Consider the following 137,572-nt stretch of genomic DNA (forward strand, 5'->3'; position numbering starts at 1 on the left):
GTGAGTCACTTGAGATAATCCATAGATACCTCCATCCTCACGGTTGTCGTTCACTAGGGAAGTTTCCTCCCCATGGTAACAAAGTCATTCTTTATTAAAAAAAAAGTATTCAACAAGTATCCAGGGAGGCAGATAATAGACTTAACTCTTCTTATCAATTGTTGGCTTTTAACTCTGCTATAAATCCAATGTCAGTAGGATAAAGGCAAGTAGAAAGAACCATAGTGATATATCAGGCGCAAGGGAGCCCAGCATAGGGTTGGGGAAGAGCAATAGAAGTCCTAACAGAGCAGGACAGGCTGAGGTTCAAAACACTTTTCTGTTCTCTTTTGAAGGAAAGGCGATAGAAGTCGCATTGAAGAATACTCTCAGCTGTTGCCGGGGCTGGGCTCACCCAGCGTGGGCTCTCAGTTGGCCTTTTAAACTGGCAAAGATCTAAGAGTTGTCAAATGAGCCTTGTAACCATTGATATTGAATCTATTTAAAAACGTTCATTTGTAAAAATGCAGATAAATTACTGCTAGGCTGTGCCATAAAAAGCAAGCGTGGATATGGGGTATCCCCTAGCACCGGCCAGGGAGAGGCAGGGAGCGATGGAGATGCAGCTGGCAGGGAATTAAAGGATTGAAACATAATTAATGGCAGCCTGGGAGGCGAGCATGCCCTCTCAAGCACACTTGTGGTTTTTTTGTAAATAGGATTACAAAATTGGTTGGTTCATCTATGCCATATACCATCCTATTGCAGTAACATGCCCTGCACAGGCACAGAACATATATTAACTGATTTTGAATTGTCTACCCATTAAGGCACACAAAAAAAGGGGGTTGTCAGCAGCCACTGCCACCAAGGGAGCCCTCCTACAATGATTTGTTCCTGAAAACTGTATTGGCAGGAAAAAAAAAAAATATCCAAACCGAACACCATCATCGGTGCTTTAAGATGGCAGCCTGTAATTGTAGGAGAAAAAACACCAGTTCCCCCATCTGTACCCCCGTGATCCAGCCAGATTTTAAAACAAACCACCCCCACGTGCAGCGCACAAAGCCCCATTTAACAGAGCACGGGGAGACAGCAGTTTGCTCTTCTACTGCAGCTGATATTACACTGATTTGCCATAGGAGTATCTTTCTCCAAATCAGTTTAAAAAAAAAAAAAATCATATTTTCTGGGACTTATGGAAATGGTCTAATCAGCCTAGCTGGACTGCATGGAAATCAATCTAATTAAAATGCATCAGTGAAGTATGTAGGTCAACGGTGTAATGGCCGGCGCTGGGGCTCTGGGAACCTGGAAGGGCTTTAGGGGCCACGGGGCAGGAGCAGCTCCAGCACACGTGCTCCCGGGCTGGGCTAAGAGGGTTAATGTGATCCTTGGATGATAATCCCCAGCTTACAGCGTGGGAGCGGGCAGGCGGATGGCAGCGATGCTGCTGGACTGGGAGGATTGGTAGAGGAGCTACCAGGGCAGCGCTGGTTTGCCATGCCCTGGGAGAAGAGTTCCCACAAAGCAGGTGCAAGGGGGTAAGGAGGAACGCAAATTCAGAGGGTGAATAACGCAGGATTTGTACTAGGGAGAAAATTGATGCTAGGGATGCCACCCACCATCTTTTAAACGGTAGAGACACTGAATCAGCCTGCGTCCCTCCTCCCCCAGCCCTGAAATGCAGCTTGGGGAGGCGGTGTACCTAGCCCAGCTCCAGAGATGACCAAACGGGACTGAGCTGATGATGATCGTGGAGGCTTCAGGAAACAGGCTCACTGCTGTTTCCCACGCAGCCCCAGTGACACGAGCTGTGGGAGCTCCTGCAGGGATCACCAGGCTCTTGCACAGTGAAGCTCAGGGGGGCAGGAGTTGCAGGTGTATCCCAACAATGTTTCAGAGACAGTTTAATCACAGATGCTATGCTGAAATAAGCAGGCACTGACCCAGTTGCATACTTGAGGCCTGTCCATGCTTGAGGGAGGAAAAGGGGAGCCCTGAGCACTGGAAGAGGGTGGTGGGCTGGCACCCAGCAGAAAGCAGCTCCATGTCCTAATTAAATCTCTTCCCAGCCTTGTGTTTCTAAATTATTCCTCCTCCTCCCCACCCCAGCTCTGAAAGCAGCACAGACAAGCTGCAGGGCTCATTTAAGGCTGGCTGTAAGTAATCCTCTCATTATCCCCTGCCATCCTCCCCTCCTCCTCCTGCAGATACAGCTAGAGGATGAGGTACGCACCGTGCTTCATCCCTGAGACACCAGCAGCGGTGTATCTGCTCCTTCCGCCGGCTGGAGAACGGCAGGGCATTAAAAGATGGCACCTACCCTGAGTCCTGTTGTCCCCTCGTCCCTCCACAAAGTGCCGGCAGTCAGGCCAGCAGCCAGGGTGCTAAGCACAGGGGTACCCAAAGCATTACAGGAGCGCTCGTGCTCGTGTTTCAGAAGCATTTCAGCAGCCTGTGTCTCAGCAGTCCCTGCAACCAGACTGCTTTGGGCCACAGCTCTTCCCTGTCTCGCCATGCAGTGCAGATATTTTCGAACGAGTTGTCTAAGCGTATGCATGAACGATGCAGTCCCATCCCAGCAGCAGAGGCCTCTTTCCGACAGCAGATGGGCCAGTCTCCAACCACGCAGCCACAAAAGCAAGGAGAATAAATCTTCACCATGTGCACAGGAGACAAGGCGAGAAGCAACAGACTTAAACGGTCATGAGGGAGATTTAGGCAAGAGACTAGAAACACTTCCTCTTGGCGATGACAGCTTTGCCTGAGAGGTTACAAAACGTCCATCAGATGCTGTTGAGAGTGAGCTGCTCCTCCTCTGGAGCAAGGATAGCTGGTTTCTCAAGATCTCACCTGCCTGGGCTTCCCTCACTAGACTGGAAGTGCTTTAGGGCCGCATCAAACACCATGGGCCCCAGTCCTTGCTGGGACAAAAGCCAAGGCACCTTTGTGCATGGCAGCACACTCAATATTGTAAAGGAGATGAAAGTGTTCATGAAAAACTTCTCTTCTGCATGGGGGGAAAGCTAGGAGCCATGTTGCAGGCTCCTCTGCCCCAGTCCTGCCCCCAAATAATGCTTATTAGTAGCTACTAGAGTTAAGCCTTTTGTGGTCACCTATGTAACTTACAGCAGAAGAGTTTCACGTGGAATTAGGCAGTGAGCTTCCCTGGAGCATTAATGCTCATTTTCCAGAAACAGCTAGGCAGCTGGAGAAGTCCCAGAGCACTGCAGGAAAACAAGCTGGCTGATACTTCAAAAAGGTGAAGGGGTGCAAGGAAATTCAAGGCCTCAAAAGGACACTGATCAAAATGAGAGCTGCTCAAGAATTAAGGAAAAAATATAATTAGTGGCAATTAATATGGATTTGTGTAACCTCTGTGCTTTGGAGCGGTCAGGAGCTTGGAACGAGGCAGCAGTGCTGTTGTACTGTAGTACCTTCCACAAGGCGTCCAACTGCTACCTGGCAGTTTTGTAAAGAAACCAAAAAGGAACAATATTGAAATAACACTCAGACAAAAAAAAACGGCTCAGTACTGGAAATGACATCGTGAACAGGGACTCAGCAAATCTTCTGGTGAGTTATTCCAAGATTAGTTCCTAACCTGAAAGAAAACACAACTGAGTTTGGAGGAAAGAGAAACAGCGATACCAGCTGGGAAGATTGCCAGGTAAATTGGGAATAACTGATATTTCAGTGTAACGGGAATATAACTCTCAGTGTAACTCTCCACATGTTAATTCCTCATAACCTTTTGTAGCAGCTGCCAAAGCACAGCAAATTCCTACAACTTCGCACACAAAACCTCCCGCAGGCTAGCTCCACCTGCCTGTTCTCCCCTTCTCCCTGCAGCCCTCCAGGAGGGCAAATCCTGCCTGCGCAATCCTGCCTGCGCAATCCTGCCTGCACATGGAGCAGGCCAGTGCTCAGTTTTCTACAGCCACCTCCTGCTCTCATCAAACCCACAGGACAAATGTATGTTCAACATATATGTCCCAGTTATATTACCCCGTAACACACTGCTGGCTCACCTGGTATTTTTAGGTTCCTAAATGGTATGTTGATAGATTTATTGAGCTTAATTCTCACAAGAAAAAAACACCCAGCTCTGACTTCAGTGACTAATGAATCTATATGTGTCAAGGCAGGGGCAAGTGGATCTTCTCTAGTTACACCAGCTGGTGAATCAGGACAGACTTGGTGTGTAAGAATTCTTTACCCACCTGATTTTTAATAGGATTTTAACTTGCATCTCTTCTTTGGAGATCATAGGAAGGGCTAGGGGCAAAGGATGTAACAGAAACAATAAAGGGTGACTAAATATTTTAAAATATAAGTACTTACATTGATTTAAATCAAGTCCCATAACAGCTTCTGTGTTTGATACACAAATTTTTCATCTAGAGATCGAGGAGGTGTCAGGATGGTTCTGAAATTTCTAGAAACAACCCATATTTACAGATCTTACAACATGAAAGAGACCTCTCCAAATGGTGTGAACAGACAGGTGTGACTCCAAGGCACAGACATTATTTATTAGATACGTAACTGTAAAATAATTTACACATTTATAGGACAGACTCCATTAGGTAAATCGTAACTGCATAGAGTTATTTTCAAATAAAGAGGCTAAACCTCATCTTCTGCTACGAAATAACACTAAGTGCAATTTCACTGGTAGGCACATTTATTAGGTAAATGAAATACAAAAGTGAGCAAAGGGGATTATAATGCTTCTGTTCTAGGGAAAAAAGCATAAGGCAAAACACAGGGCACCAGCCAGCCACTCTGGAAGGAGACTGGCAGAAGCCGTCTTGAATTTTGGCCCCTGCCTTCACAAGCTGCCGTCTCAGAGAGGTGTCACCACTGCCTTACAGGAGAGCACTGCCTGGATGTCCCCAGACCTCGTCAGCTGGTGTGTCAGTGGAAGAGGAAATCAAAACCAGCGCACACTGACGTGCCTGGGGACAGACCAGGCTTGCCTAGCTGGAGCCACAGATAAAGCCAAGATTGTTGCAAGCACTTTATCAACAAGGTCTGCCAACCTTCAGGGAATGAAAGGAAATTATTTGTGTATAGCCACAACTAGGCTAAGGCAGCACTGCAACACCGCTGGGGTTTGCTGCCCTCTGACTGCAGGGCAGAGCTGCCTGTGCCTCCAGCCCAAGCCAGACATCCAGAGCTGTTTGTGTGACCATCCTCGGCCCCTCTCCTGAACTGCGAGAAACTGCTGCAAGGAACCGCTTCTTCACAGAGACCAGGAGAGGGAGAGTGAAGCCAGGCTGCTCAGGGCATAGCCATGATTCCTGTCCCTTGCCCACTGCTCCTCAAGGAGCTCACAATTCCCCCCCTCCGTGAACCACAGTGCCCAGGTGTCCCAGAGAGTGTAGGGAGGATCCACTGGGATCACAGAAAACATCCCAGGGAGGGGAAAAGAGTTGTACCCCATGTGCTGTTGTCATTGCTGAACTACCAGTGAGTGCCAATCCTATTTCCAGGCAGCTTGTAGCATCCATCCTATGTAACACTGATAAAAGCCAGAGCATGCATCCAGGCAATAAGAACGCCAGTCATGACCCAGGACAGGGGCTCTACCCTGCACAACATGGGCTCCACATGAGGCTAAGGAACTGCGGTAGGAAGCAGCTGAAAATGAGTCACCAGTGCATCTGACAGCCAATTCAGCAAAGGCAATCCCAGCTGTGTAACAGAGAAACAAGCCTAAGGCAGAAAGCATTTGTTCACAGCACACCTCTGGATAGGACTTTGCTTCCGACATAATAAGCACGCTCTCGGGCTGCACAGACCCCACTACAGTGGGCTATGGATCCAAGCATCGGCAGCAGCTACAACACATGATGTTCCACCAGACAAATGTCCCTACACACAAAGATGATGATTAAAAAGGAGCCCCTCGACTCTTATCCATGGGGATGCTCTTGCATGTGCTGGAAGAGACTCAGAGCAGGTCGTAGCAGAAATCTTAAAGCGAAAAGACAGAATATCTTCCAAGTGTCAGCAATGATGAAGTAGCCAATATTTGCACAGATCCTGCCTTAGCACTGCCCTGGCACATCCTTGTGTCACAGGCTTGATGAGTGGAACTGGGGCGTTAGGCAGAGGTGCTGAAGAAGCAGCCCCGAAGAGACTCATGTTAAGACACTGCATTCTGGGAATTACCCACCGCTTTGGGCGGAGTCCGAAGCTCAACCTTCAACGGACTTTTCCTCTGCAACTTCATGTTTCCACCATGTCTGAGAAGAAGATTTGGGAAAAGTATTTTCACAGCATCACACAACTCTGCAAGCTCTTTGTTCACAGGGATGTCCTAGAGGGCAAAATCACTACAGGTAAGTAAGCATATGGTATGATTTACCATCCCTCAGAAAATAGATATTGCAACATATTCTGTGCTTTCTCAAACCAAACACAAAATTCTGACACCAGATTGTGAGATCTGGGGCTGTTAGCCCACACGACCACGTCACAGGCAGGTATGCGATTCAACAAGCAGTGGCATCCTGCTCCCAGGGCAAGAAGCAAAAGAGATAAAGTGATGGTGAAGCAGCACAGAAATCAAAGGAAGATATGGTTTTCATGCAAGCTCCTCACTGCACTGCCAAAAGACAGTGAGCTAAAGTGGATAAAGGTGGAAAACAGCCTGTCAAAAATAAGCAAACAAACAAACAAAGATCTGGAGAGAAAGTCAGGACAATGCCAGGATGGATAGTAAGCCCAGAAGAATGGTCTACAGGAAGAGAAGTTAAAACAGCTGGAAAGGAGGAGGTACAAGGGACAGGCACTGAATGACACAGGAAGGCTCCACATTTCAGGGATCATCAGCTCTCTCTTTAAGGCAGATGTCTGGATTGTTTGTAGCAAAGGGTCACAAAGAACAAGATCTGCCTGATTAAATGCTGGTGACTGCAAGGCAACTGTTTCCTCTGAGCTCACCATCACAGTCTCCCTACGTAGTCCACAGTGATAACAGTCAACACAGAGCTGAGGTGCAAGTCTCCCCAACCTAAAGCAGATCTCTACACTTTGCTGTGTTAATTTTGCCTTAAACACCATTGATCAAACCTCCATCTTCTATGAACAGATCTTGTGTAATCACCTCAGACATAGTCACTGACACTGTATATGAGCTAGGCCAGACAAATTCCTCCTCAATAAACAACGGAGCAACTGTCTTCTTTTTTTAGAAATTAGAAGTAGTTGCTAGCTAATTGATCCTAAGGGCATTAGATGGCTACTGGCCTGAGACAGAGCCTCTGTTCCAGAAGTGGTGCTCTTTGGTAAGGCATATGAGATGCCTTGTGCTGAGACCCACCTGGTGACAGCGGGCTGCCTTCTCAGATCTGGCACTGTTCACAAATGGGGTAGATGTTCAAGTAGAAGTTCTTGTACCATGTAAAGGCCATTTAGCTTCATTAGAAATGGGACAGAAATGTTTCCAAAACTGCTCCAAAACATCATCAGACCAGAAAGCTCAAGCTTCCCAGGGAATTTCTGAATTCACAGGTGGCCAGATTCCTCCCAGTGCTCAGCACCTTTGCACTGAGAGCTGAGCCTGCTTCCTCCACACCCTGCTGCTGCCCGAAGCCTCAGCAATGCCCAGCTCAGTGCATTCATGCACCTTGGTGCTGCTGCAAACACACAAAGTGGGGCCTGGGCACATACAGACATGTCCATGTTGTGAAGTTGGGGGTCATTCCCTCCATATACAGTCCTCACTGGGCAGAAACAATGCCAAAGCCAGAATCCCTCTGGCAGCCCTTTGTTATTCACACACCACAAATTCAACCTCTTCCCTCCCTTCCCTCTTCTTTCTGGTGTAACACTTACTGGCAAGTCCAGGATCTCTATGCCAGTGCCAGAATTTGCCTGCAGAGCTTTGAGGACCCCACAGCAGCCTTCACTCTGCATGGGATTTCTGGTCATCTGCAGTCAGAAAAGAAACAGCAGGAAGGTATGTGACATGGGGTTTTTTTGTATGATCCTTGACGCTACCAGTGGTCCCCAGTGGGTGAGACATCAGCGCGGTTTACTTCAAGTGCCAGTAACAGTGGGCCAAGGGCTCTCAAATAGCCATCCCAGTGCCACCCGCCATGCTGAGCTGGACACTACTGCTGCAGAAATAGGATGCTATCCATGCTACAAGACATGGCATGACAGGCTGCAGTTCACACAGTGGCAGGCTCACAGAAATCTCTGTTCACCGAGGAAACTGCTGGATACAAGCCCTCTGTCTTAATGAGAGCATACTGCAACCAGGGGAGCATGGAAGGAGGCAGGCTGGGGCAAGCAGCTCCTTGATTTTGCTGTGGATTTGTTCTAAGGGGTTCCAATCTAGGGCATACAGGCATCAGTGATATTTAAATATGCATAAGAGGCTCCAATACCTTCCTAGGAAAGTTACTCACATTAAGTCTTTTCAGAGTCTTGTTTTCTTTCAGGCCAGCTGCAATGTGCAGAGCTCCTTCCACTGAAATACGGTTGTTGCTAAAAACAGATAAAAGGCATGCTTCAGACACTGAGCTCCAGGTTTTCCATATCTGCATTGCTCAGGCAAAGGATATGCAACCTCCTCCTTCACCCAGCACTGAAAACATGTTATATCCAGAGAGAATTTAGGGCAGCTCCTTCCAACTAAACAACTGTATTTGGGAGATTGGAAGTGCTGAGAAATTGCCAAATCCCACAGGCTGATAGAGGTGAGGCTGACATAGCTCCCTGCCCCCAGTAGTGAGGCTGACCGTGTATTTCCAACAGGCACAGACACAAATGTATGCAACACATGCACGCGGCTGGCCACACAGATCAACACAGACAGAAACAGTCAACGTTCACACCTCGTGCCTCTCTTTTCCCATGCTTGTTACTGCCCAGAGCACCTCGGTCCCTTCCCTCGCCCTTGGTTCCTCCCCTAAACATCCCCTAACAGGCCTTGTGCAATCCCAAAAATGCTCTTCCCCCACATCCCGTAACACATCCCACAGCCCCTCGGCAGTGACCCCAAGTTTAAGGAGAGGAACTGGGATTTGGGACGAGACCAGCAGCACTAGTATTTTGTAACGCTCCCTCTGCCTTACGCACCTACTGCTCTCGGCAGGTAGGCGATCCAAATGGCTGCTGTGGGCTTTGCCCACCACTGCAAAATTGGAGAAAATGTGCAGCAGGACCAGAGTCTGACTCACCCAATGTTGAGCTCTTCCAGCACATTGTTGGCTTTAAGAGCCTCCCCCAAGGCAGCTGCTCCGCTGTTGCCAAAGCCATTGTAGGAAACATCCAGCACTTTGAGGAATGTGTTTGCCTGTGATGCGACATAAACACACAACTGAAAATCTCCCTGTCAGTTGATAGAACCTTGGAGAAATATCCTTTCTACAGACTACCGTCCTTTCTACTGTCCAAAAAGCAGTTGGAGGCTTGCTATACTAGTGCTAGGATGGCACATGTGATTTGCATTGCACAAGAGGTGAAATTAAATTACTTTAGTGGCCCCTTTCAGCCTATGAGGCTGGAAGAACTGTTTCTTATTTTAATGAGAAACTGTTTTCTTTTAGTACAGTAAAAACTGTGTATGGAATACAAAACAATTTCTGTACTAATTTATGAATCAGAAGTGAAATGAAACAATTCAAAACATTCACTATAGTAATTTTGACTCTAAAAAGGGAAAGAACTAGAAATAGAGAAATGAAAACACATGCAATATGTCAATAGACAAAGGATGATTTTACTGTCTTAGTTCCAAGGTCTATATGATCCCAGATCATAGATGGCTGTTGGACAGGCAAGGGCACAAGGCAAACAGCACATCATGGCATTCACGCTCATTTAAACAGATAAAGCTTCATGTGCGTTCTCAGAATTTAAAGAACAGGAGTGAAAACATTTCCTACCCCCAAGCCTTTGGCCAAGGCAGCTGCCCCCTGGCTATGGAAATGGTTCCAGCTGATTTTAAGTTCCTTTAATCCAATGTTTTCTGCTATTGCCATTCCAAGAATCTCACCTAAGAAAAAATACATGAAGCCAAACAGTTTAAGAGTTAAAAGGATTAAGAGTTAAAAGGAAGTTCGGGTTAGTTTAGGTATTTCTTTGCAACTGTCTGTATTACCTCTACACAGGCAATTAAACCCACAACATACTATTTTCTTTTATGCCTCATTTACCAGAAACTGAGGGACAATAAAGCATGTGTTCTCTCACCACAGGTTGCAAATGTAGCAAAGAGGGAGAGAAAATCCAATCATGCGTGGAGATCTGACTGCACAGGCTCATTCTCCAGCCTGATGCGAGTCTGAAAGCTGACACCAAGCAACCAGGTAGCTTTCCACAGGCTCTCGCCCTTCCCCAGCTCTGGCCTCGAGCCAGCTGAAGCCTGCTCCTCTGTTCGGCTAGCAGAGAAGCCAGGTCTGCTCTCTCTTTAATCCCTCCCAGAGCTCCTGTGCCATCATAAAATCTGAATAGTTTTCCTCAGCAAGTGTTCTGCGAGTTTCCAGTGGGGCAGGAAAGAAATGAGGTTGTCAACCAGCATAGAAGAAAAGGAAGCCATCACCAGGCTTGAAGACCAGAAGACTGGGGAGAACTGTTTGTAAAGGCAGCAGGAGGTGAGCAGGATAGGCGTGGAGAGGAAAGCAGCCATTGCAGCCTTCAAAAGTAAAAATGAGGAAAAAAGCAGAACGGATCTGGAAAGGAACAAAGTGAATGGCTGGTGTGTTCCTGGTGGCCAGAAGAGATGAGGATTATGGTTGTTTCCTCTCTTGTAAGCCAGAGAAGCCCACTGAAGACATGAAGGATCTTCAAGGAGGAGGTTATAGCAGGTGAGATACGTGAAGATTAAGGGTTGTAAAGCAGTGGATGGAGAGAAGATGGTGGATTTTTCATGAAAGAAACAATCAGGGGAGAATATGAATCTGACAGACAGCATGGGATGCACTGTGAATGCAAGGATGTAACGATTAAATAACAGCATGCTTAAAAATCGAGAGCGAAAGGAAAAGCAATATGCATTAACAAGGTCAAGACCAACAAGAAGATGGAAAAGAAATAGCCAAAGTCATTAGCAAATGAAGTCTCCAAACTACAAGCTGCCAAGGGTGGTAAAGTATCAGGGAAGCACAACTGCCTGCTTGTTCCACTCTCACACCCTCCCCTTGGCACCTGCAATCACCTCTTGGTGACAGGGAGCTAGACAGAAGGACTGCTGGCAAACTCCATTCTGCTGGTTTTTTTCTGCTCTTATTAAGCATTTTACACACCTGTGAAAGCTGAAATAGTGATCGAGAAAAAAAGCAAATGACAGTTCAGTGAAAGGAAGCCCATCAGAACTTGGGAACAGGGGAAAGAAACAGAAGAGGTAAAGCTTGCAATGCTATAAGAAAAGGCAGAGAATGAAGATGAACGAATGATGATAGCTTGACACTGGTTTGGCCTACAAAGAGCCAAAAATACTTTTCAGGAAACTGAAAATATTAACCAACCCTACTCTTCAAAGGTCTGAGGCAGGCAAGCAACTCATTAAGCTGCATTGCTAACTGCCACAGCACCCCTCTCTGTGCAAGGTGCAGGACAGCACTTTACCTGCTTTGTCATCGAACATGTTGTAACTCAGATCGAGAATTTCCACTTTGCTGTTTGCTGTGATGGCATCTGCTAAATACTTTGCTGCATGATCATCAAATTCATTTCCTGAGAGCTGGAGGGACACAATTGTAGTATTTTCTAGCAGCATAGCAGAAAAGGCCTTAGCTCCTTCAACACCTAATTTGTTGTCAGATAAATCAACAGCTGGGGAAAGAAAAAACATTATCAGATCATCAAATCATATCAGCATCTGACCTCTACACTGCAATGGCAGAAGTAGTGCCAGACTTGGAAAATAAGAATGGTGAACCTGGTCTAACACAGTATTTTAGTAGGAACAACAGAACTTAATTTTTGAATTCACAACCTGTCCCCAAGATAGGCTCATTCACATTTTGCCACATGAATATGGGACATGAGACAAAAGTGCTCCTTGTACATCTGTGCTTCCCACTCCAGGCACAGCCTACACTCAGCTAAGTTATCCCGGGTTTCTTGGTTCCTCATCATGGCTTGAAAAAAAGAGCGTAGGCAGGGATGTGTAGGCTAAATGTAAAACAGGAACAACAGACACTGAGACCCAAATACGAAAGCATGAACTTCTCTGCCCACCTACATACAGAATGAATTTTCCTAGCACAGAAGTAACAGAACCCTAAACCTCTAATAGTGAATCCAACCACTAAAGAACAAAAATAAGGAAATCCCATGTTAACGGGGGTTTCATAGCACTGAACCTGTGCCCTTCATCCACGATTACTTCCCAACAAAGCCTATGGGTTGCCTTCGTTACATGAGAGTTGTGTTCTCAGCTCTCTAAACTGACCTTGTTCTTTGTGGATAAAATATATCCTTCAGTGCAGCAACCAGCATGACTTATAGCAAAGTTCTGGCTGTATCCTAGCAGAGGCCTGGAGATTCAGACACTGAAACAGGAGGTTAATGCAAGTGCTGGAAAATGTGACACAGACACAACAGGGACTCCACGCAGACCCATCCTGGGTCTCTGCTCTGTGCTCTTCACACAGAAGCAGAGCACAGGGACTCCTAGACTGTCTCTGCACGTAACAACTTCAGGTTTGGCAGGGCTTGTTAGTGCTTCTGGGTACGTGCTGGCACAACCAGCTGTATCCCACCGAACTGCCTTCACTGCACCTCAGGTCTGCGGAGCCAGCGCAGGACCCTGCGACGCGTAACCCACAACTCAGATAACCTGTCTGCGTATAACTGTGAGTTGCTACTTAAATTATGAAAGGCAGGAATATCGACCCTGGAAAAGCAGGGCCTAAAACCATGATCACTAGACACAACACTGTCTGGCTGAGACTTAAATTCAGGAAGCACTGCTCTGCTTCTGCTCCCTGTATCTGTGGTATCTGTAGTCTAATACTACAGAGGTATTAGACATGTGAAATGTCCCTGGGAAGAGCAGACATGTGCTGCTGCTAGAACAGAGGCTTGCACATTCATTCTAGATGGGCTTCTCTTCCACCTCTCCCTACTTAGAAGCTCCGTTTTCTTAGATGCCAATTGTGCAAATTCAACTTACAAAGCCTTAACCATTATTAACCACATCCTCTGAATAGTGTAGGTTTCAGGTGGATGTTTCTGATCCACAATCAAAGCAGAAACTTGCTCTTTCTCCTGGCTTTCCAGCAGCTTCACAGGAAAAACAGCGTGGGGCTGACTCCAGTTAGTGGCATCCTAACTTCACAAAAGTAAATGCTATGAAAACAGGTGGAGAAAGGTGATGAAGCAGCACAGTTTTAAACACTCACTGTTCAAACAGCACCCCAGTTCTGGTACCCTTTTCACAACACAGAATCACTATGACAGCAGGACTGCTTAAATCCACAAAGAAGCCAGCACAATTTCCTCCTCTACAGCAATGCATCTACCAGAGAACGGCAGACGGGAGAATACAAACCTGAAACATAGCAGTTTTCTTTCAGCATCTCTGCAATTGCAGCCGCCCCTTCTCCTTGCAGCCAGTTGTCACTCAGGTCTAATGTAAGGACAGAGGTATCGACCATCAAGGAAAGAGCTAAAGCCTTGGCACCCTGCAGCAAAAAACCCCCCCGAACAGGTCATTTACAGTTTCACTGGGTTCACAAAGCTCTTGGGAATGTTTCTGTTTCAGCTCCCCTTAGTCTGGCAGGGCACAAGGGGATTTCACAAAGCCATCAGCAGAATCGTGCAAAAAAGATCCCCCTTCCAAAATCATTTAAAGCTAGGCTGGAAAAGCCAACACTGAATACAGTTTAAGATATTTAATTTCATTTATTTTATTAAAGAAGTAATTTCTCCTTCCATAAAAATGATGAAAAATACTTCTGCTGTCAATATTCATGACGCAGTGGAAAAGGAAAAGGTTCTGGCCCACTGTGCCTGACAATGTACCCCTCTGGACATCACTTCTACCTGGCAGTCTGGGAGTACAGCCATAGTAAGCACCCCTTTAGTTTACTTAGAGCTGCTCTGAATCCTGACCTCAACATTTAAGAAGGCTGTATTGTGCCAGTATCCTGATCTGTCAGTGGGAATTCTTAATTTCAAAAATATTTACAATTAAACAGAAGTATGGCAATGACCTTGTGATTACTCAACAGATACTGGAAAATCAAATTATTTTCTCCAGCCTTGGATATCAGACACAGGAAAATGAACTGGAAGGGACCTCAGAGAACTATTCCAGATAAAATAAACTTAAAAGGTTTATCACCAAAAATTAGTATGAAAGGCTGCACCCTTTTCATGGTGCAAACTACACTTTTCCAAAATGCCACGCCCACTGAAAGCAGTTTTCATGGGTGGGACTACCTGACACGAACCAATGCGTGAATGTACCAAAGGCTCATAATTTCTTCCTAAAAATATTAATTTAAAAAATGTGGAGTACCCCAGGGGAGACAACATACTCTCAGGAAAAATTCTCAACCCAAAGGGGAAGAATGACACGTGCACATCCCATCCTCCCACCTCCACTCCCACATCCAGGGAAGGAGATGACTCCCGTTCCTGAGCCCTGCAAAACAACCTGCTGACAAATACCCACCGCCCGCTGAACACCAGACCTCGCCTGGCATAACACTGGCCCCTAACCGGTGTCTGAACCGCCAGCAAGGCAGGCAGAAAAGGGTCCTGGACATGTTCTTGACATAAAACGTGGGCTGCTCTGATCCGCACAGGAGTTGCAACAACATTCTCGTTAGTGGGAAAGACAAAACTGGCAGTCCCTGGGTTGGGGTGTTTGCACTGGTTTCTGGGACCAGAGCTTAGTGTGACGGCAGGGTCACGGAGGGGACAGCCCCGGCTGGCTGATGGGGTTTGCAGCCCCTCTGACGCCCCAGAGCCCCGCGGCGGGTGTCCCTCACGCAGGGTGATGGTGCTGCCGTCCCTCACCCGCGGGCCCAGGCCACGGTGCCGCAGGCTGAGCGCGGGGCCCGGTGCGCGCCGTAGGAGGCCGGAGGCCGGGGTCACGCCGCAGGCCCGGCATGCGGCCAGGTACCGGCTCTCTCCCGCCGGGTCGCCGCTGTCCTCCTCGCCTGCGGGGAAAGAGCGTTGGGGAGGGTTTCACCGAGTGCTCCCACGAAGCCCGCCGCGTTGTTGCTGTTCCTACACTGCCGCAGCGGGGACGCGGCCAAGGCCCGGGCCCAGGCCAGGCCGCTGCCTCCCAGGACCGGCGGGGACAAGCCTGGCGTTCCCCTGGACCCACCCCGGGGAAACCGCCCGCGGATGCCAGGCCGGAGCCAACCCCGCCTGGCGGGGTCCGCCTCACGCCGCACCCGAGCTCCCCCCGTCCGCGCCGCTGCCGCCGCCCCCCGCTGCTGCCGCCATCTCCGGCCCGGGCCCGGGCCCGCCGCGCTGCTGCCATGGCGACGGGGCGGGGCGGTGCCGCGGAGGGGCGGGGCGGTGCCGCGGCGGGAAGCGCGGGCAGGGCCGCGGACCCGCAGTCCCCCGCCGGCCGCCATGACGGGCGCGGCGGCGGGCGGGCAGTGCGGCGGTCTCCTCGACTACAAGACGGCGAAGTTCGCGCTGACGAGGAACCGGCGGGTCGGGCTGTTGCACCGCCTGCTCCAGCTCGGTGTGCTGGGCTACCTGTTCGGGTAGGGCGGTCCCCTCCCGCCGCGGCGAGCCGGCCGCCCCCGGGGCCTGGCCCTCCCGGAGGCGGCGGGGCGGGCCGGAGGTCCCCTCAGCGCGCCTCGCCCCCCTGCAGGTGGGTGCTGCTGGTGCGGAAGGGCTATCAGGACACCGACCCTGCCCCCCGCGCCGCCGTCGTCACCAAGCTGAAGGGGGCGGCGGTCGCCGAGGTGGGGGGCGCGGGCCGGCGGCTGTGGGACGCGGCGGACTACGCCCAGCCCCCTCAGGTACGGCCGGGCCCCCGCGCTGTCGGCGCTTCAGCCGCCCCGGGGGAGGGAGGTGGTTGGCAAAAGCTGTGGTAAAATCCTTTGGGAAAGGAAAGGCGAGGTTAACATCGTGAATTACAAAGCCATGAAAAGAAAATGTGTTGTTTGTTCTGCTGCTGAGGAATGTGGCGGTGTAAATCCCCTGCTGAAGGTGCCTTCTTGCTTCCTAGGGAGAAAATGTGCTTTTTCTGGTGACCAATTTCATCGCCACACCAAAGCAAGCCCAGGGCACCTGTCCCGAGGTGAGTGAGCTGCACTGTTCCTCAGCCCAGCGCTGTGGTGGGGTTAGATTTGTAAAGCCAGTCAGTGCTGCTGCTCTGTGGCTCTGCAGGGACTCGGAAAAACCCAGTGCAAGACCAAACAGAAAGGAAAAATTGATTTTTTTTCCAAACAAAACTGATTCCCCTCATTCTCATTGCTCCATAGAAACTGATTCCCCTCATTCTTAATGCTCCGTAGATCTTACTCGCTCATTTGCACTTGCTCTGTCATACCTGCATGAACCAAGACGTGTATCCAAGTAGTCTGGCCAGAATCACTTGTGGTGACCAGAAGGATAAGCGACACTGTCTGTTGGGGTCTCGCCAGCTTTCTGGGCTTCTTGAGGGGTGGTAACACTGTATGATCTTTACAGGCTTTCTGCTGCCTTTGGACAGGGGCTGCTTCGGGGAGGCTGAGCTGTGTTGCCCCATTGCTCTTGCATTTCTGCACTGCGGCTGGCATCAGCACTGCCATCCCCAGCTAATATCTCTGTTACCTCTGTTCCTTCTTGAGTCTCGCACATATTCTTGGTTTCTTGACTTGCTGCTCCATTCTCTTACCTCTGTTCTGCCATTTTTCCTGATGCTTTTACACACGCTCCATGGATACCTGTGTCATGTTTCCTTTATAACTCTTTGCTGCAGGACTAGTATCCTCTCCATCTTAGTGTCCTATTTTTAGGAGGAATGGAGCACAAGGTCTAGGTGGTTTCCCAGTCAGCCAACACTTAGTGCTATATGTTGTCTGGGAGAAATCTTCCCTTTAAGGCTGGATGCAGGCCAGCTCCTAAAATGAACTCTTCCAAGCTGGACTCTGCTCGGCAGGCAGGAGCAAATGTCTTTTAAGCTAAGCCACTACTGGTACCTTGTGCCTGAGCCAAGCGCTGTTTGTCCTAATGGTCCCTTTGGCTTTTGCTGCGGCCTGCTGTGCTGTGCCCAGCCTGGTCCTGCCTCCCAGCTAACCCTGGGCTGCAGGCTGCTGGGCTGCTCTCCAAACTCAGCCCCACAGAAGAGGAGGAGCAACCCTCGTTTTGAGTCAGGGAAAATAGTACTAATGATCCCTCTTCAAAATATTGAGAACTCCTGAAGTACTGACAGCTGCAGGAATATCCCCAGGGGAAGACATGTGCAGTAGAGCATTTCAGGGCTCTCTCTCGCAGGCAGTCACGGGAATCTCTGGATGCTTATTTTTGCAGTGTGCAAGCCAAGGATACAGAGAGAGCTGAGCATTTCATCCCATTACAGTGCTGTGGAGCGTCTGGGTGCCTGTCACAGCCTTCGCTCTGTGCTACTCTCCGGTAGTTACTCAGTTCCTGGCTTTGGGGCTGTAGCTGACATTCATGTCTGGAAAGCTTTGAAGATTTAGCAGTGACAGCTTTTGACTTTGCAGGAAGTTCAGAATATTCTTGATTACCGAAGTATTCTGTGCTGGCAGACCAGGGAAAAGCCTGGCTGGGGCCAGCAGCAGCACCCAAACACAGGATGGGTGGTTTTAGCAGCTGATGTCTGTGTTGAGCTCAGATCTGTGGCTGAGCTGTGACTTATCTCTTAGGGAGACATTTCAGTGTTGATCTCACATACTTTGAGTGGTTGGAAACCCTCTGCCTCTAGCTGCAAGGCGCTCTGAAGGTTAATGAAGATGATCAAAATAGACTTACAGCCAGAAGGCATTAGTCAGGCAGTGCATCCACTCTGTCCAGATACAAGCTCTGGGGCTAAGGGACCAGTTCACTTAAATTATGGTCTTTAGCACATCCAGCTGTGCTCAGCTCGTTCAGGTCCAGATGCTGCTGATGGATGTGCACGTGAGCGGCACTGGTCCCAGCCCCAAGCAGTACAGGACCATGTCCTAAGGTGATGAGGGAGGTGTTAGATTTTGGAAGAAGCCTCATCCTTCTTTGCTCACATGTGATGCTACTGGTGGTTAGCTCTCCGAGAAGGTTTACTTTGTTTCCTGGGCCTTGGTACGTGGCTGTATAGCTGTCGAGGGCTGGGAATCAGCAATTGTTTCTAATAAGATTAAGAATAAAGTCATTCTCTACCTACATATTTGTGACTACAGAAAGTAAATATAAACCTTTCAGCCCTGAGGTTCCTAATGCTTGTGCACAGATCTCTGCTGTCAGCACAAGCACCTCTTTGCTGCCTCTGTCTGAAATCACCCTTGTCCCAGGAACACAAATGCTACGAACTCTGAGCAGCATCTGAGCTCTGCTGTGAGCACCTTGGGGGATGTCTTCTAAAAACATGTAGTAATTCACCTGCTTGTCAAGAAACCTATTCTAAATGCTGGTGTGTTCATATTCCTGTCCCATCCCAAACCTGCAGTTCTTGGGTAGGTTCCTCGAAAAATTTGTTACTCCTAATTTTCCCAGGCTTTTAGATCCTTACACAAGCAAGATGCAGGAGTGGTTTAGAGAGCTTTAGGAGGACAGATCCAGGGCCCCATGAGGGCTTTTAACTGCGTCCAGATCTCTTTGCTTCTCTCACAATGCACTTGTGGCAGTGTAACCTGGTTTGGATCATGCCCGTGGAGAATGCCAGCACCAACAGATTGTTCGAGGCTCATTTCCGTTAAAAGGTGGTGGAGGAGGTTGAAACCTTCTTGGCCAGGTTTTAGGTTTTCAGTAACACCATCACAGACTTCAGTACCTGAATTTCTTCCAAGCTTTGCAGCTTGCATGCCCTGAACACCCAGAAGTGTCTGTCTGCCAAGTGGCACTTGTCATGTGTCTTATTACCTGGACTTGGGAAGGGACTGATACACTCATCTGCAAATATCTGTTGTCTGGGTCCTTCTGGAGGCTGAATTCTTGGCATCTGATTTGGATCTGGGATGACAAAGTGCTCTCGTTAGTGCTTATTACAGCATTGCAGGTGGGTGCTGCATGCTATGAAGGGGCCATCAGTGGAGGTGAGGGGCATGAATCTAGTAGCCATCCTTCTCAAGCAGTTGGGCAGGACTCCCTTGTCCCTCTGGTAGTCATGTGGGCTCGCCCTTAGATACCCCACCTTGCTCCCAGGCCACCTCCTCCCTGGCTCATCCGGCCCAATGTTTGCTGTGAATCACACATTCATGTGCACACCTGTACTCACAGCAGCTGGCACCCAGGCACATGGGCCCCTGTGACATCCTATGGTTCCTCTCCAGCTGCTGGCACTCAGACCCCCATAGACACAACGTGCATACAGAATAGAGCCCATCGCCCAGGAAAATAGTTGGAAATCAAGTTTAGTCCAAAGACGAGACAGACTGTGCTGATGGGGTGCAGGGCATGGACGGACCACCATACTGACCAGCCAGCTCTGTACATGCAACCAGTCCTTTGCATCCTTTTATCCCTCTATTTTCCAATGTTTGTTTGTTCTTTGATCACCTAGATCCCTCCTTTTCCATGCCTTTTCTTCCTCCCCTAAACATCCCATCAGCTAAATGTCCATCAGCTAAATTCCAAAATGCTCTTCTCCTGCATCCCATAATGATTCCCATACCCCTAGGCAGTGACCAGCTTTCCCCCCGACCTCCCCCCCCCCAGCCCAAAGTTGCTTCAGAGAGCTGCTCCTCTTGGCTCATTATGGTGGGTTTCACACCTGGAACAAGGGGCTGAGGCTGTCCTGGGGCAGCCCTGGCAGGGCCTGGACAGACCCCCCTTCTTCTGACTCCATAACTGGGGTTTCCCCACAGGCCTTTGGGCCTCTGTGCCCCGCTGGGCTTGGGGAGGTGGGTTTCTGACAGGCTGGTGACTCCTGCTGTGGCCTGGGGGAGGGTGTTACTTGTATTCCCCCCACCTCCTATCATCTCTCTGTGTTTGAATAGGAGCTTTTTGCTGCTCCTGGCAATCTGGTGGGTCCAGAGTGAGGGTGAAGCTTTCTGTGTCTCTTGTAAAGCTTGTTATGCTGTATTTAGGGTCTCTTCAGCTCTTCCCCAGGGGAATTGTGGTGGTGCTTTACAAGGTGCTTAATGGGCTCTGCCATTAAGGCCCTCTTGAACCCAACTGTGCTTGTTCCCAGTCCTAACTGAGCTAGCTCCTGAGGCTTCCTCTGCCTCCGAGGCAGACAAGGCAAGCGCCCCAGAGAGTGTGGAGACAGGCGGGAAGGATTGTCCCTCGGAGATGCCTCTCTCCTTGCTGGTTGGAGGCTGCACAGGTTCTGGACATGGTGGATGTCTTCTGTAAGCATTTGGGACATGCTTGGAGAAACAGGAGCGGCAGCACAGAAACATGGGTGAGTGACCGTGTGGCCTCAGGCAGCTGTGCAGCGCAGTAACAGCGCTTCTCTCTGTCTCTCTCAGAGCCCCTCTGTTCTCGATGCAATGTGCACAGAAGATGCAGACTGTCCCATGGGAAACCCAGTGGTTCGTGGCAATGGTACTGGGTGCTTTGCTAAAAAACATAAAATCATTTAATTCCTCATGTTTGGTAGCAAACATAGGCACAAAGGTGCCTGATTGCCTGAGTTCGGTGCTTTTTTTAAGTGTGCATGGAAGTGCTCTCAAGCCATTTATTCTTGGCAAAACCTTACAGTGACCTGTCGGCCAGACAAGCAGGTGCTGCGGGCACGAGGCACTGTCACAGCAAATACAGGGGTGCTTTGTTTCTGATGTTGGCTGCTGGAATTGAAACCACTGTGCCATGTAATTGGCAGGTTTTCCTTTTGTAATAAAACCTGGCTTTTATTTCATGCTGATTAATATTAGCAGCCCATGTGAGTTCAGCTGGAAAAGGATATTTCAGCTCTAGGAGGTCGGTTGCCAAAGCTTTGTGGGCGGGATTGCCCCAGGTCATTGTGTTCCCACCCGGGGAGTGGGTGGCTTCAGCAGCCATGGGGCAGGACGGGCAGCGCTGGACAGACGGACGCTGACAGCGGCAAGCAGCTTCTTGTCTTTGTAAAACAGCTCCTGTCGTTCGGCCTTGAGGGAGGGTTTCAGAGGGAAGTTGTTTTCCCCACCCAACGCTGAAGATGATGCCAGGGTTGTCTTTGTGGTTCAGGTTTTGAGAAGGCCAGAACAAGCCTGTGGCCAGGGCGCTATCCCAGGAGGGGAGCGGCAGAGAAGACGTTTTGAAATGGAATAGTAAATGATATACATTGTCTCATTTCTAGGGATAAAAACTGGGAAATGTGTGATGTTCAATACCACCCATTCCACCTGTGAGATCTATGGCTGGTGTCCTGTGGAGAACAACACCCTGCCCGGGTAAGGCACAGGGTGAGGGGACAGCAGGCGTTGAGAGCTTTGGTTCCTTCCCTCTGTGCTCTGTGTAACCAGGGGCCTGATCATACTTGCCTGGGGGGCAGCCAGGCTCAGGGAGATCTTTGACATTGATCTACTGGTCAGTTAAGTCCAGAGAACTTCATGCAAGAGTATTTCTTGCGACTGTCCATTGTAGCCAAAGTCCCAGGATTGTGGAAGAGACTGCAGAGCGAGGGGAGTGGGGACATGCCTTGGCCACTGTGCAAAATTTGAGTTCGTTGGTGGTTGTTTTCCAGGAAACCTCTTCTGGCTGAGGCGGAGAATTTCACTCTTTTTATAAAAAATACTGTCCACTTCACCAAATTTAACTTCTCCAAGTAAGTATGATGCTCCTCCAGCCAGCCTGTGTGTGCAGCCTAGTCCAGCCTCTGCGCTGAACTTGTCTGCCTAGGGGCTGAGCAGCCAAGGCATCCAAGAAGCCATGTGCTGTCCAGGGTGGGTGGTGTCTCGGGCAGTTACAGTTCAGGATGTTGTGTTAAGGAGAACACTGGTCGTTTCAGCAGGACCGGTGTTTGCAGATGTAAGAGGAATGGGATGGGGAGCCCTCAGAGAGGAAGTGGTGTCTGCCTGTCTAGAGCACTGCAGACAGAGCCGGACAAGGCCAGTCATTCCCAAGGTCTTATTTTACCCCAAATATTTTTGCATTTTAGTCCCTGCAAAATGGTTTCACAGTGGCCCAGGCTGCACTGGCCTCCCAACCCCAGGCATGCTGACTGTGCTGCCTTACTCTGGCAGGAGACGTGGCTTGGGGCAGCTGAACTGCCCTTGCTATCACCCCTAGAGTGCCAGCTCAAGCTGGGTCATTACATCTCACAGCAGTGGGAGCTAGGTGCCAGGGAAGAAAGGAGAAGCACAAAGGCAGAGGTGGAGGAGAGGAGCTGGGAGGGGAAGGACCATGGCAGGTGCTATAAAGGATGATAACTCCATGTGTGATTCCTCTAGGCTGGTTTCCCTCCACCCTCTTTCCAACTGAGGCTTTAGGAGAGGCAATGACTAGCTCCCCCCAAAGCAGGAGCATCAGTCCTGCTCCAGTGGGAGGGTCTCCTTTTCAGTCCTGCAGGAGGGCTCCCTGTCTTCCCACACCCCACTCCACCCGTGACAGCTCCCCCTCTCTCTCCCCTGACTCAGGTGCAATACTTTGCAAACCAATGACCCCACCTATTTCAAGAGCTGCACATACGATCCGTTCTTCAACCCCTCCTGCCCTGTATTCCGTGTCCGTGACATGGTGGAGGCAGCTGGAGAGACCTTTGGAGACCTCGCACTCATGGTACTTGTTTTTGTTTTTTTTTTTTTAAAGTATGGAAGATGACTCCAAATTCCCCAAGGATGTGGGCAAGGGGTGGGGCACAGGACTGACCCCTGAAATGCTAAGGGAGTGTGTGATCTGTGAACATCTGAACAGTAAAGAACTCTGCAAATCTCTGATTCCGTGCTCCTCCTGGAATAAAATCTGTTTTGCAGGGGGGGAGCATCGGAGTTCGCATCGACTGGGACTGCGACTTGGATCACCCCGCTGCCCAGTGCCAGCCACAGTACTCCTTCAGCCTGCAGGACAGGAGGTACAATTTTAGGTGAGGATGCTGGGACAGTGGCCACACGGGCCTGTGGGTTGAGCACACGGCAGTTATTTGAGATCTCAGTTTTCCTGATAGATGCTCTGAAAGGAGCAGCAGGATGTGGTAACTCAGCGCAGGGTCTGTCAGTACCAGAGTGCCATGGTAGTTCCTGCAGCTTATAGCTCTGCTCTGTTTGGAGCTGTGCAAGGCATTACCTGCCTGAGGGCAGGGACATGTGGCTGTCCACATCCATGCTGACCCTGAACTGGAGCTGCGTGCTCTTAGTGACCCCGGGCTGGGTGCTGGGCGGACGCTGATGCCCCGCTGCTGATGCCGAGCTAGTGAGTCCTGGCAGCATGTGCTTCGCCCACGTCCCAGCCCACTGGAGGACACAGGATGTGCACAGGTGCACAGTAGCCCCAGCAATCATACGGCACTGGCATCCCTCTTCCCTCACTGTGGGCGCAGAGAGCTGCCATGGCTTTCTGAGCCGCGTCCAATGTCTCCTGCAGAACTGCCTCCTACTACTGGGACTCCCAGCGACAGCTCTACCGGAACCTGCTGAAGCTCTATGGCATCCGCTTCGACATCTCCGTGCATGGCCAGGTACCGTCTCCTCTGCAGACCCCACATGCGCAGTCCTGGCCACCTTGTCACCAGGGCTGACGCGTCGCACCGCTCCATGCTGCGCTTTCCTGCAGCCAGCCCCGTGGCTTCCGGCTGCTGGCCTTGCTTCTCCCCGCCGTGGTGAGCTCTTCACCTCTTTCCAGAGTTTTCCAAGCAAAGCAGGAAAAAATGGTCTCTCCCATTTGAAGAGAAACACCTTGGTAATGCCTCGAGCAGGGAGGCTTCCCTTGTTGAGAATTTGACATGGGTGTTGTGAAGTGCTGGGCCCTGTAAGCAAGGTGAGCTTTTCTGGGCAGAGGGGCTGTCGGCATCTCTGAGGGTCCCATGGTGGGAGCACCCTGGCAGAGATCAACCTGAACTTTTCTAAACCTGGACAATTAATCCCTTCTTGATTAATTATACCCTCGGGGAGAAAAGGCATGGGCATGATCATGGCTGATGCTACTCTGCAGCATCACTGACAAACTCAATACTCAACTGTGCAAGATGGAGCCTGTGCTGAGAGGACTTGCCGCCCTGAGAGATGTCCACAGCTGGTCTGTCATGCTTAGCAGTGGCCTTTTCACCTGAAGAGGGTGAAGCACGCAGTGCAGGACAGGGTGCACCACTTCTGGGTAGTGAGACAAGGTCCAGGAGGTGTGGAGCAGGAGAGAATAGCCGGGAGAGAGACAGGAACCCGAAAATCTTTCCTCAGAGATACCAGACTCATTTGAGCAGAGGGACACATCACATCAGGGCCGGGTTTGCTAGGATGTAGTTCAGTGGGTGGCAGCTGCTGGGGTCCTGCAGCAAGAGGGAGGCTTCCACTGTGCCTGCAGGAGTAGGTGAGTCACAGTAACCTCTGCTGCCACCGAGTCACAAGCTGCCTCAATCCCTTCTTTGACAGCCAAAGGGGTTTTGAGTCAAGGCAATAGTAGTCAGGTTCCCACAGCTGGGCATGGAGAAATGACCCCGGTTTCCTCCAGCACCTCCCTGGCTTTAAGCATGCTGCTCAGTGGGGCTTGTCCCACAGCCCTCTCACCGCTCTCCACCCGCTGTCTTCCCCCTCCACCCACTGTTTCTTACCAGGCTGGGAAGTTCAGCATAATTCCTGCTGCCGTGAGCTTCGGCACCGGCATTGCATTCTTTGGTGCCGTGAGTACTCCAGATACACTCTTTTCTGATCCGTGGGTTGGGATTTGCCACTCATCTGTAATTTCCCCTGCCTGCCTGGGTGCAAGGCTTCCTGGGTGCCTGCCAGCCTGAGAGGAGGGATTGTCTGGCAGGGTGTGAGCTCCCATTTTCCTGTTTGTGATCCTTAGCAGTAATGACATTGCTGGATCAAGGATCCTCAGCACTGTCGGGGCACATCTCATGGAGGCCGGGTGTTTGTGTTGACCCTGGGAAGGCGCATCGGAGGGGCATTGCTGGCTGGTCTGCTCCAGCTGTCTCAGCCAGCAGGAGAGAGCACGTCCTCTCTGTGTTTCTCCCCTGACTCTAAAGGGAGCCAGTGTCCAGCTCCAGTGCAGACATGGCGTTGCGGTCATGGAGACGAGGCAGCCCCTTGTAGAGCACCTCTGTGGCTCTCCCCTTTCAGCAGAGTAATGAGGAGCCTGGGCTCCCCGACCTGCCCCCTCTTTCCTCCCGGACATGCTCATCCCAGTCCCTTACATGGCTGTGACGGCGGCTCTGTGCTGGACTAGCCCTCACCCTGTGTCCGTGCATTGCAGCCCAGATGATCACATCTAACCTCCTGTGTGGCTAATGGGAGCAGGTTGGGTCAAAGAGGACCTGGTGGGGCTGCTTGGGTGGCCTGGGTTGGCAGCAGGTCAGGCTTGCTGCCCCCAACACTGGCCAGGTGCTGCCCTGCTGCATTTGTCTGTCTCCAGGCCACGGTGGTCTGTGACCTGGTTCTGCTCTACCTGGATGCGAAGGCTGACTTCTATTGGAAGGAGAAGTTTGAGGAGGTAAGGATGGGGCCACTTTGGAGAGGTGAGGTTGGAATGAAGTTTTGCAAGCGGATTTAATTATTTTTCTGCCCCTTGGTTAAAACCCAATTCACACAATGTGGGAAAACCCCGGTGGAGCAGTTCTTAGTCTTCGATTCTGGGGCTTGGTGGCTGGTATGAACTGAACCTGACAGAGGTTAAACTCTTCCAAGTTTAGTGACAACAGGCACTGGCCGGAGTGGAAGAGAGGGACCCAGCTGGTGCCCGGACTGCAGGGAAAGCTGTACCATGACCTCAGCTACTGTTAAGACACCAAGGAGTCCCCAAGGGGACCTTACCGTAGAAACCTGACCCAGCTCCACATTTGTTCACCCTCTTCCAAACTGAATTTGGCTGAACTCCGTGTGGAGACAGGGCAGCTCTTCAGAGTGCGCCGTGGCGCTGTGTCGGTGCTGACGCTGTGGTTCAGTGACAGGTTTTCTTGCTGTGTGTGATTCCCGTGTTGGCACTGCCCAGCCCTGGTGAATCAGGGAGTCGCAGGGTGTGGGCTGGGAGGCCCCCGCAGAGCAGGAGAGCTGCCAGCCCTAGCTTGGGTCATCTTTGACTTTGTCTGGCCAAGTCTTAGAAATCTCTGAGGACAGAGATCCCCCAGCTCCCAAGGAACTGCCTCAGGGCTGCACCATCCTACTGGGGGGAGAAAAAGTTGTTCCTGATGCCTGATCTCAGATCGCGAGTGGGGGTCTCAAACAATGAATCTGGTTGCATGGCACTGAGCAGAGCAGCACAGGACCGCCTGCCTGGGCTGTCCCCTTGTCTCTAGTATAGTAAGATGTCCCTGTTCATTTTGCAGGCAAAACCCCCTAAAGGTAAGGCCGAGGCTGCAGCTTAGGGACATCGGCAATGCTCTGCCACAAGCACCCTTCACTCCGGAGCAACCTCCAGGTAGATGCGATGGGGGCATGGCTGCAGCCCAGGTGGAGGTGGTCTGGTTCTCTTGGCCCGAGTGTGCGCTGCTGGGGTTAGGGTCTGCCTTTCCTGGAGAAGCATTTGCATCAGCAGAAGTTCTTGGCTCCTGGAGCACAAAGCAGCTCCCAGCAGCTCCATGTGCAGCTCCCAGCACTGACCTGCCGGTGACTGAGCAGAGCCATGCTGCGGAGCTGCTGCAGGAACTAGAGCTTGCTGGGAAGTGGCTGGCCAATGCTCAGCACAAGAGGCTTAAAGCACTTCGCGCTTCTTCACGTTCCAGATGGCCGTGGGCCTTGATTTCCCGTGAAAAACAGGGATGCAATGAAATAAAGCTGTTCAGAAAGCGGGAGGTGGCTCTATTCTGTCTCTAGCCCTGGGGGTGGCTGCAAAGGTTTTGTGGTGCCAGTCTTGCACCTCGCAGCACTCCGCATGCTTCCAGCTGGGATGGCTTCACACGAGCTGCCCAGATCCTTGGGAGCTTCCCCAGGGAGTAGCAGGGCTGCCCCCCCACCCCACTTTGGCTATGCTCAGGGAGGGTTTAAGAGCTGAGCTTAAGGCGGCAGCCCTGGGCTGGTACTTGCTTGCTGGGGGGTGCAGTGGCTCCTCTGCCCCCTGTTCCTGCCTCCTGCCAGGGCTGATGCTCAGCGAGGACAAGCGCAGCCCTGGGCTCAGCCTGGGCAGTTTGGAGGTGCTGAACCCTGCACTCCCACCTGCCCTGGGCGGTGTCAGCTGGGTGCAGGGCAGGGGCTGGCTGGGTCCATGCCCATGGGGTGCTCCAGGAACCCCACAAGCCGCCAAGCTGCCCGGCTCAAAAACACAGTGTGTGGAGGCGCAGTGGGGGGTCTGAGTGCCGTTTAATGCTCTGTGTCAGGACTGACTGTGTGAGATGGAGGGGTCCTGCAACATCACCCCTCCTCAGCTGCCTGCACCCCTGTGCCCCCCTGCCCCAGCCATCCCCTGCCACCCTCCTTGAACTGCCGCAGGTGGAACTGTGCCGCCAGCTGCTTGGTCATGGTCTTCAGCGCAAGGAAGGCAGCCATGATCTCTGCGACGAGGAAGGCCAGGAAAAGGCTGTGCATGGCCATCTCCAGCGGCAGGTGGATGATGTGGCTGTCTGTCAGCAGGAAGAGCAGGAGGGGGAGCTGAATCAGGAAGGAGAGGAGGAGGAACCCGGCCAGCTCGGGCACCTGTGGGAGCACAGGCTGCTGAGATGGGGCGCAGAGGCCATTGGTGGTGTGGGGGGACCCTCTCTGCCCCAGGAGCTCCCTGCATCAGCCACCGCTGGCCTGGTTACCGGGGACGTCCCTGCCACACGGAGCTGTGCCTGGATACAGTTGAATGCTGTCAAGCCCAGTGCTGGAGCGTTGCACCCACAGCAGAGGGAGGGATACAGCAGGAGAGCGAGTGGGTTCCCTTTGTCCCCTGCCTCCAGGTCCTGCCTGTGCCTGCAGTTCCCTCCCAGGACAGCTCCAGGCAGGACTCCAGGAGGAAGGGGTACTCAGGTCCTGGGCACCCAGCATAGCCACCGCTCCCCCAGCAGGGATGTCCCTCACCAAGGACATCCCTCACCGAGCACAGGGGACTTGCGGCCCAGGCAGAGAGATGGCGCTTACCTTCTCCTGCAGGTTCCCCACATAGCCCAGGTAGAGGCGGCAGCCCTCAGCCAGCAAGAGGATGAGGAAGGCAGCAACCAGCAGGAACTGGTAGTGCTGAGGCAGCAGGTGGTACTGTAACGGGGGCACAGCCTTGTCCCAGCCAGCCCTGTGCCCAGCTCTCCATGCCCAGTTTCCCATCCCCTGTGCTCCATGCCCACCTCCCCGTGCCTGGCTCCGTGTGCCCTGCTCACTGTGCTCTGGCAGCTCCCACCCGTGCTGGTGCCCAGCCCTGCCCACTCTGCCCTCCCAGTTTAACCTTCCCTGCCTGGAAAGTTCAGTGGTTCTCATGATTTCCATTTCTGGGAGCTGGAGGCGAGCCATCTTGTCTTGTGGGGGACAGGGTATTTTACTCCTGTGTGTGGGGACCCATTAATTTTGAAGAGGCTCCTCTCTCCCCTGCTCAATGTGGCCCCCGCATGCTCAGGGAGGTTGGGCAGGAGCAGGCTGACCCCCCGCCACGTGCCCCATGGGACGGTACCTTCAGCTGCAGCATCATCCCCTCAGCCAGGCACCAAACCGGGAAGTAGTAGACGTTGAAGTACAGCATCATCTGGAGGGGCAGGCTGGCCAGCACCTCGTGGGCTAGGCAGGGCAGGCAGGGGTGGGCAGGGCTGCCCAGCCCCCTCAGGGTCGCGCTGCCCAGAGGGGGCCCCGGCCTCGCAGCTCATGGAGAGCGATGGCCCCTGCGATGCCTGGGGGGATGGCTGGGTAGCAAGAATGGCTATTTGCAGCAAATGCACTTATTTTTGCTCCCCCTCATCAGTGGGTGAATGGGTGCAGGGACCCTTTGGGTGCTCCCGGCTCAGAGGCACCCAGGTGCTTTGGTGATCTGCTGAGCAGGCTCATGGGGATGAAGCAACAGCAAAGCCCCCCCCCCCCAGCCCCTCTGCTGCCGAGCCCTGCTGCCCGTACCTGGGTGGTAGGTGTGGGCAGTGCCGCTGTCCCGCGTCTTGTTGTTGAGGAAGAGGGAGCCGCTGAACGCCGCCAAGCCCCAGCGGAGGTTGGGGGGCAGAGGGGTGTGCGCAGCCATGGCTGGCGCCCGAGCCCCACTCGCTCATCCCAGCTCGGCTCAGCCGGGATTAGCCAGAAGGTAATTAGCAGGATGACAGGTCAGGCTAATGCGTGCGGCCACCCAGCCATTGGCTCCCCAGGGACAGGGCTGCTGAGCTGGGAGGAGGATGTGGGGAAGGAAAATTCCCCCCCTGGGACACCAAGCCCATGCAGGAGCCACAAGGATACACAGAGCGTCTCCCCCCCTGCAGCAACTTGTGGGGGTGAGCAGCAGGTTGTACCCGTCACCACGATGGGGATGTGGTGGTTTCCCCAGCTTGTGCACCCCGTGGGCACAGGCTCTGCTCTGCCACACCCTCTCCCAGCTGGGTTGTATCAATGCAATTATGGCTGAATTATGACTCCCTGACAGATGTGGATGCCCAGGGAGGGGATGGTGCTCTTTGCCAGAAACACTTCTTCAAAGCCTATAGACTCACGGGGCATTTTACTCATCACTGTGAGCTTCCCTGCTAACGGGCCACCCCCGTGGGTCTCCATGCTGCTCAGCGTCCCCAAGCCCCATCCAGGCTCGGGGGTCCTGGGGAGGGCAGTGGAGGATGGTGTGTGTGAGAGGGTGGTTGAGCTGGAGATGAATGGCAGGGAAAGGGGATGGTGCTTTGGGACCTTCATGCTTAGTCCTACCCAACAGGCATGGTCTCATCTCATGATCTTCAGCCTCCAACCCATCCCAGAAGGTGCATCAGAGCACCTGCTGCAAATATTGGGAGAGAGTATTGTAAATGTGGTCCTTAAGGGATGAGCACTGGCAAGGGACATGAGAAACCAAATAAAAAGAGGATTCTTCTGCTTGATAAAGCCAAAATGAAGCTGCAGAGCTCATTGCCATATGCTGCCAAAAAAACCACCTGGGGCTGAAAGTGTGGTTAGACCAATGCGTGACTGGCTGAAGCCCATCAAGGGCTTCCATGCACAAGGACCCAGTCTCTCAAGGCAGGTCCATGCTGTGAGCACAGCCCAGGGTGCACGCCCTTTCTCCAGCTCTCCTGAGCAGCTGTGACACCACAGCATGGCCCCACGGCCCAGCTGAGGGCAGCCACTCCCCTGTCCTTACATTACTGGTAAAAAACCCCCAAACTTATGCAAAGTGGATTTCACAGAAAATCTAACCAAGTGTGGAAAAAATACACCCTGCTGTAAGTATTGGCCTGTTATTAGATAAGGACACTGAGCTAAGGGAGGACAATGAATGAGCAGAAAGGCCCATGAGGTCCTTCTGGTCTATTTGGCCATGCCCAGACAAGACATCTGAAGATGCCACTGGTGAGAAGACAGTCTCCACTGCATCGGGGAGGGTGTTTAACCACAGCCTGTAACACTGAACACCTCCCAGCCTCAGAAGTGACGCTGGGAAGACTTGCCTGGAGATGGCTGGCCACCACCATTCAGCTCAGACCAACTCTAGCTGAGACAAGGGCAGCCAGCCCATGGGACAGGGGGAACACTGCGGGAAAGGAAGGCGGCGAAGCTATATGTGTTGCCACAACCTCCTTGGGGGCTGTAAGAAGGAGCAAAGTGAGGAGTAAATGCCAGTGCATGAGTAAACGCCAGTTCACCCAAGCAACGTGCAAGGTGAAAAAGCAAGGGCAGTGATGGACGAACAAAGGGTGAGGCCATACTTAATGTCTGGGAAACCACCTCGTGAGGAGCAGTGATTTTTTAAACGAAGGCTTAGGGCACAAGGGAACTAAAAGTAAATCTGTCATCTGGTGCAATGCCACGAGATGCCTAGAGGGGTTCTCGGGTGCGCAGGAAGGGAAGGTGGGCTGTGCCCAACACGTGGCTCCCTGGGTCCTGCCAGCACATGGGGAGAGATGCAGGCAGGGTGACAGGCAAAGCCCAGCACCTGAGGAGCAGGAGCTGGTGGAGAGCTTGGGGTCTGGGGGCATCACGTCTGTGTTGGCAACCCAGGTAAGCAACCTAGAAGATACTTGGGCAATCTGGTGAAGCTAAATGTGATGGGGCAATGCAGCTGGGGAACACTAACAAGCTCCATGTGCCCCAGCTGGGTTTAGCTAATGGTGTTCATTCCTGATGGGAACAGGCAGTTTCTTAAGAAGATCTGGAAACTTTCTGTCCTGGCATGGGAAGTTGCAAGATATGCCTGGAGAGGTGGCAGAGGAGACAACCCAGCCTTGCCCAGCTCCAGGACATGGTCACCACCACCAGCGCATTTGCTAAGGCGCTGGATGAGGGGTCCCGGGTCCAACACCATCCCACACCGGTGCGGAAGAGCAATGCCCACAAGTCGGTGTCAGGATGCCTAGCTATGCTGGCAGCCCTGCCCATGACCCAGCACACGTCCTAAGGAAAGCCCTGGTGGTGACTGGGGTTTCTTGTGTCATGGGGTGATGTTCCCAACTCCGGCTGAAACAGCTCCTCTGTAAAAAGGGGGAATGGGACTTGTTCCCCACATTGCAGCTGTAAGCTGGAGCAGAAGGTCCTTCCTCAGGCCTTGGATGGTCTTCAGCCCTGTGAACATGGGGGTGATGCCCGCTGTGAGCAGCTCACGCCCAACACTGGATGAGGCCCCAGCAGAGGTGAAGGAGTCAAAGGGCATCTTCCTGAAAAACGAAGCACCCTGCCGATCTGCCCAGGAGGACTCCAGAGGATGCCAAGCCTTTGGGTGAGCAGGAAGACGGAGGCCTTGGAAATGCTCAGCCAAGCTGTGCTGGGGGAGCACATGGGGCACGGGAGCCACCAGCCTCACCCAGTGTGGACGATGTGCCAGAGAGCCCAGGGGGAAAAACACAGAGCTCTGGAGAGTGCCACCATGTGGTGGCCGGTGTCCCCAGGCACCCCCAGCTCAGTCCCCTGGGGAGCTGCTGAAGCAGAGTCCAACCATCCCACCAGCAAGATACGGGATGCAAAGCCACATCGCCCAGAGCCTGGGCAGCGTGCACGGCCCCAGCCCCTCTGCCAGAGCCCTGCCTGGGGCACCAGGAGCTGAGCAGCCCTGGCCACCTCTGCCCTCAGAGAAAGCCCTCACCCGTGCTGCACTGGGGATGGGGACATCGACATTTGCCTTTTGGGACCTAAGATGAGACTTGCAAGTTCACATCCCTTTGTGGATCCAGCAGATGATACATAACAGTTCAAGAAGAGGACTCTGTTCATTGCCATGTGCTGGAGCATGCATGTCCCTGCCTACCATCCCCTCTGGTCATGCCGCCTGGGAAAAACCTTGCAGTGAAACCAGAAGAGACCAACTGGAGACCTAACAGGTGACTGGTGATGTTTCTACCCAGCAAAGATCAGAAATTCTGGAAATAAATACAGGTGAACTGGACACAAGTGGGAAGCCTCCACAGAAGAGGTGCTTGCACCACCCGGCCAACCTGCAGAGGTGACCCAAGGCCTTGGAAGGAATCAGAGGTGATCCAGATCCCAAGAATAGTACTGCTTTAATTCATAGGGGGTGAATCAAATTAAAAATGTAAATCCTCTTGCTTTGGGCTCAGGGTAAAACACTGATGGCTGGGGAAGAAACCTCCCCCAGGACAGAGCACCGGAGGCTCTCTAAGGGGGGTTCTCACCCGCCGGCTCTGCTGGGCTGATGGACGCGGGGCTGTGGGCTGGCCAGGTCCACTCCTGAACTGGAGATAAGGCTCTTCTTCCAGCAAGGGGCAGAAAACACGACAGCAGAGCACTGACATGGAAAGCTAAGATGAGAAATGCAGCTTTGTCACTAGGCGACAGGAGGAAGGAGTGACAAAGGACGGAGGACAGCCAGAAATACTCCTCTAGCTACTTTTCCTTGAGTAACATCTCAGCAGCAGCACTAATCCTGCGATAATCGTTAAGGAGAGAGACATCACAAGGCTGGCTGGAAGGACGGCTACCAAGCCCAGGTGCTGCAGTCTGGCTGCCATGCCTCTCCAGGGAGCCCCGGCTCCGCACCCCGGGGACTGACCCAGAGCTGCCAGTGCCCAAGCTCAAACGGAGCCCCAGGAGATGGGGAGCAGCACTCCAGCCCTTTCTCTGCTCCAGGATGGGGAGATGCTGTGGGTGCTGGGACGGGGACCGATGAGCTCCAGAGCCCTCGGCTTGGCCAGGGACCCACCTCTGCTGGGGGGGGCTGGACAGGGCAGCCAGCCTGGAGAAAGGAGAATGCAAAACACAAACACAGGCTGTACAGAGACCACCCAGCGTGACCCCATCTCCCTGGCCCGCCCAGGTGCTCCCCAGGGTGGGTGAGCATGGGGAGAACTGTGGCAAGCACTGCAGCCATGCGGAGAGGGAGCGGATGTCAGGCTCCGCGGGGATGCACATCAGAGCTCTGCTGGGAGTGAAGAGGATTTGGGAAGGGGCAACGTGCTTGAAAGCACAGGGAGCAACAAAAGGCACTCGCGCTGTTCACGGGGGCGAGGGACGTGCGTGGGGCAGACCCACCTGGGGACCCTCCAACCCATCAGCAGCATCTGCAGCCACACAGTGCCCGTGCCCGCTGCCACTGCCAAACCCCGCTCTCTCTGGGGGCTGCTTTTCCAGCGTCCCACGGGAATTGCAACAGCAGAGCCTCAGCCCGGTAGGCACCGGGGCAGAGGAGCTGTTGGCAGTCTGCTGGGAAGGTAAGTGTGCAGTGACAGGTGCCGGGTTCATCCAAGTCTCAAAGGGAAATGGCTCAGCCACGGTGTTCCCGCTTGTCCATGGAGCCGCCATCCCGTCTCCCCGTGGCGACTGCAGCGTCAGGAGGGCGCAGCCACCAGCAGCATTAGGACCCTTTCCCAGTTAGCCAGGACATATCTCCAGTTCTAAAAAAGAGAAAAAAACAGCAATGCTGTGAGATGTTTCCCAGCATGCGCAAGCAAATGCGCTCGGTGTGCCTGGGCGCTGCCCTCGGCGCTAGTCCGGTCATCAGTCCCCATCCCAGCACCCGTGCCGCTCTGCGCAGAGGCACAGCCAGCCCAGGCAGGATGGCAGCGCCCCTTCCTCTGCCCTCACTCACATATCACTAAAACTGTCCAAAAACTCTTGTGCAGATCCTCAATTCCATGTAAAACTGAATTCAAACAGTATTTTTTTAACTTAAAACAAGCCCTTCTGGCATTCAGCTGAAAATTCATGCAAAGCCAGCGAACGGCAGGCATCTCCCCAGCTGAGTGGGGTCCCAGCCAAAAGGCAGCTCCGGCAGATCTGTGCACCAGTACCCTGCAAAGGGGATGCAGCAGCCATGTCCGCCCACCCCCGGCGTGGCTCCTGCCGCCCCCAGCCCCACCACCCAGCACAGCAGCATCACCCTCCCGTGGCAGGGGCTGCAAAACAAGCACACAGCCATAGCCAGTGACCCCACACAGGAACTGGGGACGTGGCCCAGTCAGGGGGCTGGCTGTCCCTCCTGCCAGCCCTTCACGCCCACCGCGCCCAGGACCTCAAACCAAACGTACTTGCCGTGACGGACAAACAGCCTGAAAGGTGCGAAAGCAGCAGGAGACAGAGAGAGAAAAGACATTCAGGTTTAGGTGGTCCGGCTGCCTCCGGGCTCGCCAAGCCCCACCACAGGGGCCAGCAGCTCCGCCCACAGCCAGGCTGCCCATGAGATTCCACCTCCCTCCCAGCCGCAAACTGGGTGGCCAGCAACCATTTCCCGATGTACTGGAGATGATGGGGACAACCCTGCCCCGGTTACTGGTGGCTGGGTGGACCCTTGACATGCTCCCCATCCCAGGGGTGCCCGGGGTGTCTGAGCTGGCTCGGGGCTGCCCCGGGGCTGGGAGTGCTTCTCTCCCTGAGCTTTTGAAAAACTCTGCTTTTATTCCAGATGTGGAAACACCCCCGGGACACAGACCCACATTCCTCCCTCAGCTCTGATTCCCACTCTAAAGGCTCCTTCCTGGCTGTTACCACCTCCCTGGCGTTTGCCTTCCAGCACAGCATGTTCTGCACCCACACTCTGCAGGCAGGGGTACACTCTTTCCTGTGCAAAGTCTTAAAAACAAGGTGAAGGGAGGAAAATGCACTTTGCCTATGAGCTATGTCCCAATGAACTGGAGGCTGAGACACCAAGGGCCGGTGTCCTGGCACCATGAGCTCTCCGGGCTTTGCTCTTGCAGAGGGTTGTGCACGGGCAGCACACCCAGCCCCTCTCTGCGGGTCCCCTCGAGTGACTGGGTGCCCAGGGGCACCCCAGCATCAGGCAGTGCTGCCTCGGTGATGTGCCAGCGCCTGGTGGCAGTGAGCACTACTGTCCCATTGGGTCTGTGAAAGGATTTGGATCCTGGTGTTTAAGACAAACCCCATGTGCGTGGGATGCCAGACCTGGAGGCAGCTGGAAGGCAGTATTGGGAGGACAGAGTGAGCAGAGCAGGAAGGGAAATGCAAGAAGGGTACGGAGTGGGCAGCAGTGGGAAAGAGCTGCCAGTGCCTGTCGGGGTCCTGCCTTGGGGTGCTCAGCCCTGCCCTGCCCCCCACAGTTGTGCTCAGCCCCTGCCCTGGCACTGCCAGTTCCTGCAGCACGTCTACTTACTCGACATCGCGCTTTCGGATGGTCCTGCCGGCAGCCAGGACCTCAGCCACCTTGGACACGATAGGGTCGTAGTTCATGCTGGCCACAGCCACCACCTCATCGCTCCTAGGGCCGGGCAGAGCAGAGCGGTTAGGGCAGCCCTGGGTGGCCATGGCTCCATCACCCAAAAACCAACATGCTGGAGAGAAGCAGGAAGCAAAGAGAAACACCCGCTCCAGGGTCAGGACCCCCCTCAAGGTGTGGGCACCATGGGGACTGTGCAGCGGTGTGGGACAAGGGACAGGAGAGGGCTCAGAGCTGGCACTGCAGGCTGGCCCTACTGTCATCTCACTGATGCTCACATGCTGGTGTGGTGAGCATCACTAGGGTGCCCAGGGGACAGAGACAGCACTGGGCACCCTGGCATCTGTGGGAAAACACCAGCAAAGGTGGATCTGATGGTGGATAAAAACCTGGATATCAGCAAAGATGCACAGTGGTTGCTGCCATCCAGGCAGGTGATCCCCGCGCTGCTGCCATGTACTGAGAGAGTGGAGAAGCTGGTGGTCAGGATTTCCCTGCGGGACACTTGGTTGTGCTACTCCACATCCCCTTCCTCTGATCGCCACCTCCAAGTGGACAGAGTGCCCACCTCCAAGCTGCTCCACAGGCATGCTCCTCCCAAAGCACCGGGACAGCTGGAGTGTCCAATGCCAGAGTCCCACCAGCCCCAGTGACAAAACCCCTCTGTATATGGCATGTCCAGAAGCACGTCCCAGTGCAGCTGACCATCACCCACCAGGATGTCAATGCTGGTGGCACAATGCAACCTCAAAGGCTGAACAGGAAATGAAGCGGAAGGGAAGAGGATATAAAAATGCTGGAGGAGCTTTGACTAAAGGTCACAAGGCAAACAAGAAGGGCTCTTCTGCTTTGAGGTTTGCAGAAGTCAACCTGAGAGTAAATCTTCAAAGACTGAACCCAGGAGATGACTCATAAAGAGATAACTGAATAGACGAACAATGTAAAGATCAGACAAGGTGTGTGGGCAAGATATAAAACACTGGTGATATTGTTGAGTAAGTTGAAGAGTAGAAGCTCCCAACAAATCAAGATCTGCTCTTCAATCTGCTGCCAAAGAGCTCTGTGACCAACAGAGCAAAGAGCAGCTGGGGCAGGGGCAACATGTGCCTGATTCCCAGGAGGAGGAGAGCAGAAGCCGTGTTTCAGAGGACACTTCATCTCTGTGGAGCCATGGGAGCTGAAGTCACCTCTCAAAGCTGTCCCACAAAGTCACGGGGTAGCTCCATCACAGAAGACTATATGTTTCAAAAGGCTCTGATTCCTAAATAAGCTCACTACAAATAAAGGAGAGCAAGTTGGAAACAGCAGCGGTCTGGCTTCTCCATCCCATGGGTGAGCACAGGTGTGCAGAGCAGATCAGGAAACCAGAATCTTCTCTGGAGCCACTGGAGCTTGTACACAGCTTAGTTAGAGCCACTGAAGCTTGTCCACAGCTTACTTCGTCCACACCAGCCAGACGTAGAGATAGACTGACACCAGCCAGGCTCCAGCACAGGGTGCTGCTCCACAGGAATGGTTGTGGGAAGGGGGAGCTCCTGCATTGCCAGGAGCTCTAGAACAAGACTTGGATGCTATTGGAAATCCCATCCTTAGATCACTGCAGAGATGTGTACCTACAGCAGAGAGGATTTCTGGTAACCTGCGACTCTTCCATCCAGCAGACAAGGTGAGAACAAGAGTAACAGACAGACATTGATGAGCAATACATTCACACCAGAAAACAGGCATCTGTGGCTGGCAGTGAGGATAATTAACCATCCAAGAAGATTACAAAGCACATGTGTGTTCAGCTGAACTTCCTGCTGGGCTGTCACATTCGAGGGCTGCTGCTGCCATTTAAAAGAGCTCTTCAATTTCTGAGCCTGCATCTTCTCTGCTGTGATGCTTGCTGTCCTGCCTGATGTAAACGAGGTCCGCTCTCCCCAGGACAGGACCCCATCCCCTAGGGATGTAACTCCAATTATATGTGCAGGGACTCATGAGTTTTCTTTACAGAAGACAGCCAGTCTCTTTCCAAGATGCTTGCAGCAGTACCTGATGGCATTGCAGTGTAGATTCCCTCTTCTCCTGTTGCCCCAAGTTCAGAAACACCAACTGCCAATGAGAACACCGTCCCACCATGAACCACAGCCTGGGGAGATCCTACAGATGGTTGTTTCCATCACACAGGGCCTCAGCCTTGGCTACTTCACCATTGCTTGATGCCTCCGGTGCTCAGCACACAAAGGGAGCTGAGGCTTCAGGACTCCTGGAAGGTTCTGCACCACCTTCACACCACACCAGACGGTCTTGAAGCTTCAGTGGTTTCCTCTACATTTGGTTTCCTCAGCACAGCCAGCTCCCAGCTGGGAAACACAAAGTGGTTGGAGACACCTACCCAGCAAAACCAGGGGGAGATGTGCTATTCCAAGGGAATGAATAACCAAGGTGTGCAAAGGAAAGAAAAGGAAGACGTACTCCCACCAGCCGCCCACCAACTCAGCCTCAAGCCCAGCCAGTGCCCGACATGACCAGCTGCGAAGGCGGATGCAGCCCAAACATTTCCATCAGCAAGACATGGGGCAGCTGGTCCTTTTGCAAAATAACTCATGGGGTGCTAGTGAGCTGGAGCATCCCACATCAGCAGTGGCTTTTAAACATTTTGTCTGACAGATGGGGAAGCCAGGAGGAATCCCTCTTTTTCAAAAGGTCTTTAGAGGCAATAAGAGTGCCCTTCCTGAACCTGGGATTTGGAGCAATCAGAAGTCTTGGCATAAAGGCTGAGGGAAGATGCAGCACTGTGGATAAGCACCGTGTCTACATGGTCTTCCCTTCCTCTGCAGGGTTCAATGCAACAGAAGTGGGGAACCATGAAGAAGACAACCACAGCAATTCCCTGGGTCTCCCAAGATCTCCAAGGTCTTAGAGCTGGGATGACATTGGTCTGTTCTGGCTGAGGTGCTGCAGTGAACGCAGTGTCCCATAGGGACATCTGCAGAGCACTGTCCCGTACACCTCCTGGCACAGGGCCTCACGCTGACCCCTCCACAGCTCACACAGCTCTGAACGGGGAAAAGCAAACATCATCATTCTTCAAACTCTGGCGAAAAAAGAGCCTTATTGTGAAAGCTGATGCTGAGAACAGGCTCTGGGAGTGGGAACCACCCATGTTCATGCAAGAACCAAGACAGTGCACACCAGGAGAAGAGTCCAAACCATTGGGTGGACATGGCAGAAGGAAGCAGAAGGGGATTTGGGACAGTGTCTTCAGTCCAAAAGCTTAGCACCAACCAGAATAACTATCACCAAATGAGAAAAAGAGGAAGAAATGCTCCCAGTGGCCTCTCACAGAAGCAGAGATGGGGAATTGATTACAGTCGAGCAAAGCAGTGGGAGATGCACCAGCCGGCCCCCCCCCAGCCGGTGCTCCCCCAGTACCTCCGGCTCTCAGCATGGGATGCCGTCCTGGTACCCAAAGACCATCTCCGGGAGCCCCTCCTGGGTGGCAGAACAACACAGCACTTAGCGGTGGACCCCCGCCACCTGCCCACCGGGGAGCTGCTGCCCACCGAGTCCAGCTTTCCTGCATGCTGGCAGGTCTGCCAAGGCAGCCCTCACCCCCCGGCAACCACCGGCAGCATGCTGAGCGTGGGGCTGCTGCACAGAGCAGGGATTATCCACCTTGCTCGGGGCTTTCCTTTTGAACAGGCTCTACAGATGCTTAATTAAAGCAATCAGACATTTCCTTTCTAACTAAGGTTGGGATAAATAGCTAAATGCTCTGGTATGGAAAGGAAGAATAGAGGTTTCAAAGAAGATTATATCTTGGAAAGAAATGTGCGCCAGGGCAGCTCGTGGATGCCCGGCCCCGTAATGGTGCATTTGCCGCACACAGGGGACTGCCAGCAAGGCCAGGGGACCTGAGACAGGGCAACACAATGGCTGCAGAGCTGCTTCACAGGGGATGCAGCGGCAAAGTACATGCAGATCTGCAAACTACTGGAGCAAAACTGCCAAAAATGGGGGTTTATCTTCCGCTGGCTCACACTCACTGAGCAAACTGTGTATTTTAAAATGCTGCTTTGGCAGTTACATGATTTAAATGCACTTCAAAACATCAAGAGGGTGGTGAGGGACAGCCCCGTGGCTGTGGCTGTAGAAGGGGAATGTCCCCTTGCAGCAGCTGTCCCCAGCACATGTGGTGCCTTGGCACAAACCCACCCTTTTAGGCAATTTTGGCCAAGGTGCCAGCCAGTTCAGAGGTGCATCCACGTGCAAAGGGCCCCTGGGTGCCGGCAGATGCTGGAGCCCTATCGCCTGCAGCAGGTTTTTATCCGAGGTGCACAGGCACCAGGAGAAGGAAGGTGAGTGCCAGGGACGCGGCTGGCTAGTGCCACGGGGTGGTAAAATGAGCCCTGTGCCTCTCCAAGCCTGATGGACACATCCAACTACCAGGCTCCATCCTGCAGCAATGGGGGCAAGTGACCACCCTCAGGGAGGGGGACGTGGAGGGGAGGCTGTGAGGGACATTGGGCAGGGGACAGAGAGGCAGCAAGCCCTGGTAAGATGATTTTTGCAGAGCAGATCCCTGCCTGAATGCTGCTGCCGAGTAGTTTGATTCCTGAGCCGGGCAGACCTTTGCTTCCCTGGTTTCACTCTCTCCATCCTTAATATTAGAAAGCACTTGAAGAAACCCCCTCAGTCTCCAGGCATGAGGAGGCTCTGTGGCCACTGATTTCAGATTAGGACAGGACAAAGGCAACAAAAGAATAAACAGCAGCAAATATTTTGGGGATAAATTCACGGTGCACGGTCTTGCCAGTCTAAATAGCCATCACGGCTCAAGAACAGCAGAGGCAACACATCCCGGCTGTCATCACATCTCAGGACAATATTCCCAGATAGGCTCCCAGCCTGGGTGAGAGTTGAGATTCACTACAGGTGTAACAAAAGCTCCTGAACTCTTGCTAACCTTCACAGCTTATAAATAGACAGAAGAGTTTTTTGAGCTTAATTTGTCAAACCAGAAGCAGAAACGGTGATGCCTGAGCTCCCTGTCCAGCCCTGGTCACAAATCATTAACACAGTGATGAGATGGGAAGGAAATCTTTGATGGGAATTGCCAACAACAAATTAATAGAAGCCATTATCTGCTCTCAGATATTATGTGAACAGATGAAGTGCTTACATCTGGCAGAGACATTAGGTCCAAAGACCAGTTTAACTTCCTTTACACTTAGCACATCGTTTCTCTAGGGCCTTTTATTAATGTCCTGCAACCTCAGTGTCCAGAGAGGAACAAAACTGACTGACAGAAGCTCTGGAAAAAATATTTTCCAGCCTAGCAGAACAAACTTAGACAAATACCTGTGTAGGAATGTGGAGAAGAGAAATACTTACTTGGTATAAAATGCCACAAACTTCAGTTCATCTAAATCTCCCTGAATGACAACATCATCGAATCCTTCCCCATGGCCTGGAAGGCAGAGAAGAAGAAGTGGATTCAGCAACAATTCCCCTGGATTCAGCTCTAGCCCCTAAGACAAGAGTGTTTCAATCCAGAGCTACATGAAGAGCATGCTGCAGTCACCAAGAGATCAGCACCAGAAGATGAGGGTACCAAAAAGCACCCCTTTTTGTTCAGAGAAGTGCAAGTTCAGGGAGACTGTCTGTTCATGCTGGGCCATCCCTCATGACAACAGCCATCCCTCTGGCCCTGCACCCCACGGCCATGAGCAGACAGGTTTCGGAGGAGATACCAAAACCCTCAGGAGCCAGGAGGGAAGCAGACCCGAGGCAGAGGTTGGCGCGGAGGGTCCATAGCAAGGGAGGTGGCTTTGGCTTCTCTATCCCAGGACACCTCCACCAGCACAAACTCTACAGCAGCCTTGGGGAGCCCCTTACCTGCATATCGGATGCTCTTCCCGAACATAGCAGTCCACAAATATGGGACTGTGCTGATCTCCATACCGTGGGCCAGCATGTTCAGCGCGGCTATGCGGCCTGGAAGAGAGAAGCAGCAGAGTAACTGAGGAAGCACCGTGCTGGGGCAAGTGTTGTGGTCTGCCCTCAGGTTGCAGCACAGCATCGACATCTCTAGTCTCAGAGTACAGGGAAACCAAGACCTTCTGCTCAGGCTAAAAAAAAAACCATACAGCAATAAGCACCAACAAGGAAACGCATTGCATCGTCCAAGGCTGGGCTCAGACTCCTCCCTGGCGGTGCAGCTCCTACTGACTCATCGCCTCCGCTGGCATGAGCGACATGCTCATGAGCCTGTTTCAACCCAACTTTTGCAACAGTGACAGGGCTGAGAGCTTGCTGAGCTCCCACTGCAAAGGAGGATGGGATGGATAAATCCCCTGAGGGCATGGAGACTGTTAGGGTACCGTCCCTGACACACAGGCATGTCTGGACCAGGATTAAAAGGGGCTGTGTCCAAAGGCTCCCCCAAAAGCTAACTTTGGAGGTGTGTTTCCAAAACCTCTCACCCAGGGCACCCACCCAGAGGTCAACCTCCCCACGGGGCTGTGGCCTTGGAAAGCTCAAGGGCAGACGATCACGCCAGGGTTTCCAGGCTTGCTGGTGTGAAGGGGAGAAAGGTCTCAGCTCTGCAGCATGCTCCTGGGCCAGCCCGGCGGCATGGGCAGCCCAGCTGGGCATGTAAGCCCGAGCTAACATTAGGATGTGAGCTCCTAAGTGTCCCAGGACAGGGAGAAGATCAGGCTCCTGCAGCAATGGCAGATGCCAGGGAGCACACAGCATATGGGAAAGCCTGTTCCTGGGCACCTTTGTGTTTGTAATGAGGCATTGTTAGGCAATGTACGTCAAGAAGGCTGACAAACGAAGGCATATCGGACAGGATAAAATATACATGCTTCAAAATGTTTAATACAACCACCCAGTTTCCCTGTTGGCAGTTGTCTCATTCTCTTGCTAGAGGGCTTGGAAATTTCCTGGGGATCTGGAAAATGCTCTTTTCAGTAAGCAATTTGCTGTTGCAAAGGAAAGGGACTGAAAAGCACCTACCATGCATATGGGCCATCTGCCAGTGAGGGACGTTCACCTTCTTATTATTCCTCAAGGCCAGTGGGAATGTGACAGCATCACCAGCTGCAAAGACTCCAGGGATATTGGTTTGCATCATCTATGGGGGGGGGGGAGCAGAAGTGTGCATCGGTGGGGTTTGCACCCTACACGAAGAGAAACAGGAGCAGCCACGGTCCCCAGGAGCAAATGGACAACCTCTACTCAGGGGAGGGACCCCCAGATGGGATTTGATTTAGTGTTCTTCACTTTCAAAGCAGACCATGCAGGCAGGGACCTACAGCATCCTTCTGCCAGTGGGTTACCAGTAAAAAGAGACATGGACTGGTGTCCTGGAGCCCCTCTTAGAAGACTGGGGTCTGTTGGTGTTTGCAAATAGAGCCTGGCTTATTGCACGTATGAGCAATGAGCGCAGGAGTGGGTGGCAATGAGCCCCAGCCCCCAGACACACTCCTTGCTCATGGCACACACCACCCATCAGCACCAACACTGCTCCCATGGGAGTCACAGGTGGTGGGGAGGAAAGATGAGATCCTTTGGGATCCTTGAAAAGGTGGATCTTTCTCCATTTCTTTCCCCCCATAATATCCACACCATTCCAGGACAGCTCAGAGCTGGACCCAAGCCACAGCATCCATGGATGGGATCTGCAAACCCCTCACTTGCAGGGGGGTCCCAGGTGATGCTCCCAGCACCTCAGCATCTCGGTGGATGAAATACCCCTGCAACAGCAGTTTGGAGCCCCAGAGAAGCTCATTTCAGAGGAGAGCAGACTCAGCTCCTGGGAGGGGCTGCTGCCCAGGCTCACCTTGTTGACCACGATGAAACCTTTGGAGTCGATGTTGATGCCACTCTGCTTGAGAAAGCCCGTCGCTGGGACTGCACCTGTGGGGGAAGGCAAGGGCTGCTGGCGCAGTAGCTGGGCATCCCCACAGCCCCAGGGGGCTGACCCCAAGGCCAGTGGATCTTCCCCCTGCCCGGACAAGCCGTCTGCCCCAAGGGAAAGGCAGCAGGCTGCTCCAGGAGCAGGGAGCAGAGCCAGGCACCCTGCAGAGCCAGGCACCCTACAGAGCCCCCACTCCTCCCACTACCTCACCCTCCACATCCCTGGGGTCCCTACCACTCTCCAAGCCATCAGTGCACTGCTGTAATCTGCCCACCACCTTTTTCTAATGCTTGAAGATAATTTTCAACCCACTTCTCTTTTATAGATATTTTGAAAAAAATATATTTAAAAGGGAGCCCTTGGGTTTCCAGACAGGGCTCCTCTGCCCTCCCCCCACAATCTGTACCTTTTCTTCAGCCTTCATTTTCCTTTTTGGATCTTTTTTTCCTCTAGCCATCACAAATTGGAGTAGTCAATAAAACAACAAAAGCAGAATCAAACTAATTCTGTGATTCTTACAGTCGGCAACATTTTGAAAAGTTACAGAGTGAGAAGGGGATTTTTTTTCCCCCCAAGTGTAAAGGAGAAAAATACCCTCTTCTATGGCAGTGGCAGCAATAAAATAAATAAATAAATAAATAAAAAAACAGAGGAAAAAAATCCATTTTGGGGAGGCTTTAAAAAAAGCAATTTGCACGAAATTGGTTTGAATTTTTTTTTTTTCTGGAAAAAACAAAACCATTACTATTTTCCAAATATATTTTCAGTTGCATTTTGGGGTGGAGGCTCTAGATAGGCCTTTTTCAGCTTCATTACACAGACTCATGTGTGGCAGCTGAGCGGGGCTGGCACATCACTGCCAGCACCCCCAGCTACCCAGCCCCAGGTACCCGTTGCTGCCACGTCCCCTCCAGCTTCTCCTCTGCCGAGCAAAGCCCCGCCAGCCCGCTGGGCTCTGCATCTGCAGCAACAGCCCCTTACCAATACCAACAACACACACATCGGCGCGCAGGACCTTCCCGCTCTTCAGCACAACCTCCTTCAGCTGCATGAGACACAGGGGGACATCACGGTTATTTTAGGGACAAAAAATAACCAAACAAAAAAACTATAGCAGCAGCAAGCCAAGCTGGCAGCTCGCTTCATTTTTGACATGCAAGTTGACCATAATTCCTTATAATGGCAGCACGAGGAGGGTGGGAGCAATGAATCCACCTCACGCACCACACAGGAGCACAGTTGCTCCTGGGGACTAAATCCAGGAATATGAATTTCAGGGGCTAGGAAAGAGTAGAGGGCAAAACCCCAGTGGTGAAGGGAACGGCAGCCCTGGGGGGATGCCACTGCAGTGCCCCAGGGAGCCCCTGCCTGCACCCTACCTTGCCCTCCTGCTCCCGCAGCTCCGACACCTCTGTCTGCATGTAGAACTTCACCCTGTTGCTCTCGAACATCTGGAGAGGGGATATGGGACAGAGCAGGGGACATCAGCACCCCAAACCACCCCTGCTCCTCATGTCCCTGTGCCCCCTGCACTGCCCTGCCCACCCTCCCGACTCGCCTCGACCCATGCTGCAAAGGCGGTCGGCACCACCTCCGTCCCCAACACGTGTCCAGAAGAAGGTGCTCTACAGCACATGGACCACAAGAGGGAAGACGCAGCTTGTTCTTTCTTTCTAGTGACTGCAGCTATCACAGCTTAATCAATAAATGTCAAATAACAAATTAATTAGTGCAACAAGTGAAACAAGCAGAACCTGCTCTGTCACCAAAACCACCCCCCGGATGGAAAAGTGAGGTCACCTTCATGACAGCGCGGCCAACCCTCTCCCCAAAGAACTTCTTGAAGGGGACTTCCTCCAGCTCCACCAGGGACACCGAGTGGGCCCTCTCCGCAAGGTAGGCAGCCACCTCCATCCCTGGGGAACAGAAGCAGGTCTGAGCAGCTGCAGGTACCCCCCCCCCGGCACTGCCCTGCGTCCCTGGTGCTGGCTGCAGAGGCGGAGCAGCCTTGCCCGCTCCTGGCTGGGGAGGTTAGAGCTGCTCTACTAGGAGATCTGGGGTGCCACCAGACCTGGCGGCCACAAGGGGCCACACCATTTCAGGTGAGATTTATGATTTATGGCAATTTGTTCTTAGATGCGGGTTTCAAAGACCGAAGGGAGGAACCGGCCATGATAAGTGCCCTGGGAAGCCATAGCGCTTGGAGCAATGGACCTCAGATGAGGGAAACCTTCCTGTTACAGCTGGGACTGTCTCAACAGAGGTAATGAGCTGCAGTCTGAAAACAGCCCTTTTGACTAGCTGTTTTCTCTGATCAGAACAGGACAATTTTGGTGCTGGCAATTGCATGGGAACCTTCACCAAGACCTTTTCTATCATCTATGGGGTTTTTTTTGAAAACGGATCTTTTCAATGACCTGCAGTTTGCAATTCCCCCCCCCTCCATGCTTTTCTGAAGATGGGATTGATTGAACCATTAAAACAGGAATATTTTGAAAAAAGAAGAAAAACAACTACTGAACATTTTATAATAAATTCCCTGACTAATAACCATTTATGATTAAGGCTTGCAGGACCCACAATAATTTTGTTAGAACCATATCAAGCAAAAAGAAGAACCATCAAAGAAACTATAAGATTTTTCTTGTGTATTTTAAAAATTTACCACACTGCTAAAATGTAAAAGAGAAATAAACCCACAGGCTTTCACCTACAAACAGGACACTCCCATCTGAAGCCAAATCTAGACACAGCGGATTTGAAACCACTCGAGCACCAGTACTGGAGTTGCCATATGCTTTTCAGACTGGGACAGCAATATCTATGTATATGCAAGCTGAACGGCCCAGCCTCTTCAGTAAAATCAATTTCTTCAGCAAGGAGATGTCCTTACCACCCACCTGGAGCTGGAGGTTGAACTACCCGAAGGTCCAGTTTGGGAGGGGGGGTTACCTCTAACTGGGCAGTGACAAACTGGGCGAGGGACTGGGACTGTCTGCAGGAAGATGTGGACAGCTGGGACACAGACACCCACAGAGCAAGCGCTCACCCAGGAAGGATGCTCCCACGATAACCACGTTCTTGCTCGTGGCCAGCTTCACGACACGGTTCGCATCTTCAGGTGTCCGGATGTTGAAAACATTTTCCACCTCCTTGCCTTTGCAGCTGAGAGCTTTAGGCCTGAAAAACACATATTGAGGGCGATACAGGTGCTTTTCTTGACCCTGTGGTGGCAATTGGGACTGCAGACACCCTTTCCGGGGCTCCAGCAGCATCTCAGCCTTTCCTTTTTTCACCGTTCTCTGGGCTGGAGACATGGCATGGAAAAACCCAAATGCTGGTGGACAACAACCACAGCATGACTGCAAATGCCAGCACAACAGGGGCTGCTCAGCAGCCGCCCCCGACCCCATCCATGGACCTGTGTACGTGTGGGGCTGGGGTGAGCTCCCTTCTGGGGCAATGCAGCACAGCGCAGGACAAGTACTGCTTTGCAACCTTGTGCTTAACTGCTGGCATGTTGTAAAATTTTTAGAAGCTTAATGGGACACAGAAAACTCACTCTGTCCTCCAGCAGACGCTTTGGAGCCAGATTTTGAAAGTTTCATAAGCCTCTGCAGATGCAGGTTCCACTACCCATTCCTAGGGGCACACTGCTGATGCTGTAGCAGTTTAATCATGTCCTCCCCATGCACTTACTAGAGCCTATATATTTTTAAATATCTGGCCCCAGCATACCCGACTCACATTTGGAAATGGGGCTGATGATCCTAAATAATTTAGGTACCTTAAAAACATTTACCTGGTGTACCTGGAGCTTGTGCATAAGGATTTTGAAATTATTGCCAAAGGCTTAATCCTCTGTTGAACCTAGTTAGGCAGCTGGTGCAGAGGGCATTTTGGCTGCGGCGCTTGCACACCCCAGCACCAGCCGTTATCACTCGGTGGGGCTGTTGCTGTTATTGATGGCACCCAGGGTTGCGACAGGAATTCCCGCTCTGGCTGTTCTACAGCATCCCTTCCCCGGATGATAAATTTTGCAGGGGCTGCATTTCTCCTACTTCGTTTTGTGCCTTGGTGTTAGGAGCACAAGAAAAGGGAGCCAGGATGCCTCATTTTCATCTCAGAGTGCCAATTTTGACAAATCTCCTATTGAAAACAAACTGACCCGCTACTTCCAGGGTGCTAGGGACGATGCCGGTCTCAGGCGATGCTCTGTGCCCCAGCAACAGCTGGGCAGAGCAGGACAGGCACATCGCTACTGCCTTTCCCTATGGCTGGACCAGGTTTCAGTCTTGAAAACCTCCCTCCTGGGGGCAAGCCTCCCAAAGGGTCTGTTAGGCTGGGGCAACGGCAACACCTAATTAAGGCTGCAACAGAGAAGCATTAAGCTTTCATTGTCGAGAAAGATCTTAAAGGTTGACAGGAAATGAAAGATGGAAATTCAGATGGATTAATTATCTGATTGTCAGGGTTGAGTATTATTGAGGGGTGAAAAGAAGAGAAACGTGGCAAAAATGACCTCTCAAAAAAAAAATTCAGGATACTTCCATTTTGGAGGCCTTTGTTAAAGACAGTATGTTCAAGGTCCTGAGCATTAATTTTAATATTCTGAGATGATGAACTCAGTGCGAATCTCCTGAGTCTCTCCCATACACTCTCAAGCCAGCCCCCAGGGAACAGCACGGTGTTAGGGTGCTGCTGGAAAATTCCTCCACCTTTTCAAATCTCAGTTTTCTGCCAGTTTCTTTAACATCAAACAACCCACGCACCCTGACTGCTTCAGTGGGTACTTTTTGTTAACACCCTTTTGACCTTGATGCTGACCATGAAACACCCCAAGTAGCAAATCCCACAGCCGTCCTGCCAGCCCCCATGTCTGGTGGTTACCTGCTTTCTGGGTGACCCTTGGGTGACACAGAGGCTTTTCAGCTTTGGCTGAGCAGATATACCCAGCACATCTTTATAGAGATATATATGATATATATATGATATATATATGATGAGATAGAGATACAGAGATATATTGATATATGGAGATAGAGATATTTCTATAGAGATAGAGAGATAGATACAGATATACAGACATATCCAATAGGTGTTCCTTGCCTTTTCTGCAAACACTATTGCAAACAAATTCAGTGTCTGAATTCAACCACCATATTTGACCCCTTATCCCCAGGCACAAGCTCCTCACATTCTCTGATAAAACAGTTTCTCTTGATCTGTAAAATGTTTGTTCGTAGCTTACGTGTTTCCAGTGGCTATCAGCAGCTTGTTGTATTCCATCTTAAATCCATCCTTGAACACAGCTGTCTTGTTCTTGATATCCACAGCCGCAACCTGAAATCATTCCTAAATAATGTTAAGGGATGAAATCCCAGACATTCACTAAGCTCCCAGCCCAACAAACTTGTCTGTTAGGTTTTAGTCCCCTGTGTTCCTGTCCACAGCTAGCCAGCCCAGACCTTAAATATCCCTAGTTGCCTTTTCATAAATCCTTCAAGATCTACCAGTATAAAAAAAATAATGGGGAGAAATTTTTAAACCATCACTGTCTGCACTGCTTGAAGGCTGATTATCCCAATCAGAGGTCAGCTGGTCACCCCAGATCCATGTGACGATGCTTGCAAATGGCAGGTAAGAAATGATGGTCACCATGGAGTCTGCACAGGGTGTCCTTCCTGCCACAGGAGGAATTGCATTAACCATGCTTTTGAACAACCACAGGCAACCTGAGCCCTGGGGCATAAAACAGGGGGGCTGGGGGAGATCCAGCATTTCTGCAATGGCATCCAGTGAGCCAAGAACAGAGACAGCTGCCACATTTCCTAAACGCAGCCTTTGTACGCCAGTACTTGCAGAAGATGGCCTGCAGGTACACATAGGACTCTCCTTACCTGCATTTCAGTCAGGACTTCGATGTCGTAGGTGCGGAAGAACTCCTTGGGGCGCAGGGCGATCTGCTCCGGGTGGGAATCCATCGACTGCAAAAAAAGCCATTTTTCTGTCAACCGCTGTGGGTTGAACAGGCGAGTGGAGAAATGCCTGTTACCAGCACAGGCCAGAGGTAGTCTGAAGTCAGTCCTTACAGCATGGGTTAAGAGACTTGCTCTACTGGGGCTGGAATCAAAGCCCGTTCAAGTAAAAGTCATCACAAGATGCTGGTCTGGGGTCGGGTTCCTTCTCTGCCTGCTTGGCATGGGGACGGCACTGACCGGCTAAGGCAGGACCACAGCAAGTGCTTCTGAGTGTCTGCAAAGCAGCTCTAACTGCAGCTCCTCATAACACACACAAGTTCATAGGAGCAAAATAAAAGTCCCATTAATTGGAAAACAACCAGTTTCCAGGGGAAATGGAAGCTAAAAGAGCAATAAGAACTAATCAGCATTAACACAGCAAGGGCAACACTTTCAAAAGCACCCAAGTTATGCAGCACAAGTTCCCTCAAAAGCTGAAGCAGGGGCACGTGGCCCATATCTGCTCATCTTTAGCTGCAAGATAAAGGTTCTTGCTCTTCCCAGCCTTCCCTGGTCACTTGGGTGAAACCTATGTCATCTTTACACACAGGGTTAAGCTCACATTTGAGCCCAAGTTCATCTGTCCTCCTAACTCTGTGGACACATAGGCTGAGGACAAGCTGAGCACCAAGTGACCTGCGTGCAGGTTGCTCCATGCTCCAGGGCATCCCTCCCTGCCTGCAGCATAGCAGGGATGGGCATGGCCACACACATGCCACAGTCAAGCCCTGCAACATACCACACAGTGCTGAGCAGCAGCATCACCTACCCGTGCCACACAGGCATGACGTTTGGGCTTGACCCAAGAGGGACAGGGGATGCAGGAAACAAGGGCTTCAGCATCTGCCCCCAGGGATGGATGTGCAAGGTCCTCCTCCCTGGAGGTAGCTCGGTGAGGGGCTGGGATGAGCCCTGCAGGACACTCCCTTACCATGACTTCAGGTAACGCTGTGCTCAGAAGAGACCCTTATCTTAGGACTTGAGGCAGGTGCAGGGTCATACAGGTTTTACCGCAAATTCTTTAAACACCCAGTGTTTACAGAGAGGAACGTCTGACCCCACGGCTTGGGAGCGGTGGCCTCCATGCTGGTGTGCAAGGAAGGCAGCGCAGAGCAGTGCACAACCACCACGGGTTTTGCTGCTGCTCAGTGCTCTGGAGATGGTCACGGGGACATTGCAGCACACCAGGGAGCAGGTCATGGTCCAAAGGGAACAAAGAGGAACAGTCTGGTGGGACCTCAGGACAGATTGATAACAGACATTCAGCAAGGCAGAGGAAGGGCAATGCTGCAGTTTCAGGAGGCAAGAAGTCTGCTGCTTACAGCTTTATGTGCTCCTCCTCTAATGACTCTTTCCAGGGTTAGTCCCACTCACAATAGTATTAAGAAAAATCCCCTTTTTTTCTAGCCTGTTCCTGAAAATTCTGCCTTGTCTTCCATGGGCTTTGTGCACCTTCCAATAGCAACTACAGCCAGAGGTGTTAGTGGAGAGTTTAACAAACCATGCATAACATCTCAGGCATGTGAGATGTTCTTACTATTTACTGGAGACTGGAAAAGGCAGTCTAAGACTCGCACAGCGGGGATAAGTGTTTCGGAGAGCTGCCTGGCTGGGACAGGGACCGCGAGCTTCTGCGAGCTTCTCCGAGCTCCCCAGCACAACCTCTGTGACTTTTGGATGCAGGTTTCAGCCAGCTGCTCCTCACCCCAAGCAGGTCTTGTCCGAGCACAGAAATGGCTTGAATGCTCTCAAAAAGCCACATGCATATTTGCCTTCCTTTGAAAATCACTTTGCCTTGGGGCTGGAAGCAGAGTTAGATGCTGTGATTGTAGAATACCAGCCCCCACAGGTAAGCATCCCTGACATAAAGGGGAATACCTGTATCGCCTGTTCTTATGTTATCTCCAAGCTTCAAGATCAAATGCTGCTGTCCAACCTGAGTTGCTGTCTGATATCAAGTGAGGCTCAGGAATCAGTAAGAAAAAATGTGATTAGCAGATCATCCTGTGTCTATAAATTGGAATGCAAAACGGAATGTGTGCCAGAAAAAGTGATCTTTGCACTGTGATCAAGTTACCAAGCTGTGATGATGACTGATAATCATAATAATTATGGCTTGGAGCATCACTGGGCAGTAAGAACCATGCACTAATAAAAAACCTGCTACATAATACAATTTTTTCACATGCCCCATTTCATTGCCCTACGGATTTTGATCCGGAAACATAATAAGAAGAAGATCCATCCAGGTATGAGCTGGCCAAGACAGCTATTGCTAGACCTATGAAGAATGCCCTTGTTTCTGTGCTGGAGTACTCGTAGTTCAGAGTTTGAACAACTCTTCTTTTGTGTTTCATATTTCAGTCACCAACAGAAAAGAAAATTCAAGGGAAAACAGAGACAGGACGAATAAGGAAGAAGAAACATGCTGCTGCAATGAATAACAGTGGGGAAAGGTCCTAGGGCAAATTTTAAAATGGGAGGAATGTGACATACCCAAAGTGATACAAACCTTACTGAGCTTTGGTCTGTCGTAGGGCAAGTGTCTGTCCATCGTGCACATCACAATCCTGTCCGAGAAACCCTCCTGGCGCAAGGTCTCTGCACAGACCAGTCCAGCTGCCCCTGGGAGGGGAGGGAGAAGGAAGACCGGCGGCCATGCGTAATGGGGCATTTGAAGGTCTGAACCCTTTGCTCCTAAACCCCACCAGGGCTGACTCCAAAATCACCATGTCCACTAGCCCTGGCCTTACTTCACGGCCCTTCACAAGTCAAACAGCTTGCACAAGAAGCCGGTCGGGGTGGGTGCCCCAGGCAGGAGGAGGGACCTTCTGTCTGTGGAGCATGACATTAATCCTCTGCAGGACTTGTCTTTCCCTAAACTCACACAAACCTACAAAGAGCTCACCTGAGGAGTGCTGTCAACACCTACACACCTTTCACAAGTGCAAGGGCATGGGCGGCCGCTCAGACCCTTGCACTCCCCTAGTAAGGAAAGAGTCTTGCAGCTTCCCCTCTGCACACTCAGCTCCTGCACACTCCTGAACATGGAGTGCAGGGAGTCCTCCCTTCTTCATGGCTGAAGTGTTGGTTGCATGCTTCACTGTAGAGGATTTTGCATGCAATTTCTTTGAGGTTTTTTTGTTTCCTTGTTTTTAAACACAGAAAAAAGGCTAAATCAAACAAAAAGCTGCCTTGGGGCATGCTGTCCCCCCTGCAGCCAGGCAGCCTGATGGGCATGTCCCTTCTTCCCTGGCCAAATTGGTGAGACTTGAGAGCTCAAGTGGGAAGTCCTGACTCTCTTCTCAACCAAGGAAGCCTCACTCAATGATGAGTGTTGTAAGGGCCACAGTTTCTGTAATACCAATGAAAGAAGATGGACCTGGACAGTATCATTGTTTGGTCCGTCAACAAAGCGCTCCTGTTGATGGAGGTGGAGGACAGTGGAAGAAGAGACAGGTGGGTGGACATCCCGTGTATACTGCCTGGAGCATGCTGAGTCAAGACTGATGCTGCACTGATGCCAGGATGACCTTCACATGAGCGAGGGGCTGCGGTCGCTTGCCCTCAGCTCTGCTGGGCATGGCTGGATCTTGGTCCTCGATGCAGGGCTGGATGGCTAGTCTCTTCCCAACATTTCTTCATTACAATTCCAGCTTTGAAATCTCCTTTATCATCCACCAGAACAGACCTCGGTCTTTAATAGGCCTGTAAATTTAGCTGGTCAAGCCTGAGAAAGTTCCTTCAGCAATGGCTAACATTGCCCGTGGAGTGACCTCGCTGAGGACTTTGATGACTGTCCAGCCCTGCCGCACACCAGGACAGCCCAGCTGACCTTGGGGAGCAGCGGTGTCACACCCTGGCTTTCAGTCAACAAACAGCAGAGGCACAAGGAAGGGAAAAATGTTACCCAGCAGCAAGGGAAAAGCCAACCAGGCTGGTTTTCCCCTCCGCTCAGGCTGTGAGCTGCAACTTAGATGGCAGAAGATTGCAGCGTGCTCCCCATTTCCACAGCTTGGATCTGGTGACCTGGGGGCTGTAATCAAGTACGAACAACCCATGTGCCAGGAGCAGCTGTTCCCTCCCAGCCCCAGGTCCAACACTGGACAGCTTGTGTCCTCCCACCCTCCATTTCACCACGACATGGTCCAGCCCATCATCCAACCATTCCAGAAACAGGCAAACTCAGTAGATGGGATTCACTCCATCAAGCTTTCTACAAAAACCGCATTACACAAATGGAGCTGGGACAAGAGATAAAAAAAGATAGTTTGGCAGTTTTGTTATTGCATGCAGGCATTTGATATTTTCTCAGAAGATGGAAGAATTTATCTTCAGAGAAGCACCTTGAGGTGAGAGCTTTGGAGCTGCAGGCAGCTGTAATGGGATGAGACAGAGCTGTGCAGGCTCCAAGAGGAGAAGGTGTATCCGCATCACAGGAACACCTGAGAGGACTTTACACTTATCAGTTGTGGAAATCAGGGGTTACTGATGTATCTGGGGAGGATGTAGAGGGAAGAGGGTTCAGGGCACCCGCTACAAAGGACTGTGACAGGGAACTACAAAGTTCCACAGACCAGAGGCAGAGGGCACCTTTGGACCATTAGTGTGTAGGACAAAAAGGCTCAGGAAGACCCTCTGGTCTGACCCCTTGCACAGGGAGGGACACAGGAGGCGTGACAGAAGGTTCAGGGCACACAGACACCCTGCTCTCCACACACCCGCCCAGGAGGGGACACACACCAGTCCCAGCACATGCCACCCGATACCTGCACCGATGATCAGCACGTTGGTACTGCTCAGGTTATAGTTGCTCAAGGAGATGCACTTTGCCATCATCTTTGTCCTCCTCTGTGTCTGAAGGGCCTATGGCACCAACAAGAAGAAAAGTCATTATCTTTTCTCAGCTTTAAGCTGGGTAGCCAGGCAGGAATGGGGACAACTACACTATTGTCATAAAACAGCTTGGATAGAAAGGGAACAACTGCACCCTTGTACCCAACAAGGACTCCAAACCCATGCTCATCCAAATACTTTTCCACCATCCAGTGCACTACCCCGTTACAAGGTACAAAAGAAAAATAAATCCATCGACTTCTGCAAATTCATCCAGGTACACAGAGCTGGGAAACCAAAATTGAAAAAGCAGCTCAAGTGTGTCATTGTGCAATTCTGCAACCCACCGGTGAGATGGAAATGCAGAAGTCCTATCAGTAACTTTATGCTGTGCCTGAGCAGAGCTGGTATACCTCTGATATCCAAAGAAGCTGATGGACTTGTTCAACCTACCAGAGCACACCCAAGGACCTATGCCACTGTAGCCCTGCTGCACAGACACCCTCTTGGCAGCCACTGGAGGCCAAAATCCGTTTCTGATAGAGGGAACAGGCTCAGCCTTCCTCATCACATCCCACCCAAATCAGCTGGAGTAGAAGTGCTGCCATTCAGGTGACCTTTCCGGATCTAACCCAAGTGCTGTAAGGGTCCGGCTGGTTCTGAGCCACTGGATTCACTCATGCATACATGCAAATATGCGTCAGAAGAAAGCTTTTCATGGAAAGAAAGATGGCAGTGGCTTGAACGGGCTTCATTCTGCATCCTATCTGGTGGGATGAGAGCCCTCCCTGCCCATGCACCAGGTTCTTCTCCAGCAAAAGGAGCTGATGTCTGGGCTCAAGAGGGAGCACAGATGATCTCTGTCATTGCCATGCCACATTCAGACCCCGCAGACAAGGCCAAAAGGCTGGTAGAAGAGGCCTGTTTCCATGGGCCAACTAAATTATAAGTTGCTATGAGCTTAAGGAAACATAGGACAAGTTCAGGACAAACACATAGTAAGACCTCCTGAATCCATGGACACCCCAGCTCAGGTGTCCAACAGCTGCAGGGAGGCTGGGGGAGCCCAGGCAGGACCGGAGGGGGACACAACACCTTTGCCCTGCTCCACTCGTGACTCTGTACAAGCTTCGGGCTGTTGCTTGAGACAGGACCAGGCTAGGTGGGCCTTTGGTTTACCCATGTTGGATGCTCATGCATCCTTCTGTTCAGGCACTGCTTCCCCTGCCAGAGGGCCCAAAGAAAAGCATTTCACCCCACTCCCATGCACACAGAGCAACAGGCAAAAGCATGGGCCTTGATTTAGGGTTGCCAGTGGCCCCTCACCTGCTTGCTTGCTCGGATGTACACCTTCTCCTTCTCAATCTTCACCTGAGGGTGACAGAACAGCAGCGGTTTGCAGGACAGTGAGTGCCTCCAATGTGAAAAGGGTGATTACTCCCTCTGTGCAACAACTAACGAACAGAGCACTGATCTCACCAGGTCTCCTGTGAGAGCGGCTCAGGCCACAGCAGGGCTTGCCCCAGCTCGAGGCTGTGCGATTTTTCCTGTCTCATATCAACCATGCACCGATGGTCAGTGTAAAACCTGATTTCTATCTCAGGCTTACAGCTAGTTTCTCAGTCCCACCTCACTCCTGCTCAAGAGACCTCCCAGACGGTGCACCTCCACCTTCAGGTTCCCAGGAGGTGTCTGATGCCCGTCAGTGACAGAGAGCTGGGTGAGGTGCTGCTCTCACTGGCCCCCCAGCATATTCTTAGAAAATGCTCCATACCTTCAAAGAGCATGCTTATCCCAATGCAAAGCGCCATTTTGCAGATGATACCAAGCTGAGTGGTGCAGTTCATACTCTAGAGGGACGGGATGTCATTCAGAGGGACCTGGACAAGCTCGAGATGTGGGCCCATGTGAAACTCATGAAGTTAAACAAGGCCAAGGGCAGGGTCCTGCGTCTGGGTCAGGGCAATCCCCGGTATCAATACAGGCTGGGGGATGGATGGATTGAGACCAGCTCTGAGGAGGAGGACTTGGGGATACTGGTGGGTAAAAAATTGGAAATGAGCCAGCAATGTGTACTCGCAGCCCAGAAAACCAACTGCATCAAAAGCAGCATAGCCAGCAAGTTGGGGGAGGTGATTCTGCTCCTCTGCTCTGCTCTGGTGAGACCCCACCTGGAGCACTGTGTCCAGCTTTGGGGTCCTCAGTACAAGAAGGACATAGACCTGTTGGAGCGGGTCCAGAGGAGGGCCACAAAAATGATCAGAGAGATGGAACACCTCTGCTATGAGGAAAGGCTGAGAGAGTTGGGGTTGTTCAGCCTGGAGAAGAGAAGGCTCCAGGGAGACCTTATTGTGGCCTTTTGATACTTAAATGGGGCTTATAAGAAAGGACTTATAAGGGGCTTATAAGAAAGATGAGGACAGACTTTTTAGTAGGGCCTGTAGGGACAGGACAAGGGGTAATGCTTTTAAACTAAGAGAGGGTAGATTTAGCTTGGACATAAGGAAGAAATGTTTTACAATTTACAATGAGGGTGGTGAGACACTGGAACAGGTTGCCCAGAGACGCTGTGGATGCCCCATCCCTGGAAGTGTTCAAGGTCAGGTTGGGTGCAGCTTTGAGCAACCTGATCTAGTGAAAGATGTCCCTGCCCACGTCAGGGAGTTGGACTAGGTTATCTCTAAAGGTCCCTTCCAACCCAAACCATGCTGTGATTCTGTGATTTCCTCTGCTGCTGCAAGAATGAAGGTCTCACCTGGAACCTGGGTAAGCTGTCCAAGCCAGGAAAGTCCTCTATGTCACCTGTGCTGATGTTGAAGCAAGCTCCATGCCAGGGACAGCGGACTCTTCCTTTGGACAAAACCCCTGCAGGAAACATGGCAGAGCAGAGTTGGTGTTGCCTTGCAGCTGCCTCCCACCCCTGCCTGCAGCCCACTGAGATCGAGCTGCCATGACCTGGCCAGGGCAGGGATGGCAGAGGCCAGGTCTCCCTCCTGCTGTCCCGGTGATAGTGGACTCCTCAGCTTCTTCACAATGTGAACGTCACTGCTGAGCGAAGCTGACCACCTGAAGGCTGAAGGTTGCTGCCCAGGGCCTCCTGCAGCGGCAGGAGCTGTGCTGCTCCGTGCAGAGCAGCTTCAAAGTTCAGACTCTGCGAGCATGTCCCCCATGACACTCCTTTACCCAGAGGTGTCACCTCTCCTGCAGGATACATCACAGCTGTTGTGGACCTGGATGGTCAACAGCATCTTGGCTACTTGATGTGGAGTTCTCTTAACTTGCACGTGGTACTGGTCCAGCCGTTTGGGACAGAGGGTGAACACAGTTACCAACTGAATCCTGTATAGAGGGATCCCGTGTGAAATGCCCTTGCTGACAGTGCCCTTCCAGCGCCTCTGAGCACAGCTCCAAAGTTGTCTGCTCTGCCTGGAATACAATCTTGCTCTCCAACAGGGCCTGGGGCTGAAGTCTCCAGGGTCTCATAGTCACCTCAAGCCCCAGTAGCACCCGGAGCAAGCAGCACCTCAAGCAGAGCATCACTTATTTAGAGCAAGTGTGTTTCAGAACAGATCCTGACACAGCAAGGAGTCTGCACACCACCAGGAAAGCACGGGGCATGCCCAAAGCCACAAGTTTACTCCTCGTAAGTGTTTGCTCAGAGGCTGCTACCTTGGACTTTGGCTTTCCCTGCCTGAAAGAGCTGGCTCACAATGCCGGGGAAGAGCAAACAGCTACAATTTGGCCATGCTGGACTGGTCCTGAGCTTGTGCCTTCACTTGCTGAGGCACAGTAGTGCCACATCTCATCACCCACCACACATGGGGACACAGGGGCAGCTCCTGCACTTGCTTCTGCAGCAAATCCTGTATTCCCTGATGAGATCCTTGGGCGAGCGGCCAGTCTCAGGAATGTGCCCACAGGTCTCTGAAAGGTGGGCAGGCTCTCACCTGAGTTGGCCACCGGAGCAGCGTGGGGCTCTTCTGCCCTGCTCAATGGGCTGCTAGCCCCAGGCAAGGGGCTGAGAGCATGGCTGCCTGCACCCAGCACTGCTGCTGGGCCAGCAATGCCCAGAGGGCACTTGGCAGGGTGCTCTGCTGTCTTGCCCAGGATCCCACCTCCAGCAAAGTGCCCCCTGCCCCCAGTTTGGGTGATGCACTTCACCAGCACACAGCTGGGCCAGCACTGCCTGCTACCATTAATCAGACTCTGCAAAGGGACCTGCTTGAAGCCCATGCTGAGAAAATGCTAGAATGCATATTTTTAAGTGCCAAGATGGAAAACCACTGTACCTCATTCCACTTCAATCAATAACACCAGCAACATTTCTTTTTGCTACTGAAAGGATCCTGTCAGCCCAAAGAACCTCCTCCTTCCCCCACAAACAGGATTTTGATTTACAGGGAGCTGTGGTTTTGTGGTTTATTTCTTAAGACTGAGTGGCCTGAAAAATCATAAGGTGATTTTTTTTTCCCTTTAAGACATTTTTTTAACTCCTCAGTGGCTGGGAACCGATAAACAGAACACTATAAAAAGCTCCATAAAACTGGGCTTTGCGTGGGGACAGTGAGCTGCAGCTGTTTCATGCCATCCAAGAGAGGTTCAGCTCCAGCTGAAGAATGAAGCAGAAGCCAAATTTAATGGTGCCTGTGCTGTTTTGTTCTTCAAAGTCACCCAAAGAAGCCCCAGCCCTGTGACCAGCAGTGGCAAGCTGGGGTCACCAGCAACCCAGACCTGCGGTGAAGTGCTCCCAGGAGGTTTGTGCACCCCCAGCTTTCTGCCCATGCCTTCTCCCAGCAAGAAGATGCCAAGATGATGCTGGACATGCAGCACGGCACTGCCCCATGCCTGGCAGCACAGCCAGATGAACACTGGGCTGTCTTTTGCCAGCACTTTGATGCCCTTGGTTAGTCTCCTCGGGTGCGATGCAGACTGACCTTTGACCAGCGGAGCCCCATAGTGGGGACACTTGTGTCCCACGGCGTGGAACTCGCTGCTCTCCTTGATGAGCAGAGCCTTCCCGCAGCCCAGGTCCACTTCCCGCATCCTGGGGAGGAGGAGCATGGAAAACACATGGCAGAGCATCTGCCTAGCAGTGGATGCCACCCCCTCGCCCTGCACCCCAGCCCTGGTCCCACCAGGCTCCCCCCCTCCTTCAACTTGCTCACCACCGACTCCAGCTGACTTACAGGTGTGGGTCACTCCTGTCACCGAGCCAGCTTTGGAGGTGGCTCTGCTGCTCCCAGCCTGGGGCACATCCAAGCTGGGCCATTGAGTGGCAGCTTCTTTATCCATCACTGTGCCAAGAGGTGGCCCAAAGCACCTCCCCAGCTGCTCGGGAAGCGGCTGGTGGTCTCCACCCAAGTCCAGGGGGTCAGAATAAAGCTTTTCAGCATGTAGTGGGAGCAAGAAACCAAACTGGTTTTACTGCGACACCACCTCCCCTCCTGGCCCCAGCGGCTCAGCAGGTCCCTGCCAGGCTTACGTTCACTCACTCAAAGCAAAAACAACATTTCTGAGACTCGAAAACCAGGAGACACAATTCTGACCCTTTGCGTACTCCGGCCTTGGGGTCTGCCTCCCTGTGCCTCAGGGGGTCGTGCTCTGGTCCTGACCACGTCCCAGGGTCAACAACATGGGTCACCTTTTCCTGATAAAACCCTCAGGACAGCAGACACCTACGTGTGACCTCCTTGCTGTTTCCCTCAGCTGTTTTTGCAGAGTAAAGCTCACACAGTGACCTGCCCGCCTGCTCTGCTGGCCCCAGCTCTGCATCAGGGAGGGGCTTTGCCTCCCTGGTGCTGCTGGCACTCAGCCCTGTGTTTCCATAGGAGCCAACTTAACCCTTGAGCCATTCCCCCAGAGAGATTCCGGTGCTCTTTGAAAGACCACAGTTGCTTGTGTGGTACCCTGGACAGAAGTGTGATTAGCACAGCAGGAATCCTTTACACACAAAGCTTTGCAATTTTTAGGCTCTCTGGGTCACACCTCCCCAGCTGCAGTCACCTGGTCCTTGACCAGCCAAGGCAGGCTGAGGCTCCAGCCACCCCTCTCCTGGCCAAAAGCATCTCTTTGCCGGTCATGCACCTTGTCTGCAAAGACAGAAAGAACCACTGAGCATCCCCATCTGCTAAATGAGTGATTAATGATGCCATTAGTGCTGGAAAGCAGCATTTTAGAAAATCCTTTCTAACTCCCTTGGCTTGACTGAGAGCTGATCTGCAGCCCTCTGGCTCAGCAAGGCTGTGCTGAGCGACATACACCTCTGCACCAGCCGCAGTGTGGGTGCAGCATCCCCGAATAGCAGATGCATTTGCCCCAGCAGCCGGCTGCCCAGGTTTCCCTGGGAATGGCATGCCTCCTCCCCAGTGCCCAGTGGCACCCAGCCAGCTGTGCCCTGTTGCTCTGCTTGCTGCAGGCTGGTCGGGCACAGGTTTTGCAATGCAGCTGCAACATGTGATTTTATTTGCAAGAGTTTCCAAGCCCTGCAGACCCCATATACAGAATTGGGCTGCATTTAGGCAGTTGCATTACACTGGGCAGTTGCACTATCCACTGAAATATGAGTTTTTCAACCATTCATCATTTCCTGGAGGCTGCCCATTGCTCCTCTCTGCAGAGTCTGGAGACTGGGATGCAGGAGGCTCCAGTGCTGAGACCCCCACTCCTCCGCCTGCCCAGATCTTTGCCAAGGGAATTTCTGCAGCTTTCCAGCCACAGGGGCAGTGCTCAAGCATCGTTGATGGTGTTGCTCTGCGCTGAGCAGATGTTTACTCTCTGGTCTCTCACTATGTCTCCACCAGATCTTCATCCCAACATGTCCTGTCCTCCCCTCCTTTTCTCTTCTCACCACTCAGGTGCTCCCTTTCCAACCAACAGCCCTGATACACCCTGTGCAGTCCACGGGCTTGTGTCAGGCACTGAACCTCTTCCCAATGCAATTATCAGCAGCTGCTTCCCTACAGCAGAGCCTTCCAGCTGACCATGGAGGAAAGCGGAGAGATGAGGAGTGAGCCCTCCTTTTGCAGGAAGCTGGGCAGAGAGCGTGGCTCTGCTGTTCCCTGGAAATCTCCCCTCTTCCAGCCAGAAAGCCTGTCCCTGCACAACTTGATGTTTATCTGGAAATCCTGGTTGTTCCCATTGCATGAAGTGGACCATCTCTACAGCAAGCCTGGCACATTGCATTTGGTGTACCGCATACACCACTACACACAGAGCAAACCCCATGTGCTCAAGAAAGCTACTGGCCATGTGTGATCTCTGAATGCTGTTCATGCACGATAGGTCCCAGGGTCTCAGAAGGATGGGACAGTTTGTGTGCTCATTCCTCTTTGGGTAACATCCCAACTCTATCCTGTCACTTGCACTCAGGCTACAGAAACACTTGTCCTGCTCTCTGCTTCACAGCCACGGAGATGAGACCAGGGCTCAGTCCACCAGCACCCTGTAACACCTTCAAATGCACCTTGGACAAGTCTTCCTGCAGATGCCTGCTCCACCTACATCGTGTCCCACTAGAGTAACGGCAAATGCTCAATTTTCTTGCCACCTTGGGTGAAAACAGCAGCAGAGGCCTGCCCTCGGGAGCCGTTTTGTCCCAGTAAATTGTCAGCCCCGCTCCCCAGCAATGCAGCTCTGCTCCCTCCCCGTGTAGGACACTTGGAACTTGCAGGTCCTTCCCTCAGCACAAGGGGAACAGAGCAGTACAAGTCCTACTGCATTCCTCAGCTGTGTAGTACTTCAGATAAAACGCAGTTAAATGACAACCATAACTCTATGGGAAGATAAGATAAGATAAGTGAAAGAGTTTACAACGTACCCAAGGAACTGTGTGATCTGAGTGAGTCAAAAACAAGACCTGGTGTCTTCAAGGCAGCACACAGACACCTGCAAGGCTCCTGATCCCACACTCACTCCAGAGCGAGCGAGAGGATGGTTTACATTGCACTGCTCCCCACTGAGCTATTTACTCAGTTGGGAATTTGTCCTGTTGCCCCACTCCGCTCCTCACTTGGGAAGCACCAGCTAAAATTCAGCTCTGGCCTGCAAAGGACCTTTGCTCAGGAGCTGAGGGAGCACTGGGGGCTGTTTTCTGCCTGCAGCTCATTGACCTCCCCAGTTAGCCTGCTGGGAGGCTGGCTGGGTACAGCAGCACCAGAGTTCATCCTCCAGTATCTTTTAGTGGTTCTGCTGAGACCATCTTGGTATCAGAAAGATGGAAAGAGTGGGCAGAAAGAGCACCTTGTGCTTGCAGATTCCACTATCATCCCAGAAAATCCCTCTGGGTATCAGAGTGAGAAGGGGATCCTTTGGTCTGGCCCGTTGCTTACATGAGCCACGGGACCTTCTCGCAGCACCTCTCTTTTGAGCTAGACTCAGCCTGCTAGAAAAAAAGCTATTCGCAACTTAAAATGTCCAGTGATGGGAAGTCCGCTGCCGTACTTGGTAGCACGTTTCGGTAGCTGAATGCATACATGGTTGAAGTGTGAGCCCAGCTTCCAGACCAATGCCAGTTTCTAGCCCTGGCTTTAGCTGAGGAGCTCCCTGCTACAGCCACCTGCAGCCAGGTATGTTCTCACAGACTGCAGCCAGCTCCCTCCTCACCTTCCCCATGACTGGCAGAGCTCCTTGAATTTTTTCATCTACTATACTGCATGCTTTCCAGTCAATGTACCTATTGCAGCCCTAATTTTCCAACATCCTTCTTGCACTGGGGCACTAAAGCAGAGCACACGCTTTTAGTAACACCCCAAACACAAAGTCACCAGAAGCTGCCTACGTGAACACTTGGTGTTCAGCCATTAGGCTACGTCTTGACACTGGAACAGGACCCTCCCTGTGCAACCAGTATTTCCCAGGATAGCCTCCCCTTTTTGCTTTGCTCCAGCTTCAAGGCAATCCCAGTCACTGCCCACGCTCTGCCCCAGGTTCCCCAGCTTTGCTGTCGCTGCTCACCTGTGCAGGAGGGAGTGGGTTGCCCATCACCTCCCAGAAGCAGCCCTGCAGCCATTGTGCTTGCCTTCCAGTCCAGTGCATCTCTACTGACTCCTCATCCCCGCCTCTCACTGGAGGAGGCCATTCACCTCCAGGTCCTGAGGGCCCTCCAGCACTTCTCTGAGCTGCAGCAGAGCTTGCAGAGTCAGCCACACCTCATCATGTAAAGATTTAATCCAACAGAGTCTGGTGCATCCCTTTGTAGAATGGTCTAATACGTAAATTCCCATCACAATGAAAAAAACAGTTTATTCCTGGATGAACTTACCTAATGAGAAGAATTTATAGCCTATGAAGCCCCTTAAGTTTAGCACAAAGTAGCTTCTAGTACATGGATTATTCTAGAATATTATCACAAGCAATAGTTCAATTTAAAGCAAATAGCTGCCAGATTCCTGCTGTGTCCCACACACCTGACATCACTGCCTCACTGGAATAAAAGCCATTTCGAACTATGTTCTCTTTCACACAAGGACAGAGCCTGCTGAGATGCTGGCCATAAGACTAACGGAACGTGCTGCAGAAAAGGCACATCTACCCCAGAAAAGAAACACCAGCCTGTAAAGCACGGTGACTGGGACAGACACATTTTAGACTTCAGAAAACTCTTAAATCAGGGTAGTGAAACTACACAGCTGAAGTGTGTTGCCATTAGCAAAACATTTGGAAAATTGCATCCTTGGTGAAAGAGCAAATTGAAAGAGATGCGCTCGGCTAGAAGAGCAAGGCACTGCAGAAGTGACGTAGCACACCATCTGCCCCATCAGCTCCACCCATGTGCTACTCATGCTGCTTTGTAAAACTACTAAGGTTATAAATTTATAAAAAATTGTCAGGGTTGTCTAACGCAAGCTGAGCAGAGCCTGTTGAGAAATTCTGCTACAGAACATCACGTCTTTCTAAGATGAGTCCCAGGGCAGACCACGCAGGGAATAGCAGACCTTCTGGTAAAAAACAGTTGTCACTTGTCTGTGATGTCATTTTTTAAGATGAAAAATAAAAATTATTTTACTAAGTTAAATTATCATCTCCAGAAGTTCTAAAGAACAAGACAACGGGTTCGGTTTGGGTTATAAGGTCTCTCGAGTTTTACCTGCAAAAATTGTAGGTACTTACTGTCCATTCTCCAGGTCCTTCACATGGCACACGGATGCTTCCACCACATCCTTTGGGTTGTGGTAGGGATTGCTGGCAATGGGGTGCTCCTCAAGATGATAGTGCCGGGAAGTTCCATTGACTTTGTAGATCAGGGGGCTGGCTTTCCCGTTGGGCGACATCTCCTCCTTGCTTCTTTCCTTCTCAGGAATCACAACTTCAATTTTCACTTCAACTGCAGGAACAGAAAGAAATCTTCATTAAAATGAAGGCAGAGGTTTTGCTGCCATTCTGCCTCTCCCTCCTGGACTTTGAAAGGGGCTGACAGACATCAGAACACACATTTTTTGTTGGCTTGCTTGGGAAGGTAAAACATTTAATATCAAACTCGGCTTGATTACCCAAGCCCATTATTCCACTGTTCTTTCTCCATCGGGTACCTTTGCATGCATAAAGTACATATTCTTGCAAGCAGACATTAGTCATCGGTGCAAAACAACCCCTCAGTCACAGTTCCTGTCCTGTTTAGTGGAAAACAGCTTCAGGCGGCTAAATGTGAGGCATGCCAAGGCCTCCAGGGCTCAGACAGACTTCAGAAAACCACTTAATTGTTTGTAGATAACATTAACTGAAAGAGAAAGCCAACACTGCATGGTGTATAAGGCTGCTTCATTAGATGGAGACCAATTAATAAGGAATTAGAAATATCCAAAATTATTTCTGCATGAGGTTTTCAGCGTAGAGTGAATCTTCAGCATTAAGTGAGAAAAGCGAGGGTTGTCCATTTTCCTTAGGTGTACACCATTGAACGGGTTTGACAATAAAAGTATCCCTGGCCTGGGGACCAGGGGACCCAGGAACGTGCGGAAGCTACTTGTGCCAGCACAGCACATCCCCCTGGCCATCAGAGGGGACACCAGAGCCAGCAGGTCCCCTCGGCCCCACTGCCACCCTGGGTGCTGTCATGGGGCAGTGATGGAGCAAGGCAGCCCCTGGCGCTGCCCCTCCATCCCCCTCCACCTTCACGCTGCCTCCACTGGGATGGTCCTCCCCTCCCCATGCAGGGACGGAGGGGGAGCACAGGGGCTCATCCCAGCTCCCCGAAGGGCAGCACTCACCCAGCCTCGCCATGCACCCACCCAGCCGCAGCCCTACCCACCGCCCGGTGCCTGGGGGGAGCAGGCTGGACACAGGAGCATCAGAGGAAGCTGGTGATGAGTTCTCACATCATAAAGTGAAAAACATCACTTTAGCTCCTAGGGACTTCATAAAACTAAAGCCATTAATATTTATAATAAACCCCGGGGGAGTTCTATAGCAAGCCAGGGGGTAAGTGCCAGAGACTGAAGAACTGTTTCAAGCAAATGGGAGATTGCTGAGCTTTCCCCGTCTTCTAAATGTCATGAATAGGAAAAGCTGTGCAGAAGATAAAGATTAAAGTTCATGACCTAAACAGGTTAAGGAAAGGCAAAGAGATGGGAACAATGTGCCCCAGAAAAGCAGGACAAGCCCTGCAGCAAGAGAAGGGTGCTGGGTCTTCCCAGCTTCATCTGTTGCCCTACGCTGTTTATTGCAAGTCCATTGAGAGGACGATGGAAGAAAAGGTCAGGGGGAAGGTCATTCATTTAGGAAGGGAGAAAAGCAAGAGGCCACGGCCATCCAGGCACTGGAGGCAGGTGGTTGTTTCAAGAGTCCTGTGAGTTTCTGCTTTTTTTGCCAAAGTGCCAAATTCTTACACTCACCAGGGGCAGGATTCACCGGGGGCTCTGACAGACAGATCCAGTAAAGCAATTTTCTGTGTACCCATGCTGAACCAATAGAAAATGTGAACTTCTGTTGCATTATAGCAGCTGCCAGCTGCAGGAATTACAGCAAACTAATAGGCTCAGCATCATGCATTAAAAAAAAATGTTGCTATGAGTAACTTTGTTCCTGGAGCTCTACAGAAGGAGCCCAGCTCCCTGCAGGTACCCAGCAAAGAGGCCACTTTCCATAAGCACTGTTTTCCTATGGCGTTTGGAAAAGCAGACACGGATTTTCCAGAGAGAGTTAGGAAATATAACGAACATCCATTTATGCCAGTCCCTGTGAAATACTTTCTGTCAAAGAATCAGGAGGATCATTTCACACGATTACGCAGTTGATCAGACATTTATCTGGAGCGAACATGGCTGTGCATCCCTGTGGCCAGACGCCAGAGCCAGCGAGCATGCTGCCGCTGCTGCCAACCGCGACGCAGGGTGAGACCAGGCCGGCACTGGCGAAGCCGGCAGCTCTGAGCCCTAACAGGTGACGTTGGTGCCAGTGAATTCACCCTGCAGGGAACAACCCCCATCTCTCACTTGGCCTGATGCCCCAGAGTCAGAAAAACATATGCAAAAAGCAGCAGGTCTCTGGCACCAGTGACAGCGTTCCCGAGCCGTCCCCACTCAGCACTCACCGACACTGCTGGACAAATGTCCAGAGGAAAAATAAAAAGAGGTATAAAGTCTTCCCGCCTCCTATTCTGGGCCCCACACGTCACCACTTGCCTCCATGGGGGGCAACTCCCACTCGCCTCTCCCCAACCCTTTATCCCCCCTTCTCCTCCTCCTCCTCCTCCTTGTCCACCCCAGCCCTGCGTGGGGTGTCCCTCTGGCCAGAGACCTGCATTCCCAAGAGATGATCCCTCCAGGAATCCAGGGCTCAGCACCACCTGAGCTGATCCAGCAGATTGCTTCAATTGCCATCAGAGAAAATGACATTTAAATGAAATATTTATAAACCCAAGTTTAATTCTGAAATCCGATTGGCACACTGTGGCTGGGTCCACCGCGCTCCATCTCTTTGACAGTCATTTTCTATAATGGCTAGAGGAGGTTCCTGACCTTAAAGCAAACTATTTGGAAAGTTTTAGGCACGTGCCTACAAATCTGCAGCGGCCGACTCCTCAGGGACCAGCCAAGGCCACCACTGTCACACAGCAGCACTGCCTCAGCCATGGCTGGTGGGACCAAGGGTGACAGCTGTAGCTTCCAGGGCAGAGCAACTGCTGCTCTCCAAGCATGTATATGTATGCACCTATAGATATATAGATATAGATGTTATAGATATAGATATAGATATAGATATAGATATAGATATATAGATATAGATATAGATATAGATATAGATATAGATATAGATATAGATGATATAGATATAGATGATGCAGATATAGATATATAGGTATGCCTGCTTGCCCTGTGCCACCAGCATCACTTATATACATACATATATGTGTATGTATGTGTTTTTGTGTATTCATGTTTCTGTGTGTTCATATATATTTAATATATAGGTATTTTTTATCTATATATATACACATACACATATATATTTGAAGGACCAGGAGGCCAGGGCTGGAAGTATTTTATAAGAATATACAAAAAAGCAGATGAAACAGTTGAGCATTAGCAGGTGTTAATACCACACATCCACATACCTCAGCACTGCCAGCTCTTAGTATTCAAAAATCCTGAGTCAGCTCCCCAAAATCATAGAATTGCTTAAAATACGGACTTTTGTCAAGACTATAAATTGTGACCCAATTTTTTTTTTCTCCCATGTTTTCAGCCTTTAGGACGGAGCACTGCCAGGACCCCTACGTGCACACCCAGGAACCACGTCCCAACACCATTTATCATGGTTGGCTCAGTTTATTTTTTCACACTGTGGACACGATGCTCTTGTGCTTCGCCTCATGTCATTAACACCTGGCAGTCGGTCATTAACACCCCATTACATCTTCTGTAAATTTACTCCTTCTCCATCACTATTCACAGCCTTGTGGGACAAGTCAAAGCCTTTGCCTGCTTTTAGGCAGGTACCTGAGACATGAGGCTGGAAATGTTGGCACTGACCCCCGGGCAGGGTGCTGGCAGGTGGATGGTGGCTGGGCTGTAGTGCAGGGCCATGGTCATTATTTTAAAAAATTAGGGCAATTAAATGACCCAAGACTTCTTCACCACAGGATTAGGTTCCCAGTATGGCTCAGTGCCCTTCTGGAGGCTAAATTTAAACTATAGGTATCAGGCCATTTAAAGTATCATACTTAGAATGGTAGAAACAAGGAAAATACTAAGCTAATACGGCAGTGCAGGGGAAGAGAGAATTGGCATGAGCCAAGAGTTGGCTCGAATTTGGGGGAGTCTGGGTAAGACAAAGACACCTGGCCATAGGGAATGGAGGATCTGGGCTGGCAGAGGGGAGAGCTGTGTGTCTGCCTTCCCCAACCACAAAATCCTGCAGTGCCTCAGGGTTTGCTGCTTAGGGGCTGCAGGCACAGGGCAAGTGAGCACTGAGGGCAGGGAACGGCCTTGTACTGCCTGTATGGTGCCGACAGCTCCGAGAGGAGTGAAACCAGATGAGCATCAAGGGTAGTGATGATGGAGCAACCAGCAGGACACAGTGGGCACAGCTAGAAAGCCCAGTTTATCCCAGCAGGGTTTATTTTCCCGCAGCCATCACAGAGTAAATCCACCACCATGGGACATGTTTGGGGTCTCTCTGCCCTGCCAGAGCTGAGCTCTCCAGGCATCCCCCAGGCTTGCCCGTGCTGCCTCTTAACTGCAAACCTCAATGACAACTACTTTAGGTGGTCTCAAAGAGACTCCAAACCATTTATATTAAAAACGAGAGAGCTAACAACAAAACCATCACATCAAATGTGCCCAGCTCTACCCTCCCTCTCCAGATGCCCTGTTCAGCAAGCACCACTCTCCCAAAAACCAGGAGGTAGGCCTTGCCAGCCAAGCCCGGGGGCACCCTCAGAGCCAAGCTCAGAGGGACACACAGCCCACGGCACTCCCTCCATCAGTGTGCGGCATCCCTGCGAAAGGGACCTGTTCCCTGCTCAGAGCCAAATGCATCCTCTGTGCAAGGGCAAAGCTCACCCACAGACACGTCGTGCTGTGCCGGAGCTGCTGCCCTGCCCCACCGTCAAGTACTGAGCCCAGCAGAGAGTGCAAAGAAAAATAATCACAACTTTATAGGTTTTCCAAGCCACTCTCCCATGCCTGGTGCAGAGATGGTGCTGCTGCAGCTCACACCAAGCAGTCACTGGCGCACGATGGTTCCCTTTACCCATCAGCCTGACCTGGCTGCCTCTCCTGGAGCGGGTGCTGGGATCCCACGCAGACTGCCAGCTGGCAGCTCATCGCGTATGCATCACGCACCCAGAGAAAAAAAGGGAAAAAAAAATTATGCAGAGATTGAGAACTGGGCCTTCAGAAGAGGATCCAGTGTCACGGGATTGCAGCACTAGAGATAACAGAAGATTACTTCGCTGCTTGAACATAAGCTTTTAATTAAACATTTAAATATCAGGATGGGGTCGGGCACTGCAGCAGCAGCCAGACTTCAGGGCTGGCCTCCGGTACAGCCAGCCTGGTTATTTACTGTCGCAGGACTCCACTCTCCAAAGCTCTTGTACCTGTGATCTGCTCATCAAAAGGTCTTCCTGGCACACAGCAACGTGTGTGCTATGTTAAGGTTATCTGGAGAAATGCTGAGCATCCTCAGGGGGACTGAGGGTCTCTCTCGGATATAAGAAGATGTAGCAGATAAGGACCTCATATACATCTCTCAAAAGTGTCTAAATAAATTCTGTTGACTTCAGGCTGCATCTGAAATATTCCCTCCATGTCAAAACAGCACTGATGGTGAAAATAGCTCTGTTCTGTCCCTGCATGATTTGCTTCTCATTCATACAGGGGATAGGTGGATTTTTAGAAATAGCAAAGTCCACTACTTAGCTCTGACGGTGCACAGTTCCTGCAAGAAACAGGAATGACAAATATCATAAAAAAGCTGTGAAACCTCCTTGCCAGAACAATCGGTATCTGCAAATGCATCTGTTTACCTCACTGCATTTGCAGGTTTTATAACCACCAAGATGAAGCACTGCAGTCAGTGCTGTGTGAACCAGGGGCTGGGGAAAGGCTTGTCAAAAGCCTTTGAAGACTGCTAATCAAAACCAGAGCTGCAGAGAGAGCGTTACATTACAGGATGGCATTTTCAGTCATTTGGCCCTGCTATGCAAATACAGCTCTACATGAAAATCTGCAGTTCAGGAAATATGCCTGCAGAGCGCTTTTATTCCTGCACTGGTCCAAGATTAAACACAGTTTTGCTGATGGTATACAAAATAAAGTGGAACTGCCAGCAGAGTTTGTTACAAGTTTAGTCAACAAAGGCATTTACTCCTGCATGCATTTTCACTCCTTAAACATTTCGAGAAAGGATATATAAACAGCGTGGGTTTTCACAAAAGAAAACTTACAGTTCACAGTGTCCAATGCCATATTACCATTGCCACTGAAATGACCCATAAAATAATCACAATACAGGTCAAGGGCAGAAAACCACTTTTATTTTCTCCTTGTGCCTTGCAAATCAAAGGCAGAGGACCTCACTCAGTGCATGCTTGGTGGGTCGCAGACATGACTTGTATCACCCCTGACCTTTTGAGTCCTTCAACCTGAAATCCCCACTGTCTGAGGCAATGAAGACAAATGGCCAATAAAGGTCCCCCAAAGACATTTTTCGACCCGCAAAGGCTACGTGTGGATGCTGACTGATCTGACAGATCAGCGTGACTATCTGATTCCCCTTGCCCTTGGGCATGAGCAGGTAACAAGGACAGGGTCGTCCTTCAGCTCCCTCTTAGGTGGCCAAAACAAGCTGCAGGATGGGAGCTCTCCTTGAAGGCAGCTTTGGCAACACCAACTGTACCAGCCCCCCATGCACCAGCATCGGTCCCTGGGGACCAGCACTGAGGCGATGCGGGTGCTGCGGGGTGTGATGGGCCCGGGCGGCCACGCGATGCCTGCTCATGCCCACACTGCCGTCAGGGGCTCAGGACAAGGCTTAACATTGACACTTCCACAGCAGACCTCCCTCGACCAGCCAGTGTGCCCACACAGCCTGCACTGCGGCCCCTTCCTCTCCTACGTACGCCCACCTTCACCAAACCGCAAAGAGCAGGGAGCCCATCCAGCCCAGCTGCGGTGGGAGCATGCAGGGCAAGAGGAATATCCTTGATGTCCAGGTGCCTACAGCTGCTTTCCCCACTGGAGGCAGCATGCATGGACAAGCTTCACCAGGAAAATAAAATCCAGAGAGCCCCAGGACTTGGCCTGGGTGGTGGGACTAAGACAGCAACATAAATCAAGCATTAGGTGGCTGTGTTCCTTCCCTGGTCATTCCCTTCCAGCAGGGACAAAATTAAGGGCTGGACAGTGAGTGGCAAAGCCGCAGCAGCAAGGAAGGTGCTGGAGCCACACACATCCATACGGGGATGTCTGTACGGGAATGGCTGTCACGCAAACCCACCCTGGGGCATGAGGGGGCCAGTTCTGCCCCCACACACTGTGTGAAGGCAGAAGCAGGGGGGGCGGGTACGAGCAGATGGGGTGGGGAAGAGCTGGCAGAGCAGGTGTTCGGATGGGGTTGCAGGGTGCAGGCTGAGCTCTCCTCCCGCCCACCCACTGCCCCCTGGCACTGCTGCAGCCCCCGCACAGCTCCCTGCCTGGAAGCAAGAGCGCCGAGGAATTTGGGGGGATTAACGGGCCAGTAATCCTCCCTGCGGGAGCCGAGAATTAACATTCCCTCAGCCAGCGTCCACCGCCACTGACCTACTTCTCCCCACTGGGACAGCAGGATGGGGGCACAGCACTGGAGGGCAGTCACCTGGTTTGGGCTTGGAGAAGCATCCTCCCATGGTGCCGACCGGGACAGGCAGCGGGGACGGGGATGGCGGGCAGGTCAGCAAGGGCGCAGGCACATCCTCGCATGATAAATCACCTGCTTGTGCTGTCCTGGGCTCCAGGCGTCGTTCACAACCTGTGCTGGGTAGAAAAGCTCCGTGAGAAGCGGTACGGGCAGGGAATGCGGGTGCTGCAGGGAGGGGAGGGAAAACCAGTGAGCAATGCTGCGGCCTGCGCCAACAGCTGCAGGCAGGGGCCGGGCAGCAGGAGCACAACAGGTGCATGGAGCATGGGGGCAAGTTGCACTGAGCCCACGCACCCCCGGTGTCCCGAGTGACAAGGGGAAAACGTGACACTGGGGTCACCGTGCTGGGAGTTGCTGGTAAATTCAGTTATGAAGTTTATAAATTCCATCATCCTTTCAAAGTTTAAAATTACAAAAATCCTCGTATCATTTATGTTCAGACTTTAATAACTTTCCAAAGCCCTACCTTTGGGAATTAAATCTCTAAGCACGTAGGTCACAGCCCAAATACAATGATTAAACCATAAATACATTTCAGTCAGGTTTTTTTCTTTTATTATTAGGTGATGAAAAAAAGAAAGCTACTTTATTGCCCGGTCTTGCAAGTTCCCCCTTTCCAGTGATGTTCATTCCTGCAGAAATCCCATTCGTTTTGGAACAATTATTTATTTGAGAAATGGTTTTCAATATCAGGCCATTTTGCACCAAAACCCAATTTTGTATACTATTAAGACAAGATTTTTTTATGTTTAAGTGGGACAGGCAAACAGTTCACCAAGTTGTGTTTATCTCCTTAGCTTTGACTGATAGTGCTCTCAGATTTAGTACAGACTAAGAATTAGGATAAACCTTTTCGGTTATATTCCTTGACTGAAAACAGCAAAGACTCATACAACACAACTGGCAATAAAATAGAACATTTAATTAATTTTACTCATTCATACCTGTGCTTGAACTGATTTACTATGGTTTTGCCATACGTTTTTCACAAAGCCTTCTGGTCTGGGCAGGAAGTTAAAACCGTTTCCAAAGGATAGTTTAACACAGGCAAAGTAGGCTTTTCTGCAGCTTAGAAAGTGCCTCAAGGCCTTTCCGATGAGAAGAAAATACAGAAGTGCCAGGAGACAGACACCAAGCACTGCAATTTCTCCCCTTTACTTAAGCACCAACTCAAAATATCCACACATATCCGTCTTACATTCAGCTATATCCCTCCAAAACACACACACTCCTTCCCGCACACCTTCAAACTCCCCTTCTGCTGTGCATGGCATGACCTCCACCAAGTCCCAGGTGCGTTGCAGGTGCACCTTCAAAGCCTGAAGCATGTTGAATAAGTAATCCAGGCTATAGAGGAACAAGAGACCGGTGCCTTGCCGCATGGTGCAAAGCGGATGGGTGCCTTTTGATAACGGGCACTGAGGGGTACCAGTTTGGGACAGACTATTAAAAGGACAAAAAACACACAAGCTTGCCTGCAGACTACAATGAGCAATCAGATGTGTGTGCAGCTGCCGAACAAGCTCATTTGCAAAGGGGGAACATGAAATGGAGCAGGAAAGAGCCAAGAGCTCTTCTCGCAAGAGCATCCAAGGAGAGCAGCACACCAATGTTTATGCAGGAGCAAATGCAAAAAAATGCCATGTGAGTAGGTGCACAAATGCAGAGGAAAATTTGGGAGCGCTAGGGAAAAACGCAGCGGAGAAGTCACGTGCAGTAACTGCTGTATGGCCCTTTGCCAAAACTGGCAGGAAGAAAGGCAAAATGGCTTTGTATCAGAGAGGGTCTCAAGCCGTTGATGTATCGGTGATACAGGCCAATAATTTAGTGTAAAACATATAATAAAATACCGTACAAAGGTTGGCAAAAAAGGAGGCAGGAGGTGAGTGCCAAAGAGGAGCAGGTGACTGGGGATGAGCTTCAAGCCAGAAGGGAAAGTAAAACTGCACCTAAGTGAGTTCATACCAAAATGAGATGCCGCTGTGAACAGAACGTGCCAATGAGACAACGTCAGCCACGCAAAGGAGAGCAAAGAGAAAGCTGAAACAAAGATACTGTCACCTACGCAGAGGCTGGGCTTTCTTCTGGAAGGCAACCAGCCTACTCCGAGGTCCTCAATAGCCGATTCCCACAGCCGACTCACAGGCAAACCAAACCCCCTGCTAACCCGGAGCAGCCATTTGCTGTGGGTTTCCCGCAGCATGAAGTGGACGCTTTGCCAGCAGGACGGGGCTATGCTCCAGGCAGGCAGGGCCCAGGACGCATGGGACCAAGCCCTCGGGATGCCGCGCACATGGGGGAGCACAGCGGGGACCCCAACCACCTGGGGAGGGCGGTGGGGTGGATGGCAGAAGGGTGGCAACCAAATGTGCCTCACCAGAGGATGCCTTGATCTTCTCCAAGCCCCCCAGGGATGCTGATGCACAGTCTGATGGCCTTGGGACTGGTTTCCAACTGATCTGGCTGGTTTTATGAGGGACTTTGGGGGGATGTCAGAGCTCCTGTCCCTGAGTATCAGCCATTTGTCTGAGATGCCTTTGCTTTGTTTGGACCTTAAAGATGGCAATCTGAAGCCATCCCCTCAGGCCCACTTCACATCTCCTAACTTCCCCACTGATGGTCCTCCTGGGCCCTTCGCTGAGCCACCCACAACCTCCTAGAGAAGGTCAGAGCAGAGCACAGTGCACGTTTCTGGGCATCTCTCCTCCACTCCCGGAGTTAACCAGGCAAAAGCAAAATGGTTCTTGGTAGGATTTCAGCTGACACTACCGGAGGAGAAGCCATCTGGCTGCCCACAGCCTCAGTCCTGGCAAGCACATAGAGATCATAGAATCATAGAATCGTCAAGGTTGGAAAAGACCCTTAAGATCATCGAGTCCAACCGTTAACCTGTCACTGCCAAGTCCATCTATACCATGTCCTCGAGCACCGCATCTATCTGTTCTTTAAATACCTCCAGGGATGGAGACTCAACCAGTTCCCTGGGCAGCCTGTTCCAATGCCTGACTGCCCTTTCAGTGAAGTTTTTCCTAATATCCAACCTAAACCTCCCCTGGCGCAGCTTGAGGCCATTTCCTCTCATTTTATCACTCGTTACTAGGGAGAGGAGACCAACCCCCACCTCGCTACAACCTCCTTTCAGGTAGCTGTAGAGAGCAATAAGGTCTCCCCTCAGCCTCCTCTTCTCCAGGCTAAACAATCCCAGCTCCCTCAGCCGCTCCTCATAAGACTTGTGCTCCAGACCCTTCACCAACTTCGTTGCCCTTCTCTGGACACGCTCCAGCACCTCAATGGCCTTCTTCGAGTGAGGGGCCCAAAACTGAACACAGCACTCGAGGTGCGGCCTCACCAGTGCCGAGTACAGGGGCACCATCACCTCCCTGGTCCTGCTGGCCACGCTATTCTTGATACAGGCCAGGATGCCATTGGCCTTCTTGGCCACCTGAGCACACTGCTGGCTCATGTTCAGGTGGCTGTCAACCAACACCCCCAGGTCCTTTTCTGCCAGGCAGCTCTCCAGCCACTCCTCCCCAAGCCTGCAGCGTTGCCTGGGGTTGTTGTGACCCAAGTGCAGGACCCGGCACTTAGCCTTGTTGAATCTCATGCAGTTGGCCCCGGCCCATTGATCCAGCCTGTCCAGGTCCCTCTGCAGGGCTACCTGGAAGCTACCCTCCAGCAGATCGACACTTACATCCAACTTGGTGTCATCTGCAAACTTACTGAGGGTGCACTCGATCCCCTCATCCAGATCATCAATGAAGATATTGAACAGGACCGGCCCCAGTACTGAGCCCTGGGGAACACCACTCGTGACCGGCCGCCAACTGGATTTGACTCCATTCACCACCACTCTCTGGGCTCGGCCGTCCAGCCAGTTTTTAACCCAGAATAGAGTGCATCCATCCAAGCCGTGTGCAGCCAGCTTCTCCAGGAGAATGCTGTGGGAGACTGTGTCAAAGGCCTTACTAAAGTCCAAGTAGACAACATCCACAGCCTTCCCCTCATCCACTAAGCGGGTCACCTTGTCATAGAAGGAGACCAGGTTATTGAAACAGGATCTCCCTTTCATAAACCCATGCTGGCTGGGCCTGATCCCCCGGTTTTCCCGCATTTGCTGCATAATGGCACTCAAGATGACCTGCTCCATGACCTTCCCCGGCACCGAGGTCAGGCTGACAGGCCTGTAGTTCCTGGGATCCTTCTTCCGACCCTTCTTGTAGAGGGGCGTCACGTTTGCTAGCTTCCAGTCATCCGGGACCTCCCCGGTTGACCAGGACTGCTGATAAATAATGGAGAGTGGCTTGGCAAGCTCCTCTGCCAGCTCTCTCAGTACCCTCGGGTGGATCCCGTCTGGCCCCATGGACTTGTGCGCATCCAGGTGGAGGAGCAGGTCAGTGACTGCCACCTCGTCAACAACTGGGACTTCACTCTGCATCCTATCTCCGTCTCCCAGCTCAGGGGCCTGAAAAACCCAAGGATGACTAGCTTGACTATTAAAGACTGAGGCAAAGAAGGCATTAAGTACCTCTGCCTTCTCCTCATCCTTTGTGGCAAGGTTACCTTCTGCATCCAACAAAGGAGGGAGATTCTCCCTGGCCCTCCTTTTGTCACTAACATATTTATAAAAACATTTTTTGTTGTCTTTAATGGCGGTGGCCAGTTTAAGTTCCAGCTGCGCCTTCGCCTTTCTGATCTTCTCCCTGCATATCCTCACAACATCCTTGTAGTCCCCCTGAGTCGCCTGCCCCTTCTTCCAAAGGCGGTAGGCTCTCCTTTTTTTCCTGAGTTCTAGCCAAAGCTCTCTGTTCAGCCAGGCTGGTCTTCTCCCCTGCCTGCTCAACTTGCGGCACATGGGGACGACCTGCTCCTGCGCCTTTAAGATTTCCTCCTTGAATAACATCCAGCCTTCCTGGACTCCTTTGCCCTTCAGGACTGCCTCCCAAGGGACTCTGTTAACCAGACTCCTGAACAGCCCAAAGTCCGCCCTTCTAAAGTTCAGGCTAGCGGTCTTGCTGACCCCCTTCCTTACCTCTCCTAGAATTGAAAACTCTATCATTTCATGGTCGCTGAGCCCAAGACAGCCTTTGACCACCACATCGCCAGATGTTTCAGAAAGTCACCTGAGACCCAGCTGGTTGCCAAAAGGCACCAGCCTGCCCTTGCCAGACCGACTCATGGGATACAATGGGATCGTGTCACTGCTAGCGCCATCCAGAGGTACCGCTCTGGAGCTGGATCCTGCAGGAGTCATGGCCAAAATCTCCTCTCTTCAGGAAAGGGAAATAAGCTTATATACCACACGATGTAACTGAGCCCAGGATCATCTGTAAAACCTTGCTAGCTCTTGAAGGGTAATGCACTGACCTATATAGGTCAGGCAGCTGATGTCCATGCCTCAGTAAACCAGTTCATAATCTGGCCCTGAACAAAACAACACTCTGTGCTTCACAGCTGTACTGGAACACCTTCAGCATCTGCTCGAAGAGGGCAACAAGGAGTGGGTTATCAAAATATGAGGCAACTGTTGTGGTGCTGAAGAACATACTACCCCATCTCTAAAAACTCCAGTATGACTGGGGAATCAGCCCTGCAACAGGCTGTCTGCAAAACAGGATTCCAGCATCACCCGCAGAGAGCACTGCCCAAGAGCACACCACCAGAGAAACCACCCTGCCTCCAAACATAAGAAACATGGAAAATAATCCAACAGGAGAAATGTAGAAAACAATGCAGTGCTACTAACCTCAAGCACTTCCACTGCATGGCAGTAAAACTGCAATATTGCAACATCAAGTTTCCACTGCAGGTGAGGGATATAAAACCAGAAGAAGGACCATGCAGCTCAGCCCAGACATCACTTCTCTGACAGTGGCCAACAGCACTTACATGCCTTGAGCAGGCAGGAACAAGGCAGGCAAACAGTGACACTTCAGCCCACATTCCCTGCCAGGTTGAGGCAGCCCATGCACAGATCAGGATCCAGAGCTTCCACCATTTTGGAGAGACAGTGCAGTACTGACAGTGCTATTATTAGCGCTATATTTACCTCTCTGCTCGCTGCTGAGCCCCAGGCTTCTATTTTAATTGAACGCTCTGACTCCAAAATCCAAGTGGTAATGTGGCAAGTACATAAGTATACAGTATGTTGTAGGTATAATTAGTATTTTTCCCCTGAGCTTTAGTTTGTGTTTATTGAAACAGTGTCATTATATCACCTGGCCACTAAGGTCCATCATATCCAGCTGCAACATTTCACAGTCAGCATCTCTTTTGCTGCTGTGAATAATTCTGTATTGCCTTCCTAGAAATCTGGCACATGTCTGAGTGCTGAGCCATGCCCAGTGACATGGGCATCTCCCAGACATACCAGTTTACAATCCAAGCTAGCTCCAGCTGGGGATGTCAGCTGGAAACCTCTCCATGTGGAGCACTGAGCACGGACACACTCATGACACTGTTCACAGGGTCCCCTCAGCCATGATTCACCTGCTGTGGAAGGGGGCCCTGGTGCATGTGGACACTAGTTGGCCCCGTGGCCTCTCCTGGCTCTTCCAGATCCCCTCACTGAACTTCTGGCTGCCTCCTCACCTTTCTATGCCTGCTGACCCTGGCCAAGTCAGCCCTGGGTGCCACCGGAGGGAGAAGTGGGGAGAGAGGGCTGCTTCTTGTCCCCTTCCCACTTGCCCAGCACAAGTCCCCACCCCTGGCCCCACTCCTGGCCAGATTCCCTTGAGAGGGGGTGTCCTGTCACATCCCAGGGCAGCTCCATCCCCTCCCCACCCCACTGAACGCCTCCTCTCAAGCCCTGGCCTCTCCTGAGTGATGTGTGGGCTCCCAATGTCAGCAAGAAGAAGACCGATGTGATCTCCTCACACAAGGGGCTGTTGGGTGCGAGGCCAGAGAAGGCAGGGGCTGTGGTGCCGACCCACCACTTGCTCCCACAGAAGGGAGCCTGCACTGGGGCTGGACCATGGGCCCACAGGGCCTGAGGATGGAGGAGCCAAAGATGCTGGAGCAGCTGCCAACTCCTGAGAATCCTGGTTGTGGCTACCAGAACAAGAAACATCTCGACCTCTGGGTCTTACAATCCCAGATCCTTTGCAGGGGAACAGCCCCTGGTCCTCCCACAGCTGCACCTCCTCCACTGCCCTGTCCTCCTCTTGGGCCTGACTCAAGCCAGCCCTGGGGCTGCTGGGGACACAGTTCAGGTTCCCAAGGTCTAAGGGCTCAAGAATATGACCATCAGTCCAAGGCAACCAGACAATGATGGGAACATCCTGCCACCAGCAGCAACCAACCACCAGTCTCCTAGGCAGTTCAGGTTCATGTGCTCAGCCAGCCTTCCTCCTCTCTTGATTTCTGCTGGGGACAGGTTCACCAGGCACCACTGCGTGGACTTGCTCCCTCCCACAGCTGGAAATGCCTGCATGATCTCTGCCATGGGTCCAGCAAACCAGGCTCCAAGGCCTGTGTGCTGGCAGGGATCAGCAGGCTTGTCCTCTCCACCACAGCTGAACTCTCTGCTTTCTTTGCAGTGCTCTGCAGGAGGCTCTAGAGGAAACCTGGGGGAGCCCTAGGAAGAAACCTAGGAGACCGTCTGGAAGATCTTTGAGGATGTTTCTGAGGAGCCACTGGAACTCACAGTGACCAAGTGGGACATCTGGGACCTGCTCTGTTCCCAAAGAGATGACTTCTTTCTCTTCATTGACACCACCAGTCTGGAGGGAAAGGGCTGCATGCTCATCGAAAGCCAAGGTCCACACGAGTGAGGATGAAGATCCCTTCTAGGACACACACCTCTCAGAGCAGAGGTCAGCAAGAGATACCTCCTAAGGAAGTCATTCCTTTAGGATGTGGAAGAGAGCTTCCCCAAGGTCAAGGAAGAACTCAGTTTGGAGGACTGAAGGAAACCACAATGGAGAAGGCAGGCAGTGTGGGCCCCTGGGATGCCTGTTTCCCAAGAACAGTGGGATAAAAGGCCTACCAAAGAGATGTGACACCACTCGGCAGCTTTTAACGCAGGGAGGGCGACATGTCAGCCCCAGTGCACTTGTGGTTGTGACCACACTGGTCTTCATCTCCCATCAGGATGGCACCTCTTGCTCTGCATCTTCTGCCCAGGCCGCTTCATGTCATCCTCAGCCATTCAAAGGTCTCCTCCTTGCCCATGCATGCTGCATGTCCAGCATTCACCTTAAGGGCACGAAGACACTTGGGAGAGGTTGGGAGGGTGATGGCAGCCTCATGTGCCTGTAGCAGGAGGCTCTACAGCCGTTAATAAATGCACCATGGGCTGCATTTCAGCCTTGCAGGCAACAGGCTGAATCCCACACCTGAGAGCACTGCACTGAAGAGCTATTGCATAGCCACAGGATCATGGAAGAATTTAGTCTGGAAGAGGCTTCTGCTGGTCATCTGATCAAATTCCAGCTCCAAGTAGGGCTAGACACCAACCTGGATCCAACCTTGATCCTGCTTTAAGCTTTGGAGAATGGACCCAATGCCATTCCTGCCATGAGAAGACCCACTAATACCTGGGGGTCCCCAAGGGTACCAGGCCTTTTCAGACTGATATCAGTGGAAAAGGCTGAGACTCAACAGTCTACAAAGAACAAGAAAATCCATTCTTGGCAGTTGGAGACCACCGCAAAGCCCCCATCCACACCTCTTCCATTGCCAGATACAGCATCCATTAGAAATGGGAAGTGGAGATGTCAAAGATGTTCACTCTCTCAACACTTTGGAGCACCCAATGGTCTCCTGCAGGGACTGGGAATGACATCTTTTCTCCCAGGCCTATCACTTTGTCGTGGTTTAACCCCAGCTAGCAACTAAGCACCACGCAGCTGCTCACTTACTCCCCCACTGGTGGGATGGGGGAGAGAATCGGAAGGGCAAAAGGGGAAAACTCGTGGGTTGGGGTAAGAACAGTTTAATAACTGAAGTAAAATAAAAATAGAACAGTAGTAATAGTAATAATAACAATAATAATAATAATAATAATAATAATAATAATAATAATAATAATAACAACAACAACAACAACAACAACAAGTAATAATAGTACAATAGTAATACAAAGCAAGCGATACACTGTACAACTGCTCACCACCTGCTGACTGATGCCCAGCACATCCCCCAAGCAGCGATCATTGCCCCTCCCCCAGCCAACTACCCCCGCTCATTTACTGGCCATGGCGTCACATGGTATGGAATAGCCCCTTGGCCAGTCTGGGTCAGCTGTCCTGGCTGTGCCCCCTCCCAGCTTCTTGTGCACCCGGCAGAGCATGGGAAGCTGAAAAGTCCTTGACCAGTGTGAGCACCACCTAACAACTACTTAGCACTACTTAGCAAGAACCAAAACATCAGTGTATCATCGACATTGTTGCCATCCTAAACCCAAAACACAGCCCCATAAGGGCTACCTAGAAGAAAATTAACACTATCCCAGCTGAAACCAGGACACACTTCTAGAGTATTTTGCCATGCTTGGAAGCCCCTGAGATGCCTCCAGGGAAGTGAAGGAAGGAGTCGGGCAGTGCTGGTGTCCCCTGACACCATGGCATCCCCTGGGGGCCCGGGCCGCAGGTCTTGCTCACATGCTCAGGGAACAGCCGATCGCCAGTTCTGGGGTCAGGAAGGAATTTTTTCCCCGGGGCAGATTGGCACAGCTCCCCAGGGGTTTTTCACCTTTCTCTGCAGCACTGAGCATGGCCCCTTGCCAGGGCTCCTTGGGGACATTTCTGGCCAGTGATTCCCTGCTGTTGCAGGACCAAGAGTCCAGCTATGTCCATGATCTCTCTGCCTCTCTTCCCTGTGGGCAGCTTTGTTTTTCTAGTTTTCTGTCATTTGTAGCATAGGTCTTCTAAGGCAATGCCCTGCAGCTCCATGCTCAACAGAAGCTGCTGGTTTTTAACTGCCCTTCCATACAATAAAATTTTCTTTTTATCGTATCTCGGTTCTGTTGTCTGCAAACATAGGCCTATTTCCGCCTCAAGAACTTTGTCCTTCAGAAGCATTATCAGTTACTGCAGATAATTTTTGGACTCGCAGCGATGTTATCATCATTTGAAGAACTCAGCACTTTCTTCTCGGGACATCCTTCGTGGATGTCTGTGAAGAGTCCATGTCAGAGCATGTCACAGTAATTTCTTTCCTGCTCAGTATAAGGACACCTAAAATGGGTCTCACCAACACCCTTGTGCTCTCACCAGCTGCCACAATGCACCTAGGTCTGAGAGAAGGCCCTATGGCCAGGAGAAGAAACTCAATGGAGGCACCTGTACTCAGGGATACCGTCCCAACAGACACCTGGAGTTTTAGGAAGATTCCTGATGTCTATCAGTAATGGCCTTTTTGTACTACACTTACTGCTCAGGTGAGAGATTCTGGCCAGTTGTTGCAAACGGCTGGTTTTTCATCTGAACTCTTTATTCTGGACAGAATCGATCTCCAAAAACAAGAAAGCAAAACTTTTCTATCTATAAGCCTGGACACACCCTGCCCCTTGCTCCTTGGTTCCTCACCTACCGGCATGCAATGCCATACATGCCAGGAAACACAGGACACACGGCAGCTCCACATCTCCTGGAAGACTTGCTTGTCTGCAAACAGCCTTGCCTGCTCTGCAGAGCAAGGAGGACTGCATGCCTTTTCTAGCCAGCGAGATCTGGCTCCGCAGGCTGCACCCCCCCGAGCAGGAGCACAAGAGGAGGGGGTGGCTGGAGGCTCAGAGCATCTGGTGGCACTCTCCATACTTGCAGGGAAGAGCTGGCTCTGACTCTGGTCCCTGCTGTGGAAAAAAACCAACCCTTGATCCCGAACCATACCCTATCTACCGCAGAGCTGCCTCCCTGCCAATTCTCTGTACATGCAAAATATTGTCTTTAACACAAGGCCCAGCGGGAACCATGGAGCAGTCCCAGCAGCAGACCCGTTTCAGACACGCCCTACAAACAAAGTGAAGCACAGACCCCACCACAGCCTCTCTGGTGCGTCCTGCAAAGCACAGCCCGTCCCGCAGGGCAGCCTGGGCTCTGGTCCTTGGGCACAGGGCACCTCACCTGCCCACCGAGTCCTGAACTTCACCAGAGCCTTTGTTTCCCACCCACCTCCTCACCTCATGCTATGGCACCCAGCAGCGGACCCCATCTTCCAGCCCCACCATCGCACCACGCATCACCTTGTGTGGCTCCATCCCAGCCAGGTACTGGCCCACCCTGACCCACCACAAACCCTCCCGCCATGCCACCAGCCCCCACGCACCAGACTGGTGTCCTCCTAAGACAAGAGCTGCCCATTTCTCTTACTTTTCTGGGGATTTGCTCTAGTTGAACTCCCATGGTAACTGCCAGAACTATGCAGTGGGCCACCACCCTCCACCAGGTCCTCCCATGCCTGGCGCAGCAATGTTAGAAAGATTTAAGAGTGGTGACTCCACGTCCCCCTGTCCCTGACGAGTACACCCAGACTGTCCTCCTCCGTCATCTCCTGAAGGTCAGCTCCTGTTTCACTCTTGGTTGCCCTGTGCACAGTCTTGTGTCCCAGTTCTCCTCCATCTCTTCTCAGTGGGTCAACTCCAGCTACCGGTGATGTTTCTCACCTCTGCCCCCTCAGCAAGTTTCAGCAGCATCTGCTGCTTTGTGGGCAGACGCCATTAATAAAAATACATAAGGTGGATCCCAAGAGTCCCTGCAGCCCACCGGCCAGCATACCTGTCTCTGCTCCAGTACCCTCCTGGCCCCCAGGAACCCTGGCATGACCCCCAGTACACCTGCCATGCCTCCCCAGCCCTGTCAGGGACCAGGCTTCATCCCAGAGGCCCAACAGCAGCATCCCACAGCTGACCTCCTTCCCTCCCCAAAAGCAGTGTGTCTCCACATGCCACCGGTTTGGAGCAGTCCCAGTCCATCCCACCACAGCCTGGCAGAGCAGGAGCTGGCACAAACCCCACCGTGCACAGACCCCACAGCGCAGAGCAGGCAGTGGTAAGACAGTGTTTGGGCTCTGATTGTTGTCTGAGCACAGTCACACCTACAGTGTCAGGCAGCCCACAGGCACCTTCCTGCCATCTCCGCCGCCCTCCAGAGAGAGACTCCACCAAAAACCAAGGCAGCTGCTGGCACAAAGTCCTGCTGACACCCCGAGCTGCCTGCAGCCTCCCTCTCTGCCCACCCAGGGGTCCATCCTCCAGCCGCTGCACCACCCTGGGCAAGGCCAAGCTGCCACAGCCCACTACCATGAGGAGAAACTCCCCAGTTTAGCATCAGGAGCTCCAGTTTCCTGCAAGGTCTGGCTCAGCAGAGTCAAAAACTGCCTCATCTCCAGGACAAGCGGGCCTCTGCTGCCAAGGAAAGCAGGTCTCTCCTCTGGACGCGGGACTCTGAGCACAGCCCAGGCGTGGCCGGAGCATCGGGGGTTCCAAGGCTCTTCCCTGAGCCCCACGGGCCATGCTGTGCACTCTGTGTTATCAAGGCAACACACAGCAGCCCTGCTCCAACCCCGGGGAGGTGCACAGGGTTCGTCCACCACAAGAAGAGACTGAAAGGAGCCAGTGGGGAAGAGAAGCAAGTCACACAAAAGAGAGCATGACAGGGGACAATGTTTTTAAGGCAGGGAGAACTTGTATTTCTAAAATAATTTGGGGGTGAAAATAGACGGGTCTCCATCCTGAAGCTATCGTTTCTTTCAGGAATTGCACTACAAAGGATGAACAGGGGGCTCCCACAACCCCGCCAGTCCCAGCTCCCAGCGTGTGAACAGACCGGCCTCCCAGCACAGGGTGCCCAACTGGGGGGAAAACACCCTCCTTAGTGTAACCGCCTCCCGTCCCTCCACCTCGAGGATGCTGCACCCATGACACGGTCACACCGCTCGCAGGGACGTGCCGTGCACTGCTGCCCAGCCCCTGCCCATGCAGCAGCTGAGCCAAACTCAAGGGGGCTGGCGCACAGGAGCCCCCTTCTCTCCTCTTCCTGGCACCCCAACCTCCCCGTTACATCTCTAGCTCTTCACCCCCATTTCTCCCCCTGGACAGCTCTCCAGCCAGTTCCCCCTTCCCAACCCTCCTGCTCCCAGTTTCCTGCCATTTCTATGCCCATCCTGACCCTGCCGCCTGGCCCCCACTCCAGGGGTCCCACAGCTGCTGACACCCAGTGACTCTGACACTGTCAGAGCCCCACCGGTCCCCTCCTTCCCCTCCTGCTCTTTCCACCACCTTGCCTCCCCAGGAGCCCCCAGCCCCTGCCCACTCATCAGCACACCCCTCCCTGCCAAACCTTTCCATCTCCAGCTACTTCCCAGCGGGACCAAGATTTGCTTTGCACCCACCTGGAGGAAACAGTAGGTTTGGCTTTGCCAGGTAATTTGCTTTCAGATGGCCCCAAGAAACAGAAGCAAAACTCATGCTGCAAAATGCTGAGAGCAGCTCGCAGCCCCTCCGATGGGCTGCATGGCCCCGTCTCACCGAGGACGGGGAGGGACGCGTCCTGGCACACTTCACCTTGTCCCCTTGTCACCAGGAGTTTGTGTCAGCAGCAGCACAGAGAGCTACAAAGCTGGCATTTAACATGCCCTGCCGGCTCCCAAAGAAGCGCAGCGGGAACACTGTGTCAGACTACAATTAGCCACAATTGTTTTACTGGCTGCTGCTTCAGCAATTTATAGGCTCCAGGTTAAAGGCTCATTCAGCACCGCTGTCATTGCCACCCCTCCAAACATGTCCTCTGCAAGCTGTATTGGAAATATTCTGAAATTAATAATTAAACATGAGATTTGGTTCAGATCTCAAAGGTACGCCAATAAAAAGCACAAATGCTGAAAATTCTCCCCAGGTGCAGACTGCTTGATGCAAAAATCAAAACATTTCACAACACAAAAGAGTTTTAATTCTCAATTGCTCTATTACAGGCAGCCAAGTCCTCCTTTTGCTGGCTGTCACTGCCAGTTCATGATTGCACAAGAGAAACCCGTGTTCCCTACAGAAGCTGCAAGCAGTGCAAAAGGAGTTTATCACGGCAATGTTTTCCAAGACTAACAGCTAAAGCACAACACCACCAAATTCCAGCTTCCATCCACCGCACTCAGAATTGGATGTTCCCTCTCAAAGGAGACCGTACAGTTACCCACACTTTTGCTAATACCATTTCCCTACGCGCTCATGCAAAGGCAGATTTGCACCTGCAAGTATTGCTTGGACTGTCTGCGTTTTGCCGGTCCTCCAGCTGCTGGTCTGTGAAACCAGGGCTGTTTGCCCAGCTGGGATTACAGTCCCCCAAAACAGGGACAAACAAACTTGGAGCACACGCTGCGGGGGGACACACACCCCCCAAAAACGGGGGTTCAGGAGAAACGCGGTTTTTCCCCGACAGCAACCGCAGCCCTTTTTTTTTTTTCTGCTTTGATTTCTTAAGCAATTGCTGCATCTCAAGAGATGCGAAAACAAGCGGCGCTCCCGCACCGCTGCGGCGGCCACCGGCCACCTCTCCCCCGGCCTTGCCGGCAGCTCCCGCTGCCGAGGAGCCGCCGGGTCCGGTGCGGGGCCCCGCCGCCTCCGCGCCCCCGCTCTCCCTGCGCCTGGGGGGGCAGCGGCGGCTCCCACCGCCCGATCCCCCCGACCGGAGCCGCGGATGCCGTCCTGGGCAGGCTGCGGGCAGCGGCCCCGCACCGGGAATCGCCCCCTCCCGCCCCACCACCCCCGGGATGAGCCCCGGGACGGGGCCCCGCCGCCCCCCGCCCTTACCTGGGCAGCAGCGGCCGGTGCCGGCGCGGCGGGCGGGAGCGCGGCCGCCCCGGGGCGGAGCGGGGCGGAGCGGGGCGGAGCGGGGCTGTCCGCCCGCCCGGGACACGGCACCGGCGGCGGGGAGCGGAGCGCGGGGGTCCCCGCCGGCCCTTCCCACTCCCAGGGCACACGGGGCGTGGGTGGCCACGCTGGCCCCGGGCACGCAAAGAGGCGGTTTTGCTCCCGCTCGGTTGAGCAGGGGTGGGCATGGCCGCCTGCAACCAGGGTTATTCCTGCCCTCTTGGAAATAAGCTGTCCCGACCTTTCCCAGGTCGCTTGTTTTACATTTTCCTTCTGGATTCACATTTTTCCGCTCTCCCCTTGGAGACAGGGATCTCTTTCCCTCCTTCCCTGGCAACATTTCTGTTCTCTCCTGTAAACTATTTTCCTTCTCCATCATACCCTGTTTGGCAGAGTGGCAGCATCTCTGTGTGCCTTTTCTTATTGCATGCCCCAAATATGTCCTTTATTTTCCCTCTATGACTTTTGAGACCACCCTGGATACAGAGGAAGGTTTTCTCTCCCCTGGATACAGATTGTCTTGGGTCGCTGCCATCTTACACCCTGATTATACGACTCCCTGCGGTTGTCCAGGTGGTTCACTGCCCTCTGATGCACAGCTTTAGTTCTTTGCTCCCTGTTCCCAATGAGATGAGAGGCTCAACCGGGCTGTTCAGCTGCAGTTTTCACCGCTGTTAAAAAAACTACCCCCGGGTGGAGACTGCAGATGCAGGAGCTCCAGGGAGCCACTTGCCCCCACGGCCTTGCGAGTGGGACTGTGGATCCTTGTGGAGCTGCCTCAGTTTTAAGGCAGGAGAAATGACACCAGGTCCACTGGGTATGTCTGCGGGCAGCAGAGCAGGAGCATCCTTGCATGTGGTGCTGTGCCTAGCTGGGGCACGGTGCAGAGCTCATCCCATGGGCTGCAGTACCGCTAGCAGTGAGGACCCGTGGCAGCCGACGGCCACCTCCGTTTCCATACCCAGCACACAGGATTTTTGACCTCTGGTGTAGAAAACCACTCCTACACAGCTGCCAAGCATACAGCAAGGATTGGGCCTTGGAAGGAGGCGATAAATCACTTTGCAGGGAATTATCCCAACAGTAAGCTCTGTCGGCGGGCCACAGGTGATCAGGCTCGGCTGACACTACAAGCATACAAGACTTGGGGCTGTTTCACTGCACCTTGTGGGGCCGAGCACATCACTCCAGTGGAGGGACGGCGAGACACCAGCAGCACTGTGGGGCTGCGCTGCCCCGGGAACAGCGGGAAATGCAGCTCTGCCTGCAGTGGGGTGACTGGACTAGGGCAAGGACCCGTGACGGCAGGGCGTGTGGGCAGCCCCAGCCCTGAGGGATGGCTGTGGGTCCTCCCTTCCCCATAAATACCGCAGAGCTGTTGGGCGGTGCGTGCCCCTGTCATCGCCATCTCTTGGAGTGCAGCCTTGGGCTCTGGGCACTGACTCCATCACCCTGACACCACTCCCACACTGGGCACCGCCTGGACCACAGGGTCGGTCACTGAAATGTCCTCGTTCCCCCTCTGCCAGGGCAGAGGGAGCCCTGAATGTTGCTGGCAGGTCCTGCCCCTCCTGCCCGGCTCCTGAGCCTGCCCTGAGCACCCTGGGGTGCATGGCAGGGTGCTCAGGCATCCCGGGGCTGCTGGTGAGGGCAGTGGGTGCTGTGGGGCTGGGACTGCGGGTTTGCCCTGAGTGGGACAGTGGTGCCTCACTGCGGGGCTCACAGGGCTATGCCAGTGGTGCCAGGCAGCTGCCCACCTTGCTGCCTACCCTCAGCTCCCTGTTAGCTCTGCAGGGGTCAGGGAGACAATAATCCACAGCCCTGCACCTCCCACCACCCCCAAATTAACCCCCCCACACAGGCCACTGCAGCAGGGACGGGGATGGGCTGGTCCCCCATGCAGCCAGGGGTAGGCAGAGCTGGCAGGAAAGGGAGGGCAGGGATGTGCCGGGGAGAGGGTGAAGGGCAGGCACTGGGGTGACCCCATAACACAGTGGGGGACCCTCTGGCACCCCCAGACCTGCTTTCCAGGCTGGATCCAAGCCTCTGCTGCACCATTCCCTTGGGAAAAAGCTCTGTCCTTGCCTGCCCAGCCCTGCCCTGCCTTCCCCTGCCTTCCCCTGCCTTCCCTGGGGAAGGAAATCCCCGAAGAGGAGCCGGGTGGGGGAAAAGGGGAAAGGGAAAGTAACAAGGGAGAGAGGTTGAGCGAAAGGAGCAGCGCAGGGGAGAAAGCCCAGTGCAGGCAGGAGAAAAAGCCCAGTGCAGGCAGGGAAGAAAGCTGGGTGTGGGCAGGGGTCATGGGCGGGAGGAGGAGCGCTCAGCCAAGGCATGAAGGCGGTTTGACAGCATGTCAGTCCTGACGTCATCTGGTGCTTTCGGTTTCTTGGGAAGTGACGTAGTCGGAGCCTCAGGTCTTCTGGGATAGCCAGAAGAGTCAACATGGCGAAGCGGGAGCCCGAGGCCGACAGCCATGGTGAGTTCTGCATCTTCATTAAGATTTTGTGGGGCAAAACATTTGCAGTGCCAGTGCCCCTGGATGACAGTGTGCAGGAGCTTAAGGCCAAGCTGAACGCACAGGATTCCTCCCTGACCCCCGAAATCATAGAATAATAGAATCGTCAAGGTTGGAAAAGACCCTTAAGATCATCGAGTCCAACCGTCAACCTATCACTGCCAAATTCATCTATACCATGTCTTCAAGCACCGTATCTATTTGTTCTTTAAATACCTCCAGGGATGGAGACCAAATGGGGGTGCTGCTCTATGATAGCAGACAGATGGAGGACAACCTGACCCCCTGACACTATGAAATCACACCCAGCTGCTTTTTGTACCATACACTTACATAGAAGTGCAGGGTGGCCCAGGGGAGGTTGGTGAGGATCCGTCTGGAGGTGAGAAAGAGGGAGTGGGCGCAGCTTGGGCTGTGTCCCAAGGAGGGACCCTGGACCACAGGCAAGAGGGAAGGGGCAAGGCAGCTGCGGCTGTATGTGCACCAGGGAGCTGCCAGAGCAGACTTGCACTGGAAGGTGGGAAGAAGGCAAGGGCTCAGGGAGGCACCTATAGAGGAAGAAGGTAGGAGGGAGAGGAGGGACTTTGTTCCTGGAAGCTGAGCAAGAAATCTGCTCCCTGCATGGCAGCGGGGAGGGAGGGAGAGGCGGAGGTTGGGAGCATGTTCTCAGCCCTGCAGTGTACTGCCCTCCTGGAATGGGCAGCTGGGTGGGATTCCTGGTGCCCAGCAGCTTGGTGTGAGTGGGCACAAACTGGCAGGGAGAGGTTTCATAGCAATGGCGTGAAGAAGAGGGAGAGGATGGGCAGAGGATGGATACTCCTCTGGACATGACCTGGCTCCTGAGCGCTCCTCTACTTTGTGTTGCTGTTGCAGTGCGAGTTGATGATGAAGCTGTCAATCCTGAATTTTCAGGTAAGGTCATTCCCTGCTCCTCACTGACAAACTGGTGCAGCAGGGCTCGTGGAGCTGCACAGTGGTGAGCGTAGGACCTCAACTCACTGTATGGTGGTGAGGATGTCCCTGCCATGGTTCATGGAGGAGGGTGTGGAAGTTGCAGCAGATGTGGGAGGATGCAGTGGTACATGAGAGGACCAGTGCGGCTAAGGGGATCGGGAAGGTTGGGTGACAGCTTCTTGAAGATGGCTTCTTCTCTCAAACATGAAGCAAAAATGACAATGTCTTCCTGTTGTTCCAGTCTTACCCATAAAGATGCAGGGGCTAAGTCCTCACAAGTCTCTGACAGACGAGGCCTCGACAAACACAGAGGTGAGGTCTTGCAGGACACAATGACTGAGGCTGGGGTGCCTGAGTGAGGAGCACCACAGGGCTGGGGACGAAGGCACGGCTGCAGTGCACAGGCTCACAGCCAGCCCTGCGGATGTGGGATCTGGCATTGCCCATCACCACTGCAGCACCGCGCCAGGTGGCCCAAGTTGGTGGGTGCTGCGCTTGGTCCCAGCAGAGGGACCTCACCCTGCCAGCAGGCCAGGCAGGCACAGCTCCTGTGCCAGCCTGTTTCCGCCCTGCAGGAGCAGGGAACAGGGACACCACTATGCCTGACACTGGGGGTGTTGCTCATACTCTCAGAAGACCTCTTTTCCTGCGTCCAGCAGGCAAGCACGACTGCAGGGGAGAAAGCCAGCTTGCGAGTGCTTTCTCCTATGTTTCCCTCTGCAGGAGACCTTCTGCTGGCTGAACCTGGGCTCACCACTGCGGGGAAACTGCTTGCTCTGCATGTGGGAGGTAAGGGCTTTGCCCGTCCTGGCAGGGCACTGTTGCACCCAAAGGAAATGGCACAGCAGGGAGCCTGGGACTGGCCCTGGCTGTCACCTGGGAGGTGGGGTGTGCCTTCAAAACCTGTTATTTGCAGCAATTCTTCATGCTCCAGAAGAGTCCAGTGCTTTTTGCTATGCTAACTCAGCATATGCTGCCCCAGTTTTCAAGTTCATGGGAAGACATATTCTACCTGCTAGCATCCCAAATTTATTCTTGCTGCTAAACATTTCGTCTGCCTGTAGCCACTGTCCTCTCTGCTGATACACCATGGCAGAAAGGGAACAGCCCAGGCATTACTCACAAGAAAGTCAGCAGCTAACAACATTTTCTCTCTCTTCCTGTCTGGAATTCCCATTTGCAAAATACATCCTAAAAATCAGTGGATGAAATGTAGTTTGGAGCTCCGGGAGCTGCTCCGTGCGTCCACCCTTTATGTTTCCTACTGATGCATGGGGGATGCATGGACTAACTGATTCTTTCCCCACCCCAGTGGCATCTACCCAAGCAGGGCTAAGTATTCAGTCCTCCTTGCTGTGCCTGTGCGCAGGATTTCTCTTGGGCACCACTACAGGGATCCACATTAAAGAGGTCATGAGCCTCAGACATGGCCAGTGCTTGTTTCGGATCCCAGGGCAGAAGAGTTGCCAGTCAATGATTTTTCTGGACTCTTCACTGAGGAGAATGATGCCTTTCTGGGCACCAGACAGCAGCTGCTGGTCCCCTGCTCCGAGCTCCCATGCCAAGCTGCATCATGCTTCACTGTAAATCCCAGCACGCTTCCTGCAAGCAGCACCCAGTGCGCAACACCCCATTCAGTCCCAAAGTGGATGCACTTGTGTTGCAGGATCTTCCAGAAGTGACGCCAAAGATAATCAAAGACTTTTTGAAGAACTGCATCACGTACCGGTAAGAGCTGTCAGGCAAAGCAGGAGCACCTTCCAAAAGCCCTGTCCCAGGTGGCATGAGCCTGTTGTCCCTCCCACCTGCAGAGCTCACCTCCACAGCGCAGGCGTCTTCCGGTGCTCCATCACACGCCTCAGCTTCGAGGTGAAGTCGGCAGTGACCATCACCTACAGATATGCCACCTGGACCAGGCACCTGAGCAAGGCTGACCAGGACATGTGGGTGCCCGCTGGACCCCTCTTCCACATCGAGGTGCAACCTGAGGTCGTGCAGGCGGTGCATCTCCCCCACTTCATCTGCCTGGCAGGTACAGCAGCTGCAGGGACGTGGGTCTCCCAAGCCACCATCCCCAGGGATGTCTCTGGCTCCTTGGAGACCTCACTCCAGACAGGGCCAAACTCTCCCTCCCCTCCAAGATCCCCTGTACTCCCTTGTATTCCTCTGCTTTGCTTTGGCATCCTTCATCCTTCTCCCACTTCCTGTCAAACCTTCACAGTGGTCCCTTCCCCAGCTCCCGCTCCACACCACCAGCCCCTCCTCGCCCACCTTCTCCTCCCAGCTGCCAAGATGACCCCCAGGCATTACCCCAGCCCAGCTGCAGATCAACCCCTGGGCTCCCTGGAGAGTTTCTCAGCTCTTTGCATCTATAGCAGCTGTGGATGTCAATGGCCGTCCCTGCTCTGCTCCACCGGGACATGAGCTGGCCGGCTGCGCTCACCACCCACAGGCTGGGCCACCCTGGGGTGGGATGCAATAGGTCAGAGCTGGTCCGGGCAGAAGAAAAAGTGGAGCGAAATTGTCCGTTTTCACCCAGGCAACGTGAGGCTTGGCTCTGGGTCCTCTGCCCTGCAGTGATCTTAACGAGCCACTGTTAATGAGCGGAGAAGGAGTGTCAGCACCCGCAGCTGGGCTGCGGAGCATGCAGAGGAGTCCCAGTCCCCTGTGCTGGGAGGCCCTGACACAGGCACCAGGTGTGCTGGCTGAGGGACTCTTCCTGGCAAATCTGTGTCCTCTTCCGAAACAGAGCACTCTGCAAAAGAAGTTTCTTGTTGTGTGGCTCCATCTCCTGCCCAGGGCCTGGCAAGCACAGCCACGTCAGCCGACAAGTGGTTCTACGCACTCTTCACTGACATGGCTGTGCTAAGCAAAACGTTGTAACTGTATTAATCTGTCAAGTTAATAGCGAAGTGTCCTCCAGAGATAATCCAGGTGACTGGGCATCAGCAGAGCTCTCTGACCCAGTCATCCCTAGGGATGTCACCTTGGCATGTTCAGGCTGCTCTGGTTATCAAAAACTAGAGTGACTTGTCACACAGCAACCATCTGCTTCCCCAGTACGTGGTGGTGTGGCACTTGTACTCAGGATGCTGCATGGGTACAGTCTGACAATTTTCACGGTCCCCAGGTGCCACCTTCAGATTTGCAGTTTTCTGAGCCCACAGGAAGACTGCCAAAGGCCTGCAACTCCCTGACAAACCCCAAAAGCCCAGGGTACACATGGGACCTAAAGCAGAGCATGTTATTATGTGTGGGTGCATGTCTGCTTTCTGTTGCTAAAGCCTTAAAGAGAAAGAGGCAGCCTAAGAGGGTGCCAGGACAACTAATCAGAACCTTGTTGCCTTTGCTGTCTTTTGCAGGACATGTAAATACCAGCCTGTGCGCCATTGCCCATTTTAAATCTGGGAAGATGACCCTGGAGAGACCAACCAGGCTGATGACTTTCTCTGCTGTTCTGGAGAAGCCCAGCTTCTCACTGCTTGGGGTGCTTTGGAGGAAGTTACGTTCAACCTTAAATTCATTCCCTATGCACTCCTTGGTGCTGATCTTCCAGCAGCTCAGTGCTGCAAATACAACTCTTCACCTCTACTTGATCCCAGATGACAACTCTGTGAAGCAGGTAAGACGGAGGGAGCTTGACCAGGTTAAAAAAGGATGACATCTTGGGTGGCTGCAGTAGCAGGGACTGGATTTGATAAGCAGAGATGCCTCCCAGTTTTTCTGCCACCAGCCTCTGATTCACACACGGTCCTGTGCCCCCATCTCCCACCACAGGACCACATCCTTGCTCCTGCCTCCCCCACTCTCCTCTTTCACAGATGTCTCCAGGAATCGCTGTCCGTGTTTTCGGCTCAGACAGTGTGTCCTAGCACGACTGAAGCAATTGCACAGGATGGTCTGCAACACGGAGCAGATGTAGGACTTGCTGGCCGCTGCCAGGCACAGCAATAAGTGGCTGCATACCAGCCATTCTCCTATTGTGTGCAAGCCCTTACCCTCTTTCACAGCATGACAGTGCATTACCCTGCCCATGTTCCTGCCTGCACACGGTAGGTTCCTGCCTGCGCCGAGCGGGAGCTGCCTGGCCCCTGAAGCACAGCACTGCCTGTAATACACATTCAGCAGTCTGTTCTGACTGGGTTGGTCTCTTCTTGACTTTCTGAGGGCTACCTCCAGTTCACAGCTCTTTTTTTTTTCCTTTCTCAAAAGCAATGCTTGATGTTTACAGGCCGTTGAAAAACAAGAAATGAACTGGAATTCAAAGCTTATTCCCAAGCCTCCTCCATTCAACCCTCTGTTCTTCGGCAGCAATTACCAGGTGACCAGTACAAGTTCCGTGGTGATAACACCTGTAGTAAGTGGGATTGTTCCTTTTTTTTTTTTTTTTTTTGCAGTGAAATAGAAAATACAAAAAGTCTCTGTCTTCAGCCATATTCTGCTACCAGAATCTGTCTTACTAGGTCTCAGAGTCAGAGGTGCAGGGAGCTGTACTGGTTACAAGTGGCAATGGTATTTCATGATACACATCCCCAGAAAGAGCACGGAGCACACCCCAAAGGCCCAAAGGGGCTGTGTTTTTTTTCCTTATGGCAGAAATCATAATATGGGACTTGTTGGACTTACCATAGCTGCATATCAAGAAGAAATTTCAGAGGTGTTGACTCAGATGTGGTCCCAAGTCCTTCATCTTCATCTCTTCTGCAGTGAGTTTTGTTCAGCTTAGGAGCAGTACTGGAGAGAGACTTTCTCTCTATGCCATGATGTGACAAGACTTCTTTCTCTATTGAAACTCCACTTGAGAATTTCTGATTTTGAGCACCATGTCCTGTGGCAATCAGATTGCAATGGCTGGGAAAATCTGGGAAGATTTGGCCATTTAGTCCTTGTGGTTACTTGTTTTGCACAGGAGTCTGTGACATCCTGAGAGCAGCTGATGACAGTCCAATGGCATGTTCATGGCTGGTTATGAAAATCTCCTTTCATGGGTCTGCACTGCGCCATAATTGTGAAAAGGGAATCAGAGAAATTTAGGTTGAATGGGACCTCAGGAGGTCTCTGGTACAACCTCTTGCTCAAAGCATGTGGGTTTTAAAGTTAGATCAAGGTGCACTCACAGCTATGTCAAGGTTGAATATCTCCAAGGATGGGGATACCACAGCCTCTCTGGGTCTCTAGTCCAGTGTTGTAACACCCTCATTGTGTTTTTTTTTCCCCTATTATCTAATCGGAGTTTCCCTCGCTGCAGCCTGTGCCTGTTGCCTCTCATCTCATTGCTGTGCACCTCCAGGAGGCTGGCTCTGTCTTTTCTTTAGTGCCCCTTTACATAGTTAAAGACAGTGATTAGTTCTCCCTGTGACTTTCTCTTTTCCATGTTGAACAAACTCAATTCCCTCTGCTTCTGCTTGCATATTGTGCAGTCCAGCCTGGAGCTGGCCTTGCTCCAGGATGTCCATGTCTTTCTTGTACTGGGAAGCCCCAAACTGGACCCAGTGCCCAGATGTGGTCTCACAAGTGCTGAACAGAGGGAAGGAATCCCTGACCGCACTGTGCTGTCTGTGGTCTTGCTAACACAGCCTGGGATGCGGCTAGCCTTTGCTGCCAAGGCACACTGCCGACTCCTGTTCAACTTGCATGCCCACCAGGACTCCAAGTCCTTCCCCGTGAAGCTGCTTTCTGTGTCCACCCGGTGCCCAGGCTCTTGTCTGCTGTGGGGCTCTTCCAACCTAGATGCAGGACTCTACGTTTGCCCTTGCTGAATTGCATGAGCTTCCTGCCAGCTAAGTTCTCCAGCTTATTCATCATCCTCCCTTGCAGCTACAGCCCTGCTACTGAGCTGAGCGCAGCCCCAAACAGCCAGGGCCTTCAGCTTAATTGAGAGACAGTCTTAAACCTGTGAAGCACGAGGTAGGGTTTGGCTTTCCCACTTCCTGGAATGACCAGGTAGTAACTGGGCACTCTGCCCTGAAGAGCGGTTGTAAAGATGACAGAGCCAAGCTCTCAGCAGTGTCAGGTAAAAGCAGTAAAAGCCGTAAGTTGAAACCTGGGAAGTTCAGGCCGAATGTTAGGAAAAATTTTATCGCTCAGTGGAGATGCAGCCATCAGAGAAGGTTAGAAGGTGGTGAATCTCTGCTCTTTGAGGTTTTCAGTACTCAGCTAGACAAAGCCCTGGCTGAGCAGATCTAGAGTTGGCATTGGTCTGTCTTTGAGAGGTAGGTCAGATAAGACACTCGAAAGGTCCCTTCCAACCAAAATTTGTGATATTGGCAGCATAGCAGAGCCGTGACGTGTGCATCTTCCCTTGTCTTTCCTCTTGCTGGTATGGCCAGGAAACACAGGATGATGTATGCGAATTCACTGCAGCTCCCTGTGGTGAGAGAGACTCAACTTGCTTCTTACCTTTACAGCCATACTTGCCATTTTGCTACAAGGGTCCGAAGGAACAGCAGCTCTTTGTCGAGATCTACATCAGGAACATGGCAGAGGAAATTGAGCTCCTTATGACAGACATACCCAATGACACCGTGGTCTGGAAGGCATCACTGAGATCAGGTAGGGACAGCAGGTCCATCTAGGGGCTCATTCGCCTTAGCAAAAGCAGAGGTGCACCACCCAAGCAGACCTCACGCATTTCGTGGTCACAGTCGTCTATGCATCCTGCAGGGAAAGCAAACTGCGTATGCAGCAATTGGCCACTGAAGAATAGGGACCTGATAGGACACCCCAATGTCAGTAGACCAGAGCTTCAGATTTAACGTGGAGTTTCAGATGTTGGGGTTTAAGAGAGCACAACAGCACTATCGGCGTCTCTCTGTTCTCTTGGCTACTGTTTGCGCAGAAATCTCACTTATTTTTAAAAGTCCATTAATGTAGCAAACACCCACAGACGTGCTAGTGCAACCACTGTGTGATGCAGAGGAGGTAAGGGGAATACCAAAATTTAAGTGAAAATCAACGTCTTAAAAAAATACATGTTCCAGCCAGCAATACTCTTCTAGATTTGCTGGGTGTGACATCAGTGTGTGAAACACCCAGAGCGCACAGGATCGGGGCAAGGCCTGATGGACCAGAGTCTGCCTTCCCACGCATCTCTGCTCACAGCGGCATGATGAACAGGGCATGCAGCAAGCCTGCTGATGGTGTGGGGACTGCTCTCTTGTGGCATCAAGAGACCATTGCTTATAACTATCCTGCTTTAGGGCTGACTGTACTGACTTGGCTCCCATGCAGAACTTCGGTCAGGAGAGCAGATGATGGAGGCAGAAGGAGCAGGGTTAGTGGTGGCAGGTGCCAAGACTCGTGTTCTTGTGTCTTCTGGGAGGACAGAGGTGCACCCAGCTCCAGAGCAGCATGTTCCTAATCTCCATGCCCCTCTGCCCAGCTGCTGCCACATTGGCTTAGCAGCCACCGCACGTGCCATTAACTTCACGTAGCAACACATGCCCATGGGGTCCCCTGTGGGAAAGATTGGCAGAGGAGCTGCGGGCAGCAGCAGCTCACAGGCGCAGGGTATGGTACTGCTCGGCATGCCCTGAGACCCTTTCTCTGTTAGTCTAATCCAGCACCCCCTAAAATTAACACCTACAACCATGCAGAGCCCAGGACCTTTTATTGAGTTCTCTACAGATGGGCAGGAACAGTAGGAGGAATGGCTAATGGCTTTCTGGAGGATTAGGCTCCTCAGGAAGGTGTCGTGGAAGATTAGGCACCATCATTTCAGTGATGGCATATTCAGTGATCTCTCTTCTTTCTCTTTCAGGTGATATTACTCTTCCTGCTCATGTCTCCAAGATCTTGTCAGGTCAGTAGAGTGTTTCAGAGCTGCATTTCTAGAGTCTGAATCTGTTTCTTTGGAGCTGACCATCGTCTGGTTTAAAGCAGATATCAGCCTCTTTTCCCATCCCTATGATAGTTTCTAGACAAAAAGCCTTGAAAGCTGGCAACCTCAAACTTTTCTTCCCACTTTGCTGGCAGTATGCTCTGTGCCATGCTGGTGGGTAAAGTGGCATAGTGCAGGTGACCCTCCAAACTGGTTTCCCTTCTTTGGGGACAGACATGCTGTTGTTACAGAGAATGAGCTGCAGCTAGTACAGTTCATGGTGGTACAGCTGCTGCATCCCATACAGCCAGCTCAGGGGCTGACGGCCCCTGTGCCAAACGGGAGCATTTTCCATGGGAGTGATGCCCCTGGGAAGGAGCCTGCAACCAGGCGTTGGCAGAGGGGACGGCAGGGCCACCTTTACAGCAGCTCCAGGAGTTTCTAACCAAGGGGCTTTGCTTTCCACTTGCTTCAAATACAGTAACAACAAATATGCTGCCCAGCAGTTTTGCAGGTATTATCCCAGCCTAATTTCTCCAGGGCCACAACACTTCATCATTACCTCTTGCATCTCATTTTACTAATGAAAGGCCAGATCCAAGAGGACACCCAGGAAGCTAAGCCACAGGTTGAGGCAGATAGGCCTGGCTCGGATAGACACAAATTTGGACATTTCAGCATTATTCTTTTTCCTTGCCATGCACATGGAGTCACCACACTGGCCAACAACCTGCGTGAGAGCACCAGGAGAGTAGGGTGGCAGAAAACAGCAAGGACAGGACAACGGGCAATGGTTTTAAACAATAAGAGGGCAGGTTTAGATTGGACATAAGGAAGAAATTTTTTACACTGAGGGTGGTGAGACACTGGAACAAGTTGCCCAGAGACGTTGTGGATGCCCCATCATTGGAAGTGTTCAAAGTCAGGCTGGATGGGGCTTTGAGCAACCTGATCTGGTGAAAGATGTCCCTGCCCATGGCAGGGGAGTTGGACTAGGTGATCTTTAAAGGTCCCTTCCAATCCAAACCATCCTGTGATTCTACAGGGAGATGCCCGTTTGGGTGCTCACTTCAGCCTCACGTAGGAGGACTGGGTGGAGGCTTGGGAGGAGAAGCCAGGCAGCACTGCCCACTGCACTGACCCGCAGCTTGCTAAGCACCCCACTGGCGTCAGCTGCCTTTCCAGGCTCTGTTTGTAAAACTGCTTGCAATCCTGCAAGATTTCAGAGCTTTGAGCAACCTGTGCTCTGAGTTAGGAGCTCCTCACCTTGCAGGGCAGGGGGCAGGATGGTAACTTCACACCCAGACACTATGGGAATCCCAGAGGGGACAGTTGCCAGCAGCTGATGGGGGCTGCCACCGACCTCATCTCCCCCAGCTCTGACCTCACGTTCCCTGCCTTATTCCTTGCCCTGCCTCCAGTGCTCCTACCGCTGGTGCAGCAGGTGCCCATCCTTTTTGTTGGAGGGATGGAGACACGTGGCTGTGGGACAGGGTGCACAGCCATAGTGTCCGCTGGCTTAGGATGCCACGTACAACATGGCACTCACCTGCAGCTGCCTGGCCAGGTGCAGCGCAGTAACATGGGCTTGGTGTCTGCTAGGCGCAGCCTTCATGAAGAAGCACAAGACCGAGCTTTGCTCCAGGATCAGGCAGCTCTCCACCATTCTGCTGCACTTACGGGATGCAAACATCATCAACAGCGATGAAGAAGAGGAGGTGCAATGTCAAGGTACGAATAAAAAGAGGAACCGAGTTTTGCTGGAGCTAGCTGAGAAGAAAGGGCTGAAGGCCCAGGAGCAGCTTTACCACATCCTCCAAATGAAAGACCCATTCCTCATAGCAGACCTGGAGAAGCACACCTAGGCCTGGGAAAGCAGACCGCTTTTGCTCCCGTTGCTCAGCTTATGGGAGCAACAGAAGGACAGTCAGCTTTACCAGCACCTGAATCCTGACCTTTCAATGCAAAATCCATGGTGCAAAGCAGCAATAAGCCTTCTGAACCACCCAGTCTCAGGCCTGCTTTGCTTGGCTGACTCAGTTGCCAGCAGTGGATGACCAGTGTCACGCCAGCCACTGGTGAGAAGCTGCTGGAACAAGAGACCTTGGTTCCCAATCCAGTGCCAATACCTCAGACCTGTCTGCTTCCCTGAGACAGCCTCTCCAGAAGCTCCAGGCAGCTGCTAGCAGAGGAATTCCCATCACAACAGATATCTCCAGCTCAGCCTCCCTGTCCTCAGTGTCCATGGGCACGGCTGGAAGAGGGGAGCTGCTTTACCACACAGAGCTGTCTGCAAAGGCTTGTTCTCATGCACAAGCCACAGCAAGCCATAGATGTTGTTGTGAACCCGTATCAACATCAAACCTTCCCCTTGTTTCCCTCCAGCCTAGTTTACCCAAATGACCAAAATTCACTAAAGGAGCAAACAAGCATCCTGACCCCAGCAGCAGCTGGGTGAAGGAGCCCCTCCCAAAGAAGCCATGAAAAATAGCAAAGATAAGAGATACAGATTCATGCATCTTCAGGGAAAGTCTGACTCAATAGCAGCTGCTTTATGTTCAAAAGAAAGGCAGCAGATTATTTTTAAATCACATCCTTCGCATCCATAAAGTCAGTTCATTTCTGGATCATGGTGGATGCCTTCACTGATGGCATCCTCCTGCTGTTGAACACACCAGTCAGGGCAGGTGCCGTCTGCTCTGGTGTCCAGTATCCAAGAAGAGATTTTTTGGGTCAAGCTCAGGTGAAATTCAGACTTGCCTAAGTGGAGACAGCAACTTCTGGAGGCTCAAAGGAGCTTCCAGGGAGTGTTGAGTGAAATGGTCCCCACCGCACGTTCTTTGGCTTTGTGGGGTGGAAATGAGACTGCTGCCTTAAGTATTGCTTTATATTTATTCCTTCTCTTGAACACCTGGAGAGCACATCGCTGCTGAAACATGCTGTAAGAGTGTGTCTCTGCTCCGTTAAGGGTCGAGGACCTTCAATGAAACCAGGGGTGATATGAAAAGGAGGAAGCTGGGAACAAGACCATGCAGGGACACAGAACTGGCCACCAGATGACAAGGGAGGCAGTAAAGGGGACCAGACATCACCGCTCGCATTAATTCATGGGCTACCCAGAAACCACAATGGGGCTGGCCCTTCCAGGAGGATCAGCCTGGGCTTTGCAAATGCTGAGCGTGTGAACCAGAGGGACCTGGACATGGGCTGGGAGGGGAGTGAGAATGGACCTGTGGGGATGGGAAGGGGAACCAGGAAGAACAAAGCAGGGGGAGGCAGAAAGGGATATAAAAGGGGCCACTCAGGTATAACCAGGGCCAGTTTAGCTGAGCCTTATGCCTGGTCACCACAGTCTTTGCTATCTTTTTATATTTTCTTATGAAAAGTTTTCTTCAACATTTCTCTGCGTCATCTACTCTCTATCCCGTGTGAGTGTGTGCTGCAAGGACCAAGTGCCAGCTAGTGGTGAGGCCTGTGTGTGGGTCAGGGGATTTGGTGTCACCAACTAGAGTTGAGTGGCGTCCCAGTGCAGCTACTGGAGCGAGTGGGGGTCTTTAACCTCCAGCCGCAGGGTGGGAATGGCGTCCCCAAAACTAGCTACTGGGGAGGGACTGGTGTGAGGTGAATGAGGGGCTCTGTGCAGCTGGAGGTGGACTGTGAGCCACAGCTTGTGTGTCTGGTGGGGAGTGAGAGTATCCCCCCCCAAACCGGGTGTGCGGGGGGTGTGCCTGTGCATTCGCCAGCAAAATTCAAGCTGGACCAGCCGGTGACTCAAGGACGCATGGGGTGGGGCTGAGGGCTGGGGTCCCGGCGGCGGGGCTGGGCAGACAGAGGGGCCACGCCAGTGCTCGGGGGACCCACGAGTGTGCGTGTGCCTGCACTAGTGACCTCCCACCTCTGCCACCCCAGAGGAGGAGGGGCCGGGGCTGGTGTGTGATGTGGGTCCTGTGTGCGGGTGCTGATGACGGCAGCGCCTTGCATGTGGCCGTCCGTGTGTCCTGTGTCTGTCTGTCCATGCGTGTGTCCCTGGGACATCTGCTCAGCTTCGCTGCTGGTTGAATCCACAAAGGGGAAAGCGGCAGCCGCATCCCCCAGCCTGGGCAGGGACCCCGGGTCCCTGGGCTGCAGCGGCCGGGCAGGGGGATCCCGGCGGGGCAGCAGCCGCTCTGCCCCGGCAGCCGGGCAGCCCCGGGGGCCGCTGCCGGGCGGGCAGGGCCTGGCGGGCGGGGGCGCGCCGGGGGCGGGGCGCGCCAGGGCGCTCCACTCGGCATTGGTTGGAGGTGCCTGCGGGGGAGGCGGGACCGCTCTCTGATTGGTGCTCTCGCCGCGGGATGGGGGTGGGGTGGGGTGCTTCGCTCTCGCGGGAACCGGGCGCAGCGCGGGAAATTCCTTCTGCGGCGGCGGGGCGGGCCGGGCCGGGCCGGGGATGGTGCTGCGGGGCGGCGGCGGAGACCCCGAGGGAGCGCGGTGGGGGCGGCGGGCGGGGGGGGCTCGGGAGCCGGCGGCGGGGGCTGACGGCGCGGCGTCTGGCAGGGACGATGGCCCCGCGCTGTCCGCTCTCAAGCGCCTGGAGCGATCGCAACGTACGGACCGGCTGGACGCGCTGTTCGGCTTCGAGCGGCCAGCGGAGCCAGGCGAGCGGACGGGCTGGCTCATCAACATGCACCCGGTACGGATCGGCGGGGCGGGGGGCGAGCAGCAAACCGGGGGGGTCCCATGGAGGGGCCCCGGTAGGGCCCGGGGGGGGTGTCCCATGGAGGGGCCCCGGTAGGGCCCGGGCGGGGCATCCCATGGAGGGGCCCCGGTAGGCCGGGGAGGTCTCACGGAGGGACCTTGCTGAGTCCATGGTGTCCGTGGGCAGACGGAGGTGCTGGATGAGGACCGGCGGTCCGTGAGCGCTGTGGACTACTACTTCATCCAGGACGACGGGAGCCGCTTCAAGGTGGGTCCCTGGGGGGGCCGAGCAGGGCGCAGGGTCCCGTGAGGGGACCCGCTGCCGTCACTCATCTGCTCTCTCCTAGGTGGCCCTACCTTATAAGCCTTACTTCTACATCGCCACCGAGAAGGTGAGGAGGGGACCCTGGGAGGGCTGAGGTCCCCAGGGAAGGGGATGGCAGGTCCCTAGGGAGCTCAAGACCTCCTGGACATCCTGCTTTGGGATGGTCTCCCAAGGGACAGAGCCATGCTGCTCAGCCCCAGGGTCTCTCGGCAGGGCTGCGAGCGAGAAGTGTCCTCCTTCCTCTCCAAGAAGTTCCAAGGGAAGATTGCAAAGCTGGAAACTGTCCCCAAAGAAGACTTGGACCTGGTCTGTATTCCTCTGCCCTCTGTGCTCTTGAGTAGTGGGGGTTTTTTGGACCTTGCACAGCTCTAGCAAAGTAGGAAGGGACTGAGCAGTGAAGCGAAACAGCGCGCTTGACTTCAGTCTGCTAGTGCTGCTTGTGGTGCCTATCAGGAGCGGGTTAGTTATGGCTAATTGCTTATCGGCAGTAATTATGTTCCTGTCCTTGAGCCCATCGGCTATTTCACACTGTGTTCAAGACATTTAATTGCAGGAATTAAAGAATGATTGGAGGAGGAGAGAGTACTGTGGGAGGGGGATGCTGCTCATGCTTGACCTGTTCTTCTTCCTCTTCCCCGGCTGAATCCCGCTTGTGGTCCTGCCTGGACAGGCAGCAGGGATGGCTGGGCCCTTGCTGTGCAGCTCTTGCACTCTTCCCTGACGTGCCCACCAGAGTCTCGTCTCGGTGCTTGACTCTCCCACCTCTTGGCACCTCTTTTTTGGCCAGTTCTTCCACCTGTATCAGTCTAGTCTGCCTTCCCCACCCTCTCTTATGGTGGCTGTCCCTCAGTACTCATCCGTCTGAGCTGGCATTGTCTTTGCAGCCAAACCACCTGGTGGGCCTGAAGAGGAACTACATCAAGCTGTCCTTCAACACGGTGGATGACTTGGTGAAGGTGCGGAAGGAGATCTCTCCTGCTGTGAGGAAAAACAGAGAGCGAGACCAGGCGAGCGATGTCTACACGGCCATGCTGTCGAGGTGGGAGCTCTCCTTAGGGTGGCTGGTCTGTCCCTTGTGTTAATAATTAGGATCCCTTGATTATTTCTTAGATGTCCTCAGAGAAGTGTTGTCCTGCCTGGGGTCTGACCCCAGTTATACCTCTCTGCCACCCGTCTCTGAGGTGGTTCTTCCAGCTCAGTGCTGCGCATCAAGAGACCCCAGAGCCTCTGGGATGTGATGTGCTGTGGTGTTACCTCTGCCTGCCAGTCAAATAGATTCCCTGTCTCCTGAGAAAGGATACTGAGAGACACTGGGCAACCTTTCTTCTAGTTGTGACTAAAGGGGAAAAAAACCCAACAGATGTTTTCTATCTGAATAAAAAGCCAGGCACTTGTTTAGAAGATTGGAAACACCGTTGCAGGCAGGAAAAAAATAAGAAACTTTGTTTTTTAAAGTCAACCAGAATATACACATGAAAAATTCATCCCTCTCTTTGGTTTCCTGGCCCTGAAGTCTGATTTCAGTTGAAACTTGAGGAAGAAGAATCAAGTAAGACGAGTGGTCCCTGCTCACCTGGAAGGTGTACCATCCCAGTTCAAAGTGCTTCCCAGGTTGCCTCATTATGCTTAGACTCGTTACGCTACTTATAAATCCAGTGCCGTAAGAACTGTTCATTATACAGGCATGTGTGGGTTTTGTCTGCCTGTACCTCTGAGCAGACACAGTTCACAAACGTGAGAAAAGGCAAATTTAGACGGCAGTGACGGGACTGCACGTGCTGTTCGTCCCAGGGACGCCTCTGCAAGCGGAGGGGGGTTGCGTGGCGGGGAAGCATTTCCCGTTCTCTCCTCTCCTGTCACTGAGTCCTGCTGCCGGGTGTGACCAGTGCCGTGTGGCTGTCCCTCGCAGCCGAGCCTGCGCAGATGTGCACTCGGGTAAGGCGGCTGCTTCACTCTGCTCCTTGCAGCGCTCTGAGCGGAGGCAGCCTGAGCACAGATGAGGAAGGGGCCTCCAGAAAGGTTGCCAACCAGATGGACAACATTGTGGATATGCGGGAGTACGACGTACCCTACCACATTCGCCTCTCCATTGACCTGAAGATCCATGTAGTGAGTAAAGAATAGAGAAGCTGGAAGAGCTTTGCTTTCCTGCTGCTGTACTCCTGAAGTGCAGCCAGGACAAAAAAGTTTTCTCTCCAGGACCTTTGCAAAGGTGTCGGTGATGATGAGTTCATGTGTAAAGCTTAGTCCCATACTGCTGGGCCTTCTCCTTAGTTAATGACATGCAGAAAAGTTAAATGGTTGATGCACAGCCACAGTTTGAGCCTTTCTTCCGGGCTGCATGTAATTCGCACAGCTCATCCCCAGCAGCCAAACAGAAGTGATGCAAGGAGCTGGCCCCACCGTAAGGCACTGCCCGCCCTCCTCTCTCAACAGGCTCACTGGTACAACGTGCGATACCGGGGCAGCACCTACCCCCCCGAAATCACCCGCCGAGACGACCTCGTGGAGCGACCGGTGAGTGTTGGTCAGGCAGGCATCAGTCTGTCCAGTGCGCAGCTGCTGTGCCCACCCCGATGAGCTGGTTTCTGATGCACTGCTGGTATCACACTGTGATGCGCAGGGGGAAAGCTTTGTTTCTGGGCTTGGGTAGTGATTTTTGGGTTGATAAAGCAGTAAAATGATTACTGGGGAGGGTCTGGTTCACTTGCTGGGCTAGCACTGGACTCAATGGGAATCACTCTTTAACTTCAAGTCAGCTTTAGAATATTTTCTAATGGATTTGGTCCTGCTCAGGATCCTGTTGTTCTTGCCTTTGACATTGAAACTACCAAACTCCCTTTGAAGTTTCCTGATGCGGAGACAGACCAGATCATGATGATCTCCTACATGATTGATGGGCAGGTAAGGGAGAGTAGAATGTTTTCCTCCATGCTCCAGGCCAGTGTTTCACCTCCAACCCAGCTTGCTCCAGGCTTGCCTTGCTGCTGGCTGCTTGGTGTGTGGCTGTGGAAATGAAGTTAAAGTCTGAATGATGCATAAGATACTTAGTTTCGTGGTACCCAGCTCAGGTTGCTGGTGCTCCTCTGAGGGAGCAGTAGTAACCTGGAGAGCACAGGGACAACTCTGCTGTCCCACGTTGTCTCCCTGTGCCCTCCTTAGCTGATGGCCAGCGATGGTTCAGCAGATGACTCCCGAACAGTTGTTTCCCTTTGACAGAGGCTCTGGCTTTCCAGAGGAAAATATCCCATTGTTTGGACAGCATTTTTGGGTTGCCTGCAAGCCAAGTCCTCCTAACTGCCTCCTTGTCACCTCCCTAGGGCTACCTGATCACAAACAGGGAGATCGTCTCTGAGGATATTGAAGACTTTGAGTTTACTCCCAAGCCGGAGTATGAGGGTCCATTTTGTGTCTTTAATGAACCAGATGAAGTAAGTCAGTTCTGCCTAGCAGACTCTTTACCTGCCTGGGGCTCTTGTTGGCCAAAGAGAGCTAATAGCTTGGTAGGCTGCCTGGCTGGGGAACGTAGTGGGTCATGCTTTCATTTCTTGGTAATAAGGGTAAGAGAGGTCAGGTTTGGGCTAGGTGTATGTATGGTATCCACCACCTCTCTGTGGAAGAGAGGAAGTTACTTTATATGTGTATCTTTTCTACTCTTCTGTTTCATCCTAGGCTCATTTAATCCAGAGGTGGTTTGAACATGTTCAGGAGACGAAACCCACCATCATTGTCACGTACAACGGAGACTTCTTTGACTGGTAAGATCAGGAATGAAAGCTAAGCTGGCGAGGTGTTACCTGAGCTGTGGGGCAGGGTCAGGTACTAGCCTCAACATCCTTCCATAGCTCACACAGTGGTGATAGCGTGTGATCCATGCCAACTGTCTGTCCAGTTTGAGCACCTCACCAAATCCTGTGGTCATTGGCTTGGAAGTATAAGCTTCTGTAGACTGCCATCTGCTTGGCTGAGCTGCTTTAAACCCTTGTCAATGTGGCAATGTTGGTGTATGGATGAGCCCAGTCTTGAGAGAGCAGGGAGAAGGTCAAAAGAGACCTGGAGGATATCGGGGAGAGGGGCGCAGGCGAGCCTTTGGGAAGCAAGGGAAGAGGGACCATGCACCTCCACCTCCTGGTGCAGGATGTAAGCACACAGCTTTCCCTCTTGGGTCATGCTGCAATTCTGTCCTGCAGGAAGTTTTCCCTGTGGCCAGATATCACAGATAAATCACAAGAGAAATTCTTTAGGTAGTTGGTAAGAAAGCAGTTGTGAAACCGTTGTCGAAGATGAAGGGAAATGGCTGTTCCGTTCCTTCTCTTCACGTTGCCTCTTTCCCCAGGCCATTTGTGGAAGCAAGAGCAGCAGCTCATGGAATTAATATGTATCAGGAAATTGGGTTTCAGAAGGACAGCCAGGGAGAGTACAAAGCATCCCAGTGCATCCACATGGACTGTCTAAGGTACCAAATGCTGCCCCTCTACCATGTAACTGCATCTTTATCTCTTGAATTTATATAAAATACCTACAGTTGTATTTGAATACTGTCCTTCTGCCTGTTGGAAGCTTTCATGTGTCACACCTCCCTAGGCTGGCGTGATAGTCCATTTCTTTGACTGTGCTGCTTCCCCGTGGCACTCTGCATACTGCAGAAGCTGCCAAGCCTTCCCCATGAAGGGCTATCAGGGCTGTCTCTCCCTGCAGCCTGCTGGTGGCTGTCCTCGGGTGTTTGAGGTCTGATTTGAGGGAGCGGAGAAAGGGTGGGATAAGATCAGGCCATTGGAGTGGGGAACGGACCCAACAGCCTCCTGGCACAGCCAGAAGAGGAAAGGACACATTGTGCATGCATGGGAGAGAGAGAGAAGGTGGGGTTTTTATGTGGGTTTCCTCCACTGGAGCAGTGTCTGGATTTTGGAGGGTGGCTGGCTGTCCTTGCAGTCCTGGTGGTGTCTCCTCCAGTGGTTAACTGTTTCTCTTAAAGCCCCTGAGGGAGTTCGAAGGTGGTAATTCTGAGCAGTGGTGATGGTATGGATAGTGGGGTTTGTCCTGGTTGGGATTTAAGTGCGTTGATAGAGATGCAGGATATCTAAAGCTGGGCACCCTCTTGCTCCACTGTGCTTGGATGCTTGGCTCTTGGCTGTCCTTGGTGAGAGGTCCCCTTTGCAACCGAGGTTCCGTTTGCAAGCCTGAGCCCCTTTTTGAAGGGCAGGGCTGGTTTCTCTGCACAAAGTGGTATTGTCATGATCTTGTCCAGGTGGGTGAAGAGAGACAGTTACCTCCCAGTGGGAAGTCACAACCTGAAGGCAGCAGCTAAAGCAAAACTGGGTTATGATCCAGTGGAGCTGGACCCTGAAGAGATGTGCCGGATGGCTACGGAGGAGCCTCAGGTATTCCCTCCCTGTGCTGTATCTCCTCTGAACAATTGGAAAGCCAGCCTAGAGCAGCCACACTATGATTGAATCTTAAAGTTAAAGTGTTACAAAATGTTTTTGCTTAATGCAGTGGCTTTTGAGAGATTAACTCAATCTGTCTCCCCAAACTGCTGACACCTTAGAAGCACTTGAGCCTGTGGGGAGAAAGAACAGGATTTCTTTGAAGTGGTTCTAGCACTGGCATTGCACTGTATATTTTCTGTATTTATTTAAATCAATGTGAGGTGGCAGGCACCACCTAAATCAGAAACACCACAAAGAGCCATGACTTACCGGAGGGACAAGAAATAGGCTTAGTGCTCCAGGTGTCGCAGGCAGAGGATTTCTGCTGAGGTGCTGGAGCAGCCTCCTGATTCCCAAATGCAGCAGCATCTGTGCCATGAGCTCATCCTCCCCATTTCTTCTCTTTCAAAGCTGACATATCGCTGTGTAATTAGAGATAGAGCAGGGTGTCCTCGGAAGCGAACAGATTATTCTTTACAACCTAGAATAGAGAGAAATACACCTTTCCCTTCTTCCTGCTGATACAAGCATGTCCAGCAGGAGGCAATGAAAGATTATTGTCATTGAGCTGCTCTATCACATGTGATTGGGATTAATTTGCCTCTCACCCTTCCTCGACAGACTCTGGCCACCTATTCAGTGTCCGATGCAGTTGCGACCTATTACATGTATATGAAGTACGTGCATCCTTTCATTTTCGCCTTGTGCACTATCATTCCCATGGAGCCTGATGAGGTGCGTGCACTCATGAAATGATGATTTCTTTGCTGAGCAAAGAGCCACGTCTCCCATGCTGCAGGGACGTTCTGGCCACAGACCTGATTCCCACTGCCTGGGCACTTTCCCATCCATGTCAGGGAAGGTGGATTTGGAGGCTACTCCTTTCTCTCCACAGCCCTGGGGTGTTTTGAGAGAGGTGCCTAAGAACAAGAGACCTGAGGGTTGGCAGTACAGGGCTGGAGTAAGAAAGTATGGCTGATGCTACATGCTCAGCCAAGTTTATTTGCAGTGGTGTCATGCAAAGCTGGGTCTCCTGATGGCTGTTGTCAGCTGTAGGGAGGATGGTTAGGAAGCTGTCTGTGCTAAGCATGTAGGAAATGTCCCTCTGTCCCCACCTGGTTTAGCTTACAAAGATGCTTGACAGTGGAGTAGTGTCAGGAGATGATGGCAGCAGAGGTCTGGAGGTCTTTGCACTGTCCATAGCCTGCTCTCCTCCCAGCCAACGTGAAGGAGTCGGTGTTGGTTTCTCACTTGCTCCCATCGTCCTTGCCGTGGGCTGCAGCACTGCCCACTGCACGGTCACATGTGTGTCACCGGCTGAAGCTGTCTGGCTTACTGGTGTGGCTGTAAGGCCAGTCTGGTCCCACCAGCGCTGGTACAGCTCTTCTTGCTGAATCACAGGATGGTTTGGGTTGGAAGGGACCTTCAGAGATCATCTAGTCCAACCCCCCTTGCCATGGGCAGGGACATCTTTCACTAGATCAGGTTGCTCAAAGCTGCACCCAACCTGACCTGAACACTTCCAGGGATGGGGCATCCACAACTTCTCTGGGCATCCTGTTGCAGTGTCTCACCACCCTCATAGTAAAGAATTTCTTCCTTGTATCTAATCCAAATCTACTCTTTTTGAGTTTAAAACTGGCTTTGATGTCTCTCCTGCAGGTGTTAAGAAAAGGATCTGGGACACTGTGTGAGGCACTGCTGATGGTTCAGGCCTATCATGCCAACATCATCTTCCCCAACAAGCAGGAGCAGGAATTCAACAAACTTACAGAAGATGGCCATGTGCTGGACTCGGAGACGTACGTGGGAGGCCACGTGGAAGCGCTGGAATCTGGGGTCTTCCGCAGTGACATCCCCTGCCGCTTCAAAATGGTAAGGGGCCACACAGCCAACCTCTGTCCCCGCAGAGCGTGGTGGTGAGGAATTACCCTCTACTGGTGTTAACATCTCCTGTGTGTCCCTGCTGGGCTGGGGCAGTACCTGTCATACTTCAGGACACCTTGAGCACCTGAAGCTGCATGGAGATGGGCTGGGAAGGGATGGGAGGAGGCCTCCAAGTGGTCATCTGTCCTTCACTAGGAGAGCAAGTGTCATAGGTGTCACATACTGGGAGCAAGCCAGACCTTGTTGACAGCAAGGGAGAGTGGTGAAGTGGGGTTCTGAGCCAGTGATTCTTGGAAGATATGCCTCTATCCCCTTGGGGTGCTGTCCTCCCTCTGTCCTTCTCCCACCCAGACTAAGCTTCTGAACTCTTCCTGGGTGTCTTTCACCTGTTTCTGGTTCACAGTGCTATCTCCATCACCTCCCCCTTGCCCTGCTTCAGGCCTGTGTTGTGCTCATGGACTCGTAAGTTTTCAGAGGCGGCTTCGCTCTCTGTCATGCAATGCATCGCACTTAGTGTAGGACATTTTGGTGGGTATCATCTAGTGAATGATCATGGGGGAGCACGCACTGGGTGTATGAAAGGATCTGGACTAAGTGTGAATCTTTGGACCCTTGCAGCAGCTAGCATGCAACCATGAGAGGTGCTGCACTACCAAACACAAATGCAACCAGCTGCTCGTTAGCTGTCCTTGTCTCTTCCCTTCGTTGCCTTTTTTTTTTTTTTTTTTTTTTTGACCTGGTGTCAGTGGTATAGATTCTGCCCGTGCCTCAATATGCTGCCCTATGCTGCAGGGCCATGCTTAGAGTGTCCCAAGTCAGGCAGGGACATGGGCAGCAGGGCAAGAGCTGCCAGCCTGCAGCCAGGGATGGCTGCCTACAGTCTCAGCGCTGTCCCCACGCTCCTGCAGAATCCTGCTGCCTTTGACTTCCTGGTGCAGCATGTGGAGAAGACGCTGCGGCACGCCATTGAGGAGGAGGAGCATTTGCCGTTGGATCAAGTCACCAACTTCCAGGAGGTAGGTCGCCTGTGGCACTGCTGGGCTTGCCAGGGAGGGCTGAGCTGCCAGGCTGGGGCAGCAGCTTTAAAGTGCCTGTTTGGGTTTGTTTTATGGTCTATGGAGAGAGACCAAGAAGCCCATCTATGGGCACCTGCAGAGTAGATGTTGTTAAGGGATGTTATAAGCAGCCGCTGCCTCCAGCAGCCCCAGCCAGGGCCCTCCTGTCCAGCTGCTGGAGCCCAGCCCAGGGATCTGGCATCTCTGCCCTGGCTGAGGGACACGGTTCCTGCTTTCCCCTTTGCAGGTTTAACCAGGAGCAAAGCTCTGAAAGAGCTGGGAAGGGATTTAGTGAGAAGACAGACCCCTCAGATATCCCAAATACTCATGTTCTTCTTGTTTCCCGCTTCTTATTGGCTACAAAGTGCAGGTCACCCCTCTCCAAAGCAGAGTCTGGGGTTTCTTGGAGGGCATCATCAGTTAGTGACTGGGGACTTCTGATCTTTGCTGTTTTCTCCCTTAGCCCATTTGCACTGAAATGGTCCTTGATCGAGTAACCTTAAGGAAGTAGCTGCTCTTACCTTCCACGTACCATCTGTAGGGGTCTACCTTGGAAGTCTAAAGCCTACCTTGGGGTCTAAAGCCTACCTTGGAGGTCTAAAACAAAACCTAAAGAACCAGTGATTGAGGAGACCCTGATGCTGCTCCTTTGGTCCTTTAAATCCTTTCCCACAGTCAGTGGCAGGTGTCCCTGTGCAGGAGTAAAGGACCAAATTCAACAAGTGTTTGACTCATTAACTCCTTCCTGTCTGAGTTTCACTTCTTTTTGTCTCGCCACAGGTTTGTGATGAAATCAAGGTCAAACTGAATTCCCTGAAGGATGTTCCAAACAGAATTGAGTGTCCCCTTATCTACCATCTAGATGTGGGGGCCATGTACCCCAACATCATTCTGACCAACAGGTTACAGGTGTGTAACGTCAACCTCATCTCTCCTAATTTGTCTTTCAGATGACCTTAGTGGTCCCTCTGATTTGATCCCCTTAACATTAAGGGCTGAACTTTCTGCTTAGGCCAGGGGGGTCAGATAAGGCCGGGTGTGAAATTCAGTCAAGCTGCCGTGGATGCCAGGTCTGCAGAGGTTGAGCTACATCTTTAACTAGGACACTTCCCAAATAAACAGCTATTGTTTTTGTGGGTTTTGTGTTCCCAAAAGTCTCTGGCAAGGAGACCTTACTGAGTACCATCACTGATGTTGACACCTATGCTCTTCTGCCAACCAATGCCTGTTCTGGCATGAGTCGTCATTTGGAGAGCTGTCCTCTCTAACACCTGTGTGTCTCTTACTTGCATCCAGCCCTCAGCCATGGTGGATGAGGCCACGTGTGCTGCCTGTGACTTCAACAAGCCGGGTGCCAACTGTCAGCGCCGGATGACTTGGCAGTGGAGAGGAGAGTTCAGTAAGTACAGTAAGGACTGTGCAGTCCAACCCACAGAGATGGAGATGAATTCCTGCTTCTCCCTTGGGAAACTGATAGCTGCCCTCCTCCACAGTGCCTGCCAGCCGCAGTGAGTATCACCGCATCCAGCAGCAGCTGGAGTCAGAGAAGTTTCCTCCCCTGTCCCCCGAGGGAGCACCTCGCGCCTTCCACGAGCTCTCCCGGGAAGAACAGGCCAAGTACGAGAAAAAGCGTCTGGCAGGTAAAAAAAAAAAAATCAACATCATGATCTGGAGCAGTGTTTTGCAACTTAGGCTGTGAGTGGTGCTCACTATTCATTACCTCTCTTACAGCTGTGGGGTTAGTTCAGACTGGGTCTAGTCTCGGACCATGCTTTGGCAGACCTTCTCCAAGATCTCAGCAGGCTCCTGTGTGCTTCCTGAAGAGGGGCCAGGCACCGGTGCCTGTGTCAATGTTTCTCCTTTTGTCTGTTGAGAGTCATGGATTTGAGCTGAAACATGAATGGCTCCATTTTTTGGAAGGCTGCTAATTAAAGCCTGTTAATGAAAGGGAAACATAACATTATCCCATCACCTGAAGTGATGCTGTTGAGCAGAACCATCCAGCTGGCTGGGGGCAGAGCCTGGTTTTGTGGATGGGCCATATGTGCATCACTATGAGTTTATTTCCCCCACCTGTCCCTGCATCTCTATAACGAGGTGCTGCTTCTCTCCGTGCTGGTATCTTCCTTCCCCTCCCTTTGCAGTAGGACTGTCTCCCCGCTCACCCATGCCCGATGCTTAGATGTCTCCCTGTCCATACTGTGCCCATCCCTCTGTCCGTAGTGGGGAACCCATCCCTGAGAAGCTCCCTCTGCTTCTTCCCTTGACTAGATTACTGCCGCAAGGCGTACAAGAAGATCCACGTCACCAAGGTGGAGGAACGAGTCACCACCATCTGCCAGCGAGAGAACTCTTTCTATGTGGACACAGTGCGAGCTTTCAGGGACCGCCGCTACGAGTTCAAGGGGCTGCACAAGGTACTGAGCTCAACTTCTGGTTTAACTTGTCTTGCCAAGGCTGGGGAGCTCTCTTCTCTCACTGAAAACCTGAGCCCTAAAGCATTCCTCTATTCAGCCTTTGTATTCGAGAAGGATGTGGTGGAGCTCCTGACAGCTGTGGCTTCTTGCTGCTGAATCTTCAACAGCCGCTGCCATGGCATTTACTGCCTCAGTGGTGCTGTCAGAAACAAAGCTGCATCTCCAGTTTTCACTGGATTTAGCAAATACTTATCTAGTCTCTGTTCTGATACATCTGATCTGGCTGGGTTCAGTCTGGGGCATTCTTCCTACATGGAGAAAAGAGACAAGCTGAGAAGCAAGGTCTAGACCTCAGGTTAAGGAACGATTGATTCCAGGACATTCTAGTTCTCTGCTGGTTGAGGTTCGTGCTAGAGGAGACCAGGGCACATTATTCTTGGAGTGTGTTCAAGGCAATGACAAGGCCCTGGGACTCTTCCTCCACTGGAGTTAATTAACAAGCCATTTGCTTTGCGGTTACTCCCAGCTGCCTCTTTTGCCATGAATCACAGAGCTGGCCAAGGGGCTTTTTCTACACAGGTGGTTCTGCTGTTTAGCCAGACATCATCGATTGCTGCAGGCAGTGTATTAGGTTCTTGCCTGTGCATATGTGGTGCAGCACAGCTGATGCAGGTGGGCAGCGCTGGCTGAATTCTGATCGTCACTGTCAGAGTTACGGTTGGTGCTGCAGGTCCCTCCTACTGTGTGGCAAAGTGCCTCTGGCCAACTCCTCCTCTGCTGCAAAAGAAAAAGGAATGTTTAGCTCATGCTACTGATCTTTGGCAAAGATGCTGTTCTAGAGTTGTCATGCTATACTGGGACTGAGGGGGAACCAGTTGGATACCACCAGTAGTGATCTGTGGGATCGTTCTGACTGCCTGTGGCTTGCAGGTGTGGAAGAAGAAGCTGTCTGCAGCGGTGGAGACAGGAGATGCCTCTGAAGTGAAACGCTGCAAGAACATGGAAATCCTGTATGACTCCCTGCAGCTGGCCCATAAGTGCATCCTCAACTCTTTCTATGGCTACGTCATGCGGAAAGGGTGAGTCTCCCCCCTGGGCGATGCTGGGGTCCTCCAGAGAGGACCCTTGGAAACCAGGATTGTCCTAGGGAGGCCATCACTTGCTTCATCTGTTTCTGAAGCACCAGGATGAAGGTGGGTGCTGCATGTAACACTCTCCTCTTGCTTCTACCAGTGACTTCTCATCTTGGAGACTCCTGCCAGACATTAAGTGCTGGGCATAAGTGATAGGAATCTTGTCTGCTAGTAGGTTTCCAGCTTTTCTGAAGCATCATAACTAGGGCAAGGAGAACACCAAGGGCCAGGGTTGATGTGTTTCTTGCCCTTCTTCCTCTGGAGGTCCTCCTGCCCTTTCCATAGCTGGGTTTGGGAGGGAGCACTTCATGCGCTTCACTTTGACTCCTCTGCTCACAGAGCTCGCTGGTACTCCATGGAAATGGCTGGCATCGTCTGCTTCACAGGAGCAAATATCATCACCCAGGCCAGGGAACTGATTGAGCAGATTGGGTGAGTATGTGCTGAGCTGGGGAAGAAAGGTCCGTCTGCATCTGGGACAGATGTGGGAGCATGTTAAACACCTGAGCTTTCAGCAGTTAATGAAGATTCAGATTTCTGACACTGCTGTGGTTACTCTTTTGTATTATGAGGGTTTGCTTTGCAGAATGGACCAGAGTGGATGCAACAGGCTGCCTCTGCCTTTATGGGGGACACAGAGCTGATCCTCATTTATCATCCACTCTCCTCCTGACAGTGACCTTCCTTCCTTCCTTCCTTAGGAGACCTCTGGAACTGGATACCGATGGGATTTGGTGTGTCCTCCCCAACAGCTTCCCGGAGAACTTTGTCATCAAGTCAACCAATGCCAAGAAGCCGAAGGTGACAATCTCCTACCCAGGTGCCATGCTGAACATCCTGGTGAAGGTGAGTCTTGCACCCATCCAGGCCAGCTCTGCAGTCTGGGAAAAGGAGATGGAGGACTGACAAGGGAGGAGGGTCTCTCTTCCATCTCTGCTCCCCTTGTAGTGAACGGGACATTGGGGCTGATGGCCCTGCTTGCTGCACAGCTGCTCTCTGCCCCAGAGAGCATCTGAGTGGAGGGAGAGACTCTGATGTCCCTGCAGCAGAAAGGGTGGTGTGTAAGAGGCCAGGGTTGCTGCATGCTCCCCTGTGCAGGCTGGGAGTCCAGACTAGAGCAAGGTCCAAACCTATTCTTTGCTTGCTCCAGCTTCTGTAAGACAAAAGAATACAATTCTAGGGTCCAAAGCATTTTTCTTCTCAACAGGCAGGTCAGATGTTTTGATTTTTGAGTCCTAAATTATACTGTAGCTTTTAGAGGGGTGCTCAGTGATCCCTTTGGGCAGGGTGTGCCCGAGGGGCATCTCCTGGTGTAACCAACCCGGCTGTTGAGTGAAGCTGTTTGCCTGGGGCTGTGCCCATAGGAAGGCTTCACGAATGATCAGTACCAGGAACTGCAGGACCCAGCTTCTCTCACCTATGTCACACGCTCAGAGAACAGCATCTTTTTTGAAGTCGATGGACCATACCTGGCCATGATCCTCCCAGCTTCCAAAGAGGAGGGCAAGAAGCTGAAGAAAAGGTGAGATTTCAAAGCTTGAAATATTATCACTTCCCCAGGGTAACAAATTGAGGGTCTCTTTCCCTTCATGCATGTGGGGCACGTTGGTCCTTGCCCCTGGAGCTGGCAGCACACTTGATTCACTGGCTTTAAACCACAAGTTCCTTACACCAGATTATCTTTGAATCCAGCTATGCATTTGCCTCCAGTTCCATACTATGGCAATAAATTTTAGAAGATAACAACAAAACAGTATTTCTTCAACTTGGTGACCAGACATGATCTCTCTGTTGGGCTCTGAGGTGTGCAGGAGAACTTTGACTTTCCTTCTGAGGATTTCTAATACTGCTTATATTCAACCTAATCTGTTTAAACTCACCAGTTCATGCCTTCCCATCTCTCAGGAGTTCACACACCTCCAGTAATGCTTCTCCTAGATGTTTTCCCTTCCTTATCCATCTGGAAGAAGGAACAGGTCCTGCCATTACTGTCACATTATAGGACAGTTGTACTCAAACTTCACTGATTTCTCTGCAGCCTCCTAAATAGGAACGCAAGCTAGAGCAGTAGCAACCACCAGCTAGAGGGGTGCTCACAGACTTGGGTCTGGCTCTGAGAAATGCTGTTACTGCCCTTCAGCACCCTCTGTCCTTACAGCTCTGTGCTTCTTTGTGCTTAATGCCCCATTGGATGAGCTCCAGCATCCGCCATCCTCTGTCAGTGCCTTTCTGCAAGCAGTGAGTCCCTGCCACAGGAGTTGAGGTGATGCCAAGCACTGAGCAGGCTCTGCTCCTAGGGCTCTTATCTCAGGGCCTCTTGGTTTCTTGTAGTTTGGGGATGTTAGTGAATGCATTTATTTCTTGGTCACTCTCCAACCGAAACAGCCTGGAGGTGGCTGGCAAACAGTGTTGTTGGTGGAGGGAGAGAAGGCCGTGCCCACAGGAACGTGGTCAGGTGGAAGAAGGGCTGGCCAAGTGATGTAGGTTTGAGTATCCCCTCTCTTCTCTTAGCTCATGTTCCCATAAGGTTTTTCTTGAGCCATAGAAATAATTGGCAGGGCTGTGAAATGCAAAAAATGCAAGAGAAAAGGAGAGAGGGAGGAGTGTTCCTACAGTCGTGTCATGGCTATATTAACTTTCCTCTGAACCCCTTTGCCAGCATCTGAGCTGACAAAGTTTCCTTCTCTCTAAACCTCTTCCTAATATCTTCCTCCATTTCCCCACCCGGGCTCTTGCCTCCCACCCTTTACTTGTGTGCAATTAAGATCGTTCTCCCAATTGGTATGGATGAGCCAGGGCACGAGCTGACGTGCTTTTGCAGATCAAGTTGTAACAGTTGGTAGAGCAGGTGTAGATACTCCAAGGTCATCCTAGTACTGAGCACCACGGCTCCGTTGAACACTCTGGATGGCAGTATAGTGGCATGGGGAGAAGCGCCCTGGCAGGAGGGACACCAGGAGGATCCTGGAGGACATGTCCCTTGGCGCAGGCCAGGTTTTGCCTACACTGTGTCTCCTAGGTATGCAGTATTCAACGAGGACGGGTCCCTGGCTGAGCTGAAGGGATTTGAGGTGAAGCGCCGGGGAGAGCTGCAGCTGGTGAAGATATTCCAGTCTTCTGTATTTGAAGCCTTTCTGAAAGGCAGCACCCTGGAGGAGGTCTACGCTTCTGTGGCCAAAGTGGCCGATTACTGGCTAGATGTGCTCTACAGCAAGGTAAGTGCAGCTCAGCACGTCTGTGCTCCCAAGGTGGAGCCGGAGAAGTGTCAGAGCTGGTCAGGCACTGTGGGGAGGGTGGACTTTGCTTGCACAGAGTAGGTGGTCCGCTCTGCCTCTGATGGTCACTTCCGTCTTACTTCTGCTGCTTTGGTTCTCTAGGGCTGCTGTTTAGTGTCTTCTAGTCCAAGGGCTCTTCATTCAGCTGTAACTGTGGGTGGGTGGTGTCCTCCTCCAGTCATCTCCTTCATGGAGCTGGTCTGGTGGCCCTCATCCCTCAAGGACATTGGCTAAGGGCATTCGCTGAGGCAGAGAATGACAGAGCCAGTTGCCTGCGGAGTGTTTTATGAGGAGCACAGAGACATCAGCTGTACAATAGCTGGGGAGAGCAGACAAAATGGAAGAAACTAGGGGGCGAGAGGGACTGAGAGCCTGGCTGGGTCCTTCCACTTTGCAATGACCTTGTACAACAAGTTCTTGGTGACCGCAACTACTTTGTGCATGCAACACAAAGCAGTGCTGCTACAGCCCAGCCACGGCATAAACCAATGCAAGCCTCAAACCCATACTCTCTCTTTTCAATAGGTCACGTTGGCAGCTGCAAGAAGGAGCAATTCTCAGGCTCCCCATAACGAGCCACACCAGCTGTGTGTAGGCTCTCTCCGTATCTGACAGCAGCAAGGTTTGATCATTAAGTTCTTGCTAGCTTTGGGTTTTTTTCCTCCCTTTCAGGCTGCCAACATGCCTGATTCGGAGCTGTTTGAGCTGATCTCAGAGAACCGGTCCATGTCGCGCAAGCTGGAGGACTATGGGGAGCAGAAGTCCACCTCCATCAGCACTGCCAAGCGCCTGGCAGAGTTCCTGGGGGACCAGATGGTGAAGGATGCAGGGCTGAGCTGCCGGTTCATCATTTCCAAGAAACCAGAAGGGTCTCCTGTCACCGAGAGGTAACCCATCTTGAGGGGCCAGGGCTTTTGACAGTGTGGAGGCAACCAAGAGTGGAAGGGCAGGGTAGCAGGAGGTGAGTGAATTGGTGTGGTGTGGCCAAGTGATCACCTGTCTGCTGGCTCAGCCCATGAGCAAGACTAGCGATGGGTAATGCCATACAACTGCTACGCGGTGGCCTCGCAGGGGTGGGAGGAGAAGCCTGGAGGGTCTCCGCAGGCTGGGAGAGGGGATCGTGTGCTGCCGGGACCTTGCTCCGGGTAGGTCGTAAGTGCTTCCCTGCCTTCCCCAGGGCCATCCCCCTCGCCATCTTCCAAGCTGAGCCCAGTGTGCGCAAACACTACCTCCGAAAATGGCTGAAGAGCCCCTCGCTGCAGGACTTCAACATCCGCGCGGTGAGTGGGGCATCCCTGCAGATGGCTCTGGCTCAGGGACAAGGGCTCGTCCCTTCAGAGGTGCGACCTGGGCAGTGGCTACTTGTGCTTGCAAAGCAGGGTGCTGGGGGAGGGGGTCCTGGGGAGGTGCTTGATCCTGTGTCCGGTGGCTCAGCTTTCTTCACAACCCACTGCTCTGTCCTCTTTGCAGATCCTGGACTGGGACTACTACATTGAGAGACTGGGCAGCACCATCCAGAAAATCATCACCATTCCTGCAGCCCTGCAGCAGGTACGGGGCGGTGGTGGGGCAGGAGGAGGGCTTTGGTTGGGGGCCTCAGTGTGATTTGGAGATGCTCTTCAGGTAAAGAACCCAGTGCCACGGGTCCGGCACCCAGACTGGCTCCACAAGAAACTCCTGGAGAAGAATGATGTGTACAAACAGAAAAAAATCAATGAGCTCTTCACTTCAGAAGGCAAGAGGCAGGTAAAAAGGGTGAGGGAAAGGTGCTGGCTGTGCTGGTGGGGCTCTTCTCCTGCAACCCATGTCCTCCTGCTGTCCTTGCTCCCTCAGGTCCTCGCCAGCCAGCCCCTGGAGGGGACGCCCAGCTCACAGATTGGTGACATAGAGGACTTGGGGGCTGCCAAGACCCTTCAGCCACTGGTTCCCATCGCAAATAAGCGGAAGCGAGTCCCTGCAGCAGAGGAAAGCCAACAGATGTCCCAGTACCTGGAGCTATCCCAGTCCTGGCGAGAGATCCTGGGTCCGCCTCCGCCCCTGGGCACCACCAAGGTAAGTGAAGCAGACTGGGCAGGAGATGCCCTGGGGCTGTGCTTATCCACCCAAGCAGCTTGGGTGCTGCCAGGAGCAAGCTGTGGGTCTCCTGAAACCCTCTGCATGCCTATGGCTCAGGGCTACAAGGAGAAATATAACTAGGAGATGGAGAAATATAACCACTGATGGAGAAAAGAGGGGCAGTGGTGGCTTCACAGCTGGGACAGGAACATGATATGGGGCTGGGGGATGAAGGGCTTGGCTGTATGGCATGGTGTTGGGGGGCTGGGAAGCCTGTGCTGATTTCTGGCTCAACTCATGTGCACTGTCACCCCACTCAGGAAGAGCGGCTAGTCTGGCTGCGCTACCACCAGAAGAAGTGGGAGCTGCAGGCTCGGCAGCGGCGGGAGCGGCAGAAGAGGCGGCGTCTGGAGGACGGCGGGGTGACAGCAGGTGGAGGAGTGGTCCGCGATGCCCTCTCCAAAGGGCTGAGCAGCTACCTGCGCAGGACAGCGCGGAGCATCCTGGACTTGCCCTGGCAGATTGTGCAGGTACAGGGAGGGGACCTGCCACGGAGGGCAGCCCAGGGCGTAAGCCTCGCATTTACACTGTCTGTAGTCAAATGGTGAAGTTCAGGGACTGCTGACCCTAACGCCACTCTGGTGTTAACCCTGGAGAGGCCAAGTGGGGCTGCAAAGCCTCAGGCTCACACACGTCTGTATGGAAAGAGGAGCCCACATGGTCATTCTTGGTGGTGAATCTGGGACGTGCATGTGGATCTGCCAGTGGGGCAGCTGCAGTTCAGCCCACGGGCAGGACTATGCAGCAGTCGCAGAACCACAAAGACACCAGTTGAGATTGGAGGCAGCTCTGGGGTCCATCTGGTCCAACTCCCTGCTCAAGCAGGGCCACCCAGAACCAGTTGCCCAGGACAGTGTCCAGATGGCTTTTGAGTATGTCCGAGGTGGGAGACTCCACAACTTCCCTGGGCAACCTGTGCCAGGGCTCAGTCACCATCACAGTGAAAAAGTGTTTCCTGATCTGCAGAGGGAACTCCTGTGTTCCAGTTTGTGCCCATGGCCTTTGGTCCTGCCACTGGGCACCACTGGGAAGAGCCAGGCTCTGTCCTTTTTGCCCTTCCCTTCAGATGGTTATATACATTGATGACATCCTCCTGAGCTTCCTCTGCTCCAGGCTGGACAGTCCCAGCTTTCCCAGCCTTTCCTTATATGAAAAACACTCCAGTCCCTTCTTCATCCTTGTGGCCCTTCTTTGGACTCTCTCCATTACGTCCATGTCTCTCCTGCACTGGGGACCCCAGCACTGGACACAGTGTGCCTGTGATGGATGCAGGATTCCAGTGATGGCTGGAAGCAGCCAATGTACAAATGCAGAGGTGGGGTGGTACCATCCAAACATTTTCACAAATCCTTGTTATGCATGGCCATCTGAGCCCAGCCCCTTGTCACCCACTTCATCTTCCAGAAAGGCCTTCAGAGCTGCAGGCAGCCCTTGTGCAAGCATGAGGTTGAGATGGGACAGCTGGTCCAAGACGTCAGAGTGACTTTGCTGACATCAAGGGTCAGCTTGAGTTGGTTGGCCAACCTTAGCCAGAGAGTTCTCTCTATGGTGCCCTGGAACAGTATTAGGACATGGGGACTCCAGCACTGAGAGCGATGACTCTTTAAGCCCCCTGCTCTTTTTGTGGCCACCAACTGGCCATATAGATCCACAAAATGCTCCACAGCTTAGACGTAAGCACTGATGACGTGTTGGATCTCCCTGCTAATGCCAACTTTTTACCCCTGTGTCCTGCAGATCGCCGAGACCAGCCAGCCTGGGCTGTTCAGGCTGTGGGCGGTGATCGGGAGCGACCTGCACTGTATCAGGCTGAGCATCCCCCGGGTCTTCTACGTCAATCAGCGTGTCCCGAAGCCAGAGGAGGGAGCAGCCTACAGGAGGGTGAGGATCTGCCCCTTCTGGAAGGGGAAACAGCTGCTTGGGTTGAGATAAGGCGCTTCACCTCTGCTGCAAGCAGATATTGCAAGCATCTGCCTTGCAGGACCTCACTCTCCCACTCCACAGATGTACTTCATCCAGTCCCCAGTCCCTCTGCTAATCCCAGCCTGCCTGGAAAGCAGGTTCTCTGTTATGGGAATTTGTAACGTGCATGAGCATAAACCACTGATTTCCTTAGGAGAGAGGAGCACCAGGAGCTGGACTGGCTCAGACCCCAGCTCCTTGCAGCCCTTAGAAATGCCTCGCTCCTGGCAGCGGTGCTGCGTGGTGTGACATGCCCTGCTAAGCCTGTCCCTTGCGTCAGCAGGTGAACAGGATCCTGCCCCGCTCAAACTTAGTTTACAACCTGTATGAATACTCTGTCCCTGAAGACATGTATCAAGAGCACATCAATGAAATCAATGCGGATCTTTCTGCTCCGGACATCGAGGGAGTGTATGAGACGCAGGTAACTCCTCTGGGTGCTTGTTTTTAAGGATTGCTGAGTGGTAGCTCATTAGTCTGAGTGCCAGTGGCACAGGAGGACACCTGGCACTTAAAAATTCAACAACTTGGTGAGACACCAAAAATCAAAGACACTGCACAGCAGAGTACTGGGGAATGTACCCACGTTTGTATGGGCAGAGACACTGAGTATCAGCACATGGTTTAAGGCATGTCAGGGAAAGGGCATTCACTTTATTTGGAGTTAGGAAACTGGAGAAAGAAGGCATTTAAGCAGAAAGGGTGATCCTCCTCTAAATCAAGTCAGAACCAGCCTGCTGGTGTTTGAACCAGAAAAGATAAGGGGTATTTAGAGTAAAGATGGGGGAAAACCCAACACGTGTGGAGTTGTACGTAGGTCTGGGTGCCCTGTCCTCCAAAATGAGGTTATAAAAGCTTTAGAAAGGAGAATAGGATATAACTTGAAAGTTTGGGAAGAGCAAGAACAACCTAAATGAAGTTCAGTACAAAGCAATCAAGCCAAAATTAAATTTACCAGTGCTATTAATGCTGAAAGCCTGAAAATGAAGACAGGAAACTGGGATGCCTGCTTTTAATGACAACACTGGTTTGTTCAGCAGCCCAAAAGCTGGTGACAGGAATTTAATCAAGAAGATGTAATGTCAGGACCTGACCTATATGGAAGTGGCAGAGTAGGTTGCACCATTGTAAGAGTGGAGCTGTATGTTAAAGAAAGCATAAAGGCAAGTGCATTTGCTACTAAAATGCAACATAGAATTATTATGGATCAAAAGTCTTTGCCTAAGTAGGACAAGCTTGGTGTAAGCAGTGGTGCCATTAGCTGCAAAATGCTTCGTGAGATGCAAGAGGCTGCAAGGGCAAAAAGAGCACCATAAAGTTGGGAGACTTCAGCTACCGAAGTTACTGGTATACCCTGGAAAATGTTACAGCGGGGCATGATGAAAAAAAACATTTTTGGTCACCTTAAATTTCTGCTTTTAGAAAGTTTAGATAAAAGTCCCACAAGGCAAGGCAGAACTCTTAGTTTAGTAAGCAGCACCCAAAACTTATTTCAAATTACTTTACCAAAGTGACTATCATGTACAGAAATTCGTCATATCTGTAGGAGATCTTCCAGTAGGAAACCTGAGTCTTCTCCACTACCATATTGTTTAATAAGTGGGACTAGGTGAAATCAAGAAGCAGCTAGCTAAGAGGAAACTAAAATTAGCAACTGAAGTAAAACAAGGGGCATGGAGGTGTTCTAAAGATATAAAAGGAAGTGAGATGATCAAGGGGTTGCAGCATCTGTTGTGCAAGGGGAGGCTGAGCAAGCTGGGACTGTTCAGCCTAGAAGAGGCTCAGGGAACCTTCTCGATGGGAGGAGTAAAGGAAAGGAGCCAGGCTCTTCTCAGTGGTGCTCAGGGAGAGAACGGGAGGCAGCAGGCACAAACTGAAACATGGGAAATTCTGTGTGAACATCAGTAAAAACTTCTGCAAGGGTGGTCAAGCAGGTTGCCCAGAGGGTTGTGGAATTCCCGTCCTTGGAGATACAGAGAACCCAGATGGACACAGTCCTGGGCAAGGAAAGATCTGTCTTGATCTTTAAACATCTGCAGTGCGATTCTGGATCTCCCACTGTGCTGATTATCTGGTGGTTCAGATGAAGACTTTGTCTCAAGGGAGTTCCAAACCACAAGTTGCAGAGCTGCAAGATTGCCCGTATATCGCTCCACATGTCCTCCCAAGGACCTGCTGCTGCCCTTGATGGTAGGATCTGGGGCTAGATAGGAACACATGTGAATTAAGAATTAAGATACCTGTTCTGTGTCTCTAGCACTGGCAAGGGTGATAATACCAAGCTCATGCTGGAGACACCTCAGGTATGTCCTACCTGTGGTTGTTAAGCCGGGTTGTTCTAGGTCTGAAACCCCTGAGAGGAGCTTGGTAGCAGAACGCTGTTTCACCACATCTCTCCCCATCATTACAGGTGCCACTCCTCCTCCGTGCCCTGATCCACCTGGGCTGCATGTGTATGGTCAGCAGGCAGCTCGTCAGGCACCTGGCAGGGCGAGAGGCTGAAACCTTTGACATCGAGCACCTGGAGATGCGCTCGCTGGCCCAGTTCACTTACCTGGAGCCAGGTGAGGCACCCTGGGAGAGGGGCTTGTGGGGCACTGAGGACCTGGCACCTGTGGGCATCACTGATGCTCTGTGCTCTGTGTCCCTAGGAAGTATTCGCCACATCTACCTCTACCACAGCTCCCAGGGCAGCAAGGCGCTCTTGGGCCTCTTCATCCCCTCACAGCGCAAAGCTGCCGTCTTTGTGCTGGACAAGGTAAGATGGGACTTTGGAGGCTGGGGGATTAGGGGTACTGGTGGATGAAAAGCTGGACATGAGCTGGCAATGTGCTCTCGCAGCCCAGAAAGCCAACTGTCTCCTGGGTCGCATCAAAAGAAGCGTGGCCAGCAGGTCGAGGGAGGGAATTCTTTCCCTCTCCTCCGCTCTGGTGAGGGCCCCCTGGAGTCCTGCGTCCAGCTCTGGGGTCTTCAGCAGAGGAAAGACATGGACCTGTTGGAGGGGGTCCAGAGGAGGGCCACAAAAATGATCAGAGAGATGGACCACCTCTGCTATGAGGAAAGGCTGAGAGAGTTGGTGGTGTTCAACCTGGAGAAGAGAAGGCTCTGGGGAGACCTTATTGTGGCCTTTCAATACTTAAATGGGGCTTATAAGGAAGATGAGGACAGACTTTTTAGTAGGGCCTGTGGGGATAGGACAAGGGGTAATGGTTTTAAACTAAAAGAGGGTAGATTCAGACTAGATACAAAGAAAAATTTTTTTGCAATGAGGGTGGTGAAACATTGGAACAGGTTGCCCAGAGAGGTGGTAGATGCCCCATCCCTGGAAGCCTTCAAGGTCAGGTTGGACAGGGCTCTGAGCAACCTGATCTAGTTGAAGATTTCCCTGCTTATTGCAGGGGGGTTGGACTAGGTAACCTATGAATGTCCCTTCCAATCCAAACCATTCTATGATGGGGTCAGGGAGTGGGAGGTTTCTCTGCACATCGCACATCCCTGCTGTGTTTCGGCAGGGCTTGGTGGAAGGCATCTTGTGATGTGCAGAGGGGAGAGCTCCCCTGGACCATGCAGCCCGGGGTTCCTCTCTGCCCAGCTCCCACCCTGTCCCCATTGGGTGCAGGTACGCAGCAACCAGATGCCGAATCTCACCACCCTCTTCTTGGCGGAGCGCAGTGCACTGCTGGAGAAGGCGGGCGAAGAACTGCTGCCCCCAGACAAGCACACCTTTGAAGTGCGTGCCGAAACTGACCCCAAGGCTGTCTATAGAGCCATCCAGCGGCTGCTGCTGGGCTACAAGGTGAGATGAAGGTGCAAGGAAGGTCTCCGTGGGACCTTGTCCATGCAGGCACGTGGGAAGGGGAGGATGCTGTGGAAGGCACTGGTGCACCAGATCCAACAGCGCCTGCACATAGCTGCTGGCCTGAAGGTCAAGGGTAGAAGTGGGTGTTGCTCAAAGGCTTTGTCTTGCTTGGGGTGGCTTGCCTAGGGCAGTGCCAGCAGCAAGACCACCTCAGTATCTCCCCCCATCCTTGCGCTCAGCTGGAAAGCTGGTTGCATGGAGGTGGGTGCTTCGGGAATGCTGGGGTGTGCTGTCCCCACCGTGGGGACCTGCTGTGGGGACCGAGCATCTGGCACTGCCGGTTTCCTGCTGAGCAGAGGCACTCGCTGGAGAGGTGCACGAGGACATGTCCTCTTCTCCTTCACACAGGACGAGCGCCGGGGCCCCACACTGGTCGCTGTGCAGTCTAACTGGGACCTGAAACAGCTGGCAAGTGGGATCCCCATCATTGAGGAGTTCCCCTTGGTTCCTATCCGGCTGGTAGATGACATCAGCTACTCGGTCCTGGACTGGCAGCGCCATGCCGCCCGCCGCATGATCCGCCACTACCTCAACCTGGACACCTGCCTCTCCCAGGCTTTCGAGATGAGCAGGTGCCCGGGGCGGCTGCATTCCCCTGGGGCTGCCATGCCCTTGATGGGACCACAGGAGGCTGCCTCATCCCTTGAGGGGACAGGCAGGGGTCTCTGTCTTCTCTGCAGCTGTGCTCACACCAATGACCTCTCGGTGCCCTAGGTACTACCACATCCCCATTGGGAACCTCCCCGATGACATCTCCACCTTCGGCTCTGACCTGTTCTTCTCACGCCACCTCCGTCGTCACAACCACTTGCTGTGGCTCTCACCCACGGCCCGCCCAGACCTGGGGGGTAAGGAAGCTGATGACAACCGCCTAGTCATGGAGTTTGATGAGAGAGCCTCCGTGGAGATAAACAACCCTGGCTGCTACTCCACAGGTGAGGAGGGAGTGGGGTGGTAGCGCTGAGCGGGGGCAGAGCTGGATCCTGCTCTGCAAGCCCTGTAGAGGCATGGATGCGGTCTCTCTCTCCAAAGAGTCTCTGTGTTGACAGTAGTCACCAGCAGCTTTGGCATTTCAGCAGCAGTCTGGGCAAGGTGCATGCAAGGGGCACGTCCTGGGGCAGGGATGTCTCACCTGCAATGTGGGCAGGCATCCGAATGCAGATTCTTTCCCAATTTGTGGCCATCGACAGCAGCACTCAGAATACCACCTGCAATGTGTCAGCCCTAGGACAGGTCTTTCTCAGAGGCAGAGGCAGCTTGAGTGGTAGTCAGTTCTTCTAAGCTCCTCTGCTGCAGCTTCCAGAAAAAAATGGTGGTCCCCAGAGGGTTAGTAGGTCCAAGCCTTGTTGGAAGATATGTGCCAATCAAGACAGTCACACTTGTGAAAGCATCTCCTCACTTGGTGCAGCAACACCTATAGATTACCCTTATAACTGTGAAAAGCACTTCTGTCAGAAGGGCAGGGAGGGTGGCCTTGTTGGTCCTTTGCCCTGCCTGCCTTCTGAGAGGTTGTTTGCTGTTAGTATGTCTGGAGCTGGACATCCAGAGCCTGGCTGTAAACACGGTGTTGCAGTCCCACCACATAAACGACATGGAAGGAGGCTCCAGCATGAGCATCAGCTTTGACGTGATTCAGCAGGCGTCCCTAGAAGACATGGTGACAGGGAACCAAGCTGCCAACATCCCAGCCAGCTATGACGAAACTGCCCTCTGCTCCAACACTTTCAGGTATGGCTCTGGGAGCCAGCAGGAGGTGGAGCATCTGGTCTCCATCCTGGCAGGTCCTGCCTCTCATTCCCTCCTGGCTTTAGCCTTTCTCAGACTTGTGCCAGCAATGGGGCGTCTGGGGTGCTCTAAGTATAAATTCAGGTCTCAAGGGCAGGGCAGGCATCTTCTCCAATAGACATTTGAAGATCCTGGGCTCAGAACTGTCTGGTGGCTCAGCCAGCAGATGTATGGGGATGTTGGTGAAGGCTTTGCCCCTTCCTGTTTCTCCTTTCTTTGTGCTCCACCATGTTACAGAGGCACATATTTACCCTGTGGCTCATGTGCCAAGGGCTCACATGTCTGCTCCGGCAGAGTTCCCGCTCTGAATCCTGCAGCGTATCTGAAAATATGTCCCTGTCTGGAAGGGGGAAGGGGTCGTTCGTGGCTGGTGGGGTCATGCTGGTCTCCGCTCTCTGGCAGGATCTTGAAGAGCATGGTGGTGAGCTGGGTGAAGGAGATCACGCAGTATCACAACATCTACGCAGACAACCAGGTCATTCACTTTTACCGCTGGCTCCGTTCTCCTTCCTCCCTGCTCTATGACCCGGCACTGCACCGCACGCTCCATAACATGATGAAGAAGCTTTTCCTGCAGTAAGTGAGACCTGGAGCATGCCAGGCTGGTGAATGGGGAAGGGACAGGCATGGTATTAGTGACCAGGATGCTGTTGACACCCACAGTCACTCCTCTGCTGCAGCCTCCAGAGAGGTGGGCAGTAGGTTCGACCTCCCGTACTGTTTGGGTGAGCTCCCTTGCATGGCATCACCAACATGCTTGACTTCTGACTGTGCTGGATCAGCATGTCCTCCACGGGTTTCATCTGCTCCTTGGGCTTTGCCTTCCTGCCTTCTGACTCTCACTCCTGTGCCCTGCCTGCAGGCTGGTGGCTGAGTTCAAGCGTCTGGGCTCCTCGGTGGTTTACGCCAACTTCAACCGGATCATTCTGTGCACCAAGAAGCGGCGCATTGAGGACGCCATCAGCTACATGGAGTACATCATCAACAGGTGGGCTGTGCTTGCCAAGCCAGGCCTGGGGATGATGGAGCTGAGGCAGGGCTCGGGGCCAGGAAGGAGGATGTTGATTTTTTGCCTTTTGACGGGCAAGCCTCAGCACTGAATTTCTCTTTTTTTTTTTTTTTTTTTTTGTTTGTTTGTTTGTTTGGCAAAGCTACTGAAGGGACAAGGCTGCCCAGTTCTCTTGCTGTCATGCCTGGAGTAGGGATCTGTCCCTTAGCTGCCCTCTGTAGGTAATATTCCAAGAATACTCATAGGATTCAATCCAGAAGAGACCTTCAGGAGAACTTGAGGTGCCCAGCACCTTATCCCCTGGCTGGCTCTCAGCATCCCAGCCATGGTACAGGCACCTAAACTTAAGTGTAGGGAGCTTAAGGGAGCGTAAGGAGCTCCTCGGGCATGGCTTCCCATAGGGTCCCTGCCGGGGGAACGCCCTCTCTCCTTGCCAGCACTACCTCCTCCCCACAGTGTCCCACAGAGAAGGCTCTGAACTAGGAACGATGCCGACACTGTGGGTGACTGCAGTCTCTTCCCTCCAGCATCCACTCCAAGGAGATCTTCCACTCTCTGACCATCTCCTTTTCCCGCTGCTGGGAGTTCCTGCTCTGGATGGATCCAGCAAATTATGGAGGTATCAAGGGAAAAGTGGATTCTCGTGTCCACTATGGGGAGGTAAGAGATGGGAAGCGCTCGGTCTTCCAGGAGCAGGGTGCTGGGGATTGAGCCGAGTGGGGAGGCATTGGCTGGGCATGAGGAACCTCTGCGATATGGCTGGCTCCTCCAGAAGGACACCAGCAAGAAGCAAGTGTTGGAGGAGGAGGACAGCGAGGAGGAGGAGGAGGCGGCAGGGGAAGAAGAGGAGGAGGAAGGGGAGCCAAATGTGGAGGAGCTGCTAGAGAACAGCTGGAACATCGCACAGTTCTTGCCCCAGGCTGCCTCCTGCCAGAGCTACTTCCTGATGATTGTGTCGGGTGAGCTGTCCCAGGCAGGGGACGAGGTTGCTTGTGCCTCCTGGGTGCCAGGGAGAGCCTGCAGTGGGGTGGCTGCTGACGCGGGTTGGAGCTGGAGCCTTGCCTGTGTCTCCCCAGCCTACATTGTGGCCGTGTACCACAGCATGAAGGAGGAGTTGCGGCGCAACGGCCCTGGGAGCACCCCCATCAAGAGGAGGAGCACCAGCCAGGTGTCCCAGGAGGCGCTGGGGGAGATGGGGGCCATGCCTGGTGAGTGCCGAGCCACGGAGCAGCCCTGGTGCAGGCGGAGAGCCACCCACCTTGCTGTCCCCATATGCCACTGTACAGCTCAAGTGCTCTCTGTTCCATCTCTCTAGGCATGATCACTTTCTCACAGGATTACGTGGCCAATGAGCTCACCCAGAGCTTCTTCACCATCACCCAGAAGATCCAGAAGAAGATGGCTGGTTCTCGTAATGCCACTGAGCCTTCAGACATGTTCCCAGTGCTGCCTGGCTCCTACTTGCCGCTCAACAACCCAGCTCTGGAGTTCATCAAATATGTTTGCAAGGTCAGCAGGGTGGGCCAGGCCCCTTTTCTGAAGGTTTGTGGTTAGGGCTCAAATTCTGGTCCTTGGCCATGGCTCAGATTTGCCACAGCTTTCCTCCAGGAGTGATCTACAACCAGTTTATCTTGCCTTGCATCCATATGAGGTCATGCTGAGGACACTCTCTTCTTCTCTGCTGGTAGGCTCACCTGGCTCTTATTCTTGTAGGTCCTCTCCCTGGATGCCAACATAACCAACCAGGTGAACAAACTGCGCCGGGACCTGCTGCGCCTCATCGAGGTGGGCGAGTTCTCAGAAGAAGCCCAGTTTCGGGACCCTTGCCGCTCCTACGTGCTCCCTGAAGTCATCTGCAGGAACTGCAACTTCTGCAGGGACCTGGACCTGTGCAAGGACCCTGCCCTCTCCCAGGTGCAGCCTCTTTCCTGGGGACACCAGAGGCCCTAGCATGGCAATGCTGGAGGACGGTCAATCACATTACCCATATCCTCTCTCAACCCCTTTGCTTTGCAGCTCTGCTTGCTGCTGGTGATCAACCTCACCTAAAGGCCATTTTCTGTTCACCTCCTTTTCTAGCTGCTTATGATAGGTCTGAGCATCCCTTGGCTTTGGCTGATGCTCCGTCCTCTCCAGAAACCAGTTAACGCTATCCTAGTGCTTGGGACTCTTGGTGCTCACCTCCCTCCTCTTTGCCCCTAGGATGGGTCAGTGCTGCCCAGCTGGGTCTGCTCCAACTGCCAGGCGCAGTACGACTCTGATGCCATCGAAACAGCGCTGGTGGAAGCCCTGCAGAAGAAGCTGATGGCCTTTGTGCTGCAAGACCTGGTGAGTGTGGGGCTCTCTGGGGGGAGAAGCCCATCCCCCTCGCTGGCTGAGGCTGGACACATTCACTCTGCCCCTGACAGAGGGGCTTGGCCTCATCTCCTGGCCCACCTAAAACTCCTTGGCCTCCAGGTGTGCAAGAAGTGTCATGGCGTGAAGGAGACGCACATGCCCGTGTACTGCAGCTGTGCTGGAGACTTTGCCCTCACCATCTCCTCCCAGGTACGTCTGTACCCTTCTGCCTAGCCCAGCCCCATGTCAGCAGCTCCTAGAGGGACAGCAAGGAGCCCTGCAGTGCCCTGTTCCTCCTCTGCCTCTTCTCTAACTGCTTGTCCCCTGGGACCTGCTGTACTGCCCTCTGCCCCACCAGCCCTGCCTGGCCACCCCCCTGGAGCTCCTGCCACCCAGGGGTGCTGGGCAGCCTCCTTCCCTCCCTGCTCCCTTCTCCACAGACCTTCATGGAGCACGTCAACGTCTTCCGGAACATCGCCCGGCACTATGGCATGGCCTACCTGCTGGAAACCATCGAGTGGCTGCTGCACACCAACCCCCAGCTCCGGCAATGAGGTGGTGGGCTGCTCCTGCTGCCTACACTGTGCCGGTCAGGGCACCGGGGCCATGCTCTCACGTCCACAGGAGAGCGGTCATGGACACCCTTGGCCATGGCCAGACACCAGAGAAGCTGTGCACCCCTCCTGCAGTGAGGGAGGGCAGGTAGGAGCCGTGCCAGGGACTGGGCTGTCCTGCCCCCAGCTGCCTGGTGTAGGGCTCTGGGGCCACCAAAGGGGCTGGAGCTGTGCTCTGCAGGTCTGTGCTGGCTCCCAGGTGTGGTTTTAATGTTGAATTTCTATAAATAAATGGATTGTAGAAGGCAGGTGTAGCTTTGGGGGAGGGGGGAAGCATGGGCTGTGGCCCACAGCTCCCACCCATGGGGATGCCTGCAGCTGCCAGTGCCCCCCGGCTGTCCCCCTCCAGCTCCAGGGTAAGGGGCTGCCAGCACCGGAGGGGCAGTGCTAGCCCTTAACGTGACAGCGGCTCACTGCCATTGAGCATGCATTTGGCTGCACCCTGCTCTCTGGTACATTCGTCTGGCCTCGCTTTGCATCCTGCTCTTCACGGGCACAGCATCCCCCCCATCCCACACTACTCTCACCCAGCCGCAAGCACAGCCCCATCCTCACACCCGCAGCAGGATAGGGCTGGGTTGCCACCAGTGCTGGCCCAGACATTGCCAGGGATGCCACTGGCACTGCCTGCTCATTCAGGAGCGCTCTGTCCCAGGAACAGGCTTCCCAAATGACCTGGCTGGGCACCAAGGAGCAGCTCTAGAGCCAGACTGCAGAATCCGAGGACAAGCTGTTGGGTGTCCCTGGGACTGGGTGCAGGGGGCCAGGCTCGAGCGCTCTCCCAGAGAGCAGCAACTCCTGCTGCTGTCAGCACTGAGCAACCCTCCGGGCTGGAGGTCAGCATGGCCGTGGCAGAGCCTGCGGCTCCCTGGGGGCAAGGGCTGGATGCTGGCCAGGCTGGGGGGGACAGAGGTGCTCCCCTCCCTCCCCGCAGCCCCTCCGCAGCCGCTGGGCATGGCCCTGCCCCTGCCCGCTGCTGCTGGGGACGGGGGTCTGGCAGGGCGGCAGGCACTGGGCTGCCCGCTGGGAAGTGGGGATGCGGAGAGGGGCCGGGCTCTGGCAGCAGGCTCCTGTCCCATCCCTGCCCGCGGGGACAGGCCCTGGGAAACCCAGGCTGCCGGCAGGGCAGAGGCTGCCAGACTCCCCCGGAGTGGGAGTGCGTGCAAGCGCAGCCCTGGACCTAGGGACCGGGATCAGGCCCGGGCCTGTGGGGAAGCTCTTGGCTTGCAACCAGGACAAATGAGACAAAACCAGCAACTGTGGCAGAGGAGATCAACGCTCCGCTTTTATTCTGTGCACGACTGCGTGGCAAATGGTGGCTCCTTTCTGACGGAGCATCGCGCCTGCAGCCTTTCCAAGCGGGCCAAGATTTGCACATGGACACCCAGGCGACCTAATGCATGAGAGTCCTTGAGGTGCCCCCACCAACTTGGCACAGGGAAGAGAGGCGGCGCGACGGAGGGCACAGCTGGACTCCTGGTCCTGCAACAGCAGGGAATCGCTGGCCAGAAATGGCCCCGAGGAGCCCTGGCAAGGGGCTGTGCTCAGTGCTGCAGAGGAAGGCGAAAAACCCCTGGGGAGCTGTGCCAATCTGCCCCGGGGAAAAAATTCCTTCCTGACCCCAGAACTGGCGATCGGCTGTTCCCTGAGCATGTGAGCAAGACCTGCCGCCAGGGCCCCTGGAGCTGCCGTGGCACCAGGGGACACCAGCACTGCCTGAGGCCTGCCCTCCCTCCACTGAAGGCATCTCAGGGGTTTCTCACCATGGACACCTCCTGGGGGATTCTTCTTCTGGCAGGTCACTGTAATCCCAGGTACAGAGGAAGGCCTCCCCCCAGGCAGTGGCCTGAGACGCTCTTGGAGGAAAACCTATTATCTAGGATCCACCCAAGACTCCTTAAAGGCATCTCATGAAGTCTTTTTACTTCTTTATATGTAAGAGAGACCAGAGACACGTTCCCCAGAATCCTCCAAGGAAGCTTCCTGTGAAGTTTTTTCTCCATTAAAGGAAACCTGTCCTCTGGGATACACCCGAGACTCCTCCCAGGAACGTCCCAGAGTGTCATTACCTGTTCTTTCGATACCGAAGACCCCAGCTGGCAGCCCCAGACTCCTCCAAGGAAGCTACCCGAGAGGATTTTCCGTTGCTGGAGGAAGCTGTCTCCTCCGGGATCCACCCGACACTCCTCCCAGGCATCTCCCAGAGTGTTTTCATCTCGGCTTTAGGGACCTGAGACCCCAGGTAGCAGCCCCAGACTCCTCCAAGGAAGCTACCCGAGAGGATTTTCCATTTCTGGAAGTAAATGTCTCCTCCGGGATCCACCCGAGACTCCTCCCAGGCATCTCCCAGAGTGTTTTCATCTTGGCTGCAGGGACCTGAGACCCCAGGTAGCAGACCCAGACTCCTCCAAGGAAGCTACCCGAGAGGATTTTCCCTTTCTGGAGGAAGCTGTCTCCTCCGGGATCCACCCGAGACTCCTCCCAGGCATCTCCCAGAGTGTTTCATCACGGCTTTAGGGACCTGAGACCCCAGGTAGCAGCCCCAGACTCCTCCAAGGAAGCTACCCGAGAGGATTTTCCTTTCCTGGAGGAAGCTGTCTCCTCCGGGATCCACCCGAGACTCCTCCCAGGCATGTCGCGTAGTCTTACAACTTATGGTTATGTAACAGAGATCACAGGTAGCAGCCCCAGATTCTTCCTAATAAACTTCCTTGGATTTTTTTTGTCCTTTAAAGCAGTCTCTCTCCTCTGGGATCCACGTGAGACTCCTTCCGTGCAGTTACCGGAGTCTTCTGACCTGTGTTTTAGGGACCTCAGATCCTGGGTTGCAGTCCCAGACTTCTCCAAGGAAGCCTCCAGTCATGAGGTTTTTCACCAGGGTTGCAATAGCCGCAGCACGTTTCCCTGGGGCTGGACTAGCCGCAGCTATTTGCCGTGTATTTTCCCTACCTCGTGTTTTGTATATTCTAACTAGGGCCCAGCACAGTGCCATGAGTGGTGTCTCTTTGGAAAAACCACCACATTTCTCTTTCAAGCATTCTATTACTCCTTCAGCATCCTCTAGGTGTTGGGGAGGGAACTTCCAGATCACCCGAGGTGAGAATTTCTCTAAGTACCTGCCCGTACTCTCCCACAGGCCCTGCCACCCATGACTGTCCAGCCTCGGGGCGGGTCTCTGGACAATGGTTTGAAACAGTTGTTTGAACCCACACAAGACCTGAAACACATTCAAGGAGACACAGCAATAGCAGCACGCTGGCTGGAACATCCCAAGGAGATCCAAAATTCTCCAGAGATGGTGTAACTAGCCGGAAGGAGAAAGGGAAGATGAAAGAAGGGGGGAAAGCATCCCCCCTGTCTTCCCCATCGATTGGTTCTCCGAGGAGAGAAGGGGAACAGTGTCATTATTCATAATTTCCGAGAGATGGCGGCCAAGGTACGGAGATGGCAGCAACACCAACTACCCATCCAAAGGAGGGTTTTGACCGGCAATATCATCGTATCGGAAGTCGATGTTACACAGTGCAGTGAAATGATAATCCTGATCCATCTCCCAGAGGTGATAAACAGCACCGCAGGGAATGCATACGGCAAGTGAAGAATTGCGTAATGCAACCATGCAGACAAATACAACAGCATTGTGGGCAGCGACTATTGAACTAATACAAAGAATGCATAGAACAAATGTATTTTAACATGCTCTGGTCAGCTCTGTCGTTATCTCAACCCTTCGTGCCCCACCTTGGGCACCAAAAAGGACTGTCGTGGTTTAACCCCAGCCAGCAACTAAGCACCACCCAGCCGCTCGCTCACCCTCCCCTCCCGGTGGGATGGGGGAGAGAATCGGAAGGGCAAAAGGCAGAAAACCCGTGGGTTGAGAGAAGAACAGTTAAACAATTGAAATAACAATAACAAAAAAGAAAAATGTAGTGAAAAGGAAAACGACAACAACGAAGAGAGGAACAAAACCCAGGAAAAACAAGCCATGCAGCCTCTTGCCACCCACCAACCGACACCAAGCCAGTCCCCGAGCAGCGATCGATGCCCCCTGGCCAACTCCGCCAGTGCATATACTGGCCATGGCGTCACATGGTATGGAATAGCCCTTTGGCCAGTTTGGGTCACCTGTCCCGGCTGTGCTCCCTCCCAGCTTCTTGGGCACCTGGCAGAGCAGGGGAAGCTGAAAAGTCCTTGACCAGTGTAAACACTACTTAGCAACAACTACAACATCAGTGTGTTATCAGCATTAGCATTGCTAGCATTATCAGCATTATCAGCATTATTATCCCATACCAAACCCAAACCACAGCACAATACCAGCTGCTAGGAAGACAAGCAGCTCTACACCAGCGAAGCCAGGACAGCGGCCCAGAGGGGTGGTAGATGCCCCATCCCTGGAAACACTCAAGGTCAGGCTGGACGGGGCTGTCAGCAACCTCCTCCCGTTGAAGATGTCCCTGCGCGTTGCAGGGGGGCTGGACTAGAGGACCTGTAGCGGTCCCTTCCAACCCAAACGATGATTCGGTGATGTCACTGGTGTTTCCCTCTTGGCCCCTATGACCTCAGGAGCCCTGGCCCATCTCCCCAAGGCTTCCAGCGTGCTGCAGGGTGCCCAGCACGTCTCAGAGCAACAGGCCGAGGGCCCTCGCTAGCACCCTGTCCCTCTGACCTCGGCACGTCAGCCCACAGCTTGCCACGGGCAAGCCCGATATGGTCCCCCTCCCCGGCCAGGTCTCTTCAAAGCTCTGCCAAGGAGCCCCGCCAGCTCCTGAGCACAGACCCCCTTCCCCCTGTGGCAAGGGCCAGTCCCACCCGACGCCAGCAGGCCTGCTGCCGGGGAGGCCAGCCCAGGATCGAAACGCCCCACGCTGCCGCGCTGACACCAGCCACGGAGCCGGGGCTGAACGGGCCGGACGCAGAGGCTCCTTCGCAGAGGGCGACGGCCGCCAACGGAGCTCACCTCTGGAGCCGGGCGGGGGGCGACGCCCTCCCACGCCCGCTGCCGCGCCGCGCTCCCCTTGCCCGCCCTGCTCGCAGCGCTCCCGCTCGCCAGCGCTGCCCAGGCTGCTGGGGAGAGCCGCGGGGGTGGCCGCGGCCCCGGGCGCCGAGACCTGCCGCTCCGCTGCGGCTCGGCCCGGCTCCGGAGCGGCTCCCCTCGGCCACGGACCGCTCCGCGCCG

At 52.8% G+C, this 137,572-nt stretch overlaps 6 protein-coding genes across 22 annotated transcripts; 3 read left to right on the plus strand and 3 right to left on the minus strand.

Annotated features, from left to right (window-relative positions):
* Positions 1 to 2,992: 2,992 nt before the first annotated feature.
* On the minus strand, positions 2,993 to 15,430 carry LRRC74B (leucine rich repeat containing 74B). 8 transcript variants are annotated; one of them, XR_015707188.1, is made up of 11 exons: positions 15,290 to 15,406; positions 14,977 to 15,119; positions 13,502 to 13,579; positions 11,572 to 11,778; positions 9,891 to 10,000; positions 9,183 to 9,298; positions 8,409 to 8,487; positions 7,831 to 7,926; positions 6,167 to 6,310; positions 4,327 to 4,420; positions 2,994 to 3,586 (listed from the first exon to the last, which is right to left on the minus strand). XR_015707188.1 is itself a non-coding variant. In XM_087768578.1 (10 exons), the coding sequence occupies exons 1-10, from the start codon at positions 15,409 to 15,411 to the stop codon at positions 4,379 to 4,381; spliced, it is 1,122 nt and encodes a 373-aa protein (XP_087624704.1). In that variant the 5' UTR covers positions 15,412 to 15,430; the 3' UTR covers positions 4,233 to 4,378. The 8 variants fall into 8 exon arrangements, 3 of the variants coding, with proteins under 3 accessions (XP_087624704.1, XP_087624706.1, XP_087624705.1); XR_015707185.1 differs by having other exon boundaries at positions 2,995 to 3,586; positions 13,502 to 13,634; positions 15,360 to 15,430; XR_015707186.1 differs by lacking the exons at positions 14,977 to 15,119; positions 15,290 to 15,406 and adding an exon at positions 14,630 to 14,968 and having other exon boundaries at positions 2,993 to 3,586.
* A 71-nt stretch (positions 15,431 to 15,501) lies between these two features.
* P2RX6 (purinergic receptor P2X 6) lies at positions 15,502 to 26,918 on the plus strand. 4 transcript variants are annotated; one of them, XM_087768432.1, is made up of 12 exons: positions 15,502 to 15,680; positions 15,791 to 15,941; positions 16,151 to 16,222; positions 20,532 to 20,607; positions 21,341 to 21,434; positions 21,728 to 21,808; positions 22,620 to 22,761; positions 22,956 to 23,065; positions 23,563 to 23,656; positions 24,746 to 24,811; positions 25,546 to 25,623; positions 25,823 to 26,918. In XM_087768432.1, the coding sequence occupies exons 1-12, from the start codon at positions 15,544 to 15,546 to the stop codon at positions 25,823 to 25,825; spliced, it is 1,104 nt and encodes a 367-aa protein (XP_087624558.1). In that variant the 5' UTR covers positions 15,502 to 15,543; the 3' UTR covers positions 25,826 to 26,918. The 4 variants fall into 4 exon arrangements, with proteins under 4 accessions (XP_087624558.1, XP_087624557.1, XP_087624555.1 ...); XM_087768431.1 differs by having other exon boundaries at positions 26,456 to 26,918; XM_087768429.1 differs by having other exon boundaries at positions 25,546 to 26,918.
* A 558-nt stretch (positions 26,919 to 27,476) lies between these two features.
* On the minus strand, positions 27,477 to 29,256 carry LOC104010606 (transmembrane protein 17B). The gene is made up of 4 exons (XM_087768327.1): positions 29,139 to 29,256; positions 28,705 to 28,808; positions 28,185 to 28,298; positions 27,477 to 27,713 (listed from the first exon to the last, which is right to left on the minus strand). Exons 1-4 carry the CDS (start codon positions 29,254 to 29,256, stop codon positions 27,477 to 27,479), a joined length of 573 nt encoding a protein of 190 aa, XP_087624453.1.
* A 3,428-nt stretch (positions 29,257 to 32,684) lies between these two features.
* AIFM3 (AIF family member 3) lies at positions 32,685 to 87,231 on the minus strand. Of its 4 annotated transcripts, none has more exons than XM_087768426.1 (21): positions 87,173 to 87,231; positions 72,391 to 72,543; positions 64,702 to 64,915; positions 59,529 to 59,638; positions 57,350 to 57,459; positions 55,921 to 55,965; positions 54,528 to 54,624; positions 52,271 to 52,383; positions 49,639 to 49,725; positions 48,990 to 49,081; positions 46,788 to 46,918; positions 45,539 to 45,654; positions 45,118 to 45,189; positions 44,720 to 44,783; positions 43,661 to 43,737; positions 42,835 to 42,952; positions 41,710 to 41,808; positions 41,206 to 41,281; positions 35,764 to 35,868; positions 34,685 to 34,705; positions 32,685 to 34,051 (listed from the first exon to the last, which is right to left on the minus strand). In XM_087768426.1, the coding sequence occupies exons 2-21, from the start codon at positions 72,419 to 72,421 to the stop codon at positions 34,012 to 34,014; spliced, it is 1,818 nt and encodes a 605-aa protein (XP_087624552.1). In that variant the 5' UTR covers positions 72,422 to 72,543; positions 87,173 to 87,231; the 3' UTR covers positions 32,685 to 34,011. The 4 variants fall into 4 exon arrangements, with proteins under 4 accessions (XP_087624552.1, XP_087624553.1, XP_087624550.1 ...); XM_087768427.1 differs by having other exon boundaries at positions 72,391 to 72,548; positions 87,173 to 87,211; XM_087768424.1 differs by lacking the exon at positions 87,173 to 87,231 and adding an exon at positions 85,762 to 85,842.
* Positions 87,232 to 89,639: 2,408 nt separating this feature from the next.
* Positions 89,640 to 101,925, plus strand: LOC104010607 (caspase recruitment domain-containing protein 8). The gene is made up of 11 exons (XM_087768458.1): positions 89,640 to 89,705; positions 90,618 to 90,656; positions 90,940 to 91,010; positions 91,422 to 91,487; positions 92,365 to 92,426; positions 92,510 to 92,730; positions 94,061 to 94,320; positions 94,930 to 95,055; positions 97,106 to 97,250; positions 98,458 to 98,499; positions 100,120 to 101,925. The coding sequence occupies exons 1-11, from the start codon at positions 89,672 to 89,674 to the stop codon at positions 100,380 to 100,382; spliced, it is 1,329 nt and encodes a 442-aa protein (XP_087624584.1). The 5' UTR covers positions 89,640 to 89,671; the 3' UTR covers positions 100,383 to 101,925.
* Positions 100,124 to 136,402, plus strand: POLE (DNA polymerase epsilon, catalytic subunit). Of its 4 annotated transcripts, none has more exons than XM_087768457.1 (49): positions 100,124 to 100,248; positions 103,051 to 103,186; positions 103,379 to 103,459; positions 103,539 to 103,583; positions 103,730 to 103,822; positions 104,401 to 104,555; positions 105,484 to 105,625; positions 105,953 to 106,033; positions 106,313 to 106,420; positions 106,837 to 106,947; positions 107,189 to 107,274; positions 107,853 to 107,972; positions 108,765 to 108,897; positions 109,567 to 109,680; positions 110,608 to 110,820; positions 111,741 to 111,848; positions 112,668 to 112,796; positions 113,184 to 113,286; positions 113,381 to 113,527; positions 114,159 to 114,304; positions 115,235 to 115,383; positions 115,777 to 115,869; positions 116,139 to 116,283; positions 116,802 to 116,959; positions 118,457 to 118,652; positions 119,385 to 119,599; positions 119,890 to 119,992; positions 120,183 to 120,263; positions 120,336 to 120,458; positions 120,546 to 120,764; positions 121,088 to 121,297; positions 122,565 to 122,708; positions 123,073 to 123,213; positions 125,200 to 125,353; positions 125,441 to 125,547; positions 126,409 to 126,585; positions 126,997 to 127,220; positions 127,363 to 127,583; positions 128,172 to 128,376; positions 128,836 to 129,009; positions 129,296 to 129,421; positions 129,970 to 130,102; positions 130,215 to 130,401; positions 130,519 to 130,650; positions 130,758 to 130,951; positions 131,156 to 131,356; positions 131,645 to 131,770; positions 131,900 to 131,989; positions 132,220 to 135,072. In XM_087768457.1, exons 1-49 carry the CDS (start codon positions 100,241 to 100,243, stop codon positions 132,331 to 132,333), a joined length of 6,801 nt encoding a protein of 2,266 aa, XP_087624583.1. In that variant the 5' UTR covers positions 100,124 to 100,240; the 3' UTR covers positions 132,334 to 135,072. The 4 variants fall into 4 exon arrangements, 3 of the variants coding, with proteins under 3 accessions (XP_087624583.1, XP_087624581.1, XP_087624582.1); XR_015707166.1 differs by lacking the exon at positions 100,124 to 100,248 and adding an exon at positions 135,530 to 136,402 and having other exon boundaries at positions 102,944 to 103,186; positions 132,220 to 132,481; XM_087768455.1 differs by lacking the exon at positions 100,124 to 100,248 and having other exon boundaries at positions 102,944 to 103,186.
* The last annotated feature ends 1,170 nt before the right edge of the window (positions 136,403 to 137,572 follow it).

The sequence above is a fragment of the Nipponia nippon genome, unplaced genomic scaffold (assembly GCF_047370975.1).
Source record: "Nipponia nippon isolate SJK-2023a ecotype South Korea unplaced genomic scaffold, ASM4737097v1 scaffold_30, whole genome shotgun sequence".
Classification (NCBI taxonomy): domain Eukaryota; kingdom Metazoa; phylum Chordata; class Aves; order Pelecaniformes; family Threskiornithidae; genus Nipponia; species Nipponia nippon.

Coding starts and splice junctions, on each gene's coding strand:
- LOC104010606 (XM_087768327.1), bottom strand. CDS start 29,256: ATGGCTGCGCACACCCCTCTGCCCCCCAACCTCCGCTGGGGCTTGGCG. Junction 28,809..29,138: donor TGCCCACACCTACCACCCAG/GTACGGGCAGCA, acceptor TGCCCTGCCTAG/CCCACGAGGTGCTGGCCAGC. Junction 27,714..28,184: donor TGGGGAACCTGCAGGAGAAG/GTAAGCGCCATC, acceptor TTCCTGATTCAG/CTCCCCCTCCTGCTCTTCCT.
- AIFM3 (XM_087768424.1), bottom strand. CDS start 85,837: ATGAGTTTTGCTTCTGTTTCTTGGGGCCATCTGAAAGCAAATTACCTG. Junction 45,655..46,787: donor CGTGGGAGCATCCTTCCTGG/GTGAGCGCTTGC, acceptor TCTGTTCCCCAG/GGATGGAGGTGGCTGCCTAC. Junction 43,738..44,719: donor TGTGTGTGTTGTTGGTATTG/GTAAGGGGCTGT, acceptor CTTCCCCCACAG/GTGCAGTCCCAGCGACGGGC.
- POLE (XM_087768455.1), top strand. CDS start 102,944: ATGGTGCTGCGGGGCGGCGGCGGAGACCCCGAGGGAGCGCGGTGGGGG. Junction 105,626..105,952: donor TTGACCTGAAGATCCATGTA/GTGAGTAAAGAA, acceptor CTCTCTCAACAG/GCTCACTGGTACAACGTGCG. Junction 109,681..110,607: donor TTCCCATGGAGCCTGATGAG/GTGCGTGCACTC, acceptor TCTCTCCTGCAG/GTGTTAAGAAAAGGATCTGG.
- P2RX6 (XM_087768429.1), top strand. CDS start 15,544: ATGACGGGCGCGGCGGCGGGCGGGCAGTGCGGCGGTCTCCTCGACTAC. Junction 15,942..16,150: donor ACTACGCCCAGCCCCCTCAG/GTACGGCCGGGC, acceptor CTTGCTTCCTAG/GGAGAAAATGTGCTTTTTCT. Junction 22,762..22,955: donor TTGGAGACCTCGCACTCATG/GTACTTGTTTTT, acceptor TCTGTTTTGCAG/GGGGGGAGCATCGGAGTTCG.
- LRRC74B (XM_087768578.1), bottom strand. CDS start 15,411: ATGGCGGCAGCAGCGGGGGGCGGCGGCAGCGGCGCGGACGGGGGGAGC. Junction 8,488..9,182: donor CTGGAAGAGCTCAACATTGG/GTGAGTCAGACT, acceptor ATCTGTTTTTAG/CAACAACCGTATTTCAGTGG. Junction 7,927..8,408: donor AGACTCTGAAAAGACTTAAT/GTGAGTAACTTT, acceptor TTCTGACTGCAG/ATGACCAGAAATCCCATGCA.
- LOC104010607 (XM_087768458.1), top strand. CDS start 89,672: ATGGCGAAGCGGGAGCCCGAGGCCGACAGCCATG. Junction 91,488..92,364: donor GCTTGCTCTGCATGTGGGAG/GTAAGGGCTTTG, acceptor CTTGTGTTGCAG/GATCTTCCAGAAGTGACGCC. Junction 94,321..94,929: donor ATGACAACTCTGTGAAGCAG/GTAAGACGGAGG, acceptor TGATGTTTACAG/GCCGTTGAAAAACAAGAAAT.